The sequence below is a fragment of the Triplophysa dalaica genome, chromosome 9, assembly GCF_015846415.1.
Source record: "Triplophysa dalaica isolate WHDGS20190420 chromosome 9, ASM1584641v1, whole genome shotgun sequence".
In the NCBI taxonomy this organism is placed as follows: domain Eukaryota; kingdom Metazoa; phylum Chordata; class Actinopteri; order Cypriniformes; family Nemacheilidae; genus Triplophysa; species Triplophysa dalaica.
Window position 1 is genome coordinate 9,240,168 of NC_079550.1, and position 144,179 is coordinate 9,384,346.

The following is a 144,179-nucleotide window of genomic DNA, read 5'->3' on the forward strand; positions in this document are numbered from 1 at the left end:
GCCCATTATTATCGGTTTTATTACACCCCCATGGTGTATTATGGGCATTTAAATCACCACACCATATTACTTTCAGATTTGTGTTACCTCTTATATCTTCCAATACTTTCTTGCTTAACTTTTCAGATGGACTGTAAAAATGAATTACTTTAATACTACGGTTCCCTTCCCAGATTTCCATCACTACCACTTTCTTGTCCTCACTCTCATCAAAATTCCTATATCGCACACCTTGTTTTATAAATGTCGTTATCCCACCTCCCCCCAGTTTCCTGTCTTTCCGAATTGCCTCATATCCTTGTACAACAAAATTAGGTTTGAGCCATGTTTCTTGAACACATATTATATCAGTTTTTTTTTCTAAATCTGTAATGAACTTTTTAAACTCTTGCCCATTAGCTATTAAGCTTCTCGCATTCCACTGAAATATTAGCAGCACCATTATGTACCACCACATCTCGGTTGAGTGTATGTTGCTTGCATCTTTATTTTCTCATTAATCATATCCACTGAAATATCTTCAATCTCTAGAAACTTTTCCGCTGCTTTGAATATACTTCCGATTTTTTCTGTCCGGCACACTGAACTTTTACCATTGACAATGAAAACATCAAGATGTAAATCTTTTTTTTTTTTAAATGCTTTATTGAACATTTTGTTATAAGAAAACATAGTTACATGAGAACTTTAACATTAAGGAACACTTAAGAAAATAAAAACATTACCATGGCTCGAAACAGACAAGACAAGAGAAAAAAAATATAATAAAACAAAACAGGAGAGGGAGTTACACAAATAATAAAAATATTACAAATTAAATTGGTTGAAAAGCTTATATGCAGAGCAAATTTTACAAATTCTTTGTGCTTTTATATTGGAAGAAAAAATAATTGATTTTAAATACAGTTTTATCTCTTGTAGAAAGACTATAAAAATAGTTTTGCTATTAGAAAATATACATTTATGTAAATAAATTTTACATAGAGAAAGAATTGATTATAAAAGAAGCATTATGGTCACCTTCAAAAAATCCAAAAATAACAGTTTTTGGATTCATTAAAAAAACGTTCAAAATAGTATTTGAAATAAACTAACCAACATGTTTCAAAAGTTGTTGAATACAGTTGCACGACCAAAACAAGTGAAAAAGTGATTCATTGTCATTCTGACAAAAAATGCATTTGGTGTCAAAGTCAGATCCAAATTTTTTCTTTAGAAAAGTTTTGGCAGTGTAAATGTTATGGAGTATTACTTTGACTTTATTTGAGAGAAGATATTTTTTGTTGCATGGACCATATCATTTTCCTGTTTAGATTATCAAAAAGGCTGTTCCAGTATGAAACAGCAGAAGGGGCACAGGCAATGCTCTCAATAAGTATCGTACCTTAAGATTTCTTGCTTTTTTACAAATAAAACATAACTCACCAGTAGGTGTATCGCTAGGCTCATGTAAAGAGACTTCAAAAGATAAAGAACAATTTCTAAAAAGCATGCGTATGCCAGATGGAATAGCATCCATAACAATGGCAAACTCTTTAGGAGTTACTGGTATATTATATTTAGAGAGAAATTCTGAATACCTAAAAAGCATACCTTCCTTATTGAAGAGCTGGCCAACATGCAATATTCCATTACTGAACCATTGTTTAAAGAACAAAGACCTATTTTTAAATAGAATGTTTTAATTATTCCAAATGTAACATGGATGAGGGGAAAAGTTATGTTTGTATATAAGAGTCCAAGCCAAAAGAGCCTGTTTGTGAAAATTAGATAGAATGAGGGGAAGTTTTTGAATATCATAATTGCACATTAAAACAAATTTTATAACACCAAATTGTGAAAATGCAAATTGGGGGAATAGAAGTAGGGTTATTGAGAAATCAACTGAGCCAGTTTATTTTAATTGAATTATTCATTGTATTGAAATCAATGAAGTTTAATCCACCCTTATAGTGAGAATTAACCAACACATATTTCTTAAGATAATGAGGTTCGTTTTTTCCATAGGAAATTATATAGCATTCCATCGATTACTTTACATGTGGACTTATCAATGTGCAATGACTGCGCAGCATACGCAAGGCGAGACAGACCCTCCGCTTTAATAAGTAATCCCCCACCTGTTAAAGAGAGGTCTCTGTCTCTCTGTAGCCAGCAGTTAAACATCAAGATGTAAATCACCTCAGCTGCTCTGCGCAGATCGCACGTCAAACGGGAGCAGCGTGATCTCGCGATACTTGGATGTTCAACGCGAGCGGGTTATTTAATCTAACAGATTCGTTTAAATAATGCACAGATGGCGTCTTTTACACCCTAAACTTTATTTACAGTCACTGATTCGTGTTCTCTGCTTGTTAAACATTTGACTAATGCTTTCGGCTGTCGATTATTATATAAATGATTATTGTATTTTATGTCTTTAATTCAATGGTTTATGTTTATATTTAAGGATTGCTTTGGTTTCCATTGGTTACTAATATTGTCGATGACGTCAGAGATCACCGTAGCCTAAATTTGTTGACAGCGCGAGCAAGTGCCGGAGTTACTAGTTTGTATTCGCGATTACTTTTACATTTGCGGTTTGCAAAAAAGTACCATAAATACTTTTCTTAGTTTAGTATTAAAGTAAGTAGGCTGCTTTGGTGTAGTTTGATATCATGGGACAAGTGATCTGTGGATGCTTGGGCCACGAGACGCCTGATCCGGAATGCAACAAAACACTGGAGCAGTGTTGGGTAAGTTACTCTGAAAAAGTGATAATTACTAGTTACTAATTACATATTCAATAGTGTTATTACATTACTGTACAAATAACTCCATCCAAAAAGTATTTCATTACTTATTCCTAATTACTTTCTACATCCTACTTCAATCTTGATTAGCATTAGACTTGAAACAGCTTAATTCATTATTTCAATTAAATAACTACATAAATTATTCTTATTAACTTACCAAAGTATACCAATGTGAGAAGGATACATTAAAGCACACATTTTAAACTTAGACTTCGTGTTGATGTCATTTTCACTATTGAATACATTACACAGTATTTAGTTCAATTACATCACTAGAAACTGTAATTAAATTACAGAAAAATAAGAGTAATCCCTTACTTACTTTTTTCAAGGGGAATGTAATTGAATTACAGTAACTAATTACTTAGTAACTAGTTATAACCAACACTGTACAGGAGCAAGAACAGAGAGGAGCACAGCGTCAAGATGACTCCACACCGACAAGTTCCAGACGTGACACGAAAATGAGGAAGATCAAGAAAAGATACTCCATAAGAGAGCAAGAGGGAGTTATCTCAGAGAGTCTGGAGGACAGCACATCTGAAACAAAGACTGAAAGTATTCGAGGAAGAAAGAAAGACAGGGAAAGTAGGAGAGAGATGAGGAAGAGAGAGAGAAAGACAGATGATGCTGAAGGTATAAGGAGAGAGTCAACTCTGAAACCGCTGGTGAAAAACTCTGTTTCAGTACCTGTGAGGTCAAAGAAAACCAAGAAAAGAGCCAAAGATTCAGAGCAACACGTGAACGTATCGGAACTCAAGAGAGAGATGAAGAAGATGCAGACTGACACCAAAACAAGTCCTGCGGTTCACAGAAAGTCTAGGAAGGAATCCCGAGACGCTTCTCCATTGAGCATCGATACCTTAACACTTTCACTACCACCTACACCGATACAAGTTGCTCCATGCCCACCAGCTTCAGCAGCTGAGAGGGTAAAATCCTGTCATCCATCAAGGCTGGAACCACTGGTTATACATGTTCATCCTCAACCCTCAACTGCAACACCTGAGAGATCAGAGGTGAGACGTTCAAGGAGGGAACGGAGGAAGGAAGGTGAAAACATGGATCATGAAGGTAAGAAAACATTTATAAAGACGTGACAATATCAAATTTGTCGAGGTAAAACTTTGAAACTCTCTTTCTCTTCATGCATCAGCGCCTAAACCGCTGGTGATACGTGTTAATCCTCAACCCGCGACTGCATCACCTGAGAGATCAGAGGAGAAACGTTCAGCAAATAAACTGAAGAAGGGTGACAAGAAAACGGATCATGAAGGTAAGAGAAAGTTTATAACGATGCGACAAGAGTGCATTGTGCTGAGTTAAAACCTTGTCACTCTCTAAATCCCATCCTTCATCAGTGCCTGAACCGCTGGTGAGACATTTTGATCCTAAACCATCAACTTCATCACCTGAGAGAGCAAAGATGAGACGTTCAAGGAGGAAACTGAGGAAGGAAGCTGAAAACATGGATCCTGAAGGTAACAGAAAGTTTATAAAGATTTCACAGTTGAAACACTTTGTATGTTGAGGTAAAACCTTGAGACTCTCTCCATCTCTTCATTCATCAGGGTTTCATCGACCTGCCTTACCCGACCAGAATCCTGAACAGACGGAGGTGACAAAATATGAAGGTAAGAGAAAGTCTATTGATGTATGACAAGATGAAACTAAAAACATCATCACTCACTTCATCTCCTTTGCCAATATCAGCTGGTCCACCAACACCAGTTCCAACAGCTGAGAGGGTCAAATCCCATCATTCATCAGTGCCTGAACCGCTGGTCACGTCACCGTCTGATCTCTTTACACGCCTGGTCCTCGTGGACATTGAAGATGAAGATGAGGTGCATATCATCACTCCATTTGTGCTGAATGACACCAGACAGAAAAGGCCTAAGTCCATGAGGAAAAAACAACCGATGTTTAGTTGGATGGAGGAGAACAAACAGATGCTGGAGAGTGAAAGATCACTGAAGAAACTGAACAATGCCAAAGACACGGACCATTCAGGTAAGAGAAAGTGTGTCAGATGTGACCAGAGTGCATTGTGTCGAGATAAAACATAGCAACTCTCAATGTCTTCCTTCTTCAGGATCATCTCCTTACATCCCATATAAATATACCGAGGCGATATCACTGTCAGCACCTTCATCCCAGTCTGATCTCATCTTCGTGGACATGAATGATAACAGCGAGTCTGATGAGCCTGATGTGAAGTTCATCTCTCCATTTGAGCTGAAGGACACCAGACACAGAAGACCGAAGCCCATGATAAAAGATCAACCAATGTTTTGTTGGATGGAGAACACAGAGATGCTGGAGAGTGAAAGTAAAATGGATGAAGTCCAGCCAGAAGCTCCAGAGCAGCTGGAGACACCTGTGAGAAAATCCCATCGAGAGAGCAACACTGACAAACAACAAACCCTTCAGAAGGAGAAAGACGCTCATGAAAACATCATCATGACAGCTCCTAATGGTCCCGCTGGAGATACCCAAGATCACCTGAAAGGTTCAGATAAGACCAAAGCTGCCAGCAAAACAAAAGGATTATTTGTTCTTCATCACTGGCTTGAGAAAAAGACGAAGGAACGACAGGAGGAGAAAATGAGAAAAGAAAGGGAAATAATAGAAACACAGTCACTGCGGGAGAGATACCTCAACAGTCCAGCATTGAAGCATCTGTGTGTTAATAAGAACAACTCTTATATCCCGAATCTCCTTCTCTAACTCACAATACTGTAGCAATAGTGACTCCTCATCTGCTCCTCATGAACCCCAAACCTCCTATACATAGCTTTTCTCTTTATGTGTGAAAAAAAAAACTTAAGTGTTATGTGCAAAATAATTAAGTTTATGTGTGATATTAATAAGTATATGTGCAAGAAAAACTTTAGTGTTATGTGCAAAATAATTAAGTTTATGTGTGATATAAATAAGTATATGTGTTAAAAAATGAAGTATATGTGCAAAAAAAATGAAGTATATGTGCAAAAAAAAAACAATTATATGTGCAATAAAATAAGAAAACTCCTGTACAGTTTTACTTACCTTGTGTGCAATGAATAAACTTTTCTTTGTTTAAATTCACATTCTTTAAGTTGTACATTTGTCATTGTTTGATATAAAATTATATTATTACATAGATTTCTGTCATTTACTCACCCTCATGTCCTGTGAGATACTTCACAGCTTTTCCACACAACGTCCATTAACGTCTATCAAACTCCCAAATAGAATAAACGCAAGAACCGTCACCTCGTGAGGATGAACCGCTTCACTTTTCGTCTGAATTTTACTTAACGATTATATTAAATACATCTCAACGTTACGCGAGAGCTTCACGCAGGTGTGTTCGAGTGAGCAGTGCCAGCTGATGTCTCCAGCCATCAAATGCTTCTTGGACGACCAGGTGATCCTGAGCAGAAGTTGTCTCATGCGTGTCTGATACCAAACTTTGAAGGTATTCTACGGGCTGGTCATTTTCAAAATATGCTCACAAACCTGTCCCTACACTTTGCAGGCATGTTGAAGCATCCAAATGAAAATATCCACCCGATTCAGTCGTTAAAACGCAACTCAGCGTAAAAAAGCAATGAGTGCTATTGAAGTCTTTATAGTTTTGAACTTTTTTTCTAAATTAATTTGAATTTCATTTGTGAGCTACTTGAAAAAATAAATGTCCCCCTCCTACATTTAACTCTTTTGTATGGCGTATAAATTTTGATTAAAGATGCGATTAATTATTTGGGAATAAAAGTGTCTTTAGATTCAAATAAGATTCCTGCAGAGCTTGAACTCAATCCCATAAAAGACCATTTTAGGAAAAGTTCAATGCATGGCTAGAAAGAGACCTGTCTCTCACTGGTCGAGTCTTATTGTCAAAAGCAGAAGGTCTATCTCTTCCAGACAAATAATATATATTATCAAACAAGATGAAGGAAATCACATTGAAAATATTACATACTGTAGATGTTATCCCTCTAATAGTACTGATAGCAATCTAGAAAATATTAAGGAAGACACAATTATTAATCTTTTTTGTGAAATATCAGAATATATTTTAATTCTTTTGATGTTATTTAATGCTTTTCTATAGTATTCAATATAATATTAATCTTTTTATTATACTTGGTTAATGTTGTATTCACAAATGCAAATATTTGGTAAATATCTACTATTGTCAATTTTCTGGTTGCTTTTCATGCCTATATTTAGACTTTTGTGTCCATAAAGAACAAAAAAATAATTAATAAGTCAAAAAATGCTCTCAAGGTTTAATCCTATTTAATTCCTCCCTCTGCCTTGTTTCATTTTGTTGTTGTTTTTTTTCTCTTCCTCATTGTGTGATATTGATTATTGTGAAATGTAACTATCAATATTGTTTTCAATAGTTTCTGTGTGTTATATTGGTTTATTGGCATTGATAATAAAAAAGTACTGACAAGGTCAAAGGTCAACAAAAAAGACGATCTGTTCAAGCAAACACTCTGTGAGTGTCACTTTCCTTAAAATAAGAAATTTTATTAAAAATGTTGATTTTTGCTGTGGTTCTTTAAAAGCGTCATTTGTGTTGCTTTAGTTTGTGTTGGTATGGAGGATTTTTATTGAAAAGGTTAGGAAAACACATCTTAATCGGTATAATGTATAGATTTAAGTGTGCATCACAATGCCAGTTTTGAGGTGAATTTCATTGGAATTTGTCACTGGTGTTATTGTCACTGCTAATACAATAACAATGACAGAAAACTAAAGCAAATAATAGTAAATTAAAATAATTAAATATGAAACAAGATTCAAGTTGCCCAGTATTATTGGCAACAATGTTATCATGTCCGTGAATACTATTCATAACATTTTAAGCATAAAACTGAATTACTTTTTTTTACTTTTAGATTTGTTGTGTTATGATCACGTGGTAACTTTATGGTACACTGATATCTGATTTTTGTTATATCAGGTGACACATTTGCAATGTCATTTCTATTTGACTGGATCTACAGAGGCTTTAGAAGAAAACTTCAGTTTTTATGGAAAATTAAGTCTTTAATTTTCACTATCATTCAATTGTTGAGACACAGTTGACTGAAAGTTTGCAACTACTTAAAATAAAATTGTAAAGTTGGACAGTCACTTCCACATAATAAAGTGTGTAAAAAAATTGTGACACATATTCATTAGGTGTATGGGTTGGCACTCCATCCAGGGTGTATCCTGCCTTGATGCCCAATGGCTCCTGAGATAGGCGCAGGCTCCCCGTGACCCGAGGTAGTTCGGATAAGCGGTAGAAAATGGATGGATGGATTCATTAGGTGTGCCCAAACATTTATTTAGCAGCAGTTTATTTATAATTAAAGACAAATTCAAACATATTTTCTTAAAGGCAGTGTTAAGTTCTTTTTTCGCAGGTTTGTACAGGAAGTCTGTTAAACTGTTGTTTCTTGGCTTTTTTAGCATCTGAGGAGTTAACAATTGCTGGAATGACCATCACTACATTTGATTTGGGGGGTCATGTGCAGGGTGAGAAATGTTGAAAAAACCATATCACAACTCCGCCCTCTCCTGGATCTTCTACAACCTAACAGGACCGCTGTCCTGCTGAAGTCACATCACTGCTGCAGGACAGAGAGACGGATGACATCACCTCACTGAAGTGTAACAACAGCGCAGTCTGAATTGCGGTGTGTTAATGCAGGGGTTCCCAAAGTAGGGGTCGCAAGATGATTTCTAGAAATTATTTTTTTATTATTAGGAATAGCTTATTTAATCAGTTAAGTGTAACAAAACATGCAAATATTACTTTAGTTAAAAGCCTTTGGAATCTCCTCCTCCTCGATCATGACCCCTGAGGTAATTACATCACATTTTGATTGGCTGTAGAGATGACCTCAGTCAGCTTACGTTTACCACCATGTGTATTAAGGAGAGTTTGACGGTTCAGCCGCCCATTCTGGCTCTGACCCGATGAAGACATGAAGATTCCAGGAGACCTTTTCATTCCATCATATTTTTCTATCTGTAGGAGGTTTGTGCTTGATAAGTATTTTCCGCTGTTCATTGTAATCCTGTTATCTGGAGCGATCCGATCCAGAGGAAAAACTCGCTCTCATCGACACTGAAACAAATGAGAACATTGGGAATGATGTCTGCAGTCTCTCTCTTCAGGTGTTTGACCCCATTCGTTTTGATTCGCAGAGGCCAAAGGAAAGATCACCTCATGCTTTAATAGCATTCTCTGCAGGACCCAGGTACAGTTCACACTATAGTAAACACTCACAAATGAATCTTGTTCATTAAGACAGTTCATCTAAGTTGGACTCACCAATCAGATCCTTCAACTGTTTCTCTTCTGTGTATGTCTGCTAGGAACTGCATCGGTCAAGAACTTTTCTATGGCAGAACAAAGGTGGTGGTCGCTAAGACGCTGTAAAGGTTCAGAATTCTGCCCATATCCAAACCAGTGCGTCGCCTCTAAAACCTGCTCATGAGAGAAGGAGGGAGGATTTTAAACTTTCAACCTCTCACGCTGTCTCAGGAACAGTAGCCTCCAAAAATACATTAAGAGATAAGCTGCACCCTTATACATTTCACTGTGATTTATATAAATATATATTAAATAAGTCTGTCCTTTTGTTTCATAAATCTTTGTGTAAATATTTATGGAAATTAAATATTTCACACAGTACGCCACTTATACGACAGAATATATCTGCACATGTGACACGCACTCAACCTGTGAAGTCCAGGGCCCGCTTGCATAAAGCACCTTAAGTGTAATTTTCCTTTAAGTGTGCCTTTAAATATACCTTAAGCTTTACTTAAGTTATTCTCCTATTGTCTTTGGTAAAGGGAAATCACTTAAGAAAAACTTAAGGTGCTTTATGCAACTGGGCACAGGAACTGTAGATGAGATGAGCGACATCTGGTGTTCACAGCTCGTGTAAAACACACCTGCAATAAACACAAGCAGAAAACAAGCACAATCTATTATAAAAACTTTCAAGACAAAGCTTCACATTAGTTTAAATAATATTACAGCAAATACAAAAAGAAATTAGAGAGCTAGAGCTGCTTTAGGCAAACTATAAACCAATATAAACTCCCTCACATCTGTTACTAACATAAGAGAATATTCATAAACATCTACATGTACATTTTAGAATGGAGCTGTAAGTCTAGTGTATATAATACTGAGACTGAGCTCACATCTGAGTTTTATTCGTTTCTCTTCTGGTTGAGTGTTACGTGTCTGATGTTAAAAAGGGATGATACCGTAACATTTATGCGAGACAACTGTTACCGGGTGTGGTGCAGATCAAAAAGGACACCGAACATAGATAATAAAGTTCAATAGTATTTACTAGTCGCGTTGAAGAAAAATACACATAATTACAGAAACAAAAATATATGGATTACAACACGAAAAGGATTGTCGCCCAAATTAAAGAAAGAAACAAAATAAAACAACCCTTACACTAACCTCTAAACTTACTAACAAAATACATTTGAAAATAAAACCGAAATCTTTAGCATATACGACGCCAAACTAAACTAATATAATCTACGAACAAAAATACAAGGGTGACGTCACACTCTCATAGACTGACATGCATCCTCAAAGAACTCGATAGAAATCAATTGTCAAATAATAAATCCATTAATAGATTGAATCACATAACACAACGCATGACTTCATAAGACTAGGTACGTTAAGAATCAAACAATGGGTGTCGACCACAAACAGCTGACCGCGTTGGAGCAAGCTGGCATGGCGCGCGCGCACGCACACAAACACATACAATCAACTCGCGTCGTTAAATACAGCTGGCACGCCAGCCGATTGGCAGGACGTCATGACGTCAGAATGATGATTGGCAGTCGAGTCAGCCAATAAACAACAACCTAGAAGTGGAGCCGAAAGGGACACAGAAAGACAGGAGAGCGAAAAACAATACAATGTACACAAAACACACACGGAACGTAACATACAGTCTACGACTTTATTGATAAATCTCACACCAAACTTTTACCATCGACAATGAAAACATCAAGATTTAAATCACCTCGGCTGCTCTGCGCAGATCACACGTCAAACGGGAGCAGCGTGATCTCGCGATACTTGGATGTTTAACGCGAGCGGCTTATTTAATCTAACAGATTCGTTTAAATAATGCACAGATGGCGTCTTTTACACCCTAAACTTTATTTACAGTCACTGATTCGTGTTCTCTGCTTGTTAAACATTTGACTAATGCTTTCAGCTGTTACAAATCGACAAAACATTCCTATTTAAATGATTATTGTGTTTTATGTCTTTAATTCAATGGTTTATGTTTATATTTAAGGATTGCTTTGGTTTCCATTGGTTACTAATATTGTCGATGACGTCAGAGATCACCGTAGCCTAAATTTGTTGACAGCGCGAGCAAGTGCCGGAGTTACTAGTTTGTATTCGCGATTACTTTTACATTTGCGGTTTGCAAAAAAGTACCATAAATACTTTTCTTAGTTTAGTATTAAAGTAAGTAGGCTGCTTTGGTGAAGTTTGATATCATGGGACAAGTGATCTGTGGATGTTTGGGCCACCAGACGCCAGATCCGGAATGCAACCAAACACTGGAGCAGTGTTGGGTAAGTTACTCTGAAAAAGTGATAATTACTAGTTACTAATCACATATTCAATAGTGTTATTACATTACTGTACAAATAACTCCATCCAAAAAGTATTTCATTACTTATTCCTAATTTCTTTCTACATCCTTCATCGATCTTGATTAGCATTAGACATGAAACGGCAATTAGACATGAAATTCATTATTTCAAAAAAATAACTACATAAATTATTCTTATTAACTTACCAAAGTATACCAATGTGAGAAGGATACATTAAAGCACACATTTTAAACTTAGACTTAGTGTTGATGTCATTTTCACTATTGAATACATTACACAGTATTTAGTTCAATTACATCACAAGAAACTGTAATTAAATTACAGAAAAGTGAGAGCAATCCCTTACTTACTTTTTTTCAAGGGAAATGTAATTGAAACTCAGTAAATAATTAGTTAGTAACTAGTTATAACCAACACTGTACAGGAGCAAGAACAGAGAGGAGCACAGCGTCAAGATGACTCCACACCGACAAGTTCCAGACGTGACACGAAAATGAGGAAGATCAAGAAAAGATACTCCATAAGAGAGCAAGAGGGAGTGATCTCAGAGAGTCTGGAGGACAGCACATCTGAAACAAAGACTGAAAGTATTCGAGGAAGAAAGAAAGACAGGGAAGGTAGGAGAGAGATGAGGAAGAGAGAGAGAAAGACAGATGATGCTGAAGGTATAAGGAGAGAGTCAACACTGAAACCACTGGTGAAAAACTCTGCTTCAGTACCTGTGAGGTCAAAGAAAAGCAAGAAAAGAGCCAAAGATTCAGAGCAACACGTGAACGTATCGGAACACAAGAGAGAGATGAAGAAGATGCAGACTGACACCAAAACAAGTCCTGCGGTTCACAGAAAGTCTATGAAGGAATCCCGAGACGCTTCTCCATTGAGCATCGATACCTTAACACTTTCACTACCTCCTACACCGATACAAGTTGCTCCATGCCCACCAGCTTCAGCAGCTGAGAGGGTAAAGTCCTGTCATCCATCAAGGCTGGAGCCGCTGGTTATACATGTTCATCCTCAACCCTCAACTGCAACACCTGAGAGATCAGAGGTGAGACGTTCAAGGAGGGAACGGAGGAAGAAAGCTGAAAACATGGATCATGAAGGTAAGAAAACATTTATAAAGACATGACAATATCAAATTTGTCGAGGTAAAACTTTGAAACTCTCTTTCTCTTCATTCATCAGCGCCTAAACCGCTAGTGATACGTGTTGATCCTCAACCCGCGACTGCATCACCTGAGAGATCAGAGGAGAGACTTTCAGCAAATAAACTGAAGAAGGGTGACAAGAAAACGGATCATGAAGGTAAGAGAAAGTTTATAAAGATGTGACAAGAGTGCATGGGGCTGAGTTAAAACCTTGTGACTCTCTAAATCCCATCATTCATCAGTGCCTGAACCGCTGGTGAGACGTTTTGATCCTAAACCATCAACTTCATCACCTGAGAGATCAAAGATTAGACGTTCAAGGAGGAAACTCATCAAGGTAGCTGAAAACATGGATCCTGAAGGTAACAGAAAGTTTATAAAGATTTCACTGTTGAAAAACTTTGTATGTTGAGGAAAACCTTGAGACTCTCTCCATCTCTTCATTCATCAGGGTTTCATCGACCTGAATCACCCGACCCGAATCCTGAACAGACGGAGGTGACAAAATATGAAGGTAAGAGAAAGTCTAGTGATGTATGACAAGATGAAACTAAAATCATCATCACTCACTTCATCTCCTTTGCCAATATCAGCTGGTCCACCAACACCAGCACCAACAGCTGAGATAGTCAAATCCCATCATTCATCAGTGCCTGAACCGCTGGTCACGTCACCGTATGATCTCTTTACACGCCTGGTCCTCGTGGACATTGAAGATGAAGATGAGGTGCATATCATCTCTCCATTTGTGCTGAATGACACCAGACAGAGAAGACCTAAGTCCATGAGGAAAAAACAACCGATGTTTAGTTGGATGGAGGAGAACAAAGAGATGCTGGAGAGTGAAAGATCAGCGAAGAAACTGAACAATGCCAAAGACACGGACCATTCAGGTAAGAGAAAGTGTATCAGATGTGACAAGAGTGCATTGTGTCGAGATAAAACATAGCAACTCTCAATGTCTTCCTTCTTCAGGATCATCTCCTTACATCCTATATAAATATACCGAGGCGATATCACTGTCAGCACCTTCATCGCAGTCTGATCTCATCGTCATGGACATTAATGATAACAGCGAGTCTGATGAGCCTGATGTGAAGTTCATCTCTCCATTTGAGCTGAAGGACACCAGACACAGAAGACCGAAGCCCATGATAAAAGATCAACCGATGTTTTGTTGGATGGAGAACACGGAGATGCTGGAGAGTGAAAGTGAAATGGATGAAGTCCAGCCAGAAGCTCCAGAGCAGCAGGAGACACCTGTGAGAAAATCCCATCCAGAGAGCAACACTGACAAACAACAAACCCTTCAGAAGGAGGAAGACGCTCATGAAAACATCATCATGACAGCTCCTAATGGTCCCGCTGGAGATACCCAAGATCACCTGAAAGGTTCAGATAAGACCAAAGCTGCCAGCAAAACAAAAGGATTATTTGTTCTTCATCACTGGCTTGAGAAAAAGACCAAAGAACGACAGGAGGAGAAAATGAGAAAAGGATGGGAAATAATAGAAACACAGTCACTGCGGGAGAGATACCTCAACAGTCCAGCATTGAAGCATCTGTGTGTTAATAAGAACAACTCTTACTATATCCCGAATCTCCTTCTCTAACTCACACTACTGTAACAATAGTGACTCCTCATCTGCTCCTCATGAACCCCAAACCTCCTATACATAGCTTTTCTCTTCATGTGTGCAAAAAAAAACTTTAGTGTTATGTGCAAAATAATTAAGTTTATGTGTGATATAAATAAGTATATGTGCAAGAAAAACTTTAGTGTTATGTGCAAAATAATTAAGTTTATGTGTGATATAAATAAGTATATGTTAAAAAATGATGTATATGTGCAAAGAACATTTATATGTGCAATAAAATAAGTATGCGCAATTTTCTCTTAGTGTTTGCAAAGAAAACTCCTGTACAGTTTTACTTACCTTGTGTGCAATGAATAAAGCTGTCTTTTATTTTATTTATTTAATATACCTGTCTTTGTGGAGTCTTATTGTCAAAAGCAGAGGGTCGATCTCTTCCACACAAATAATATATATTAACAAACAATATCAAGGAAATCACATTGAAAATATGAAGTACTGATCAAACAGGTTTTAAAACTGGAAGGCTTTCTTTCCATAATGTACGCAGACTCATGAACATTGTATACAGTGGGCATGGAAACGATAAAATAGCCATTTTAGCCCAGATGCTTACAAAGCATTTTATTGATAATCTTCCTTTTAAAACTTTGAGTGAATTAAATGTCTTGGTGTCCCTGTGCCCAGAAAATACAAGAAATTACATGAAACAAATAACAAAGCTATGGTAGACAGACTGAGGCGGGATGTGGAGGCCTGGCGGGTACTCCCGTTAACAATGATTGGCCGTGTTAATGCAATTAAAATGGTCACCCTACCAAGATTTCTTTACTTGTTTCAAAATATTTTTTCTTTTAACTCAGATATTCCTTAAGACACTTGATTCTGTGACTATGCCATTTATTTGGGGATATAAAGCCCAACGCATATCTAAAGCTCATATTTGTAAGGCAAAAGTGGTAGGATGTCTAGGCCTCCATTACTTTCAGCACTATTATTGGGCAGCCAACGTACAGGCCTTAATGTATTGGTGCAATGCAGGGCCTGGGGAGTGGACTACTAACATTCCTGCGTGGCTCGCTATTGAAAGAGATATTCAGGGTTTTTCACTCTTTGCCAAAAAAAAAACGTTTCAAAATTTTAAGAAATGCAATCCCATTATTGTAAACTCTCTAAAGATTTGGTATCTTTAAACTACCAAAAATATGCTCTCTCACCCCTATAGCTTGTAACCACGCATTCCCTCCCTCGCAAACAGATAAGACTTTTCTATCCTGGAAGGACAAAGGGATTGTAACCATAGGAGATTTATACAATGACAACATATTTGCCACTTTTAATCAGCTTAGACAAAAATTTGGAATACTCCCCTCACATTTTTTTAGACATCTACAAATACGGAATTATGTGAAAGTCAATTTGTGCAGTTTTGAAACTTACAAACCCCCTGAGCATCTATATAACATCATGACAGATTTGGGTATAGATATTCCAGATGATTCCTGGGCTGAGGCTCTCCAAGGTATCAGGACTTGTTCCATTAGTTCTCATTTTCAACTGATCCAATACAAAGTTGTACATAGACCACATTATTCTTATACCAAATTACATTCTATACATCTCTCGGTATCACCTCGACGTAATAAATGTAAGTCCATGGAGGGAACACCTGTTCTGGACATGCCCAAAATTATGTAAATTCTGGTCTGATATTTTCTGTTTTTTCTTTAAGGTACTCAAGACTGATCTTCCTTATGACCCTTTGGTTGCAATACTAGTGTAATGATTAGTATGGAAGAAAGGAGGGGGGAACTCGCGAACATTTAAATAAAGTTTTAATGAAATAAACAAACAAATACAGGAAGTGAAATGCCGGCAGCCACCTGACGGTCGACTGCCGGCCAAAAGAACATACATACAAACAAAGTAAAAAGACAGCCGGCAGCCCCTCATGGACGACTGCCTGGCGAATAAAACAAACCATAAAACAAACCACAACACAAACCCAGGCCTGGTCCTCTCTCATCGACGGTCCGGTCGAACATTCTCTTAAACCTGCTCATGAGAGAAGAAGGAGAAAGGATTTTAAACTTTCAACCTCTCACGCTGTCACAGGAACAGTAGCCTCCAAAAATACATTTAGACATAAGCAGCACCCTTATAAATTTCACTGTGATTTATATAAATATATATTAAATAAGTCTGTCCTTTTGTTTCATAAATCTTTGTGTAAATATTTATGGAAATTAAATATCTCACACAGTACGCCCATCATAACAAGAATATATCTGCACATGTGACACGCACTCAACCTGTGAAGTCCAGGGCCCGCTTGCATAAATCACCTTAAGTGTAATTTTCCCTTAAGTGTACCTTTAAATATACCTTAAGCTTTACTTAAGTTATTCTCCTATTGTCTTTGGTAAAGGGAAATCACTTAAGAAAAACTTAAGGTGCTTTATGCAACTGGGCACAGGAACTGTAGATGAGATGAGCGACATCTGGTGTTCACAGCTCGTGTAAAACACACCTGCAATAAACACAAGCAGAAAACAAGCACAATCTATTATAAACATTTTCAAGAAAAAACTCACATTAGTTTAAATAATATAACAGCAAATACAAAAAGAAATTAGAGAGCTAGAGCTGCTTTAGGCAAACTATAAACCAATGTATACTCCCTCACATCTGTTAATAACATAAGAGAATATTCATAAACATCTACATGTACATTTTAGAATGGAGCTGTAAGTCTAGTGTATATAATACTGAGACTGAGCTCACATCTGAGTTTTATTCGTTTCTCTTCTTGTAGAGTCTACGACTTAATTGATAAATCTCACGCCTGACTTCTTCTTCTAGTTTTTTTATGGCGGTTTGGAAAACCCAAGAATAGCTGCATTACCGCCGCCTACTGATCTGGAGTGTGGAGAGTACTTCGTTTTGGAAGAAATTAAAAAAATTTCTATCATTCTATCTAATGTTCCTGTGTTTTTTAGGTATTTATAAATCATATTTCATGTACTCTTGATTGCCTTGACCCGTTTCCTAACACTACTTTTAAAGAGATATTATCCACTCCTAACCATCCTAATTCTTGTATTAATTGTAATCTCTCCCTTTCATATGCAGAACAGTCATAAAGGATATGCTTCACTGTTTATAATTCTCCACATTTGTCACACTTTCCCGATTCAAGCTTACCTATTTTAGAGTATAATTTAATGCTGTATTTCCATGCTGTATTTCTTAAAATAATGACATCCTTCTTCCTATTTCCATATCTTTTTCTCTCATTTCCAACATACTCCTGAATCTGGAAAAGATGTCTTCCTGTAAACCCACTATTCCATAACGTTTGCCATTTCTTACTTACTTCAGAAGATATCACTCTCTTGAAGTCATCATAGCTAACTTAATTTCTACTTGCGGATGATTTAATGCTTTCTTTGCTAGCAAGTCTACTTCTTCATTTCCCTCCACACCTACACGTGCAGGTACCCAGAGGAAATTTAATTATATCCTTAACTGCCTAATTCTAGACAAACGTTGTAAAACTTCAAATACTAAGTCTTGCCTAGCTTCAGATTTACCACTTAGTAGACTATATATACTGCTGCTGCTGTTCTTCCAGACTCTGGTTCCTTAGACCAATCTGTAAATACCTGTAATACAGAATAATATTCCTTTGTTTTATACTGTTGAACCACTAATTTAGTTGGTTTGTTCATCTCTGGTTCTTTCATTATTTTGTGAATTTGTAAAACTATTAGTGGCATAGAGAACAACCAGGGGGGAATAGCTGGAATAGCAACAGAAGGAGCAATTTCATAATCTTTCAACTCCAAGCTGTTCACCTCCTTCCTTACTACCCAACCAAACTTGTTATTTCTTTATATTCATATTCCCAACAATTTTCCAAAATTACAATAACTGGATGTTTTTCCAAATGTCCCTTTACACCATACCAGTACCTTAATATCATCTGGGACCTACGTTGTTCTAGACGCAATTCTCCCATTTCAACCTCCAATGACGCTACTGGAGAAGATCTAAAAGCACGACAGCAAATGCGCAAAGCTTGATTTTGTATTACCTCTATTTTTACAAGTAATGTATTTCTCCCTTTTCTAAATCCACGTTGACATGCTGAAAAAATGTTTCTACTTTCAATCACATATGTCAACCTATTCATAACCATCCGTTCCATAATATTGCATAGATTTGATGTCAATGCAATAGGTCTAAAATTAATTGGCTGGGAGTGGTCTTTTCCTGGTTTGGCTATTGGCACTATGACCCTATGCCTCCAATCTGCTGGCATATTCCCTGTATCCCATACTTTGTTAAAAAGTTTTAAAATCATACTAACTGGTAATTCTGATAAGTGCATATGTCATCCTTGCCTGGAGAAGTATGTTTGACCCCCACTAGCGCTCTCTTTAACTCATACAAGGTCAATTCTGAGTCCAACATACTTCCTGCAGGATTCTTCTTTACATATATGTGAGCATTCTCCCTAACTCTCTGTTCCCTATTTTTTCCTTATATTCTCTGAAATATTTTTATTACCGTGCACCTTTATGAATGTTTCCACTAACATCTCTGCTTTATCTCTGTCTTTTATTGCTATTTTTCCATTATTTACTAAAACTGGAATGTTGTTATTTCTCTGAATCCCTCCCATCTTCCTAATCATATTCCACACTTCATTCATTTCAATTTCTTACCCAATTCTATTACAAAATTCTCTCCAGTAATTTCTTTTTGCTTTTCTTACTTCTCTCCTCACTATTGCTTGTGCACTCTTGAAGTTAATGTACTCATTAAACAATACTGATTTTCTGGCTTTCTTCATTGCTTTATTTCTTTCCCTAACTGCCTTACTACACTCTTCATTCCACCACGGTACTGCTTTTTTTCTATTTAGTTTTCTTTATTCCTATTACTTCCTCTGCAGTATTCCTTAACACTTCCCTTATTTTCTTACTTAATTCTTCAATGCCTTCGGTATCATCTACCATTTCACACATGTTGTTATGACATAATTATTTAAAAAGCTCCCAGTTGGCTGCATAAAATTTCCATCTTGGAATTCTCCCAACCAATGTTTGGGTAATGTCCACACCAATTTTACACTATATAGGATAATGATCACTTCCCATTGTACTTTGTTTACTTACATTCCATTCACAATTTCTAGCTGGATTTTCTGATAATATTTAAAGCGGATGTACACCCCTGAGTTATGTTTATTATTTTATAACATCCATTGTTAATACATACTTACTGTCCCCAATCTAACATTTCTTTCACAATCAGCCCATTATTATCGGTTATATTACACCCCCATAGTGTATTATGGGCATTTAAATCACCACACCATATTACTTTCAGATTTGTGTTACCTCTTATATCTTCCAATACTTTCTTGCTTAACTTTTCACATGGACTGTAAAAATGAATTACTTTAATACTACGGTTCCCTTCCCAGATTTCCATCACTACCACCTTCTTGTCCTCACTCTCATCAAAATTCCTATATCGCACACCTTGTTTTATAAATGTAGCTATCCCACCTCCCCCCAGTTTCCTGTCTTTCCGAATTGCCTCATATCCTTGTACAACAAAATTAAACTGAGGTTTGAGCCATGTTTCTTGAACACATATTATATCAGGTTTTTTCTCTAAATCAGTAATGAACATTTTAAACTTGCCCATTAGCTATTAAGCTTCTCGCATTCCACTGAAATATTAGCAGCACCATTATGTACCACCACATCCCGGTTGAGTGTATGTTGTTTGCATCTTTATTTACTCATTAATCATATCCACTGAAATATCTTCAATCTCTAGATACTTTTCCGCTGCTTTGATTATACTTCCGATTCTTTCTGTCCGGCACACCGAACTTTTACCATTGACAATGAAAACATCAAGATGTAAATCTTTTTTTTTTTAAATGCTTTATTGAACATTTTGTTATAAGAAAACAATGTTACAACAGAACTTTAACATTAAGAAATACTTAAGAAAATAAAAACATTACCATGGCTCGAAACAGACAAGACAAGAGAAAAAAAATATAATAAAACAAAACAGGAGAGGGAGTTACACAAATAATAAAAATATTACAAATTAAATTGGTTGAAAAGCTTATATGCAGAGCAAATTTTACAAATTCTTTGTGCTTTTATATTGGAAGAAAAAATAATTGATTTTAAATACAGTTTTATCTCTTGTAGAAAGACTATAAAAATAGTTTTGCTATTAGAAAATATACATTTATGTAAATAAATTTTACATAGAGAAAGAATTAGGTTGATTATAAAAGAAGCATTATGGTCACCTTCAAAAAATCCAAAAAGAACAGTTTTTGGATTCATATAAAAAAACATTCAAAATAGTATTTGAAATAAACTAACCAAATGTTTCAAAAGTTGTTGAATACAGTTGCACGACCAAAACAAGTGAAAAAGTGATTCATTGTCATTCTGACAAAAAATGCATTTGGTGTCAAAGTCAGATCCAAATTTTTTCTTTAGAAAAGTTTTGGCAGTGTAAATGTTATGGAGTATTACTTTGACTTTATTTGAGAGAAGATATTTTTTGTTGCATGGACCATATCATTTTCCTGTTTAGATTATCAAAAAGGCTGTTCCAGTATGAAACAGCAGAAGGGGCACAGGCAATGCTCTCAATAAGTATCGTAGCTTAAGATTTCTTGCTTTTTTACAAATAAAACATAACTCACCAGTAGGTGTATCGCTAGGCTCATGTAAAGAGACTTCAAAAGATAAAGAACAATTTCTAAAAAGCATGCGTATGCCAGATGGAATAGCATCCATAACAATGGCAAACTCTGTAGGAGTTACTGGTATATTATATTTAGAGAGAAATTCTGAATACCTAAAAAGCATACCTTCCTTATTGAAGAGCTGGCCAACATGCAATATTCCATTACTGAACCATTGTTTAAAGAACAAAGACCTATTTTTAAATAGAATGTTTTAATTATTCCAAATGTAACATGGATGAGGGGAAAAGTTATGTTTGTATATAAGAGTCCAAGCCAAAAGAGCCTGTTTGTGAAAATTAGATAGAATGAGGGGAAGTTTTTGAATATCATAATTGCACATTAAAACAAATTTTATAACACCAAATTGTGAAAATGCAAATTGGGGGAATAGAAGTAGGGTTATTGAGAAATCAACTGAGCCAGTTTATTTTAATTGAATTATTCATTGTATTGAAATCAATGAAGTTTAATCCACCCTTATAGTGAGAATTTACCAACACATATTTCTTAAGATAATGAGGTTCGTTTTTTCCATAGGAAATTATATAGCATTCCATCGATTACTTTACATGTGGACTTATCAATGTGCAATGACTGCGCAGCATACGCAAGGCGAGACAGACCCTCCGCTTTAATAAGTAATCCCCCACCTGTTAAAGAGAGGTCTCTGTCTCTCTGTAGCCAGCAGTTAAACATCAAGATGTAAATCACCTCAGCTGCTCTGCGCAGATCGCACGTCAAACGGGAGCAGCGTGATCTCGCGATACTTGGATGTTCAACGCGAGCGGATTATTTAATCTAACAGATTCGTTTAAATAATGCACAGATGGCGTCTTTTACACCCTAAACTTTATTTACAGTCACTGATTCGTGTTCTCTGCTTGTTAAACATTTGACTATGCTTTCAGCTGTTACAAATCGACAAAACATTCCTATTTAAATGATTATTGTATTTTATGTCTTTAATTCAATGGTTTATGTTTATATTTAAGGATTGCTTTGGTTTCCATTGGTTACTAATATTGTCGATGACGTCAGAGATCACCGTAGCCTAAATTTGTTGACAGCGCGAGCAAGTGCCGGAGTTACTAGTTTGTATTCGCGATTACTTTTACATTTGCGGTTTGCAAAAAAAGTACCATAAATACTTTTCTTAGTTTAATATTAAAGTAAGTAGGCTGCTTTGGTGAAGTTTGATATCATGGGACAAGTGATCTGTGGATGCTTGGGCCACGAGACGCCAGATCCGGAATGCAACCAAACACTGGAGCAGTGTTGGGTAAGTTACTCTGAAAAAGTGATAATTACTAGTTACTAATCACATATTCAATAGTGTTATTACATTACTGTACAAATAACTCCATCCAAAAAGTATTTCATTACTTATTCCTAATTACTTTCTACATCCTATTTCAATCTTGATTAGCATTAGACTTGAAACAGCTTAATTCATTATTTCAATTAAATAACTACACAAATTATTCTTATTAACTGACCAAAGTATACCAATGTGAGAAGGATACATTAAAGCACACATTTTAAACTTAGACTTAGTGTTGATGTCATTTTCACTATTGAATACATTACACAGTATTTAGTTCAATTACATCACTAGAAACTGTAATTAAATTACAGAAAAATAAGAGTAATCCCTTACTTACTTTTTTCAAGGGGAATGTAATTGAATTACAGTAACTAATTACTTAGTAACTAGTTATAACCAACACTGTACAGGAGCAAGAACAGAGAGGAGCACAGCGTCAAGTTGACTCCACACCGACAAGTTCCAGACGTGACACGAAAATGAGGAAGATCAAGAAAAGATACTCCATAAGAGAGCAAGAGGGAGTTATCTCAGAGAGTCTGGAGGACAGCACATCTGAAACAAAGACTGAAAGTATTCGAGGAAGAAAGAAAGACAGGGAAGGTAGGAGAGAGATGAGGAAGAGAGAGAGAAAGACAGATGATGCTGAAGGTATAAGGAGAGAGTCAACACTAAAACCGCTGGTGAAAAACTCTGTTTCAGTACCTGTGAGGTCAAAGAAAACCAAGAAAAGAGCCAAAGATTCAGAGCAACACGTGAACGTATCGGAACTCAAGAGAGAGATGAAGAAGATGCAGACTGACACCAAAACAAGTCCTGCGGTTCACAGAAAGTCTAGGAAGGAATCCCGAGACGCTTCTCCATTGAGCATCGATACCTTAACACTTTCACTACCTTCTACACCGATACAAGTTGCTCCATGCCCACCAGCTTCAGCGGCTGAGAGGGTAAAATCCTGTCATCCATCAAGGCTGGAACCGCTGGTTATACATGTTCATCCTCGACCCTCAACTGCAACACCTGAGAGATCAGAGGTGAGACGTTCAAGGAGGGAACGGAGGAAGGAACCTGAAAACATGGATCATGAAGGTAAGAAAACATTTATAAAGACGTGACAATATCAAATTTGTCGAGATAAAACTTTGAAACTCTCTTTCTCTTCATTCATCAGCGCCTAAACCGCTGGTGATACGTGTTGATCCTCAACCCGCGACTGCATCACCTGAGAGATCAGAGGAGAAACGTTCAGCAAATAAACTGAAGAAGGGTGACAAGAAAACGGATCATGAAGGTAAGAGAAAGTTTATAAAGATGCGACAAGAGTGCATTGTGCTGAGTTAAAACCTTGTCACTCTCTAAATCCCATCCTTCATCAGTGCCTGAACCGCTGGTGAGACATTTTGATCCTAAACCATCAACTTTATCACCTGAGAGAGCAAAGATGAGACGTTCAAGGAGGAAACTGAGGAAGGAAGCTGAAAACATGGATCCTGAAGGTAACAGAAAGTTTATAAAGATTTCACAGTTGAAACACTTTGTATGTTGAGGTAAAACCTTGAGACTCTCTCCATCTCTTCATTCATCAGGGTTTCATCGACCTGCCTTACCCGACCAGAATCCTGAACAGACGGAGGTGACAAAATATGAAGGTAAGAGAAAGTCTATTGATGTATGACAAGATGAAACTAAAAACATCATCACTCACTTCATCTCCTTTGCCAATATCAGCTGGTCCACCAACACCAGTTCCAACAGCTGAGAGGGTCAAATCCCATCATTCATCAGTGCCTGAACCGCTGGTCACGTCACCGTCTGATCTCTTTACACGCCTGGTCCTCGTGGACATTGAAGATGAAGATGAGGTGCATATCATCTCTCCTTTTGTGCTGAATGACACCAGACAGAAAAGGCCTAAGTCCATGAGGAAAAAACAACCGATGTTTAGTTGGATGGAGGAGAACAAACAGATGCTGGAGAGTGAAAGATCACTGAAGAAACTGAACAATGCCAAAGACACGGACCATTCAGGTAAGAGAAAGTGTGTCAGATGTGACAAGAGTGCATTGTGTCGAGATAAAACATAGCAACTCTCAATGTCTTCCTTCTTCAGGATCATCTCCTTACATCCCATATAAATATACCGAGGCGATATCACTGTCAGCACCTTCATCCCAGTCTGATCTCATCGTCGTGGACATGAATGATAACAGCGAGTCTGATGAGCCTGATGTGAAGTTCATCTCTCCATTTGAGCTGAAGGACACCAGACACAGAAGACCGAAGCCCATGATAAAAGATCAACCGATGTTTTGTTGGATGGAGAACACAGAGATGCTGGAGAGTGAAAGTAAAATGGATGAAGTCCAGCCAGAAGCTCCAGAGCAGCAGGAGACACCTGTGAGAAAATCCCATCCAGAGAGCAACACTGACAAACAACAAACCCTTCAGAAGGAGAAAGACGCTCATGAAAACATCATCATGACAGCTCCTAATGGTCCCGCTGGAGATACCCAAGATCACCTGAAAGGTTCAGATAAGACCAAAGCTGCCAGCAAAACAAAGGGATTATTTGTTCTTCATCACTGGCTTGAGAAAAAGACGAAGGAACGACAGGAGGAGAAAATGAGAAAAGAAAGGGAAATAATAGAAACACAGTCACTGCGGGAGAGATACCTCAACAGTCCAGCATTGAAGCATCTGTGTGTTAATAAGAACAACTCTTACTATATCCCGAATCTCCTTCTCTAACTCACAATACTGTAACAATAGTGACACCTCATCTGCTCCTCATGAACCCCAAACCTCCTATACATAGCTTTTCTCTTTATGTGTGAAAAAAAAAACTTAAGTGTTATGTGCAAAATAATTAAGTTTATGTGTGATATAAATAAGTATATGTGCAAGAAAAACTTTAGTGTTATGTGCAAAATAATTAAGTTTATGTGTGATATAAATAAGTATATGTGTTAAAAAATGAAGTATATGTGCAAAAAAAAAACATTTATATGTGCAATAAAATAAGAAAACTCCTGTACAGTTTTACTTACCTTGTGTGCAATGAATAAACTTTTCTTTGTTTAAATTCACATTCTTTAAGTTGTACATTTGTCATTGTTTGATATAAAATTATATTATTACATAGATTTCTGTCATTTACTCACCCTCATGTCCTGTGAGATACTTCACAGCTTTTCCACACAACGACCATTAACGTCTATCAAACTCCCAAATAGAATAAACGCAAGAACTGTCACCTCGTGAGGATGAACCGCTTCACTTTTCGTCTGAATTTTACTTAACGATTACATAAAATACATCTCAACGTTAAGCGAGAGCTTCACACAGGTGTGTTCGAGTGAGCAGTGCCAGCTGATGTCTCCAGCCATCAAATGCTTCTTGGACGAACAGGTGATCCTGAGCAGAAGTTGTCTCATGCGTGTCTGATATCAAACTTTGAAGGTATTCTACGGGCTGGTCATTTTCAAAATATGCTCACAAACCTGTCCCTACACTTTACAGGCATGTTAAAGCATCCAAATGAAAAAATCCACCCGATTCAGTCGTTAAAACGCAACTCAGCGTAAAAAAGCAATGAGTGCTATTTAAGTCTTTACAGTTTTGAACTTTTTTTCTAAATTAATTTGAATTTAATTTGTGAGCTACTTGAAAAAACAAATGTCTCCCTCCTACGTTTAACTCTTTTGTATGGCGTATAAATTTTGATTAAAGATGCAATTAATTATTTGGGAATAAAAGTGTCTTTAGATTCAAATATGATTCCTGCAGAGCTTAAACTCAATCACATAAAAGACCATTTTAGGAAAAGTTCAATTCATGGCTAGAAAGAGACCTGTCTCTCACTGGTCGAGTCTTTTGTCAAAAGCAGAAGGTCTATCTCTTCCAGACAAATAATATATATTATCAAACAAGATGAAGGAAATCACATTGAAAATATTACATACTGTAGATTTTATCCCTCTTATAGTACTAATAGCAATCTAGAAAATATTAAGGAAGACACAATTATTAATCTTTTTTGTGAAATTGTATTAGTTAAATCTTTTTGAAATGAGTTTTACACAATATCTTTCATCAAAAAACAAATATCAGAATATATCTTTTGATGTTATTTAATGCTTTTCTATAGTAATCAATGAAATTTTAATATTTTTATTATACTTGGTAAATGTTCTATTCACAAATGCAAATTTTTGGTAAAAATCTACTATTTTCATGCCTATATTTAGACCTTTGTGTCCATAAAGAACAAAAAAATAATTAAGTCAAAAATTGCTCTCAAGGTTTAATCCTATTTAATTCCTCCCTCTGCCTTGTTTCATTTTGTTGTTTCTTTTTTTCTCTTTCTCATTGTGTGATATTGATTATTGTGAATTGTAACTATCAATATTGTTTTCAATAGTTTCTGTGTGTTATATTGGTTTATTGGCATTGATAATAAAAAAGTACTGACAAGGTCAAAGGTCAACAAAAAAGACGATCTGTTCAAGCAAACACTCTGTGAGTGTCACTTTCCTTAAAATAAGTAAGAAATTTATTAAAAATGTTGATTTTTGCTGTGGTTCTTTAAAAGCCATTTGTGTTGCTTTAATTTGTGTCAGTGTTATGTATCCAGTGTTTTTTTTTGTTCTCTCTCTCCAAGTCTACCTCCCTCTAGGTGGCCGTGTGACCCAAATTGAATGGAGTTCCTGATTGGACTGTTTCGTTCTGGGTTTTCTATTTAAGGGCTGCTTTAACACTCCTAATGGTCCATTTTGGGCCATTTGGGTTCTTGTTGGGTTTACCCCGAGTTTGTTTATGTTGGACCTTTGAATTCTGTTATGTTCTTAGTTATTATTTAAGATGTTAGTTTGAGAATCTGCTTAAGTCCGTTACATTCTGTTTTCGTTAGTTTTGATGATTTGTCATTGTTCTTACATTAAGGAAAGTGGGGAGTGTGTCGCCATCTTAATTTGCCTGTATTCATTTTTCCCTCTGTTTTGAGTTTAGGAAGTTAGAATAATTGATTGTCTTTTGTTTCTTTTATTTGTCAAGACGTTTATGTTATTTAGTTGGGTATTTATTAAAGTAGTGGTTTTGTTTATTGTTTTGGCATTGACCACTCCTGAATAGAAACCCTTATTTATTTTGTGTTTCCTTTATGTAATAAAAATATTTCTTTACGAAGGTTACTTTTTGTGTGGATTCGTTTATGTTGCGATCGACCCTAGACGGGTCGTAACAGTCAGTATGGAGGATTTTTATTGAAAAGGTTAGGAAAACACATGTTAATCGGTATAATGTATAGATTTAAGTGTGCATCACAATGCCAGTTTTGAGGTGAATTTCATAGGAATTTGTCACTGGTGTTATTGTCACTGTTAATACACTAACAATGACAGAAAACTAAAGCAACTAATAGTAAATTAAAATAATTAAATATGAAAAAAGATTCAATTTGGGTTAGGGTATTATTGGCAACAATGTTATCATGTCCGTGAATACTATTCTTAACATTTTAAGCATAAAACTGAATTATATTTTTTACTTTTAGATTTGTTGTGTGATGATCACGTGGTAACTTTATGGTGCATTGATATCTGATTTTTGTTTTATCAGGTGACACATTTGCAATGTCATTTCTATTTGACTGGATCTACAGAGGCTTTAGAAGAAAACTTCAGTTTTTATGTAAAATTAAGTCTTTAATTTTCACTATCATTCAATTGTTGAGACACAGTTGACTGAAAGTTTGCAACTACTTAAAATAAAATTGTAAAGTTGGACATTCACTTCCACATAATAAAGTGTGTAAAAAAATTGTGACACATATTCATTAGGTGTGCCCAAACATTTATTTAGCAGCAGTTTATTTATAATTAAAGACAAATTCAAACATATTTTCTTAAAAATCCGTGTATCATTCGTTCTTTTCATATTCAATTGAGATTCCAAAATCGGAAAATTAAAAAACGGTTTGTTATTTCGTTATTCGTTTATAAATGTGATACCAAAAAACAAATAACGGGTCATTTTTCGTACTTTTGATTTAATGCTCAGATCAAAAATAGGAAATGAAATAAAGGGGACACGACAGATTTTGATTTTGAGATTTAATTTGTTCGATTTGGGTAAACCGGAAGTTATCTTCGTGTGTATGTGTTGCACTTGGAAGTTTGCCGCATTTGCAAAAAGTTAAAAGAAGCCTGAAAATCCTCAATCTTGCAGTGATTGACTAAGTAATTGTTTTTGTAATTTCGTATCGACACCATGGCCGTACTGGAATCATATGCTGATTTAATTAAAGACTTATTTGAAACTGTCAAGACACATAAAGAGATGTCAACTACGCTGCAGAAGATGGGTATCCAGCGAAGTTCTGCTACAAAATGCTACAATAAAAATATCTGCTTTTTGGCTAGATGTTAGTCATGAATACTGGGTATAACTCCAATGTAGAACGTCTAACGCACCCTCAAAGAACTCGAGATATGGCACCCCAAATTGTCCAATAACCCAAAAATGCTACAGTAAAACTGTTTTCTTGCATGACGGTAGACATCAAGACAAGGTGTAACCTAGCTGTGGAACTTTTAACGCACCATCAAAGACATACTTGTACAAAAACACAGTTCTGTGTCAAAGTTTACTTAAATATATATACATGTAACTACATAGCAGTAATATAATGTGTGTATAATGCACTGGCTAAGACCAACAAGAGTATAATAAATTGTATAAGAACAATGGATCAGTAAAAAATTAGAATAAGCTTTATTTTCAAATTGTGCACACAAAGACAAGCAACGTGTTGTGGTTTCAGGAGCTCAGAATGAAAAAATACAGTATAGACAAACAAAGGAAATAGAAAAAATAAATATATAGAATAAAAACAGTTAATTATATATATGCAAAGTATAACAAAACGGTGTATACTATGTTTTTTTTACAAATATACACGTAAATTACTCATGCATAAACCGTACTGCATGTTCTGCACCAGAATATTGCACTTTCAAACATGTAGGTACTTTTGGATTCGATTAATATTCATGGTGGACATAGGCTGCCTAAAAAAACTGTTCGATCAAAGTAATATAGAGAATGTTAAGGGGAGTGGGTGATGGAGGTTCCACGTGAAGTTCACGGTCATCTCAAGGGGCATTCAGCAGGTCATGACTTAGACAGCGAGCAGCAGCCCATCCTCTGTGCACTCTCTCTCACACACGCACGCAGGCAGGCACAGACACACGCCAACAGACACACACACACGCGCGCGCACACAGAAACACACACACAAAAAAGTTTTTATTTTAAAAACGTAAAAGAAGAGAAACGCGAGATGGTCCCTAAGAAGCTAAGCGTGAATAAGAAACTGCGAATAAGAAGCTGGATTCAGCCTCGTCTCATTTCAGAACTTCGCTGGATACCCATCTTCTGCAGCGTAGTTGACATCTCTTTATGTGTCCTGACAGTTTCAAATAAGTCTTTAATTAAATCAGCATATGATTCCAGTGCGGCCAGGGTGTCGATACGAAATTACAAAAAAAATTACTTAGTCAATCACTGCAAGATTGAGGGTTTTCAGGCTTCTTTTAACTGCAACACATACACACACGAAGATAACTTCCGGCTTACCCAAATCGAACAAATTCAATCTCAAAATCAAAATCTGTCGTGTCCCCTTTATTTCATTTCCTATTTTTGATCTGAGCATTAAATCAAAAGTACGAAAAATGACCCGTTATTTGTTTTTTGGTATCACATTTATAAACGAATAACGAAATAACAAACCGTTTTTTAATTTTCAGATTTTGGAATCTCAATTGAATATGAAAAGAACGAATGATACACGGATTCTTAAAGGCAGTGTTAAGTTGTTTTTTCGCAGGTTTGTACAGGAAGTCTGTTAAACTGTTGTTTATTGGCTTTTTTATAATCTGAGGAGTTAACAATTGCTGAAATGACCTTTACTACATTTGATTTGGGGGGTCATGTGCAGGGTGAGAAATGTTGAAAAAACAACATCACAACTCCGCCCTCTCCTGGATCTTCTACAACCTAACAGGACCGCTGTCCTGCTGAAGTCACATCACTGCTGCAGGACAGAGAGACGGATGACATCACCTCACTGAAGTATTACAACAGTGTAGTCTGAATTGTGGTGTGTTAATGCAGGGGTTCCCAAAGTAGGGGTCACAAGATGATTTCCAGAAATGATTTTTTATTATTAGCAATAGCTTATTTAATCAGTAAGTGTAACAAAATATACAAATATTAGTTTGGTTAAAATCCATAGGAATCTCCTCCCCTTCGATCATGACCCCTGAGGTAATAACATCACATTTTGATTGGCTGCAGGGATGACCTCAGTCATCTTACGTTTACCACCATGTGCATTAAGGAGAGTTTGGGGTTCACTCGCCCATTTTGCTTCTGACCCGATGAAGACATAAAGATTCCAGGAGACCTTGTCATTCCAGAGGCTACTCACTTCACTGATGTCACATAAAATCCAGAGACTTCACTGCTGTAAAACAAGTATGAAAACAATATCTAAAACAGATGCTAATCGTATTTTTCTATCTGAAGGATATTTGTGCTTGATAAGTATTTCTGGTGTTCATCATAATCCTGTTATCTGGAGCGATCCAGAGGTAAGACTCGCTCTCATCGACACTGAAACAAATGAGAACATTGAGAATGATGTCTGCAGTTTCTCTCTTCAGGTGTTTGACCCCATGCGGTTTGACTCGATTTCCTTCTCATTCATTCCCGTAGCGTACAATGCATTACTCTGTTGAAGCCCAGCGTCCATTGACTTCAATGTGGCTGCTTTAAACAGTTTTTTTCAGTGCTTAGAAACAAGACGGTCATTGGATAATGCTGCGATCATGTTCCGCCCACAGACGCTCAGCGTCTCTGGGATGAATGGAGGCGTGGGCTGGCCCGGACTCCGAGCGTCTGCGTGATGATTGGAGGGTCTGTCAACTCTTTTTAATCCACTTTTATGTCCTAAAACGCTCGTTTTTGGGGGTCGACAGCTTATAAAAACGTATTTCTTGTTTTTTTTAGCTTGTTTGCTATACACATTGTCACATATCAGCTTTTAGACATTTTTTTTTTGTTATAAATCATAAATGACAAGGAGGCGGCAGCTTCTCGCAATGCAAAGAGACGGTTGGTGTGGGCGTGGTCTTCAGATTATGACGCGTATCACTCTGTGTCTCCATTTCCAACTCAGTCCCATCGCTATTTAATTTGTAATATTTTTATTATTTGTGTAATTCCCTCTCCTGTTTTTTGTTTTCTTTTATTATTTTTTTTTCTTTTGTCTTGTCTGTTTCGAGCCATGGTAATGTTTTTATTTTCTCTCTTTTCATTAATCCAATGTTAAGATTCGGTTGTAACATTGTTTTGTTATAACAAAATGTTCAATGAAGCAATAAAATATGGAGATGGTGGTCTAGTGGGTTAAACCACTGACTAGTAAATCAAAGGTTGCTGGTTCGATACCAGCAGCCACCACCAGTGTCTCCTTGAGCAAGACACTTTACTCCATGTTGCTCCAGGGGGATTGTCCCTGTAATAAGTGCACTGTAAGTCGCTTTGGATAAAAGCGTCTGCCAAATGACTAAAAATGTAAATAATAAAATGTAAAAAAAAAAAAAACTCAGCCAACTCAATTTTGCATGTGTAGTCGAAAGACAAACTGCTGCAACCTTCATCGTATATTTCACACAATTTTACACCACATTCATTGTTTCAGTTTAACATAATTCCCACATTTCCTCCCGTTGAGTTAAATATATATATATATATATATATATATATATTAGATCGTTTGTTCATTAATTAAAGTCACTGGAAAAGATGCCTAGTTGGTACGACAGGGTTACAGAACATTTTCTTGAAAAGGAACGTAGGGCAGAATTTACATATAAATAAATGGACAATTTTTATGATTTAGGCCAAAAATGAGCTTCCCCTCTTTAAAAGATCAGCAGCTGCCACTTCCAGGTACAGTTCACACTATAGTAAACACTCACAAATGAATCTTGTACATTAAGACAGTTCATCTAAGTTGGACTCACCAATCAGATCCTTCTACTGTTTCTCTTCTGTGTATGTCTGCTAGGAACTGCATCGGTCGAGAACTTTTCTATGGCAGAACAAAGGTGGTGGTCGCTAAGACGCTGTCAAGGTTCAGAATTCTGCCCGGGTGCGTCGCCTCTAAAACCTGATCATGAGAGAAGAAGGAGGGAGGATTTTAAACTTTCAACCTCTCACGCTGTCTCAGGAACAGTAGCCTCCAAAAATACATTAAGAGATAAGCTGCACCCTTATACATTTCACTGTGATTTATATAAATATATATTAAATAAGTCTGTCCTTTTGTTTCATGAATCTTTGTGTAAATATTTATGGAAATTAAATATTTTACACAGTACGCCACTTATACGCCAGAATATATCTGCACATGTGACACGCACTCAACCTGTGAAGTCCAGGGCCCGCTTGCATAAGTGTACCTTTAAATATACCTTAAGCTTTACTTAAGTTATTCTCCTATTGTCTTTGGTAAAGGGAAATCACTTAAGAAAAACTTAAGGTGCTTTATGCAACTGGGCACAGGAACTGTAGATGAGATGAGCGACATCTGGTGTTCACAGCTCGTGTAAAACACACCTGCAATAAACACAAGCAGAAAACAAGCACAATCTATTATAAAAACTTTCAAGACAAAGCTTCACATTAGTTTAAATAATATTACAGCATATAAAGAAAGAAAATACACACTAGAGCTGCTTTAGGCAAACTATAAACCAATATAAACTCCCTCACATCTGTTACTAACATAATAGAATGTTCAATAATACACTGATGGACTAAATCTCTCCAAACATCTACATGTACATTTTAGAATGGAGCTGTAAGTCTAGTGTATATAATACTGAGACTGAGCTCACATCTGAGTTTTATTCGTTTCTCTTCTTGTAGAGTGTTACGTGTCTGATGTTAAAAAGGGATGATACCGTAACATTTATACGAGACAACTGTTACCGGGTGTGGTGCAGATCATAAAGGACACCGAACAGAGATTATAAAGTTCAATAGTATTTACTAGTCGCGTTGAAGAAAAATACACATAATTGCAGAAACAAATATATATGGATTACAACACGAAAAGGATTGTCGCCCAAATTAAAGAAAGAAACAAAATAAAACAACCCTTACACTAACCTCTAAACTTACTAACAAAATACATTTGAAAATAAAACCGAAATCTTTAGCATATACGACGCCAAACTAAACTAATATAATCTACGAACAAAAATACAAGGGTGACGTCAAACTCTCATAGACTGACATGCATCCTCAAAGAACTCGATAGAAATCAATTGTCAAATAATAAATCTATTAATAGATTGAATCACATAACACAACGCATGACTTCATAAGACTAGGTACGTTAAGAATCAAACAATGGGTGTCGACCACAAACAGCTGACCGCTTTGGAGCAAGCTGGCATGGCGCGCGCGCACGCACACAAACGCATACAATCAACTCGCGTCGTTAAATACAGCTGGCACGCCAGCCGATTGGCAGGACGTCATGACGTCAGAATGATGATTGGCAGTCGAGTCAGCCAATAAACACCAACCTAGAAGTGGAGCCGAAAGGGACACAGAAAGACAGGAGAGCGAAAAACAATACAATGTACACAAAACACACATGGAGCGTAACATACAGTCTACGACTTTATTGATAAATCTCACACCAAACTTTTACCATCGATAATGGAAACATCAAGATTTAAATCACCTCAGCTGCTTTGCGCAGATCACACGTCAAACGGGAGCAGCGTGATCTCGCGATACTTGGATGTTCAACGCGAGCGGTTTATTTAATCTAACAGATTCGTTTAAATAATGCACAGATGGCGTCTTTTACACCCTAAACTTTATTTACAGTCACTGATTCGTGTTCTCTGCTTGTTAAACATTTGACTAATATTTTCAGCTGTTACAAATTGACAAAACATTCCAATTTAAATGATTATTGTATTTTATGTCTTTAATTCAATGGTTTATGTTTATATTTAAGGATTACTTTGGTTTCCATTGGTTACTAATATTGTCGATGACGTCAGAGATCACCGTAGCCTAAATTTGTTGACAGCGCGAGCAACTGCCGGAGTTACTAGTTTGTATTCGCGATTACTTTTACATTTGCGATTCGCAAAAAAGTACCATAAATACTTTTCTTAGTTTAGTATTAAAGTAAGTAGGCTGCTTTGGTGAAGTTTGATATCATGGGACAAATGATCTGTGGATGTTTGGGCCACCAGACGCCAGATCCGGAATGCAACCAAACACTGGAGCAGTGTTGGGTAAGTTACTCTGAAAAAGTGATAATTACTAGTTACTAATCACATATTCAATAGTGTTATTACATTACTGTACAAATAACTCCATCCAAAAAGTATTTCATTACTTATTCCTAATTACTTTCTACATCCTCGATCTCGATTAGCATTAGACTTGAAACAGCTTAATTCATTATTTCAAAAAAAAAACTACATAAATTATTCTTATTAACTGACCAAAGTATACCAATGTGAGAAGGATACATTAAAGCACACATTTTAAACTTAGACTTAGTGTTGATGTCATTTTCACTATTGAATATATTACAGAAACTGTATTTAAATTACAGAAAAATAAGAGTAATCCCTTACTTAGTTTTTTTCAAGGGGAATGTAATTGAATTACAGTAACTAATTACTTAGTAACTTTTATAACCAACACTGTACAGGAGCAAGAACAGAGAGGAGCACAGCGTCAAGTTGACTCCACACCGACAAGTTCCAGACGTGACAAGAAAATGAGGAAGATCAAGAAAAGATACTCCATAAGAGAGCAAGAGGGAGTTATCTCAGAGAGTCTGGAGGACAGCACATCTGAAACAAAGACTGAAAGTATTCGAGGAAGAAAGAAAGATAGGGAAAGTAGGAGAGAGATGAGGAAGAGAGAGAGAAAGACAGATGATGCTGAAGGTATAAGGAGAGAGTCAACTCTGAAACCGCTGGTGAAAAACTCGGCTTCAGTACCTGTGAGGTCAAAGAAAACCAAGAAAAGAGCCAAAGATTCAGAGCAACACGTGAACGTATCGGAACACAAGAGAGAGATGAAGAAGATGCAGACTGACACCAAAACAAGTCCTGCGGTTCACAGAAAGTCTATGAAGGAATCCCGAGACGCTTCTCCATTGAGCATCGATACCTTAACACTTTCACTACCTCCTACACCGATACAAGTCGCTCCATGCCCACCAGCTTCAGCAGCTGAGAGGGTAAAATCCTGTCATCCATCAAGGCTGGAGCCGCTGGTTATACATGTTCATCCTCAACCCTCAACTGCAACACCTGAGAGATCAGAGGTGAGACGTTCAAGGAGGAAACGGACGAAGGAAGCTGAAAACATGGATCATGAAGGTAAGAAAACATTTATAAAGACATGACAATATCAAACTTTTCGAGGTAAAACTTTGAAACTCTCTTTCTCTTCATTCATCAGCGCCTAAACCGCTGGTGATACGTGTTAATCCTCAACCCGCGACTGCATCACCTGAGAGATCAGAGGAGAAACGTTCAGTAAATAAACCGAAGAAGGGTGACAAGAAAACGGATAATGAAGGTAAGAGAAAGTTTATAAAGATGTGACAAGAGTGCATTGTGCTGAGGTAAAAACATTGTGACTCTCTAAATCCCATCCTTCATCAGTGCCTGAACCGCTGGTGAGACGTTTTGATCCTAAACCATCAACTTCATCACCTGAGAGATCAAAGATGAGACGTTCGAGGAGGAACCTGAGGAAGGAAGCAGAAAACATGGATCCTGAAGGTAACAGAAAGTTTATAAAGATTTCACAGTTGAAACACTTTGTATGTTGAGGTAAAACCTTGAGACTCTCTCCATCTCTTCATTCATCAGGGTTTCATCGACCTGAATCACCCGACCCGAATCCTGAACAGACGGAGGTGACAAAATATGAAGGTAAGAGAAAGTCTAGTGATGTATGACAAGATGAAACTAAAAACATCATCACTCACTTCATCTCCTTTGCCAATATCAGCTGTTCCACCAACACCAGCACCAACAGCTGAGATGGTCAAATCCCATCATTCATCAGTGCCTGAACCGCTGGTCACGTCACAGTCTGATCTCTTTACACGCCTGGTCCTCGTGGACATCGAAGATGAAGATGAGGTGCATATCATCACTCCATTTGTGCTGAATGACACCAGACAGAGAAGACCTAAGTCCATGAGGAAAAAACAACCGATGTTTAGTTGGATGGAGGAGAACAAACAGATGCTGGAGAGTGAAAGATCACAGAAGAAACTGAACAATGCCAAAGACACGGACCATTCAGGTAAGAGAAAGTGTATCAGATGTGACAAGAGTGCATTGTGTCGAGATAAAACATAGCAACTCTCAATGTCTTCCTTCTTCAGGATCATCTCCTTACATCCCATATAAATATACCGAGGCGATATCACTGTCAGCACCTTCATCCCAGTCTGATCTCATCGTCATGGACATGAATGATAACAGTGAGTCTGATGAGCCTGATGTGAAGTTCATCTCTCCATTTGAGCTGAAGGACACCAGACACAGAAGACCAAAGCCCATGATAAAAGATCAACCGATGTTTTGTTGGATGGAGAACACGGAGATGCTGGAGTGTGAAAGTAAAATGGATGAAGTCCAGCCAGAAGCTCCAGAGCAGCAGGAGACACCTGTGAGAAAATCCCATCCAGAGAGCAACACTGACAATCAACAAACCCTTCAAAAGGAGAAAGATGCTCATGAAAACATCATCATGACAGCTCCTAATGGTCCCGCTGGAGATACCCAAGATCACCTGAAAGGTTCAGAGAAGACCAAAGCTGCCAGCAAAACAAAAGGATTGTTTGTTCTTCATCACTGGCTTGAGAAAAAGACCAAAGAACGACAGGAGGAGAAAATGAGAAAAGAAAGGGAAATAATAGAAACACAGTCACTGCGGGAGAGATACCTCAACAGTCCAGCATTGAAGCATCTGTGTGTTAATAAGAACAACTCTTACTATATCCCGAATCTCCTTCTCTAACTCACAATACAGTAACAATAGTGACACCTCATCTGCTCCTCATGAACCCCAAACCTCCTATACATAGCTTTTCTCTTCATGTGTGCAAAAAAAAACTTTAGTGTTATGTGCAAAATAATTAAGTCTATGTGTGATATAAATAAGTATATGTGCAAGAAAAACTTAAGTGTTATGTGCAAAATAATTAAGTTTATGGGTGATATAAATAAGTATATGTGTTACAAAATGAAGTTTATGTGCAAAAAAAACTTTAGTGTTATGTGCAAAATAATTAAGTTTATGTGTGATATAAATAAGTATATGTGTTAAAAAATGATGTATATGTGCAAAAAACATTTATATGTGCAATAAAATAAGTATGCGCAATTTTCTCTTAGTGTGTGCAAAGAAAACTCCTGTACAGTTTTACTTACCTTGTGTGCAATGAATAAAGCTGTCTTTTATTTTATTTATTTAAATACCTGTCTTTGTGGAGTCTTATTGTCAAAAGCAGAGGGTCTATCTCTTCCACACAAATAATATATATTAACAAACAATATCAAGGAAATCACATTGAAAATATGAAGTACTGATCAAACAGGTTTTAAAACTGGAAGGTTTTCTTTCCATAATGTACGCAGACTCATGAACATTGTATACAGTGGGCATGGAAACGATAAAATAGCCGTTTTAGCCCAGATGCTTACAAAGCATTTTATTGATAATCTTCCTTTTAAAACTTTGAGTGAATTAAATATCTTGGTGTCCCTGTGCCCAGAAAATACCAAAAATTACGTGAAACAAATAACAAAGCTATGGTAGACAGACTGAGGCGGGATGTGGAGGCCTGGCGGGTACTCCCGTTAACAATGATTGGCCGTGTTAATGCAATTAAAATGGTCACCCTACCAAGATTTCTTTATTTGTTTCAAAATATTTTTTCTTTTAACTCAGATATTCCTTAAGACACTTGATTCTGTGATTATGCCATTTATTTGGGGATATAAAGCCCAACGCATATCTAAAGCTCATATTTGTAAGGCAAAAGTGGTAGGATGTCTAGGCCTCCATTACTTTCAGCACTATTATTGGGCAGCCAACGTACAGGCCTTAATGTATTGGTACAATGCAGGGCCTGGGGAGTGGACTACTAACATTCCTGCGTGGCTCGCTATTGAAAGAGATATTCAGGGTTTTTCACTCTTTGCCAAAAAAAAAACGTTTCAAAATTTTAAGAAATGCAATCCCATTATTGTAAACTCTCTAAAGATTTGCTACCAGATAAGAAGGATCTTAAAACTACCAAAAATATGCTCTCTCACCCCTATAGCTTGTAACCACGCATTCCCTCCCTTGCAAACAGATAAGACTTTTCTATCCTGGAAGGACAAAGGGATTATAACCATAGGAGATTTATACAATGACAACATATTTGCCACTTTTAATCAGCTTAGACAAAAATTTGGAATACTCCCCTCACATTTTTTCAGACATCTACAAATACGGAATTATGTGAAAGTCAAATTGTGCAGTTTTGAAACTTACAAACCCCCTGAGCATCTATATAACATCATGACAGATTTGGGTACAGATATTCCAGATGATTCCTGGGCTGAGGCTCTCCAAGGTATCAGGACTTGTTCCATTAGTTCTCATTTTCAACTGATCCAATACAAAGTTGTACATAGACCACATTATTCTTATACCAAATTACATTCTATACATCTCTCGGTATCACCTCGACGTAATAAATGTAAGTCCATGGAGGGAACACCTGTTCTGGACATGCCCAAAATTATGTAAATTCTGGTCTGATATTTTCTGTTTTTACTTTAAGGTACTCAAGACTGATCTTCCTTATGACCCTTTGGTTGCAATACTAGTGTAATGATTAGTATGGAAGAAAGGAGGGGGGAACTCGCGAACATTTAAATAAAGTTTTAATGAAATAAACAAACAAATACAGGAAGTGAAATGCCGGCAGCCACCTGACGGTCGACTGCCGGCCAAAAGAACATACATACAAACAAAGTAAAAAGACAGCCGGCAGCCCCTCATGGACGACTGCCTGGCGAATAAAACAAACCATAAAACAAACCACAACACAAACCCAGGCCTGGTCCTCTCTCATCGACGGTCCGGTCGAACATTCTCTTAAACCTGCTCATGAGAGAAGAAGGAGAAAGGATTTTAAACTTTCAACCTCTCACGCTGTCACAGGAACAGTAGCCTCCAAAAATACATTTAGACATAAGCTGCACCCTTATACATTTCACTGTGATTTATTTAAATATATATTAAACATTCTGTCTTTTTGTTTTATAACTCTGTGTGTAAATGTTAATGGAAATTAAATATTTCACACAGTACGCCCATCATAACAAGAATATATCTGCACATGTGACACGCACTCAACCTGTGAAGTCCAGGGCCCGCTTGCATAAAGCACCTTAAGTGTAATTTTCCCTTAAGTGTACCTTTAAATATACCTTAAGCTTTACTTAAGTTATTCTCCTATTGTCTTTGGTAAAGGGAAATCACTTAAGAAAAACTTAAGGTGCTTTATGCAACTGGGCACAGGAACTGTAGATGAGATGAGCGACATCTGATGTTCACATCTCGTGTAAAACACACCTGGAATAAACACAAGCAGAAAACAAGCACAATCTATTATAAACATTTTCAAGAAAAAACTCACATTAGTTTAAATAATATTACAGCAAATACAAAAAGAAATTAGAGAGCTAGAGCTGCTTTAGGCAAACTATAAACCAATGTATACTCCCTCACATCTGTTTATAACATAAGAGAATATTCATAAACATCTACATGTACATTTTAGAATGGAGCTGTAAGTCTAGTGTATATAATACTGAGACTGAGCTCACATCTGATTTTTATTCGTTTCTCTTCTTGTAGAGTCTACGACTTAATTGATAAATCTCACGCCTGACTTCTTCTTCTAGTTTTTTTATGGCGGTTTGGAAAACCCAAGAATAGCTGCATTACCGCCGCCTACTGATCTGGAGTGTAGAGAGTACTTCGTTTTGGAAGAAATTAAAATAAAATTAATTCCTATATTCTATCTAATGTTCCTGTGTTTTTTAGGTATTTATAAATCATATTTCATGTACTCTTGATTGCCTTGACCCGTTTCCTAACACTACTTTTAAAGAGATATTATCCACTCCTAACCATCCTAATTCTTGTATTAATTGTAATCTCTCCCTTTCATATGCAGAACAGTCATAAAGGATATGCTTCACTGTTTATAATTCTCCACATTTGTCACACTTTCCCGATTCAAGCTTACCTATTTTAAAAAGTATAATTTAATGCTGTATTTCTTAAAATAATGACATCCTTCTTCCTATTTCCATATCTTTTTCTCTCATTTCCAACATACTCCTGAATCTGGAAAAGATGTCTTCCTGAAAACCCACTATTCCATAACGTTTGCCATTTCTTACTTACTTCAGAAGATATCACTCTCTTGAAGTCATCAGAGCTAACTTAATTTCTACTTGCGGATGATTTAATGCTTTCTTTGCTAGCAAGTCTACTTCTTCATTTCCCTCCACACCTACACGTGCAGGTACCCAGAGGAAATTTAATTATATCCTTAACTGCCTAATTCTAGACAAACGTTGTAAAACTTCAAATACTAAGTCTTGCCTAGCTTCAGATTTACCACTTAGTAGACTATATATACTGCTGCTGCTGTTCTTCCAGACTCTGGTTCCTTAGACCAATCTGTAAATACCTGTAATACAGAATAATATTCCTTTGTTTTATACTGTTGAACCACTAATTTAGTTGGTTTGTTCATCTCTGGTTCTTTCATTATATTGTGAATTTGTAAAACTATTAGTGGCATAGAGAACAACCAGGGGGGAATAGCTGGAATAGCAACAGAAGGAGCAATTTCATAATCTTTCAACTCCAAGCTGTTCACCTCCTTCCTTACTACCCAACCAAACTTGTTATTTCTTTATATTCATATTCCCAACAATTTTCCAAAATTACACTAACTGGATGTTTTTCCAAATGTCCCTTTACACCATACCAGTACCTTAATATCATCTGGGACCTACGTTGTTCTAGACGCAATTCTCCCATTTCAACCTCCAATGACGCTACTGGAGAAGATCTAAAAGCACGACAGCAAATGCGCAAAGCTTGATTTTGTATTACCTCTATCTTTACAAGTAATGTTTTGTTCGCATAACTGTATACTGCACAACCATAATCTATGTTTATCACAGCATAATAAATAATTTTCAATGACTGACAGCTTGCCCCCCAATCAGCTCCTGACAAGCACCTTAATATGTTTATTCCTTTTTTATTTACTTTTTAGTTATGATAGATGTCATTAATCATTCAATTAAAAAGAATAGGACTGCTCACACTTTCCTGGGGAGTTCCATTCTCAATTGGAAGAGTCTGAGAAAATGCAGTCCCTAATTTTACTTGAATCGTTCTTCCAAAAAGAAACTCAGAATCCAGTTATACATTTTTCTGCCAATTCTCAAGCTTTCCAATTTCAATAAAAGCCCCTATTTCCAAAACATATCGTAAGCTTTTTCTACATCAAAAAAGACTCCAACAAACACTTCTCTAATAACTTGAGCTTTTCGAATTTCAGCTTCTAGACATGTTGAATCTATCGTATTTCTCCCTTTTCTAAATCCACGTTGACATGCTGAAAAAATGTTTCTACTTTCAATCACATATGTCAACCTATTCATAACCATCCGTTCCATAATATTGCATAGATTTGATGTCAATGTAATAGGTCTAAAATTAATTGGCTGGGAGTGGTCTTTTCCTGTCCTATGCCTCCAATCTGCTGGCATATTCCCTGTATCCCATACTTTGTTAAAAAGTTTTAAAATCATACTAACTGATAATTCTGATAAGTGCATATGTCATCCTTGCCTGGAGAAGTATGTTTGACCCCCACTAGCGCTCTCTTTAACTCATACAAGGTCAATTCTGAGTCCAACATACTTCCTGATGGATTCTTCTTTACATATGTGAGCATTCTCCCTAACTTTCTGTTCCCTATTTTTCCCTTATATTCTCTGAAATATTTTTATTACTGTGCACCTTTACGAATGTTTCCACTAACATCTCTGCTTTATCTCTGTCTTTTATTGCTATTTTTCCATTATTTACTAAAACTGGAATGTTGTTATTTCTCTCAATCCCTCCCATCTTCCTAATCATATTCCACACTTCATTCATTTCAATTTCTTACCCAATTCTATTACAAAATTCTCTCCAGTAATTTCTTTTTGCTTTTCTTACTTCTCTCCTCACCGTTGCCTGTGCTCTCTTGAAGTTAATGTACTCATTAAACAATACTGATTTTCTGGCTTTCTTCATTGCTTTATTTCTTTTCCTAACTGCCTTACTACACTCTTCATTCCACCACGGTGCTGCATTTTTTCTATTTAGTTTTCTTTATTCCTATTACTTCCTCTGCAGTATTCCTTAACACTTCCCTTATTTTCTTACTTAATTCTTCAATGCCTTCGGTATCATCTACCATTTCACACATATTGTTATGACATAATTATTTAAAAAGCTCCCAGTTGGCTGCATAAAATTTCCATCTTGGAATTCTCCCCACCAATGTTTGGGTAATGTCCACACCAATTTTACACTATATAGGATAATGATCACTTCCCATTGTACTTTGTTTACTTACATTCCATTCACAATTTCTAGCTGGATTTTCTGATAATATTTAAAGCGGTTGTACACCCCTGAGTTATGTTTATTATTATATAACATCCATTGTTAATACATACATACTTACTGTCCCCAATCTAACATTTCTTTCACAATCAGCCCATTATTATCGGTTTTATTACACCCCCATGGTGTATTATGGGCATTTAAATCACCACACCATATTACTTTCAGATTTGTGTTACCTCTTATATCTTCCAATACTTTCTTGCTTAACTTTTCACATGGACTGTAAAAATGAATTACTTTAATACTACGGTTCCCTTCCCAGATTTCCATCACTACCACCTTCTTGTCCTCACTCTCATCAAAATTCCTATATCGCACACCTTGTTTTATAAATGTCGTTATCCCACCTCCCCCCAGTTTCCTGTCTTTCCGAATTGCCTCATATCCTTGTACAACAAAATTAGGTTTGAGCCATGTTTCTTGAACACATATTATATCAGTTTTTTTTTCTAAATCTGTAATGAACTTTTTAAACTCTTGCCCATTAGCTATTAAGCTTCTCGCATTCCACTGAAATATTAGCAGCACCATTATGTACCACCACATCCCGGTTGAGTGTATGTTGTTTGCATCTTTATTTTCTCATTAATCATATCCACTGAAATATCTTCAATCTCTAGATACTTTTCCGCTGCTTTGATTATACTTCCGATTTTTTCTGTCCGGCACACTGAACTTTTACCATTGACAATGAAAACATCAAGATGTAAATCTTTTTTTTTTTTAAATGCTTTATTGAACATTTTGTTATAAGAAAACATAGTTACATGAGAACTTTAACATTAAGGAACACTTAAGAAAAAAAAAACATTACCATGGCTCGAAACAGACAAGACAAGAGAAAAAAAATATAATAAAACAAAACAGGAGAGGGAGTTACACAAATAATAAAAATATTACAAATTAAATTGGTTGAAAAGCTTATATGCAGAGCAAATTTTACAAATTCTTTGTGCTTTTATATTGGAAGAAAAAATAATTGATTTTAAATACAGTTTTATCTCTTGTAGAAAGACTATAAAAATAGTTTTGCTATTAGAAAATATACATTTATGTAAATAAATTTTACATAGAGAAAGAATTGATTATAAAAGAAGCATTATGGTCACCTTCAAAAAATCCAAAAATAACAGTTTTTGGATTCATTAAAAAAACGTTCAAAATAGTATTTGAAATAAACTAACCAACATGTTTCAAAAGTTGTTGAATACAGTTGCACGACCAAAACAAGTGAAAAAGTGATTCATTGTCATTCTGACAAAAAATGCATTTGGTGTCAAAGTCAGATCCAAATTTTTTCTTTAGAAAAGTTTTGGCAGTGTAAATGTTATGGAGTATTACTTTGACTTTATTTGAGAGAAGATATTTTTTGTTGCATGGACCATATCATTTTCCTGTTTAGATTATCAAAAAGGCTGTTCCAGTATGAAACAGCAGAAGGGGCACAGGCAATGCTCTCAATAAGTATCGTACCTTAAGATTTCTTGCTTTTTTACAAATAAAACATAACTCACCAGTAGGTGTATCGCTAGGCTCATGTAAAGAGACTTCAAAAGATAAAGAACAATTTCTAAAAAGCATGCGTATGCCAGATGGAATAGCATCCATAACAATGGCAAACTCTGTAGGAGTTACTGGTATATTATATTTAGAGAGAAATTCTGAATACCTAAAAAGCATACCTTCCTTATTGAAGAGCTGGCCAACATGCAATATTCCATTACTGAAACATTGTTTAAAGAACAAAGACCTATTTTTAAATAGAATGTTTTTATTATTCCAAATGTAACATGGTTGAGGGGAAAAGTTATGTTTGTATATAAGAGTCCAAGCCAAAAGAGCCTGTTTGAGAAAATTAGATAGAATGAGGGGAAGTTTTTGAATATCATAATTGCACATTAAAACAAATTTTATAACACCAAATTGTGAAAATGCAAATTGGGGGAATAGATTCCAAATATAAGTAGGGTTATTGAGAAATCAACTGAGCCAGTTTATTTTAATTGAATTATTCATTGTATTGAAATCAATGAAGTTTAATCCACCCTTATAGTGAGAATTTACCAACACATATTTCTTAAGATAATGAGGTTCGTTTTTTCCATAGGAAATTATATAGCATTCCATCGATTACTTTACATGTGGACTTATCAATGTGCAATGACTGCGCAGCATACGCAAGGCGAGACAGACCCTCCGCTTTAATAAGTAATCCCCCACCTGTTAAAGAGAGGTCTCTGTCTCTATGTAGCCAGCAGTTAAACATCAAGATGTAAATCACCTCAGCTGCTCTGCGCAGATCGCACGTCAAACGGGAGCAGCGTGATCTCGCGATACTTGGATGTTCAACGCGAGCGGGTTATTTAATCTAACAGATTCGTTTAAATAACGAATGGCGTCTTTTACACCCTAAACTTTATTTATAGTCACTGATTCGTGTTCTCTGCTTGTTAAACATTTGACTATGCTTTCAGCTGTTACAAATCGACAAAACATTCCTATTTAAATGATTATTGTATTTTATGTCTTTAATTCAATGGTTTATGTTTATATTTAAGGATTGCTTTGGTTTCCATTGGTTACTAATAATGTCGATGACGTCAGAGATCAACGTAGCCTAAATTTGTTGACAGCGCGATCAAGTGCCGGAGTTACTAGTTTTTATTCGCGATTACTTTTACATTTGCGGTTTGCAAAAAAGTACCATAAATACTTTTCTTAGTTTAATATTAAAGTAAGTAGGCTGCTTTGGTGTAGTTTGATATCATGGGACAAGTGATCTGTGGATGTTTGGGCCACCAGACGCCAGATCCGGAATGCAACCAAACACTGGAGCAGTGTTGGGTAAGTTATTCTGAAAAAGTGATAATTACTAGTTACTAATCACATATTCAATAGTGTTATTACATTACTGTACAAATAACTCCATCCAAAAAGTATTTCATTACTTATTCCTAATTACTTTCTACATCCTACTTCAATCTTGATTAGCATTAGACTTGAAACAGCTTAATTCATTATTTCAATTAAATAACTACATAAATTATTCTTATTAACGGACCAAAGTATACCAATGTGAGAAGGATACATTAAAGCACACCTTTTAAACTTAGACTTAGTGTTGATGTCATTTTCACTATTGAATACATTACAAAGTATTTAGTTCAATTACATCACTAGAAACTGTAATTAAATTACAGAAAAATAAGAGTAATCCCTTACTTACTTTTTTCAAGGGGAATGTAATTGAATTACATTAACTAATTACTTAGTAACTAGTTATAACCAACACTGTACAGGAGCAAGAACAGAGAGGAGCACAGCGTCAAGATGACTCCACACCGACAAGTTCCAGACGTGACACGAAAATGAGGAAGATCAAGAAAAGATACTCCATAAGAGAGCAAGAGGGAGTTATCTCAGAGAGTCTGGAGGACAGCACATCTGAAACAAAGACTGAAAGAATTCGAGGAAGAAAGAAAGACAGGGAAGGTAGGAGAGAGATGAGGAAGAGAGAGAGAAAGACAGATGATGCTGAAGGTATAAGGAGAGAGTCAACACTAAAACCGCTGGTGAAAAACTCTGTTTCAGTACCTGTGAGGTCAAAGAAAACCAAGAAAAGAGCCAAAGATTCAGAGCAACACGTGAACGTATCGGAACACAAGAGAGAGATGAAGAAGATGCAGACTGACACCAAAACAAGTCCTGCGGTTCACAGAAAGTCTAGGAAGGAATCCCGAGACGCTTCTCCATTGAGCATCGATACCTTAACACTTTCACTACCTCCTACACCGATACAAGTCGCTCCATGCCCACCAGCTTCAGCAGCTGAGAGGGTAAAATCCTGTCATCCATCAAGGCTGGAGCCGCTGGTTATACATGTTCATCCTCAACCCTCAACTGAAACACCTGAGAGATCAGAGGTGAGACGTTCAAGGAGGAAACGGACGAAGGAAGCTGAAAACATGGATCATGAAGGTAAGAAAACATTTATAAAGACGTGACAATATCAAATTTGTCGAGGTAAAACTTTGAAACTCTCTTTCTCTTCATTCATCAGTGCCTAAACCGCTGGTGATACGTGTTAATCCTCAACCCGCGACTGCATCATCTGAGAGATCAGAGGAGAGATGTTCAGTAAATAAACCGAAGAAGGGTGACAAGAAAACGGATCATGAAGGTAAGAGAAAGTTTATAAAGATGTGACAAGAGTGCATTGTGCTGAGTTAAAACCTTGTCACTCTCTAAATCCCATCCTTCATCAGTGCCTGAACCGCTGGTGAGACGTTTTGATCCTAAACCATCAACTTCATCACCTGAGAGATCAAAGATGAGACCTTCGAGGAGGAACCTGAGGAAGGAAGCAGAAAACATGGATCCTGAAGGTAACAGAAAGTTTATAAAGATTTCAAAGTTGAAACACTTTGTATGTTGAGGTAAAACCTTGAGACTCTCTCCATCTCTTCATTCATCAGGGTTTCATCGACCTGCCTCACCCGACCTGAATCCTGAACAGACGGAGGTGACAAAATATGAAGGTAAGAGAAAGTCTAGTGATGTATGATAAGATGTAACTAATACATCATCACTTACTTCATCTCCTTTGCCAATATCAGCTGGTCCACCAACACCAGCTCCAACAGCTGAGATGGTCAAATCCCATCATTCATCAGTGCCTGAACCGCTGGTCACGTCACCGTCTGATCTCTTTACACGCCTGGTCCTCGTGGACATTGAAGATGAAGATGAGGTGCATATCATCTCTCCATTTGTGCTGAATGACACCAGACAGAAAAGGCCTAAGTCCATGAGGAAAAAACAACCGATGTTTAGTTGGATGGAGGAGAACAAACAGATGCTGGAGAGTGAAAGATCACTGAAGAAACTGAACAATGCCAAAGACACGGACCATTCAGGTAAGAGAAAGTGTGTCAGATGTGACAAGAGTGCATTGTGTCGAGATAAAACATAGCAACTCTCAATGTCTTCCTTCTTCAGGATCATCTCCTTACATCCCATATAAATATACCGAGGCGATATCACTGTCAGCACCTTCATCCCAGTCTGATCTCATCGTCGTGGACATGAATGATAACAGCGAGTCTGATGAGCCTGATGTGAAGTTCATCTCTCCATTTGAGCTGAAGGACACCAGACACAGAAGACCAAAGCCCATGATAAAAGATCAACCGATGTTTTGTTGGATGGAGAACACGGAGATGCTGGAGTGTGAAAGTGAAATGGATGAAGTCCAGCCAGAAGCTCCAGAGCAGCAGGAGACACCTGTGAGAAAATCCCATCCAGAGAGCAACACTGACAAACAACAAACCCTTCAGAAGGAGGAAGACGCTCATGAAAACATCATCATGACAGCTCCTAATGGTCCCGCTGGAGATACCCAAGATCACCTGAAAGGTTCAGAGAAGACCAAAGCTGCCAGCAAAACAAAAGGATTATTTGTTCTTCATCACTGGCTTGAGAAAAAGACCAAAGAACGACAGGAGGAGAAAATGAGAAAAGGATGGGAAATAGTAGAAACACAGTCACTGCGGGAGAGATACCTCAACAGTCCAGCATTGAAGCATCTGTGTGTTAATAAGAACAACTCTTACTATATCCCGAATCTCCTTCTCTAACTCACAATACTGTAACAATAGTGACTCCTCATCTGCTCCTCATGAACCCCAAACCTCCTATACATAGCTTTTCTCTTTATGTGTGAAAAAAAAAACTTTAGTGTTATGTGCAAAATAATTAAGTTTATGTGTGATATAAATAAGTATATGTGCAAGAAAAACTTTAGTGTTATGTGCAAAATAATTAAGTTTATGTGTGATATAAATAAGTATATGTGTTAAAAAATGAAGTATATGTGCAAAAAAAAACATTTATATGTGCAATGAAATAAGAAAACTCCTGTACAGTTTTACTTACCTTGTGTGCAATGAATAAACTTTTCTTTGTTTAAATTCACATTCTTTAAGTTGTACATTTGTCATTGTTTGATATAAAATTATATTATTACATAGATTTCTGTCATTTACTCACCCTCATGTCTTGTGAGATACTTCACAGCTTTTCCACACAACGACCATTAACGTCTATCAAACTCCCAAATAGAATAAACGCAAGAACCGTCACCTCGTGAGGATGAACCGCTTCACTTTTCGTCTGAATTTTACTTAACGATTACATTAAATACATCTCAACGTTAAGCGAGAGCTTCACGCAGGTGTGTTCGAGTGAGCAGTGCCAGCTGATGTCTCCAGCCATCAAATGCTTCTTGGACGAACAGGTGATCCTGAGCAGAAGTTGTCTCATGCGTGTCTGATACCAAACTTTGAAGAGATTCTACGGGCTGGTCATTTTCAAAATATGCTCACAAACCTGTCCCTACACTTTACAGGCATGTTAAAGCATCCAAATGAAAAAATCCACCCGATTCAGTCGTTAAAACGCAACTCAGCGTAAAAAAGCAATGAGTGCTATTTAAGTCTTTATAGTTTTGAACTTTTTTTCTAAATTAATTTGGATTTCATTTGTGAGCTACTTGAAAAAACAAATGTCTCCCTCCTACGTTTAACTCTTTTGTATGGCGTATAAATTCTGATTAAAGATGCGATTAATTATTTGGGAATAAAAGTGTCTTTAGATTCAAATATGATTCCTGCAGAGCTTAAACTCAATCCCATAAAAGACCTTTTTAGGAAAAGTTCAGTTCATGGCTAGAAAGAGACCTGTCTCTCACTGGTCGAGTCTTATTGTCAAAAGCAGAAGGTCTATCTCTTCCAGACAAATAATATATATTATAAAACAAGATGAAGGAAATCACATTGAAAATATTACATACTGTAGATGTTATCCCTCTAATAGTACTGATAGCAATCTAGAAAATATTAAGGAAGACACAATTATTAATCTTTTTTGTGAAATATCAGAATATATTTTAATTCTTTTGATGTAATTTAATGCTTTTCTATAGTATTCAATATAATATTAATCTTTTTATTATACTTGGTTAATGTTGTATTCACAAATGCAAATATTTGGTAAATATCTACTATTGTCAATTTTCTGGTTGATTTTCATGCCTATATTTAGACCTTTGTGTCCATAATATTGCTCTCAAGGTTTAATCCTATTTAATTCCTCCCTCTGCCTTGTTTCATTTTGTTGTTTCTATTTTTCTATTTAAGGGCTGCTTTAACACTCCTAATGGTCCTTTATGGGCCATTTGGGTTCTTGTTGGGTTTACCCCGAGTTTGTTTATGTTGGACCTTTGAATTCTGTTATGTTCTTAGTTATTATTTAAGATGTTAGTTTGAGAATCTGCTTAAGTCCGTTACATTCTGTTTTCGTTAGTTTTGATGATTTGTCATTGTTCTTACATTAAGGAAAGTGGGGAGTGTGTCGCCATCTTAATTTGCCTGTATTCATTTTTCCCTCTGTTTTGAGTTTAGGAAGTTAGAATAATTGATTGTCTTTTGTTTCTTTTATTTGTCAAGACGTTTATGTTATTTAGTTGGGTATTTATTAAAGTAGTGGTTTTGTTTATTGTTTTGGCATTGACCACTCCTGAATAGAAACCCTTATTTATTTTGTGTTTCCTTTATGTAATAAAAATATTTCTTTACGAAGGTTACTTTTTGTGTGGATTCGTTTATGTTGCGATCGACCCTAGACGGGTCGTCACAGTCAGTATGGAGGATTTTTATTGAAAAGGTTAGGAAAACACATGTTAATCGGTATAATGTATAGATTTAAGTGTGCATCACAATGCCAGTTTTGAGGTGAATTTCATAGGAATTTGTCACTGGTGTTATTGTCACTGCTAATACACTAACAATGACAGAAAACTAAAGCAACTAATAGTAAATTAAAATAATTAAATATGAAAAAAGATTCAATTTGGGTTAGGGTATTATTGGCAACAATGTTATCATGTCCGTGAATACTATTCTTAACATTTTAAGCATAAAACTGAATTATTATTTTTTACTTTTAGATTTGTTGTGTGATGATCACGTGGTAACTTTATGGTGCATTGATATCTGATTTTTGTTTTATCAGGTGACACATTTGCAATGTCATTTCTATTTGACTGGATCTACAGAGGCTTTAGAAGAAAACTTCAGTTTTTATGTAAAATTAAGTCTTTAATTTTCACTATCATTCAATTGTTGAGACACAGTTGACTGAAAGTTTGCAACTACTTGAAATAAAATTGTAAAGTTGGACATTCACTTCCACATAATAAAGTGTGTAAAAAAATTGTGACATATTCATTAGGTGTGCCCAAACATTTATTTAGCAGCAGTTTATTTATAATTAAAGACAAATTCAAACATATTTTCTTAAAGGCAGTGTTAAGTTGTTTTTTCGCAGGTTTGTACAGGAAGTCTGTTAAACTGTTGTTTATTGGCTTTTTTATAATCTGAGGAGTTAACAATTGCTGAAATGACCTTTACTACATTTGATTTGGGGGGTCATGTGCAGGGTGAGAAATGTTGAAAAAACAACATCACAACTCCGCCCTCTCCTGGATCTTCTACAACCTAACAGGACCGCTGTCCTGCTGAAGTCACATCACTGCTGCAGGACAGAGAGACGGATGACATCACCTCACTGAAGTATTACAACAGTGTAGTCTGAATTGTGGTGTGTTAATGCAGGGGTTCCCAAAGTAGGGGTCACAAGATGATTTCCAGAAATGATTTTTTATTATTAGCAATAGCTTATTTAATCAGTAAGTGTAACAAAATATACAAATATTAGTTTGGTTAAAATCCATAGGAATCTCCTCCCCTTCGATCATGACCCCTGAGGTAATAACATCACATTTTGATTGGCTGCAGGGATGACCTCAGTCAGCTTACGTTTACCACCATGTGCATTAAGGAGAGTTTGGGGTTCACTCGCCCATTTTGCTTCTGACCCGATGAAGAGATAAAGATTCCAGGAGACCTTGTCATTCCAGAGGCTACTCACTTCACTGATGTCACATCAAATCCAGAGACTTCAATGCTGTAAAACAAGTATGAAAACAATATCTAAAACAGATGCTAATCGTATTTTTCTATCTGAAGGATATTTGTGCTTGATAAGTATTTCTGGTGTTCATCATAATCCTGTTATCTGGAGCGATCCAGAGGTAAGACTCGCTCTCATCGACACTGAAACAAATGAGAACATTGAGAATGATGTCTGCAGTTTCTCTCTTCAGGTGTTTGACCCCATGCGGTTTGACTCGATTTCCTTCTCATTCATTCCCGTAGCGTACAATGCATTACTCTGTTGAAGCCCAGCGTCCATTGACTTCAATGGGGCTGCTTTAAACAGTTTTTTTCAGTGCTTAGAAACAAGACGGTCATTGGATAATGCTGCGATCATGTTCCGCCCACAGACGCTCAGCGTCTCTGGGATGAATGGAGGCGTGGGCTGGCCCGGACTCCGAGCGTCTGCGTGATGATTAGAGGGTCTGTCATCTCTTTTTAATCTACTTTTTATGTCCTAAAACGCTCGTTTTTGGGGGTCGACAGCTTATAAAAACGTATTTCTTGTTTTTTTTAGCTTGTTTGCTATACACTTTGTCACATATCAGCTTTTAGACATTCTTTTTTTGTTATAAATCATAAATGACAAGGAGGCGGCAGCTTTTCGCAATGCAAAGAGACGGTTGGTGTGGGCGTGGGCGTGGTCTTCAGATTATGACGCGTATCACTCTGTGTCTCCATGTCCAACTCAGTCCCATCGCTATTTAATTTGTAATATTTTTATTATTTGTGTAATTCCCTCTCCTGTTTTTTGTTTTCTTTTATTATTATTTTTTCTTTTGTCTTGTCTGTTTCGAGCCATGGTAATGTTTTTATTTTCTCTCTTTTCATTAATCCTATGTTAAGATTCGGTTGTAACATTGTTTTGTTATAACAAAATGTTCAATGAAGCAATAAAATATGGAGATGGTGGTCTAGTGGGTTAAACCACTGACTAGTAAATCAAAGGTTGCTGGTTCGATACCAGCAGCCACCACCAGTGTCTCCTTGAGCAAGACACTTTACTCCATGTTGCTCCAGGGGGATTGTCCCTGTAATAAGTGCACTGTAAGTCGCTTTGGATAAAAGCGTCTGCCAAATGACTAAAAATGTAAATAATAAAATGTAAAAAAAAAAAAAAACTCAGCCAACTCAATTTTGCATGTGTAGTCGAAAGACAAACTGCTGCAACCTTCATCGTATATTTCACACAATTTTACACCACATTCATTGTTTCAGTTTAACATAATTCCCACATTTCCTCCCGTTGAGTTAAATATATATATATATATATATATATATTAGATTGTTTGTTCATTAATTAAAGTCACTGGAAAAGATGCCTAGTTGGTACGACAGGGTCACAGAACATTTTCTTGAAAAGGAGCGTAGGGCAGAATTTACATATAAATAAATGGACAATTTTTATGATTTAGGCCAAAAATGAGCTTCCCCTCTTTAAAAGATCAGCAGCTGCCACTTCCAGGTACAGTTCACACTATAGTAAACACTCATCTAAGACAGTTCATCTAAGTTGGACTCACCAATCAGATCCTTCTACTGTTTCTCTTCTGTGTATGTCTGCTAGGAACTGCATCGGTCGAGAACTTTTCTATGGCAGAACAAAGGTGGTGGTCGCTAAGACGCTGTCAAGGTTCAGAATTCTGCCCGGGTGCGTCGCCTCTAAAACCTGATCATGAGAGAAGAAGGAGGGAGGATTTTAAACTTTCAACCTCTCACGCTGTCTCAGGAACAGTAGCCTCCAAAAATACATTAAGAGATAAGCTGCACCCTTATACATTTCACTGTGATTTATATAAATATATATTAAATAAGTCTGTCCTTTTGTTTCATGAATCTTTGTGTAAATATTTATGGAAATTAAATATTTTACACAGTACGCCACTTATACGCCAGAATATATCTGCACATGTGACACGCACTCAACCTGTGAAGTCCAGGGCCCGCTTGCATAAGTGTACCTTTAAATATACCTTAAGCTTTACTTAAGTTATTCTCCTATTGTCTTTGGTAAAGGGAAATCACTTAAGAAAAACTTAATGTGCTTTATGCAACTGGGCACAGGAACTGTAGATGAGATGAGCGACATCTGGTGTTCACAGCTCGTGTAAAACACACCTGGAATAAACACAAGCAGAAAACAAGCACAATCTATTATAAACATTTTCAAGACAAAGCTTCACATTAGTTTAAATAATATTACAGCATATAAAGAAAGAAAATACACACTAGAGCTGCTTTAGGCAAACTATAAACCAATATAAACTCCCTTACATCTGTTACTAACATAAGAGAATATTCATAAACATCTAGATGTACATTTTAGAATGGAGCTGTAAGTCTAGTGTATATAATACTGAGACTGAGCTCACATCTGAGTTTTATTCGTTTCTCTTCTGGTTGAGTGTTACGTGTCTGATGTTAAAAAGGGATGATACCGTAACATTTATGCGAGACAACTGTTACCGGGTGTGGTGCAGATCAAAAAGACACCGAACATAGATAATAAAGTTCAATAGTATTTACTAATCGCGTTGAAGAAAAATACACATAATTACAGAAACAAAAATATATGGATTACAACACGAAAAGGATTGTCGCCCAAATTAAAGAAAGAAACAAAATAAAACAACCCTTACACTAACCTCTAAACTTACTAACAAAATAAATATGAAAATAAAACCGAAATCTTTAGCATATACGACGCCAAACTAAACTAATATAATCTACGAACAAAAATACAAGGGTGACGTCACACTCTCATAGACTGACATGCATCCTCAAAGAACTCGATAGAAATCAATTGTCAAATAATAAATCTATTAATAGATTGAATCACATAACACAACGCATGACTTCATAAGACTAGGTACGTTAAGAATCAAACAATGGGTGTCGACCACAAACAGCTGACCGCTTTGGAGCAAGCTGGCATGGCGCGCGCGCACGCACACAAACGCATACAATCAACTCGCGTCGTTAAATGCAGCTGGCACGCCAGCCGATTGGCAGGACGTCATGACGTCAGAATGATGATTGGCAGTCGAGTCAGCCAATAAACAACAACCTAGAAGTGGAGCCGAAAGGGACACAGAAAGACAGGAGAGCGAAAAACAATACAATGTACACAAAACACACACGGAACGTAACATACAGTCTACGACTTTATTGATAAATCTCACACCAAACTTTTACCATCGACAATGAAAACATCAAGATTTAAATCACCTCAGCTGGTCTGCGCAGATCACACGTTAAACGGGAGCAGCGTGATCTCGCGATACTTGGATGTTTAACGCGAGCGGCTTATTTAATCTAACAGATTCGTTTAAATAATGCACAGATGGCGTCTTTTACACCCTAAACTTTATTTACAGTCACTGATTCGTGTTCTCTGCTTGTTAAACATTTGACTAATGCTTTCAGCTGTTACAAATCGACAAAACATTCTTATTTAAATGATCATTGTATTTTATGTCTTTAATTCAATGGTTTATGTTTATATTTAAGGATTGCTTTGGTTTCCATTGGTTACTAATATTGTCGATGACGTCAGAGATCACCGTAGCCTAAATTTGTTGACAGCGCGAGCAAGTGCCGGAGTTACTAGTTTGTATTCGCGATTACTTTTACATTTGCGGTTTGCAAAAAAAGTACCATAAATACTTTTCTTAGTTTAATATTAAAGTAAGTAGGCTGCTTTGGTGAAGTTTGATATCATGGGACAAGTGATCTGTGGATGCTTGGGCCACGAGACGCCAGATCACGAATGCAACAAAACACTGGAGCAGTGTTGGGTAAGTTACTCTGAAAAAGTGATAATTACTCGTTACTAATTACATATTCAATATTGTTATTACATTACTGTACAAATAACTCCATCCAAAAAGTATTTCATTACTTATTCCTAATTACTTTCTACATCCTCGATCTCGATTAGCATTAGACATGAAATGGCTTAATTCATTATTTCAATTAAATAACTACATAAATTATTCTTATTAACTGACCAAAGTACACCAATGTGAGAAGGATACATTAAAGCACACATTTTAAACTTAGACTTAGTGTTGATGTCATTTTCACTATTGAATATATTACACAGTATTTAGTTCAATTACATCACAAGAAACTGTAATTAAATTACAGAAAAATGAGAGCAATCCCTTACTTACTTTTTTTCAAGGGGAATGTAATTGAATTACAGTAACTAATTACTTAGTAACTAGTTATAACCAACACTGTACAGGAGCAAGAACAGAGAGGAGCACAGCGTCAAGTTGACTCCACACCGACTAGTTCCAGACGTGACAAGAAAATGAGGAAGATCAAGAAAAGATACTCCATAAGAGAGCAAGAGGGAGTTATCTCAGAGAGTCTGGAGGCCAGCACATCTGAAACAAAGACTGAAAGTATTCGAGGAAGAAAGAAAGATAGGGAAAGTAGGAGAGAGATGAGGAAGAGAGAGAGAAAGACAGATGATGCTGAAGGTATAAGGAGAGAATCAACACTGAAACCGCTGGTGAAAAACTCGGCTTCAGTACCTGTGAGGTCAAAGAAAACCAAGAAAAGAGCCAAAGATTCAGAGCAACACGTGAACGTATCGGAACTCAAGAGAGAGATGAAGAAGATGCAGACTGACACCAAAACAAGTCCTGCGGTTCACAGAAAGTCTAGGAAGGAATCCCGAGACGCTTCTCCATTGAGCATCGATACCTTAACACTTTCACTACCTCCTACACCGATACAAGTCGCTCCATGCCCACCAGCTTCAGCAGCTGAGAGGGTAAAATCCTGTCATCCATCAAGGCTGGAGCCGCTGGTTATACATGTTCATCCTCAACCCTCAACTGCAACACCTGAGAGATCAGAGGTGAGACGTTCAAGGAGGAAACGGACGAAGGAAGCTGAAAACATGGATCATGAAGGTAAGAAAACATTTATAAAGACATGACAATATCAAACTTGTCGAGGTAAAACTTTGAAACTCTCTTTCTCTTCATTCATCAGTGCCTAAACCGCTGGTGATACGTGTTAATCCTCAACCCGCGACTGCATCACCTGAGAGATCAGAGGAGAGACGTTCAGTAAATAAACCGAAGAAGGGTGACAAGAAAACGGATCATGAAGGTAAGAGAAAGTTTATAAAGATGTGACAAGAGTGCATTGTGCTGAGGTAAAAACATTGTGACTCTCTAAATCCCATCATTCATCAGTGCCTGAACCGCTGGTGAAACTTTTTTATCCTAAACCATCAACTTCATCACCTGAGAGATCAAAGATGAGACGTTCGAGGAGGAACCTGAGGAAGGAAGCAGAAAACATGGATCCTGAAGGTAACAGCAGGTTTATAAAGATTTCACAGTTGAAACACTTTGTATGTTGAGGTAAAACCTTGAGACTCTCTCCATCTCTTCATTCATCAGGGTTTCATCGACCTGCCTCACCCGACCCGAATCCTGAACAGACGGAGGTGACAAAATATGAAGGTAAGAGAAAGTCTAGTGATGTATGACAAGATGAAACTAAAAACATCATCACTCACTTCATCTCCTTTGCCAATATCAGCTGTTCCACCAACACCAGCACCAACAGCTGAGATGGTCAAATCCCATCATTCATCAGTGCCTGAACCGCTGGTCACGTCACAGTCTGATCTCTTTACACGCCTGGTCCTCGTGGACATCGAAGATGAAGATGAGGTGCATATCATCACTCCATTTGTGCTGAATGACACCAGACAGAGAAGACCTAAGTCCATGAGGAAAAAACAACCGATGTTTAGTTGGATGGAGGAGAACAAACAGATGCTGGAGAGTGAAAGATCAGCGAAGAAACTGAACAATGCCAAAGACACGGACGATTCAGGTAAGAGAAAGTGTATCAGATGTGACAAGAGTGCATTGTGTCGAGATAAAACATAGCAACTCTCAATGTCTTCCTTCTTCAGGATCATCTCCTTACATCCCATATAAATATACCGAGGCGATATCACTGTCAGCACCTTCATCCCAGTCTGATCTCATCGTCATGGACATGAATGATAACAGCGAGTCTGATGAGCCTGATGTGAAGTTCATCTCTCCATTTGAGCTGAAGGACACCAGACACAGAAGACCAAAGCCCATGATAAAAGATCAACCGATGTTTTGTTGGATGGAGAACACGGAGATGCTGGAGTGTGAAAGTAAAATGGATGAAGTCCAGCCAGAAGCTCCAGAGCAGCAGGAGACACCTGTGAGAAAACGCCACCCAGAGAGCAACACTGACAAACAACACACCCTTCGGAAAAAGAAAGACGCTCATGAAAACATCATCATGACAGCTCCTAATGGTCCCGCTGGAGATACCCAAGATCACCTGAAAGGTTCAAAGAAGACCAAAGCTGCCAGCAAAACAAAAGGATTGTTTGTTCTTCATCACTGGCTTGAGAAAAAGACCAAAGAACGACAGGAGGAGAAAATGAGAAAAGAAAGGGAAATAATAGAAACACAGTCACTGCGGGAGAGATACCTCAACAGTCCAGCATTGAAGCATCTGTGTGTTAATAAGAACAACTCTTACTATATCCCGAATCTCCTTCTCTAACTCACAATACTGTAACAATAGTGACTCCTCATCTGCTCCTCATGAACCCCAAACCTCCTATACATAGCTTTTCTCTTCATGTGTGCAAAAAAAACTTTAGTGTTATGTGCAAAATAATTAAGTTTATGTGTGATATAAATAAGTATATGTGCAGGAAAAACTTTAGTGTTATGTACAAAATAATTAAGTTTATGTGTGATATAAATAAGTATATGTGTTAAAAAATGATGTATATGTGCAAAAAACATTTATATGTGCAATAAAATAAGTATGCGCAATTTTCTCTTAGTGTGTGCAAAGAAAACTCCTGTACAGTTTTACTTACCTTGTGTGCAATGAATAAAGCTGTCTTTTATTTTATTTATTTAATATACCTGTCTTTGTGGAGTCTTATTGTCAAAAGCAGAGGGTCTATCTCTTCCACACAAATAATATATATTAACAAACAATATCAAGGAAATCACATTGAAAATATGAACCACTGATCAAACAGGTTTTAAAACTGGAAGGTTTTCTTTCCATAATGTACGCAGACTCATGAACATTGTATACAGTGGGCATGGAAACGATAAAATAGCCGTTTTAGCCCAGATGCTTACAAAGCATTTTATTGATAATCTTCCTTTTAAAACTTTGATTGAATTTAATATGTTGGTGTCCCTGTGCCCAGAAAATACAAGAAATTACGTGTAACAAACAACAAAGCTATGGTAGACGACTGAGGTGGGATGTGGAGGCCTGGCGGGTACTCCTGTTAACAATGATTGGCCGTGTTAATGCAATTAAAATGGTCACCCTACCAAGATTTCTTTATTTGTTTCAAAATATTTTTTCTTTTAACTCAGATATTCCTTAAGACACTTGATTCTGTGATTATGCCATTTATTTGGGGATATAAAGCCCAACGCATATCTAAAGCTCATATTTGTAAGGCAAAAGTGGTAGGATGTCTAGGCCTCCATTACTTTCAGCACTATTATTGGGCAGCCAACGTACAGGCCTTAATGTATTGGTGCAATGCAGGGCCTGGGGAGTGGACTACTAACATTCCTGCGTGGCTCGCTATTGAAAGAGATATTCAGGGTTTTTCACTCTTTGCCAAAAAAAAAACGTTTCAAAATTTTAAGAAATGCAATCCCATTATTGTAAACTCTCTAAAGATTTGCTACCAGATAAGAAGGATCTTAAAACTACCAAAAATATGCTCTCTCACCCCTATAGCTTGTAACCACGCATTCCCTCCCTTGCAAACAGATAAGACTTTTCTATCCTGGAAGGACAAAGGGATTATAACCATAGGAGATTTATACAATGACAACATATTTGCCACTTTTAATCAGCTTAGACAAAAATTTGGAATACTCCCCTCACATTTTTTTAAACATCTACAAATTATGTGAAAGTCAAATTGTGCAGTTTTGAAACTTACAAACCCCCTGAGCATCTATATAACATCATGACAGATTTGGGTATAGATATTCCAGATGATTCCTGGGCTGAGGCTCTCCAAGGTATCAGGACTTGTTCCATTAGTTCTCATTTTCAACTGATCCAATACAAAGTTGTACATAGACCACATTATTCTTATACCAAATTACATTCTATACATCTCTCGGTATCACCTCGACGTAATAAATGTAAGTCCATGGAGGGAACACCTGTTCTGGACATGCCCAAAATTATGTAAATTCTGGTCTGATATTTTATGTTTTTACTTTAAGGTACTCAAGACTGATCTTCCTTATGACCCTTTGGTTGCAATACTAGTGTAATGATTAGTATGGAAGAAAGCTCCTGACAAGCACCTTAATATGTTTATTCCTTTTTTATTTACTTTTTAGTTATGATAGATGTCATTAATCATTAAATTAAAAAGAATAGGACTGCTCACACTTCCCTGTGGAGTTCCATTCTCAATTGGAAGAGTCTGAGAAAATGCAGTCCCTACTTTTACTTGAATCGTTCTTCAAAAAAGAAACTCAGAATCCAGTTATACATTTTTCTGCCAATTCTCAAGCTTTCCAATTTCAATAAAAGCCCCTATTTCCAAAACATATCGTAAGCTTTTTCTACATCAAAAAAGACTCCAACAAACACTTCTTTAATAACTTGAGCTTTTCGAATTTCAGCTTCTAGACATGTTGAATCTATCGTATTTCTCCCTTTTCTAAATCCACGTTGACATGCTGAAAAAATTTTCTACTTTCAATCACATATGTCAATGTCAATGCAATAGGTCTAAAATTAATTGGCTGGGAGTGGTCTTTTCCTGGTTTGGCTATTGGCACTATGACCCTATGCCTCCAATCTGCTGGCATATTCCCTGTATCCCATACTTTGTTAAAAAGTTTTAAAATCATACTAACTGGTAATTCTGATAAGTGCATATGTCATCCTTGCCTGGAGAAGTATGTTTGACCCCCACTAGCGCTCTCTTTAACTCATACAAGGTCAATTCTGAGTCCAACATACTTCCTGCAGGATTCTTCTTTACATATATGTGAGCATTCTCCCTAACTCTCTGTTCCCTATTTTTTCCTTATATTCTCTGAAATATTTTTATTACCGTGCACCTTTATGAATGTTTCCACTAACATCTCTGCTTTATCTCTGTCTTTTATTGCTATTTTTCCATTATTTACTAAAACTGGAATGTTGTTATTTCTCTGAATCCCTCCCATCTTCCTAATCATATTCCACACTTCATTCATTTCAATTTCTTACCCAATTCTATTACAAAATTCTCTCCAGTAATTTCTTTTTGCTTTTCTTACTTCTCTCCTCACTATTGCTTGTGCACTCTTGAAGTTAATGTACTCATTAAACAATACTGATTTTCTGGCTTTCTTCATTGCTTTATTTCTTTCCCTAACTGCCTTACTACACTCTTCATTCCACCACGGTACTGCTTTTTTTCTATTTAGTTTTCTTTATTCCTATTACTTCCTCTGCAGTATTCCTTAACACTTCCCTTATTTTCTTACTTAATTCTTCAATGCCTTCGGTATCATCTACCATTTCACACATGTTGTTATGACATAATTATTTAAAAAGCTCCCAGTTGGCTGCATAAAATTTCCATCTTGGAATTCTCCCAACCAATGTTTGGGTAATGTCCACACCAATTTTACACTATATAGGATAATGATCACTTCCCATTGTACTTTGTTTACTTACATTCCATTCACAATTTCTAGCTGGATTTTCTGATAATATTTAAAGCGGATGTACACCCCTGAGTTATGTTTATTATTTTATAACATCCATTGTTAATACATACTTACTGTCCCCAATCTAACATTTCTTTCACAATCAGCCCATTATTATCGGTTATATTACACCCCCATAGTGTATTATGGGCATTTAAATCACCACACCATATTACTTTCAGATTTGTGTTACCTCTTATATCTTCCAATACTTTCTTGCTTAACTTTTCACATGGACTGTAAAAATGAATTACTTTAATACTACGGTTCCCTTCCCAGATTTCCATCACTACCACCTTCTTGTCCTCACTCTCATCAAAATTCCTATATCGCACACCTTGTTTTATAAATGTAGCTATCCCACCTCCCCCCAGTTTCCTGTCTTTCCGAATTGCCTCATATCCTTGTACAACAAAATTAAACTGAGGTTTGAGCCATGTTTCTTGAACACATATTATATCAGGTTTTTTCTCTAAATCAGTAATGAACATTTTAAACTTGCCCATTAGCTATTAAGCTTCTCGCATTCCACTGAAATATTAGCAGCACCATTATGTACCACCACATCCCGGTTGAGTGTATGTTGTTTGCATCTTTATTTACTCATTAATCATATCCACTGAAATATCTTCAATCTCTAGATACTTTTCCGCTGCTTTGATTATACTTCCGATTCTTTCTGTCCGGCACACCGAACTTTTACCATTGACAATGAAAACATCAAGATGTAAATCTTTTTTTTTTTAAATGCTTTATTGAACATTTTGTTATAAGAAAACAATGTTACAACAGAACTTTAACATTAAGAAATACTTAAGAAAATAAAAACATTACCATGGCTCGAAACAGACAAGACAAGAGAAAAAAAATAGAATAAAACAAAACAGGAGAGGGAGTTACACAAATAATAAAAATATTACAAATTAAATTGGTTGAAAAGCTTATATGCAGAGCAAATTTTACAAATTCTTTGTGCTTTTATATTGGAAGAAAAAATAATTGATTTTAAATACAGTTTTATCTCTTGTAGAAAGACTATAAAAATAGTTTTGCTATTAGAAAATATACATTTATGTAAATAAATTTTACATAGAGAAAGAATTAGGTTGATTATAAAAGAAGCATTATGGTCACCTTCAAAAAATCCAAAAAGAACAGTTTTTGGATTCATATAAAAAAACATTCAAAATAGTATTTGAAATAAACTAACCAAATGTTTCAAAAGTTGTTGAATACAGTTGCACGACCAAAACAAGTGAAAAAGTGATTCATTGTCATTCTGACAAAAAATGCATTTAGTGTCAAAGTCAGATCCAAATTTTTTCTTTAGAAAAGTTTTGGCAGTGTAAATGTTATGGAGTATTACTTTGACTTTATTTGAGAGAAGATATTTTTTGTTGCATGGACCATATCATTTTCCTGTTTAGATTATCAAAAAGGCTGTTCCAGTATGAAACAGCAGAAGGGGCACAGGCAATGCTCTCAATAAGTATCGTAGCTTAAGATTTCTTGCTTTTTTACAAATAAAACATAACTCACCAGTAGGTGTATCGCTAGGCTCATGTAAAGAGACTTCAAAAGATAAAGAACAATTTCTAAAAAGCATGCGTATGCCAGATGGAATAGCATCCATAACAATGGCAAACTCTGTAGGAGTTACTGGTATATTATATTTAGAGAGAAATTCTGAATACCTAAAAAGCATACCTTCCTTATTGAAGAGCTGGCCAACATGCAATATTCCATTACTGAACCATTGTTTAAAGAACAAAGACCTATTTTTAAATAGAATGTTTTAATTATTCCAAATGTAACATGGATGAGGGGAAAAGTTATGTTTGTATATAAGAGTCCAAGCCAAAAGAGCCTGTTTGTGAAAATTAGATAGAATGAGGGGAAGTTTTTGAATATCATAATTGCACATTAAAACAAATTTTATAACACCAAATTGTGAAAATGCAAATTGGGGGAATAGAAGTAGGGTTATTGAGAAATCAACTGAGCCAGTTTATTTTAATTGAATTATTCATTGTATTGAAATCAATGAAGTTTAATCCACCCTTATAGTGAGAATTTACCAACACATATTTCTTAAGATAATGAGGTTCGTTTTTTCCATAGGAAATTATATAGCATTCCATCGATTACTTTACATGTGGACTTATCAATGTGCAATGACTGCGCAGCATACGCAAGGCGAGACAGACCCTCCGCTTTAATAAGTAATCCCCCACCTGTTAAAGAGAGGTCTCTGTCTCTATGTAGCCGGCAGTTAAACATCAAGATGTAAATCACCTCAGCTGCTCTGCGCAGATCGCACGTCAAACGGGAGCAGCGTGATCTCGCGATACTTGGATGTTCAACGCGAGCGGATTATTTAATCTAACAGATTCGTTTAAATAATGCACAGATGGCGTCTTTTACACCCTAAACTTTATTTACAGTCACTGATTCGTGTTCTCTGCTTGTTAAACATTTGACTATGCTTTCAGCTGTTACAAATCGACAAAACATTCCTATTTAAATGATTATTGTATTTTATGTCTTTAATTCAATGGTTTATGTTTATATTTAAGGATTGCTTTGGTTTCCATTGGTTACTAATATTGTCGATGACGTCAGAGATCACCGTAGCCTAAATTTGTTGACAGCGCGAGCAAGTGCCGGAGTTACTAGTTTGTATTCGCGATTACTTTTACATTTGCGGTTTGCAAAAAAAGTACCATAAATACTTTTCTTAGTTTAATATTAAAGTAAGTAGGCTGCTTTGGTGAAGTTTGATATCATGGGACAAGTGATCTGTGGATGCTTGGGCCACGAGACGCCAGATCCGGAATGCAACCAAACACTGGAGCAGTGTTGGGTAAGTTACTCTGAAAAAGTGATAATTACTAGTTACTAATCACATATTCAATAGTGTTATTACATTACTGTACAAATAACTCCATCCAAAAAGTATTTCAATACTTATTCCTAATTACTTTCTACATCCTATTTCAATCTTGATTAGCATTAGACTTGAAACGGCTTAATTAATTATTTCAAATAAATAACATAAATTATTCTTATTAACTGACCAAAGTATACCAATGTGAGAAGGATACATTAAAGCACACATTTTAAACTTAGACTTAGTGTTGATGTCATTTTCACTATTGAATACATTACACAGTATTTAGTTCAATTACATCACTAGAAACTGTAATTAAATTACAGAAAAATAAGAGTAATCCCTTACTTACTTTTTTCAAGGGGAATGTAATTGAATTACAGTAACTAATTACTTAGTAACTAGTTATAACCAACACTGTACAGGAGCAAGAACAGAGAGGAGCACAGCGTCAAGTTGACTCCACACCGACAAGTTCCAGACGTGACACGAAAATGAGGAAGATCAAGAAAAGATACTCCATAAGAGAGCAAGAGGGAGTTATCTCAGAGAGTCTGGAGGACAGCACATCTGAAACAAAGACTGAAAGTATTCGAGGAAGAAAGAAAGACAGGGAAGGTAGGAGAGAGATGAGGAAGAGAGAGAGAAAGACAGATGATGCTGAAGGTATAAGGAGAGAGTCAACACTAAAACCGCTGGTGAAAAACTCTGTTTCAGTACCTGTGAGGTCAAAGAAAACCAAGAAAAGAGCCAAAGATTCAGAGCAACACGTGAACGTATCGGAACTCAAGAGAGAGATGAAGAAGATGCAGACTGACACCAAAACAAGTCCTGCGGTTCACAGAAAGTCTAGGAAGGAATCCCGAGACGCTTCTCCATTGAGCATCGATACCTTAACACTTTCACTACCTTCTACACCGATACAAGTTGCTCCATGCCCACCAGCTTCAGCGGCTGAGAGGTTAAAATCCTGTCATCCATCAAGGCTGGAACCGCTGGTTATACATGTTCATCCTCGACCCTCAACTGCAACACCTGAGAGATCAGAGGTAAGACGTTCAAGGAGGGAACGGAGGAAGGAACCTGAAAACATGGATCATGAAGGTAACAGAAAGTTTATAAAGATTTCAAAGTTGAAACACTTTGTATGTCGAGGTAAAACTTTGAAACTCTCTTTCTCTTCATTCATCAGCGCCTAAACCGCTGGTGATACGTGTTGATCCTCAACCCGCGACTGCATCACCTGAGAGATCAGAGGAGAAACGTTCAGTAAATAAACCGAAGAAGGGTGACAAGAAAACGGATAATGAAGGTAAGAGAAAGTTTATAAAGATGTGACAAGAGTGCATTGTGCTGAGTTAAAACCTTGTCATTCTCTAAATCCCATCCTTCATCAGTGCCTGAACCGCTGGTGAGACGTTTTGATCCTAAACCATCAACTTCATCACCTGAGAGAGCAAAGATGAGACGTTCAAGGAGGAAACTGAGGAAGGAAGCTGAAAACATGGATCCTGAAGGTAACAGAAAGTTTATAAAGATTTCAAAGTTGAAACACTTTGTATGTTGAGGTAAAACCTTGAGACTCTCTCCATCTCTTCATTCATCAGGGTTTCATCGACCTGCCTTACCCGACCAGAATCCTGAACAGACAGAGGTGACAAAATATGAAGGTAAGAGAAAGTCTAGTGATGTATGACAAGATGAAACTAAAAACATCATCAGTCACTTCATCTCCTTTGCCAATATCAGCTGGTCCACCAACACCAGCTCCAACAGCTGAGATGGTCAAATCCCATCATTCATCAGTGCCTGAACCGCTGGTCACGTCACAGTCTGATCTCTTTACAGGCCTGGTCCTCGTGGACATTGAAGATGAAGATGAGGTGCATATCATCTCTCCATTTGTACTGAATGACACCAGACAGAGAAGACCTAAGTCCATGAGGAAAAAACAACCGATGTTTAGTTGGATGGAGGAGAACAAAGAGATGCTGGAGAGTGAAAGATCAGCGAAGAAACTGAACAATGCCAAAGACACGGACCATTCAGGTAAGAGAAAGTGTATCAGATGTGACAAGAGTGCATTGTGTCGAGATAAAACATAGCAACCCTCTCAATGTCTTCATTCTTCAGGATCATCTCCTTACATCCCATATAAATATACCGAGGCGATATCACTGTCAGCACCTTCATCGCAGTCTGATCTCATCGTCATGGACATTAATGATAACAGCGAGTCTGATGAGCCTGGGATGAAGTTCATCTCTCCATTTAAGCTGAAGGACACCAGACACAGAAGACCGAAGCCCATGATAAAAGATCAACCGATGTTTTGTTGGATGGAGAACACAGAGATGCTGGAGAGTGAAAGTGAAATGGATGAAGTCCAGCCAGAAGCTCCAGAGCAGCAGGAGACACCTGTGAGAAAATCCCATCCAGAGAGCAACACTGACAAACAACAAACCCTTCAGAAGGAGGAAGACGCTCATGAAAACATCATCATGACAGCTCCTAATGGTCCCGCTGGAGATACCCAAGATCACCTGAAAGGTTCAGAGAAGACCAAAGCTGCCAGCAAAACAAAAGGATTATTTGTTCTTCATCACTGGCTTGAGAAAAAGACCAAAGAACGACAGGAGGAGAAAATGAGAAAAGGATGGGAAATAGTAGAAACACAGTCACTGCGGGAGAGATACCTCAACAGTCCAGCATTGAAGCATCTGTGTGTTAATAAGAACAACTCTTACTATATCCCGAATCTCCTTCTCTAACTCACAATACTGTAACAATAGTGACTCCTCATCTGCTCCTCATGAACCCCAAACCTCCTATTCATAGCTTTTCTCTTTATGTGTGAAAAAAAAAACTTAAGTGTTATGTGCAAAATAATTAAGTTTATGTGTGATATAAATAAGTATATGTGTTAAAAAATGAAGTATATGTGCAAAAAAAATGAAGTATATGTGCAAAAAAAGCATTTATATGTGCAATAAAATAAGAAAACTCCTGTACAGTTTTACTTACCTTGTGTGCAATGAATAAACTTTTCTTTGTTTAAATTCACATTCTTTAAGTTGTATATTTGTCATTGTTTGATATAAAATTATATTATTACATAGATTTCTGTCATTTACTCACCCTCATGTCCTGTGAGATACTTCACAGCTTTTCCACACAACGTCCATTAACGTCTATCAAACTCCCAAATAGAATAAACGCAAGAACCGTCACCTCGTGAGGATGAACCGCTTCACTTTTCGTCTGAATTTTACTTAACGATTACATTAAATACATCTCAACGTTAAGCGAGAGCTTCACGCAGGTGTGTTCGAGTGAGCAGTGCCAGCTGATGTCTCCAGCCATCAAATGCTTCTTGGACGACCAGGTGATCCTGAGCAGAAGTTGTCTCATGCGTGTCTGATACCAAACTTTGAAGGTATTCTACGGGCTGGTCATTTTCAAAATATGCTCACAAACCTGTCCCTACACTTTACAGGCATGTTAAAGCATCCAAATGAAAAAATATTTAGACCTTTGTGTCCATAAAGAACAAAAAAATAATTAATAAGTCAAAAATTGCTCTCAAGGTTTAATCCTATTTAATTCCTCCCTCTGCCTTGTTTCATTTTGTTGTTTCTATTTTTCTATTTAAGGGCTGCTTTAACACTCCTAATGGTCCATTTTGGGCCATTTGGGTTCTTGTTGGGTTTACCCCGAGTTTGTTTATGTTGGACCTTTGAATTCTGTTATGTTCTTAGTTATTATTTAAGATGTTAGTTTGAGAATCTGCTTAAGTCCGTTACATTCTGTTTTCGTTAGTTTTGATGATTTGTCATTGTTCTTACATTAAGGAAAGTGGGGAGTGTGTCGCCTTCTTAATTTGCCTGTATTCATTTTTCCCTCTGTTTTGAGTTTAGGAAGTTAGAATAATTGATTGTCTTTTGTTTCTTTTATTTGTCAAGACGTTTATGTTATTTAGTTGGGTATTTATTAAAGTAGTGGTTTTGTTTATTGTTTTGGCATTGACCACTCCTGAATAGAAACCCTTATTTATTTTGTGTTTCCTTTATGTAATAAAAATATTTCTTTACGAAGGTTACTTTTTGTGTGGATTCGTTTATGTTGCGATCGACCCTAGACGGGTCGTAACAGTCAGTATGGAGGATTTTTATTGAAAAGGTTAGGAAAACACATGTTAATCGGTATAATGTATAGATTTAAGTGTGCATCACAATGCCAGTTTTGAGGTGAATTTCATAGGAATTTGTCACTGGTGTTATTGTCACTGCTAATACACTAACAATGACAGAAAACTAAAGCAACTAATAGTAAATTAAAATAATTAAATATGAAAAAAGATTCAATTTGGGTTAGGGTATTATTGGCAACAATGTTATCATGTCCGTGAATACTATTCTTAACATTTTAAGCATAAAACTGAATTATTATTTTTTACTTTTAGATTTGTTGTGTGATGATCACGTGGTAACTTTATGGTGCATTGATATCTGATTTTTGTTATATCAGGTGACACATTTGCAATGTCATTTCTATTTGACTGGATCTACAGAGGCTTTAGAAGAAAACTTCAGTTTTTAGGTAAATTAAGTCTTTAATTTTCACTATCATTCAATTGTTGAGACACAGTTGACTGAAAGTTTGCAACTACTTGAAATAAAATTGTAAAGTTGGACATTCACTTCCACATAATAAAGTGTGTAAAAAAATTGTGACACATATTCATTAGGTGTGCCCAAACATTTATTTAGCAGCAGTTTATTTATAATTAAAGACAAATTCAAACATATTTTCTTAAAGGCAGTGTTAAGTTGTTTTTTCGCAGGTTTGTACAGGAAGTCTGTTAAACTGTTGTTTCTTGGCTTTTTTATAATCTGAGGAGTTAACAATTGCTGAAATGACCTTTACTACATTTGATTTGGGGGGTCATGTGCAGGGTGAGAAATGTTGAAAAAACAACTTCACAACTCCGCCCTCTCCTGGATCTTCTACAACCTAACAGGACCGCTGTCCTGCTGAAGTCACATCACTGCTGCAGGACAGAGAGACGGATGACATCACCTCACTGAAGTATTACAACAGTGTAGTCTGAATTGTGGTGTGTTAATGCAGGGGTTCCCAAAGTAGGGGTCACAAGATGATTTCCAGAAATGATTTTTTATTATTGGCAATAGCTTATTTAATCAGTAAGTGTAACAAAATATACAAATATTAGTTTGGTTAAAATCCATAGGAATCTCCTCCCCTTCGATCATGACCCCTGAGGTAATAACATCACATTTTGATTGGCTGCAGGGATGACCTCAGTCAGCTTACGTTTACCACCATGTGCATCAAGGAGAGTTTGGGGTTCACTCGCCCGTTTTGCTTCTGACCCGATGAAGACATAAAGATTCCAGGAGACCTTGTCATTCCAGAGGCTACTCACTTCACTGATGTCACATCAAATCCAGAGACTTCACTGCTGTAAAACAAGTATGAAAACAATATCTAAAACAGATGCTAATCGTATTTTTCTATCTGAAGGATATTTGTGCTTGATAAGTATTTCTGGTGTTCATCATAATCCTGTTATCTGGAGCGATCCAGAGGTAAGACTCGCTCTCATCGACACTGAAACAAATGAGAACATTGAGAATGATGTCTGCAGTTTCTCTCTTCAGGTATTTGACCCCATGCGGTTTGACTCGATTTCCTTCTCATTCATTCCCGTAGCGTACAGTGCATTACTCTGTTGAAGCCCAGCGTCCATTGACTTCAATGGGGCTGCTTTAAACAGTTTTTGTCAGTGCTTAGAAACAAGACGGTCATTGGATAATGCTGCGATCATGTTCCGCCCACAGACGCTCAGCGTCTCTGAGATGAATGGAGGCGTGGGCTGGCCCGGACTCCGAGCGTCTGCGTGATGATTGGAGGGTCTGTCATCTCTTTTTAATCCACTTTTATGTCCTAAAATGCTCGTTTTTGGGGGTCGACAGCTTATAAAAACGTATTTCTTGTTTTTTTTAGCTTGTTTGCTATACACATTGTCACATATCAGCTTTTAGACATTTTTTTTTTGTTATAAATCATAAATGACAAGGAGGCGGCAGCTTCTCGCAATGCAAAGAGACGGTTGGTGTGGGCGTGGGCGTGGTCTTCAGATTATGACGCGTATCACTCTGTGTCTCCATTTCCAACTCAGTCCCATCGCTATTTAATTTGTAATATTTTTATTATTTGTGTAATTCCCTCTCCTGTTTTTTGTTTTCTTTTATTATTATTTTTTCTTTTGTCTTGTCTGTTTCGAGCCATGGTAATGTTTTTATTTTCTCTCTTTTCATTAATCCAATGTTAAGGTTCGGTTGTAACATTGTTTTGTTATAACAAAATGTTCAATGAAGCAATAAAATATGGAGATGGTGGTCTAGTGGGTTAAACCACTGACTAGTAAATCAAAGGTTGCTGGTTCGATACCAGCAGCCACCACCAGTGTCTCCTTGAGCAAGACACTTTACTCCATGTTGCTCCAGGGGGATTGTCCCTGTAATAAGTGCACTGTAAGTCGCTTTGGATAAAAGCGTCTGCCAAATGACTAAAAATGTAAATAATAAAATGTAAAAAAAAAAGAAAACTCAGCCAACTCAATTTTGCATGTGTAGTCGAAAGACAAACTGCTGCAACCTTCATCGTATATTTCACACAATTTTACACCACATTCATTGTTTCAGTTTAACATAATTCCCACATTTCCTCCCGTTGAGTTAAATATATATATATATATATATATATATATATTAGATCGTTTGTTCATTAATTAAAGTCACTGGAAAAGATGCCTAGTTGGTACGACAGGGTTACAGAACATTTTCTTGAAAAGTAACGTAGGGCAGAATTTAAATATAAATAAATGGACAATTTTGATGATTTAGGCCAAAAATGAGCTTCCCCTCTTTAAAAGATCAGCAGCTGCCACTTCCAGGTACAGTTCACACTATAGTAAACACTCACAAATGAATCTTGTTCATTAAGACAGTTCATCTAAGTTGGACTCACCAATCAGATCCTTCTACTGTTTCTCTTCTGTGTATGTCTGCTAGGAACTGCATCGGTCGAGAACTTTTCTATGGCAGAACAAAGGTGGTGGTCGCTAAGACGCTGTCAAGGTTCAGAATTCTGCCCGGGTGCGTCGCCTCTAAAACCTGATCATGAGAGAAGAAGGAGGGAGGATTTTAAACTTTCAACCTCTCACGCTGTCTCAGGAACAGTAGCCTCCAAAAATACATTAAGAGATAAGCTGCACCCTTATACATTTCACTGTGATTTATATAAATATATATTAAATAAGTCTGTCCTTTTGTTTCATGAATCTTTGTGTAAATATTTATGGAAATTAAATATTTTACACAGTACGCCACTTATACGCCAGAATATATCTGCACATGTGACACGCACTCAACCTGTGAAGTCCAGGGCCCGCTTGCATAAGTGTACCTTTAAATATACCTTAAGCTTTACTTAAGTTATTCTCCTATTGTCTTTGGTAAAGGGAAATCACTTAAGAAAAACTTAAGGTGCTTTATGCAACTGGGCACAGGAACTGTAGATGAGATGAGCGACATCTGGTGTTCACAGCTCGTGTAAAACACACCTGCAATAAACACAAGCAGAAAACAAGCACAATCTATTATAAAAACTTTCAAGACAAAGCTTTACATTAGTTTAAATAATATTACAGCATATAAAGAAAGAAAATACACACTAGAGCTGCTTTAGGCAAACTATAAACCAATATAAACTCCCTCACATCTGTTACTAACATAATAGAATGTTCAATAATACACTGATGGACTAAATCTCTCCAAACATCTACATGTACATTTTAGAATGGAGCTGTAAGTCTAGTGTATATAATACTGAGACTGAGCTCACATCTGAGTTTTATTCGTTTCTCTTCTTGTAGAGTGTTACGTGTCTGATGTTAAAAAGGGATGATACCGTAACATTTATACGAGACAACTGTTACCGGGTGTGGTGCAGATCAAAAAGGACACCGAACAGAGATAATAAAGTTCAATACTATTTACTAGTCGCGTTGAAGAAAAATACACATAATTACAGAAACAAAAATATATGGATTACAACACGAAAAGGATTGTCGCCCAAATTAAAGAAAGAAACAAAATAAAACAACCCTTACACTAACCTCTAAACTTACTAACAAAATAAATTTGAAAATAAAACCGAAATCTTTAGCATATACGACGCCAAACTAAACTAATATAATCTACGAACAAAAATACAAGGGTGACGTCAAACTCTCATAGACTGACATGCATCCTCAAAGAACTCGATAGAAATCAATTGTCAAATAATAAATCTATTAATAGATTGAATCACATAACACAACGCATGACTTCATAAGACTAGGTACGTTAAGAATCAAACAATGGGTGTCGACCACAAACAGCTGACCGCTTTGGAGCAAGCTGGCATGGCGCGCGCGCACGCACACAAACGCATACAATCAACTCGCGTCGTTAAATACAGCTGGCACGCCAGCCGATTGGCAGGACGTCAATACGTCAGAATGATGATTGGCAGTCGAGTCAGCCAATAAACACCAACCTAGAACTGGAGCCGAAAGGGACACAGAAAGACAGGAGAGCGAAAAACAATACAATGTACACAAAACACACATGGAGCGTAACATACAGTCTACGACTTTATTGATAAATCTCACACCAAACTTTTACCATCGACAATGGAAACATCAAGATGTAAATCACCTCAGCTGCTTTGCGCAGATCACACGTCAAACGGGAGCAGCGTGATCTCGCGATACTTGGATGTTCAACGCGAGCGGTTTATTTAATCTAACAGATTCGTTTAAATAATGCACAGATGGCGTCTTTTACACCCTAAACTTTATTTATAGTTACTGATTCGTGTTCTCTGCTTGTTAAACATTTGACTAATATTTTCAGCTGTTACAAATTGACAAAACATTCCAATTTAAATGATTATTGTATTTTATGTCTTTAATTCAATGGTTTATGTTTATATTTAAGGATTACTTTGGTTTCCATTGGTTACTAATATTGTCGATGACGTCAGAGATCACCGTAGCCTAAATTTGTTGACAGCGCGAGCAAGTGCCGGAGTTACTAGTTTGTATTCGCGATTACTTTTACATTTGCGATTCGCAAAAAAGTACCATAAATACTTTTCTTAGTTTAGTATTAAAGTAAGTAGGCTGCTTTGGTGTAGTTTGATATCATGGGACAAGTGATCTGTGGATGTTTGGGCCACCAGACGCCAGATCCGGAATGCAACCAAACACTGGAACAGTGTTGGGTAAGTTACTCTGAAAAAGTGATAATTACTAGTTACTAATCACATATTCAATAGTGTTATTACATTACTGTACAAATAACTCCATCCAAAAAGTATTTCATTACTTATTCCTAATTACTTTCTACATCCTCGATCTCGATTAGCATTAGACTTGAAACAGCTTAATTCATTATTTCAAAAAAAAAAAACTACATAAATTATTCTTATTAACTGACCAAAGTATACCAATGTGAGAAGGATACATTAAAGCACACATTTTAAACTTAGACTTAGTGTTGATGTCATTTTCACTATTGAATATATTACAGAAACTGTATTTAAATTACAGAAAAATAAGAGTTATCCCTTACTTAGTTTTTTTCAAGGGGAATGTAATTGAATTACAGTAACTAATTACTTAGTAACTTTTATAACCAACACTGTACAGGAGCAAGAACAGAGAGGAGCACAGCGTCAAGATGACTCCACACCGACAAGTTCCAGACGTGACAAACAAATGAGGAAGATCAAGAAAAGATACTCCATAAGAGAGCAAGAGGGAGTTATCTCAGAGAGTCTGGAGGACAGCACATCTGAAACAAAGACTGAAAGTATTCGAGGGAGAAAGAAAGAGAGGGAAAGTAGGAGAGAGATGAGGAAGAGAGAGAGAAAGACAGATGATGCTGAAGGTATAAGGAGAGAGTCAACTCTGAAACCGCTGGTGAAAAACTCGGCTTCAGGACCTGTGAGGTCAAAGAAAACCAAGAAAAGAGCCAAAGATTCAGAGCAACACGTGAACGTATCAGAACTCAAGAGAGAGAGGAAGAAGATGCAGACTGACACCAAAACAAGTCCTGCGGTTCACAGAAAGTCTAGGAAGGAATCCCGAGACGCTTCTCCATTGAGCATCGATACCTTAACACTTTCACTACCTCCTACATCGATACAAGTTGCTCCATGCCCACCAGCTTCAGCGGCTGAGAGGGTAAAATCCTGTCATCCATCAAGGCTGGAGCCGCTGGTTATACATGTTCATCCTCGACCCTCAACTGCAACACCTGAGAGATCAGAGGTGAGACGTTCAAGGAGGGAACGGAGGAAGGAAGCTGAAAACATGGATCATGAAGGTAAGAAAACATTTATAAAGACATGACAATATCAAATTTGTCGAGGTAAAACTTTGAAACTCTCTTTCTCTTCATTCATCAGCGCCTAAACCGCTGGTGATACGTGTTGATCCTCAACCCGCGACTTCATCACCTGAGAGATCAGAGGAGAAACGTTCAGCAAATAAACTGAAGAAGGGTGACAAGAAAACGGATCATGAAGGTAAGAAAAAGTTTATAAAGATGTGACAAGAGTGCTTTGTGCTGAGTTAAAACCTTGTCACTCTCTAAATCCCATCCTTCATCAGTGCCTGAACCGCTGGTGAGACGTTTTGATCCTAAACCATCAACTTCATCACCTGAGAGAGCAAAGATGAGACGCTCAAGGAGGAAACTCATCAAGGAAGCTGAAAACATGGATCCTGAAGGTAACAGAAAGTTTATAAAGATTTCACAGTTGAAACACTTTGTATGTTGAGGTAAAACCTTGAGACTCTCTCCATCTCTTCATTCATCAGGGTTTCATCGACCTGCCTTACCCGACCAGAATCCTGAACAGACGGAGGTGACAAAATATGAAGGTAAGAGAAAGTCTAGTGATGTATGACAAGATGAAACTAAAAACATCATCACTCACTTCATCTCCTTTGCCAATATCAGCTGGTCCACCAACACCAGCTCCAACAGCTGAGAGGGTCAAATCCCATCATTCATCAGTGCCTGAACCGCTGGTCACGTCACCGTCTGATCTCTTTACACGCCTGGTCCTTGTGGACATTGAAGATGAAGATGAGGTGCATATCATCACTCCATTTGTGCTGAATGACCCCAGACAGAGAAGGCCTAAGTCCATGAGGAAAAAACAACCGATGTTTAGTTGGATGGAGGAGAACAAACAGATGCTGGAGAGTGAAAGATCACAGAAGAAACTGAACAATGCCAAAGACACGGACCATTCAGGTAAGAGAAAGTGTATCAGATGTGACAAGAGTGCATTGTGTCGAGATAAAACATAGCAACTCTCAATGTCTTCATTCTTCAGGATCATCTCCTTACATCCCATATAAATATACCGAGGCGATATCACTGTCAGCACCTTCATCGCAGTCTGATCTCATCGTCATGGACATTAATGATAACAGCGAGTCTGATGAGCCTGATGTGAAGTTCATCTCTCCATTTGAGCTGAAGGACACCAGACACAGAAGACCGAAGCCCGTGATAAAAGATCAACCGATGTTTTGTTGGATGGAGAACACAGAGATGCTGGAGAGTGAAAGTGAAATGGATGAAGTCCAGCCAGAAGCTCCAGAGCAGCAGGAGACACCTGTGAGAAAACGCCACCCAGAGAGCAACACTGACAAACAACACACCCTTCAGAAAAAGAAAGACGCTCATGAAAACATCATCATGACAGCTCCTAATGGTCCCGCTGGAGATACCCAAGATCACCTGAAAGGTTCAAAGAAGACCAAAGCTGCCAGCAAAACAAAAGGATTGTTTGTTCTTCATCACTGGCTTGAGAAAAAGACCAAAGAACGACAGGAGGAGAAAATGAGAAAAGAAAGGGAAATAATAGAAACACAGTCACTGCGGGAGAGATACCTCAACAGTCCAGCATTGAAGCATCTGTGTGTTAATAAGAACAACTCTTACTATATCCCGAATCTCCTTCTCTAACTCACAATACTGTAACAATAGTGACTCCTCATCTGTTCCTAATGAACCCCAAACCTCCTATACATAGCTTTTCTCTTCATGTGTGCAAAAAAAACTTTAGTGTTATGTGCAAAATAATTAAGTTTATGTGTGATATAAATAAGTATATGTGCAAGAAAAACTTTAGTGTTATGTACAAAATAATTAAGTTTATGTGTGATATAAATAAGTATATGTGTTAAAAAATGATGTATATGTGCAAAAAACATTTATATGTGCAATAAAATAAGTATGCGCAATTTTCTCTTAGTGTGTGCAAAGAAAACTGCTGTACAGTTTTACTTACCTTGTGTGCAATGAATAAAGCTGTCTTTTATTTTATTTATTTAATATACCTGTCTTTGTGGAGTCTTATTGTCAAAAGCAGAGGGTCTATCTCTTCCACACAAATAATATATATTAACAAACAATATCAAGGAAATCACATTGAAAATATGAAGTACTGATCAAACAGGTTTTAAAACTGGAAGGCTTTCTTTCCATAATGTACGCAGACTCATGAACATTGTATACAGTGGGCATGGAAACGATAAAATAGCCGTTTTAGCCCAGATGCTTACAAAGCATTTTATTGATAATCTTCCTTTTAAAACTTTGAGTGAATTAAATATCTTGGTGTCCCTGTGCCCAGAAAATACAAGAAATTACATGAAACAAATAACAAAGCTATGGTAGACAGACTGAGGCGGGATGTGGAGGCCTGGCGGGTACTCCCGTTAACAATGATTGGCCGTGTTAATGCAATTAAAATGGTCACCCTACCAAGATTTCTTTACTTGTTTCAAAATATTTTTTCTTTTAACTCAGATATTCCTTAAGACACTTGATTCTCTGATTATGCCATTTATTTGGGGATATAAAGCCCAACGCATATCTAAAGCTCATATTTGTAAGGCAAAAGTGGTAGGATGTCTAGGCCTCCATTACTTTCAGCACTATTATTGGGCAGCCAACGTACAGGCCTTAATGTATTGGTGCAATGCAGGGCCTGGGGAGTGGACTACTAACATTCCTGCGTGGCTCGCCATTGAAAGAGATATTCAGGGTTTTTCACTCTTTGCAAAAAAAACGTTTCAAAATTTTAAGAAATACAATCCCATTATTGTAAACTCTCTAAAGATTTGCTACCAGATAAGAAGGATCTTAAAACTACCAAAAATATGCTCTCAATGAAAAGTTCTCAATGCTTTGGTTTGCATGTAAGGACCCTCATTATGCTACCGTGGTAGTGTGAGGCTATTTTGAGCCTTGTTAGTGGTATTAACTAGCGATTTACTTTATCTTACTCTCTGCCCCATATTCTAGCGTTATAAGCTAATCTGTTTTTAGAGATATAACTCTTTACATTCGACTATCATGAAAACGCATCCCAGAGAACGATCTACTCGGTAACCATGTGTTAATTAGCCCTAGGTTCATTTTTCACCGGAGTTGTCCTTTAAGAGTGGACAGTTTGTCTCAGAACAGGAACCCATAGAGGAAAATTGAATAATTGATACTGTACAGTATTTTAACCACTTTGCACTGATTTGTGTATTTCACAGGATATCAGCAGGGAGATGATTAAGGATACCTTCTCCAGTCATGTCATGAAAATCATCGTACTGAGCAGATCTGTAGAAGAGGAAGATGCCAGTATGTCTGATGTCATCATTGTCATCGAGGGGACTGAGGTGCTGCTGGGATGTAAAAATCTCGCAAATGCATGTCTTTCACTCATGGGCTGCATTTACTCCCTAAACTTAAGCTATCCCCCAAAGCTGAGAAACACTTTCGAAGTGTTTCAGAAAATCTTTATAGGACTTGATGCGTTAAAATTTTCGCCAAAGGTTAACTCATTGCATAGAAAGATTCTAATGTAATCTGCTAGTTGGGCACTACTTCCACTTATTGTACTGTTTTATTTTATTTATTTTTTTGCAAGAAAGGTTGTTCAGAAAACAACTTCAACTACAGTACTGTTTAATATAACAATTCTTATGCATTTTAAGTAATGCTATTATGCTGGAGACCATCGATGCAGAGTTTTATTATTATTTTATTTTATGTTTTTGTTCCCTTAGGTTTAATCTTAGTGAAATTAAAGTTAGCTAATGAAAGGCAGCTACTATTTGACATTATTTGCACTTTTACACTTTTATATTTGATATCTGCAACTGAGGTTTTTGTAAAATGTTTATGTTTTATGTTTATAGAAAGGTTTTATATGTTTAAATGTGTATGCATTTTAATGCACTGTGTGGTTGTTCTAACAATGTTTACTGGAGTAAAATGCACTATAGTGCACCATTTAGAAGAACCATCAAACTGATGGAGTTTTACTATTTGTTTTATTTCATATTTCCATCTTTAAGGGATATCATAGAAATAAACGTATTCAAGTAAAATGTATGTCAGTGTTATTTTATTGAACACCATTTAAATACATAAACAACATCAAGTAATTTTAAAATAATATTTAAAGTAAAGGTTACTAGGATTATTGTGTAAAAAAACATTTATAAGCATTACTTGAGTAAAATATATAAACAAACAGTCAATACAATTTTCTGGGAAATTCCAAGTAAACTTTACTTGAGATTTTCTAATTAAAGCTACAGTTCCTTTTATTTTGTTTTTACTTGGGAATTCTATTGAAATTACTCACATTTTCTAAGTGAAAAAACTTTCCTAACTTTTTTTAAGTAAATCCTACTCCAAATTTTTTTCAGTGTAGTCAGAAAAACAGATTACTCCTCTCCAAACTGACATTGATAGAGTTAATATTTTTACACATTAATTTTCAACATTAATGTTTAGATATTAGTCTGGGTTTTAAACCCAAGCATGAATTTAATTTTGATGATATATAATTTATTTTCAAGGGTTCTAGGATTATTTGACTGCTGCAAGCCGCCACACATGTCATACGGCACATCATTGAAGATCAAGGCAAAGTGGGAATCGTAACCTTTAGTACTGATGCATCAACTCTTAAAGCCTTTACTGTTATTGACAGTGACACCACAAGAGAGAATCTTATCAGTTCATTGCCAACACAAGCAAGTGATCAACAAACGTCTGTACTGGCCTCAATAAAGCCTTAGAGATGCCCTGTTAATTGTATTCATATGCATTTCGTATGTTTGTGTGAATTGTATAATAATAAATGAAATGTTATGAATATCTTTTTATACCCATCAGGTGCTTAAAGCAGATAATAAGGATGCATTAGGAGATGAAATTATTTTTCTCACTGATGGTGAGGCAACAGACAACATCAATGATTGTTCTCATACTGCAATACAAAGTGGTGCCATTATACACACTTTGGCTTTGGGTCCCAAAGCCGCCAAAGAACTGCAGGAAATGGCGGACAAGAATGGTAAGTGTGATAACACAAAAATCCCAGAGATGAAAGGACCAAACAAAGGATCAACACCTTTTAACAGCAACTGGACCCCAAATAGATTTTTAATGGTTATTTGACTATATATGAACAATATCCTCCCCCACCCCCACCCCCCAAGTTTTGCACAGGCCCCCAAAACGTTGACGTTAAGTTCCACAATGTATGCAAATCACATTTTTTTATTTGCTGGAAAAGTGTCTGTCTTTCAGCCACGGTATTTGTCTGTGAGTGAATGCCAGCACTTAAAATCAATCAAATGAAAAATTCTCTTTTCTTCCATTTTGAAATTAGATGGGAAATTTATCATAGCAACTGATGATATCACCTCCAATCTGTTAGTGGATGCATTTGCTTCACTTACAATACCAACTGGAGATTACGCGAAAGAACCAGTTCAGGTTTGGCAAGTTCATTACCCATTTTATGACTTATAGTGGATGTACTGTATATATACTGTACTTTATACTTTAAATATTTAATGTTTTCATGTGTTCATTTATATTGTATGCTTACAGCTGGAGAGTACGGGAAAGAGAACAGCTGACTGGTTCAATGGAACAGTGTCAGTGGATTCAACCGTCGGTAACAAAACCAGCTTTTTAATCATCTATGAAATCAGTGCACCTACTGTGTATATACAGACGCCAAGTGGGTCCAACTACGGTCAAACAGATATGAGTGAAGATCCATCAGCAAAGACACTCACACTAAAAATTCCAGGAACTGCAGCGGTATGACGACCTTAATAGCAATACAGGAGTTATGGCTGAAGTTTATTGTTCAAACCATAAGTTTTAAATATTAGTATTTATGTTGTATAATAAAAAGGCATTGAGGCCAAATGTTATAAATAATCATTTACAAAAAGTTTTGAAACAGACACATATTTTTCATGAATAATTTAGATAAGCGTTATCCTAAAGACAAAGCCCTAAAATGTTTGTGTTATCTATGTTGTATTTGGTAGTCTGGAGACTGGAAGTACAGTATTCTGAGTGGAGGACTTCAGTCTTTGACAATAACAGTAACCAGTCAAGCAGCTCGCTCTGATGTTCCTCCTATCATAGTCAAAGCACATGTGAATCAGCAGCTCATCAGTGGCAGTAAACCTGTGATTGTGTTTGCTGAGGTTAGTCAGAATTACAGACCTGTAATAAATGCTGAAGTGAAGGCCACACTGGAGTCAGAAACTGGGACAATGAAAGAATTAAAGCTACTGGATAATGGAGCAGGTAAATTACCCATAATCCTTTTCTCAAGCACACACACATGCTAAAATATATAAATAAACTGTAAATCTATATCTGTTATAGGAGCAGATGCTTTCAAAAATGATGGGATCTATTCCAGATATTTCACAAAGTTAGTAAAAGGCAGAATCAGCTTGAAAGTGAGAGTGAAGAATAAAGACGGACAATCCAGATTTACTCTCCACAGAAAGAGCGGCGCTCTATATGTACCTGGATATGTGGTGGATGGTAAAACTATGACATCATCACTGTTGTGCAATGTTGCTTAAAACTGGCAGTAGTTCTAGTAATATTGTGAAACGTGACATTGCATGGCATCTTTTCATTTCTCTTTTTAGATAAGGTAGAGCTGAACCCTCCGAAGCCTCCGGTTCCTGAACAACCACTTGTTGAAGGAAACTTTAGCAGAACAGCCACTGGAGAAAGTTTTCAGGTTACTATTTCAAATCGACCAATTTATCCTCCAAACAAAATCACAGATCTTAATGCTGAAATCCAGGAGAACACGGTCCTTCTCATCTGGACAGCTCCTGGTGAAGACTTAGACCAGGGAACAGGTAGCATACATTTTGCTATAATAATAGTTTATAAACGTTTTTTTATTGTGTAACTTAATCTTGAGTGCTGAAATAAATACTTTATATTGAAATAACAGTCACCTTAATGTGCATTAACCTTTTTATATATATATTTCGTTTAAGCTAAATCCTATGAGATCAGATGGAGCGATGACATTGAAATGCTTCGACTGAACTTCAGCGAATCTTCTTTAGTCAACACATCTGCCGTCTCACCTAAGGAGGCTGGATCAGTAGAACAACACTCATTTAATATGACAGTTGAGAATGGTACCACACTCTTCTTTGCTCTTCGCTCTGATGACAATGATGATGCAATATCTGAAATATCCAACATTGCTCAAGTATCAAAGATCATCATGCCTGCTCCCAACCCACCTGGAATCTCAAATCCGGGCCTGAATTTGAACGTTATTATCATTTCAGTTTGTGTAGCAGTTATAGTGGTGTGTTTGATTGTCGCTGTAACAGCATGGGCAGTGAAAAGAAGAAACCGTGTTGATGCTTAGAAATAACAATCTAATGCAAACTATTGCCGAAATCAGTACTCTTTTCAAATTTAAACAAGAATATAAATTAAGAAAATGTAAAACTGATTTTTTTTACTGTTCTGGTGTTTTACTTCTTTTACGACTCTTTTCTTTTATGAATTCTAATTTCTGTTCTGCAAAAGGCATTTGATTAAATTTTCTTCAATGTTCAACTCAAAGTGAGTTCGAGTTTTTTTTTGCTAAAAATATAAACCAGTATAGTTAGTAGTCTATAAAAGCAACTAGATAAAACTGTTTAAAAATGAACCAGAAAATGTTTATCAAAAGATAAAACACATGAATAAATTTAACAAAAACAATGACAGTATGACAATTTATAATCCTGCTTTCAGCTCACAAGTTCTGTTGCCTTAGACACAGGAGAGACTTAAAAAATAATTTTAAGGCAGAAAATGGCTTTTAAAGGTTACTGCATAATAGAATAAACTATCCAACATTATTTCAAATGAACTTTCATCATATAATACACAATAATAATAATAAAGTCATGTTGATAAAGAAGTAAACACTTTTTTAAAATAACGGTACTGTAAAAGAGCAATGGAAAAAATATTTCCCAAATGTGCAAGCTTAGATTTCAACTTAAAAGCCCACAATTTGAAGTGTGTTCCACTGTGGCACAACACAGATTGATTTGCGTATGACAAAAGAAGAAATGAAAGGACATTAACAGTGCAAACACTGTTGCACAAATATTGCATACATTTTACAGTTCTATATATTCAACAATATTTAATATTTAATTAAGTTATTTCATATGTAATACATCCAAAAATTTTACATTTTGTGACACTTTTGTTTGGTCACAAGATAATTGAGCATCGGCATTCCTCCATACACAGTTTATATGAAAGTAAAGGAGTGATTCTACCTATCTGTGTTTTTCACGTTAATAGTTGTCTTAATATTTTTCAAAACAACTGAGTTCCGGATATCACTGCAAATTCTGCATTATTTTATCTTTTATCTCATGAGCTATGATATAAAAACATAGCATGCATTATACTATGTCCATAACTTAGTTTAGGTATTAAACGCAAACTGACGATACCATCATAGCTATGCAAATAAGACGCCAAGTGAAACAAAGGAGCCCTATTATCGCTTTCGTGCCATTGGCCCGCAGGCCACCAGGGCAGGGCAGGTATACATTTAAAAACACCAACACCGATACACTTCGGGTAGAACAGAAAAATCCAACAGATACCCCTGCTTGTGGCTCCTCTCTGGGATGGAAGATTAGGCCATGAAACTTTGCAGTTTTAAACTCAGCGTGTCAACAATTCAATTCAATTCAAGTTTATTTATATAGCGCTTTTCACAATGTGTATTGTTTCAAAGCAGCTTTACAGGGGCAAACAGGAAAAACAGAAAAGTTAAAACACAGCACAGTGCATGGTATTTATACAACGAGTAAGTTCATTCTAATAAATAACATCTAATTTCTAAATAAATAAATAAATGAATGAATGCAGTCTCCCGGTGAGCAGGCCAACACTGCCCTGCTGTGGCGAGGAACCCAAACTCCAATGATTGATTAATGGAGAAAAAAACCTCGGGAGAAACCAGGCTCAACCGGGAGGGCCAGATCCCCTCTGACGTGTCATAGCTGCACTCAGACTGGTGACATGTGATTTTAGTTTAGCATTTAATACCAAATATTGTAACTTCAGCATTAATAAGATAAATAGCCCGTCTTTGCTCTTGGTTGGGGATGTAGTGGTCTGAGCTGGGATGGTCCGATGGTCATATTTCTCTTGGCAGCTGGTGGAATTGCCTTAGATGGAGCTGGGATGGTCAGTCAGTCTGCAGCTGTATCTGGTGTAATCTCAAATTGGGGATGGGCATCTATCCGTCGTCTGGACATGGTGGAACTTCTTCCTACCTCGGGATGGGCATGGGGATGGGCATCTGTCGGTAGTCTGGACATGGTGGAACTTCTTCCTACCTCGGGATGGGCATCCCGAGGCAGAGGCGGAACAGGACTGTATTCTGAAACGATTCAAGATTTCTATCCACGCGCATACGGATATTGGTCCAGCACAGAGCTCGCAAGTATCTGATTCTATATATAGAATGGCTGTGTTAAGTTCGTCCCTCTTTGTTGAAGATATTTTCACTGGTTTTCAGACATGTTTTACCTGCTTCGCGGCCATGTCCTCTATTTCTCACGCTGCGTTTCCATTGGCGCGAAGCGTGCGGAGCGTCTCCATTCAATCCAATGAGATGGGAGTTTGACGCTCATGTGGGGCATCATGGGTCTAACAGCGGGGCGGAAAAGGCGTTGAGATATTTCATGAATATTCATGATTATTTCTAAACAGCCCATTTTTGAAGACTAAATATCAAATTAGCCTGAACAAATTTGCTCTATGATTGCAATGCCCATTGTTTTTGTTTTATAAGGGTGGTAGCCTACATGGCGCCAAAACCGTCATCATAATAAGAAGAGAAAAGGCAAACAAGGTGGAAATATTGTTTTGGAGGCGTACTCTACCGTTGTGTACTGACACTCCCCATAGTGAACACGTTGCAGCGTTGCGTGCGGCACGCTCCGCTATAGTGGAAATACACCGTCACTCTTACTCTTAAAACATGAATATTCAGGACTTTTTTTGATGATTAATGATTACTCTGCTACGTATGTATACACAAGAATTATATGCAGTTTATTTTTGCAAAATATCAATTCTTAAAATTATATCACTTTTATCTTTTCATTTACAATCATATACTGTGCCTACACTACTAATACAATAACTGCATATCAAATGCTTTTATTCTAGAATGAGTTGTCTTGTAATTAACTCACCTAATTAATACTGTATTAAAAAATGCCAATTTAACGACAAACACTTTATTATTATTATTTAATGATGTTGAATTAACAAAGGTCGGGAGGAGCCGGAGCATATAATAAGCCGGCTGGTATATAATCGGCAATCACAGCGTTTACACAATCAGCCCTAGCGAGTTCGCTATAATGTCCGAGGATTCTCTACGAGTAGGCTAATGACAATGTCTCGAACGTTTCGCAACTGCAATGCCCATAGACGCACACGCAAAACAGCAGCTTGTTGACATTATACATTTCTTTCCGCTTTTCGACAACTATATACAAAAGAAAACCAAACTCTTAATGAGTTCATCAACACAGGAAGGACATCATGTATTCACGGGTCCTTACGGATCTTTAAACGCTGCGCAGCCACGCGACAGGCCCGATCCGTAACGCAACATTTCCAATACGTCTTCCCCGCAGTTTCGGGATGTGATTCCGTATTCCCGCTGGAATAAGTAGCGTTATTGTTCGTTCCATTATGCAAGTGCTACCGGCACGCTAGCTCGCTACTCAACTCCGGCTCGTTGTAAACGCGAGCGCTGCTAGCGAGAGCTGCAGGGACAGCAGTGTTTCAGACGCAGGCTGGACCGGTGAGCATTTGCTATAAAGGCTCCCAAGGTCGCCGCATTTTGAACCGATCAATGCAATAAGCCAATGCCAATACGATGTCGTTTCAACGGGTTTACACTCATTTTCTGCGAAGAGAAACAATCATCTTGGGGTAAATAATTAATTCTGTTGTTCCATGCAGTCACTATGATCAACCCTAAATTCCACGACTCCTTTCCGATAAATCACAATGTATTTATAAACTGAGTTTACTTGGGTTTGAACCGGCGAAACACAAGAAGCTGGGTGAGTACAATCGTTTTACTCGAAAGTACATTTAGTTTTATCCTTCATGCCGTCGCCTCGGCTGCGCTCAAGAATGGTATATCGCTGGCCGGCACGAGCGCACTTTATTGTTTATTTTACAGGGACAATGTTTTATGTATAAACTCTGTGCCCGTGCTGTCCAGTGAACCAGTGTTGCCAATTTCTTTCATTTGAAATGGCTAAGCCTGACCGAAATGAAGCTAAATGTCGCCCGAAGACGTCAAGTACTAAATTGCACATCAGTGATGTCATCACGTTATATCGGACTAGCCATGCACTTTAGTTCCGCTTCATATTTATACTCTCTCAGTGGTTGTATACAGCTTTATTTTATTGCATTACAGCCAAATGCACAATAAATAGGCTCTTAATGACTTATTTTCTGTATCTGTTGGGCAGACAACAAGACTTTGTAATGAGTGAACTAAACCTCGTAAACTGTACACCAGCAGTCACTTTGGTTGAACAGCTTAAATTCCTTTTCTGTTCATGTTTATGCGTCCATACAGTCATCACGTTTTAAATCGTACATGCTCGAACAAGGTCAATGCTTGCCGCTGTTAACTTAAGTTAGACAAACAGCAGGACGCCTAAGCATATTTACTGGTTGCTTCACTGCAAGATCTCCCTTAATTGTCTCTCTACATGAACACAACCGCATCTTGGAATAAAACACCAGCTGCTATGTTGACTCCGAAATAATTCATTGTGTTCAACCCATACAGTGTGCACAGCCATTTGAAGTTAAAACAGCAAATTTATTGGGGTGTCCGTAACATGCTCAACCTCCACAGCTAAGCATCTTGCACACTCCGGATTAACTCCATCTTCATGCAGAGGTATCAATTTCAGCGACTTCATCACTATCGACGTAAGCTCGTAACAATCGTTTTAACTTTTGGAAACAGACCTTGTGCGTTCCCTAGGTTTCAGAGACATTATACGTTCACAAACCTCACCATGCGACAATCAACATCATCACACGCCTGCCATATGGGCTATTCGGGCAGTCCCTGGTCAGAAGCAAACAAGTCTGCAGACTTTCTGCATCAGATTCCGGCTGCACATGTCGTCATTCCCTCACAAGAAAGAGCCACGATCGTCAGGTTGCAGTAGCAGGCCATCAGCGAGCGTGGGTAGTACCAAAGATTCCCCGGATGCTATGGACCCCCAGTCGGGAGCTTCCAGTAGCTTGTCCTTCACTCCGCATCCCAGCACACATCTCCCAACAACGCAGCAGCTGACAATGCTGGTTACCCAGGCGACATAAGCTCGCAAGCACCCGGAGCTCCGGTGCTTTCTCTCCCATTCCCCGCCCCTGGCTCTTGGCCCATGGCGCCTCCGTCGACCACTAGTGCGAGTCTGTCTCCGCAAGCGCTGCAGGTGCCGGTTCTCGGCCATTTCCCTGCCCCCTTAGAACTCGCTGCTAGCGCGAGCATGACTCCGCTAGCCTCTCAGGTGGCCGTCATCCCCACTTTTCTCTCTTCCGCAGAGCCGATCAAACTTCTCATTTGCTACGGCGACAGCAATACCAGTGCCGGTTAACGCACCAGCGTTGGAACCGCCTCCAGTTTCAGGGAACATCAGATCTCCGATCTTGACAGAAGTTCAGGCTGGTTGCACCCGAAGCAGACCCTTTGCCAACACCGGTACCTCCCTATTCAGAGCCAATATTCCGGTTAACCAACCCCTACAAACCCTCCTCGAAGCTTCTCTAAACTCTATCATCCATGCCGTCTCCCTCAGGACCCTCCAATCTTATCTCACTGCATGGAAAACTCCAGGATGCAAGGCAACCTATAACCCTGGATATATTAACCAGATGCATTTCAAACCTCCGTAAAGGATACCACTCCAAATACGTCAATTGCACACTCGACACTGTTTATCCTAGCATTCTTCGGCTTTCTAAGATGTTTGGAAATTTCCACCACATCCATCTTCTACCCTCTATCACATCCAACGGTATCGGACCTGTCAGTACTCGATTCAGAGACGATGTCCTTCTCCATTAAACAGAGCAAGTATGACCAGACCAGGATAGGACATTTCATCTACATATTCAATCTCCACTCACTGATTCGACCTTATCAGACCCTCCTAGCCTACCTTCACTTCAGGAAATCCCAGACCAAAACCACATCGGGTCCTCTCTTCGTCGACGAGTCTAACCGCCCAGTTACACGCCTCAGGTTCCAAAAGCACCTCAAAGCCATCCTTCTCGTATCCGGCATCCCCGTAGACCACATTTCCGGCCCCTCCTTCTGCATAGGCGCTGCAACCACAGCCGCACAAAAAAGGCGTCTCGCAGTCTCAAATCCAAGCACTAGGGCGCTGGACATCGGAAGCTTTCAAAAGCTACATCAGGTCAGATCGCTCCATCATCAGGGAAGCCAATCGAACCCTCAATTGCCTCGCTTTCTGCCACCTACGACTTTCTACGGAATCAAGAATCATAGCATGATCACCCCAGCACGAGCCTCCATCAGGCGCTCTGCTACAGCCGGCTTCCTCCTCCAGTCGCCTCTTTCTAGTATCAATCTCAACAACAGGGACACCCATGAAGCCATGTTCATTTTGGATGGCTCCCTAAACCTCCATATTACGAACTCTACACGCACTACTACCAGCCACTCGGGGGTTCACCAAATATTGTATCATAGAGTACACATTAAAAATATGAATAATACATTTTTCTTATGTTATCCTTTGGAAGCATACCTAGAGTTTTAATGTCAAGAGCATTCTGCATATTAGCTGCAATCAGCTGTGGTTTTGTGAACAGAAAGTCTCTTATTGTCACAGAAGCTGTATTATCCAAACACATGACAAAGTACAATTCCAAAGATAGTTCAGAATAATTGAAAATGATAAACCAGGAGCAGACACATACAGCCATCCATTAACACGTAAAAACAATATTGGACAATGAACTAAATGAACAAACAGGCTTTAATAGGGTAGCATAATCAGTTAAAACAGAATCAGGTGAGATACTAATTAACTGATGAGGAAATCGGGCACAGAAGACAAAACAAGAACAATCGAAACTAAGGAAAGACTTATAGGTCTATTGTGCATGTGAGCTTACCATTTAAAAATGGTAAAGAATAGTTATATGGATCTCAACTGGCCTGGCTCAGTGATGAATCTGTGTTTTGTTAGTGCTTGAGAGGTAAAGTATGGGAACAAAACAGAGCCCTTGGATTGTGGAAAATAAACCCTATGTACAATTTTCCCTTTTCTGTACTAAGACAGGGCGATTAAATGGCCTGTTGGTGGCGGATAGCCATATGCAGATGTTTTTGCAGAGGTCTCTGCTATGACCACAGTACCACTTTAGTGTGGCCTTACTCAAACCAGTATCAATATGATTATGACCCAAATAATTAAAATTGTATGCTTCAGCTGACCATTCAGCTGTGACCAGCCATCAATTTCATCAATATACTATGTCACTTTCAAAGGATACTGACTCTCCAATTTTTGTATCTTTTTTTAAATGGCTAAATTGAGGACAATAGTCTATATTAATGAATATGAATAGTGTTCATACTGCTGCTTAATTATATGAGATTGCATACTGACATCGAAGTTCTAGCTTTGCAAGGGCCCGCTTGCATAAAGCACCTTAAGTGTAATTTTCCCTTAAGTGTACCTTTAAATATACCTTAAGCTTTACTTAAGTTATTCTCCTGTTGTCTTTGGTAAAGGGAAATCACTTAAGAAAAACTTAAGGTGCTTTATGCAACTGGGCACAGGAACTGTAGATGAGATGAGCGACATCTGGTGTTCACAGCTCGTGTAAAACACACCTGGAATAAACACAAGCAGAAAACAAGCACAATCTATTATAAACATTTTCAAGAAAAAGCTTCACATTAGTTTAAATAATATAACAGCATATAAAGAAAGATAATACACACTAGAGCTGCTTTAGGCAAACTTTAAACCAATATAAACTCCCTCACATCTGTTACTAACATAATAGAAATGTTCAATAATACACCGATGGACTAAATCTCTCCAAACATCTACATGTACATTTTAGAATGGAGCTGTAAGTCTAGTGTATATAATACTGAGACTGAGCTCACATCTGAGTTTTATTCGTTTCTCTTCTTGTAGAGTGTTACGTGTCTGATGTTAAAAAGGGATGATACCGTAACATTTATACGAGACAACTGTTACCGGGTGTGGTGCAGATCAAAAAGACACCGAACAGAGATAATAAAGTTCAATAGTATTTACTAGTCGCGTTGAAGAAAAATGCACATAATTACAGAAACAAAAATATATGGATTACAACACGAAAAGGATTGTCGCCCAAATTAAAGAAAGAAACAAAATAAAACAACCCTTACACTAACCTCTAAACTTACTAACAAAATAAATATGAAAATAAAACCGAAATCTTTAGCATATACGACGCCAAACTAAACTAATATAATCTACGAACAAAAATACAAGGGTGACGTCACACTCTCATAGACTGACATGCATCCTCAAAGAACTCGATAGAAATCAATTGTCAAATAATAAATCTATTAATAGATTGAATCACATAACACAACGCATGACTTCATAAGACTAGGTACGTTAAGAATCAAACAATGGGTGTCGACCACAAACAGCTGACCGCTTTGGAGCAAGCTGGCATGGCGCGCGCGCACGCACACAAACGCATACAATCAACTCGCGTCGTTAAATGCAGCTGGCACGCCAGCCGATTGGCAGGACGTCATGACGTCAGAATGATGATTGGCAGTCGAGTCAGCCAATAAACAACAACCTAGAAGTGGAGCCGAAAGGGACACAGAAAGACAGGAGAGCGAAAAACAATACAATGTACACAAAACACACACGGAACGTAACATACAGTCTACGACTTTATTGATAAATCTCACACCAAACTTTTACCATCGACAATGAAAACATCAAGATTTAAATCACCTCAGCTGGTCTGCGCAGATCACACGTTAAACGGGAGCAGCGTGATCTCGCGATACTTGGATGTTTAACGCGAGCGGCTTATTTAATCTAACAGATTCGTTTAAATAATGCACAGATGGCGTCTTTTACACCCTAAACTTTATTTACAGTCACTGATTCGTGTTCTCTGCTTGTTAAACATTTGACTAATGCTTTCAGCTGTTACAAATCGACAAAACATTCTTATTTAAATGATCATTGTATTTTATGTCTTTAATTCAATGGTTTATGTTTATATTTAAGGATTGCTTTGGTTTCCATTGGTTACTAATATTGTCGATGACGTCAGAGATCACCGTAGCCTAAATTTGTTGACAGCGCGAGCAAGTGCCGGAGTTACTAGTTTGTATTCGCGATTACTTTTACATTTGCGGTTTGCAAAAAAAGTACCATAAATACTTTTCTTAGTTTAATATTAAAGTAAGTAGGCTGCTTTGGTGAAGTTTGATATCATGGGACAAGTGATCTGTGGATGCTTGGGCCACGAGACGCCAGATCACGAATGCAACAAAACACTGGAGCAGTGTTGGGTAAGTTACTCTGAAAAAGTGATAATTACTCGTTACTAATTACATATTCAATATTGTTATTACATTACTGTACAAATAACTCCATCCAAAAAGTATTTCATTACTTATTCCTAATTACTTTCTACATCCTCGATCTCGATTAGCATTAGACATGAAATGGCTTAATTCATTATTTCAATTAAATAACTACATAAATTATTCTTATTAACTGACCAAAGTACACCAATGTGAGAAGGATACATTAAAGCACACATTTTAAACTTAGACTTAGTGTTGATGTCATTTTCACTATTGAATATATTACACAGTATTTAGTTCAATTACATCACAAGAAACTGTAATTAAATTACAGAAAAATGAGAGCAATCCCTTACTTACTTTTTTTCAAGGGGAATGTAATTGAATTACAGTAACTAATTACTTAGTAACTAGTTATAACCAACACTGTACAGGAGCAAGAACAGAGAGGAGCACAGCGTCAAGTTGACTCCACACCGACAAGTTCCAGACGTGACAAGAAAATGAGGAAGATCAAGAAAAGATACTCCATAAGAGAGCAAGAGGGAGTGATCTCAGAGAGTCTGGAGGACAGCACATCGGAAACAAAGACTGAAAGTATTCGAGGAAGAAAGAAAGATAGGGAAAGTAGGAGAGAGATGAGGAAGAGAGAGAGAAAGACGGATGATGCTGAAGGTATAAGGAGAGAGTCAACTCTGAAACCGCTGGTGAAAAACTCGGCTTCAGTACCTGTGAGGTCAAAGAAAACCAAGAAAAGAGCCAAAGATTCAGAGCAACACGTGAACGTATCGGAACACAAGAGAGAGATGAAGAAGATGCAGACTGACACCAAAACAAGTCCTGCGGTTCACAGAAAGTCTAAGAAGGAGTCCCGAGACGCTTCTCCATTGAGCATCGATACCTTAACACTTTCACTACCTCCTACACCGAAACAAGTCGCTCCATGCCCACCAGCTTCAGCAGCTGAGAGGGTAAAATCCTGTCATCCATCAAGGCTGGAGCCGCTGGTTATACATGTTCATCCTCAACCCTCAACTGCAACACCTGAGAGATCAGAGGTGAGACGTTCAAGGAGGAAACGGACGAAGGAAGCTGAAAACATGGATCATGAAGGTAAGAAAACATTTATAAAGAAATGACAATATCAAACTTGTCGAGGTAAAACTTTGAAACTCTCTTTCTCTTCATTCATCAGCGCCTAAACCGCTGGTGATACGTGTTAATCCTCAACCCGCGACTTCATCACCTGAGAGATCAGAGGAGAAACGTTCAGCAAATAAACTGAAGAAGGGTGACAAGAAAACGGATCATGAAGGTAAGAAAAAGTTTATAATGATGCGACAAGAGTGCATTGTGCTGAGTTAAAACCTTGTCACTCTCTAAATCCCATCCTTCATCAGTGCCTGAACCGCTGGTGAGACGTTTTGATCCTAAACCATCAACTTCATCACCTGAGAGATCAAAGATGAGACGTTCGAGGAGGAACCTGAGGAAGGAAGCAGAAAACATGGATCCTGAAGGTAACAGCAAGTTTATAAAGATTTCACAGTTGAAACACTTTGTATGTTGAGATAAAACCTTGAGACTCTCTCCATCTCTTCATTCATCAGGGTTTCATCGACCTGAATCACCCGACCAGAATCCTGAACAGACGGAGGTGACAAAATATGAAGGTAAGAGAAAGTCTAGTGATGTATGACAAGATGAAACTAAAAACATCATCACTCACTTCATCTCCTTTGCCAATATCAGCTGTTCCACCAACACCAGCACCAACAGCTGAGATGGTCAAATCCCATCATTCATCAGTGCCTGAACCGCTGGTCACGTCACAATCTGATCTCTTTACACGCCTGGTCCTCGTGGACATTGAAGATGAAGATGAGGTGCATATCATCTCTCCATTTGTGCTGAATGACACCAGACAGAGAAGACCTAAGTCCATGAGGAAAAAACAACCGATGTTTAGTTGGATGGAGGAGAACAAACAGATGCTGCAGAGTGAAAGATCAGCGAAGAAACTGAACAATGCCAAAGACACGGACCATTCAAGTAAGAGAAAGTGTATCAGATGTGACAAGAGTGCATTGTGTCGAGATAAAACATAGCAACTCTCAATGTCTTCCTTCTTCAGGATCATCTCCTTACATCCCATATAAATATACCGAGGCGATATCACTGTCAGCACCTTCATCCCAGGCTGATCTCATCGTCGTGGACATGAATGATAACAGCGAGTCTGATGAGCCTGATGTGAAGTTCATCTCTCCATTTGAGCTGAAGGACACCAGACACAGAAGACCGAAGCCCATGATAAAAGATCAACCGATGTTTTGTTGGATGCAGAACACAGAGATGCTGGAGAGTGAAAGTGAAATGGATGAAGTCCAGCCAGAAGCTCCAGAGCAGCAGGAGACACCTGTGAGAAAATCCCATCCAGAGAGCAACACTGACAAACAACAAACCCTTCAGAAGGAGGAAGACGCTCATGAAAACATCATCATGACAGCTCCTAATGGTCCCGCTGGAGATACCCAAGATCACCTGAAAGGTTCAGAGAAGACCAAAGCTGCCAGCAAAACAAAAGGATTATTTGTTCTTCATCACTGGCTTGAGAAAAAGACCAAAGAACGACAGGAGGAGAAAATGAGAAAAGAAAGGGAAATAATAGAAACACAGTCACTGCGGGAGAGATACCTCAACAGTCCAGCATTGAAGCATCTGTGTGTTAATAAGAACAACTCTTACTATATCCCGAATCTCCTTCTATAACTCACAATACTGTAACAATAGTGACTCCTCATCTGCTCCTCATGAACCCCAAACCTCCTATACATAGCTTTTCTCTTTATGTGTGAAAAAAAAAACTTAAGTGTTATGTGCAAAATAATTAAGTTTCTGTGTGATATAAATAAGAATATGTGCAAGAAAAACTTTAGTGTTATGTGCAAAATAATTAAGTTTATGTGTGATATAAATAAGTATAGGTGTTAAAAAATGAAGTATATGTGCAAAAAAAATGAAGTATATGCAAAAAAAAACATTTATATGTGTAATGAAATAAGAAAACTCCTGTACAGTTTTACTTACCTTGTGTGCAATGAATAAACTTTTCTTTGTTTAAATTCACATTCTTTAAGTTGTACATTTGTCATTGTTTGATATAAAATTATATTATTACATAGATTTCTGTCATTTACTCACCCTCATGTCCTGTGAGATACTTCACAGCTTTTCCACACAACGACCATTAACGTCTATCAAACTCCCAAATAGAATAAACGCAAGAACCGTCACCTCGTGAGGATGAACCGCTTCACTTTTCGTCTGAATTTTACTTAACGATTACATTAAATACATCTCAACGTTAAGCGAGAGCTTCACGCAGGTGTGTTCGAGTGAGCAGTGCCAGCTGATGTCTCCAGCCATCAAATGCTTCTTGGACGAACAGGTGATCCTGAGCAGAAGTTGTCTCATGCGTGTCTGATACCAAACTTTGAAGGTATTCTATGGGCTGGTCATTTTCAAAATATGCTCACAAACCTGTCCCTACACTTTACAGGCATGTTAAAGCATCCAAATGAAAAAATCCACCCGATTCAGTCGTTAAAACGCAACTCAGCGTAAAAAAGCAATGAGTGCTATTTAAGTCTTTATAGTTTTGAACTTTTTTTCTAAATTAATTTGAATTTCATTTGTGAGCTACTTGAAAAAACAAATGTCTCCCTCCTACGTTTAACTCTTTTGTATGGCATATAAATTCTGATTAAAGATGCGATTAATTATTTGGGAATAAAAGTGTCTTTAGATTCAAATATGATTCCTGCAGAGCTTGAACTCAATCCCATAAAAGACCTTTTTAGGAAAAGTTCAGTTCATGGCTAGAAAGAGACCTGTCTCTCACTGGTCGAGTCTTTTGTCAAAAGCAGAAGGTCTATCTCTTCCAGACAAATAATATATATTATAAAACAAGATGAAGGAAATCACATTGAAAATATTACATACTGTAGATGTTATCCCTCTAATAGTACTGATAGCAATCTAGAAAATATTAAGGAAGACACAATTATTAATCTTTTTTGTGAAATATCAGAATATATTTTAATTCTTTTGATGTAATTTAATGCTTTTCTATAGTATTCAATATAATATTAATCTTTTTATTATACTTGGTTAATGTTGTATTCACAAATGCAAATATTTGGTAAATATCTACTATTGTCAATTTTCTGGTTGATTTTCATGCCTATATTTAGACCTTTGTGTCCATAAAGAACAAAAAAATAATTAAAAAGTCAAAAAATGCTCTCAAGGTTTAATCCTATTTAATTCCTCCCTCTGCCTTGTTTCATTTTGTTGTTTGTTTTTTTCTCTTCCTCATTGTGTGATATTGATTATTGTGAAATGTAACTATCAATATTGTTTTCAATAGTTTCTGTGTGTTATATTGGTTTATTGGCATTGATAATAAAAAGGTACTGACAAGGTCAAAGGTCAACAAAAAAGACAATCTGTTCAAGCAAACACTCTGTGAGTGTCACTTTCCTTAAAATAAGAAATTTTATTAAAAATGTTGATTTTTGCTGTGGTTCTTTAAAAGCGTCATTTGTGTTGCTTTAGTTTGTGTCGGTATGGAGGATTTTTATTGAAAAGGTTAGGAAAACACATCTTAATCGGTATAATGTATAGATTTAAGTGTGCATCACAATGCCAGTTTAGAGGTGAATTTCATTGGAATTTGTGACTGGTGTTATTGTCACTGCTTATACAATAACAATGACAGAAAACTAAAGCAAATAATAGTAAATTAAAATAATTAAATATGAAACAAGATTCAAGTTACCCAGTATTATTGGCAACAATGTTATCCTGTCCGTGAATACTATTCATAACATGTTAAGCATAAAACTGAATTACTTTTTTTTACTTTTAGATTTGTTGTGTGATGATCACGTGGTAACTTTATGGTGCATTGATATCTGATTTTTGTTATATCAGGTGACACATTTGCAATGTCATTTCTATTTGACTGGATCTACAGAGGCTTTAGAAGAAAACTTCAGTTTTTAGGTAAATTAAGTCTTTAATTTTCACTATCATTCAAATGTTGAGACACAGTCGACTGAAAGTTTGCAACTACTTAAAATAAAATTGTAAAGTTGGACAGTCACTTCCACATAATAAAGTGTGTAAAAAAATTGTGACACATATTCATTAGGTGTGCCCAAACATTTATTTAGCAGCAGTTAATTTATAATTAAAGACAAATTCAAACATATTTTCTTAAAGGCAGTGTTAAGTTGTTTTTTCGCAGGTTTGTACAGGAAGTCTGTTAAACTGTTGTTTCTTCGCTTTTTTAGCATCTGAGGAGTTAACAATTGCTGGATTGACCATCACTACATTTGATTTGGGGGGTCATGTGCAGGGTGATAAATGTTGAAAAAACCATATCACAACTCCGCCCTCTCCTGGATCTTCTACAACCTAACAGGACCGCTGTCCTGCTGAAGTCACATCACTGCTGCAGGACAGAGAGACGGATGACATCACCTCACTGAAGTGTAACAACAGCGCAGTCTGAATTGCGGTGTGTTAATGCAGGGGTTCCCAAAGTAGGGGTCGCAAGATGATTTCTAGAAATTATTTTTTTATTATTAGGAATAGCTTATTTAATCAGTTAAGTGTAACAAAACATGCAAATATTACTTTAGTTAAAAGCCTTTGGAATCTCCTCCTCCTCGATCATGACCCCTGAGGTAATTACATCACATTTTGATTGGCTGTAGAGATGACCTCAGTCAGCTTACGTTTACCACCATGTGCATTAAGGAGAGTTTGACGGTTCAGCCGCCCATTCTGGCTCTGACCCGATGAAGACATGAAGATTCCAGGAGACCTTTTCATTCCATCATATTTTTCTATCTGTAGGAGGTTTGTGCTTGATAAGTATTTTCCGGTGTTCATTGTAATCCTATTATCTGGAGCGATCCGATCCATAGGAAAAACTTGCACTCATCGACACTGAAACAAATGAGAACATTGGGAATGATGTCTGCAGTCTCTCTCTTCAGGTGTTTGACCCCATTCGTTTTGATTCGCAGAGGCCAAAGGAAAGATCACCTCATGCTTTAATAGCATTCTCTGCAGGACCCAGGTACAGTTCACACTATAGAATAGACTCACAAATGAATCTTGTTCATTAAGACAGTTCATCTAAGTTGGACTCACCAATCAGATCCTTCAACTGTTTCTCTTCTGTGTATGTCTGCTAGGAACTGCATCGGTCGAGAACTTTTCTATGGCAGAACAAAGGTGGTGGTCGCTAAGACGCTGTCAAGGTTCAGAATTCTGCCCGGACCCAAACGGGTGCGTCGCCTCTAAAACCTGATCATGAGAGAAGGAGGGAGGATTTTAAACTTTCAACCTCTCACGCTGTCTCAGGAACAGTAGCCTCCAAAAATACATTAAGAGATAAGCTGCACCCTTATACATTTCACTGTGATTTATATAAATATATATTAAATAAGTCTGTCCTTTTGTTTCATGAATCTTTGTGTAAATATTTATGGAAATTAAATATTTTACACAGTACGCCACTTATACGCCAGAATATATCTGCACATGTGACACGCACTCAACCTGTGAAGTCCAGGGCCCGCTTGCATAAGTGTACCTTTAAATATACCTTAAGCTTTACTTAAGTTATTCTCCTGTTGTCTTTGGTAAAGGGAAATCACTTAAGAAAAACTTAAGGTGCTTTATGCAACTGGGCACAGGAACTGTAGATGAGATGAGCGACATCTGGTGTTCACAGCTCGTGTAAAACACACCTGGAATAAACACAAGCAGAAAACAAGCACAATCTATTATAAAAACTTTCAAGACAAAGCTTCACATTAGTTTAAATAATATTACAGCATATAAAGAAAGAAAATACACACTAGAGCTGCTTTAGGCAAACTATAAACCAATATAAACTCCCTCACATCTGTTACTAACATAAGAGAATATTCATAAACATCTACATGTACATTTTAGAATGGAGCTGTAAGTCTAGTGTATATAATACTGAGACTGAGCTCACATCTGAGTTTTTTCGTTTCTCTTCTGGTTGAGTGTTACGTGTCTGATGTTAAAAAGGGATGATACCGTAACATTTATACGAGACAACTGTTACCGGGTGTGGTGCAGATCAAAAAGGACACCGAACAGAGATTATAAAGTTCAATAGTATTTACTAGTCGCGTTGAAGAAAAATACACATAATTACAGAAACAAAAATATATGGATTACAACACGAAAAGGATTGTCGCCCAAATTAAAGAAAGAAACAAAATAAAACAACCCTTACACTAACCTCTAAACTTACTAACAAAATAAATTTGAAAATAAAACCGAAATCTTTAGCATATACGACGCCAAACTAAACTAATATAATCTACGAACAAAAATACAAGGGTGACGTCACACTCTCATAGACTGACATGCATCCTCAAAGAACTCGATAGAAATCAAATGTCAAATAATAAATCTATTAATAGATTGAATCACATAACACAACGCATGACTTCATAAGACTAGGTACGTTAAGAATCAAACAATGGGTGTCGACCACAAACAGCTGACCGCGTTGCAGCAAGCTGGCATGGCGCGCGCGCACGCACACAAACACATACAATCAACTCGCGTCGTTAAATACACCTGGCACGCCAGCCGATTGGCAGGACGTCATGACGTTAGAATGATGATTGGCAGTCGAGTCAGCCAATAAACACCAACCTAGAAGTGGAGCCGAAAGGGATACAGAAAGACAGGAGAGCGAAAAACAATACAATGTACACAAAACACACGTGGAGCGTAACATACAGTCTACGACTTTATTGATAAATCTCACACCAAACTTTTACCATCGACAATGGAAACATCAAGATTTAAATCACCCCAGCTGCTCTGCGCAGATCACACGTCAAACGGGAGCAGCGTGATCTCGCGATACTTGGATGTTCAACGCGAGCGGTTTATTTAATCTAACAGATTCGTTTAAATAATGCACAGATGGCGTCTTTTACACCCTAAACTTTATTTACAGTCACTGATTCGTGTTCTCTGCTTGTTAAACATTTGACTAATGCTTTCAGCTGTTACAAATCGACAAAACATTCCTATTTAAATGATTATTGTGTTTTATGTCTCTAGTTCAATGGTTTATGTTTATATTTAAGGATTACTTTGGTTTCCATTGGTTACTAATATTGTCGATGACGTCAGAGATCACCGTAGCCTAAATTTGTTGACAGCGCGAGCAAGTGCCGGAGTTACTAGTTTGTATTCGCGATTACTTTTACATTTGCGGTTTGCAAAAAAGTACCATAAATACTTTTCTTAGTTTAGTATTAAAGTAAGTAGGCTGCTTTGGTGAAGTTTGATATCATGGGACAAGTGATCTGTGGATGTTTGGGCCACCAGACGCCAGATCCGGAATGCAACCAAACACTGGAGCAGTGTTGGGTAAGTTACTCTGAAAAAGTGATAATTACTAGTTACTAATCACATATTCAATAGTGTTATTACATTACTGTACAAATAACTCCATCCAAAAAGTATTTCATTACTTATTCCTAATTACTTTCTACATCCTCGATCTCGATTAGCATTAGACATGAAACGGCTTAATTCATTATTTCAAAAAAAAACTACATAAATTATTCTTATTAACTGACCAAAGTATACCAATGTGAGAAGGATACATTAAAGCACACATTTTAAACTTAGACTTAGTGTTGATGTCATTTTCACTATTGAATATATTACAGAAACTGTATTTAAATTACAGAAAAATAAGAGTAATCCCTTACTTAGTTTTTTTCAAGGGGAATGTAATTGAATTACAGTAACTAATTACTTAGTAACTTTTATAACCAACACTGTACAGGAGCAAGAACAGAGAGGAGCACAGCGTCAAGATGACTCCACACCGACAAGTTCCAGACGTGACAAACAAATGAGGAAGATCAAGAAAAGATACTCCATAAGAGAGCAAGAGGGAGTGATCTCAGAGAGTCTGGAGGACAGCACATCTGAAACAAAGACTGAAAGTATTCGAGGGAGAAAGAAAGACAGGGAAGGTAGGAGAGAGATGAGGAAGAGAGAGAGAAAGACAGATGATGCTGAAGGTATAAGGAGAGAGTCAACACTAAAACCGCTGGTGAAAAACTCTGTTTCAATACCTGTGAGGTCAAAGAAAACCAAGAAAAGAGCCAAAGATTCAGAGCAACACGTGAACGTATCGGAACTCAAGAGAGAGATGAAGAAGATGCAGACTGACACCAAAACAAGTCCTGCGGTTCACAGAAAGTCTAGGAAGGAATCCCGAGACGCTTCTCCATTGAGCATCGATACCTTAACACTTTCACTACCTCCTACATCGATACAAGTTGCTCCATGCCCACCAGCTTCAGCGGCTGAGAGGGTAAAATCCTGTCATCCATCAAGGCTGGAACCGCTGGTTATACATGTTCATCCTCGACCCTCAACTGCAACACCTGAGAGATCAGAGGTGAGACGTTCAAGGAGGGAACAGAGGAAGGAAGCTGAAAACATGGATCATGAAGGTAAGAAAACATTTATAAAGACATGACAATATCAAATTTGTCGAGGTAAAACTTTGAAACTCTCTTTCTCTTCATTCATCAGCGCCTAAACCGCTGGTGATACGTGTTAATCCTCAACCCGCGACTTCATCACCTGAGAGATCAGAGGAGAAACGTTCAGCAAATAAACTGAAGAAGGGTGACAAGAAAACGGATCATGAAGGTAAGAAAAAGTTTATAATGATGCGACAAGAGTGCATTGTGCTGAGTTAAAACCTTGTCACTCTCAAAATCCCATCCTTCATCAGTGCCTGAACCGCTGGTGAGACGTTTTGATCCTAAACCATCAACTTCATCACCTGAGAGAGCAAAGATGAGACGTTCAAGGAGGAAACTCATCAAGGAAGCTGAAAACATGGATCCTGAAGGTAACAGAAAGTTTATAAAGATTTCACAGTTGAAACACTTTGTATGTTGAGGTAAAACCTTGAGACTCTCTCCATCTCTTCATTCATCAGGGTTTCATCGACCTGCCTTACCCGACCAGAATCCTGAACAGACGGAGGTGACAAAATATGAAGGTAAGAGAAAGTCTAGTGATGTATGACAAGATGAAACTAAAATCATCATCACTCACTTCATCTCCTTTGCCAATATCAGCTGGTCCACCAACACCAGTTCCAACAGCTGAGAGGGTCAAATCCCATCATTCATCAGTGCCTGAACCGCTGGTCACGTCACCGTCTGATCTCTTTACACGCCTGGTCCTCGTGGACATTGAAGATGAAGATGAGGTGCATATCATCTCTCCATTTGTGCTGAATGACACCAGACAGAGAAGGCCTAAGTCCATGAGGAAAAAACAACCGATGTTTAGTTGGATGGAGGAGAACAAACAGATGCTGGAGAGTGAACGATCACAGAAGAAACTGAACAATGCCAAAGACACGGATGATTCAGGTAAGAGAAAGTGTATCAGATGTGACAAGAGTGCATTATGTCGAGATAAAACATAGCAACTCTCAATGTCTTCATTCTTCAGGATCATCTCCTTACATCCCATATAAATATACCGAGGCGATATCACTGTCAGCACCTTCATCGCAGTCTGATCTCATCGTCATGGACATTAATGATAACAGCGAGTCTGATGAGCCTGATGTGAAGTTCATCTCTCCATTTGAGCTGAAGGACACCAGACACAGAAGACCGAAGCCCGTGATAAAAGATCAACCGATGTTTTGTTGGATGGAGAACACGGAGATGCTGGAGAGTGAAAGTGAAATGGATGAAGTCCAGCCAGAAGCTCCAGAGCAGCAGGAGACACCTGTGAGAAAATCCCATCCAGAGAGCAACACTGACAAACAACAAACCCTTCAGAAGGAGGAAGACGCTCATGAAAACATCATCATGACAGCTCCTAATGGTCCCGCTGGAGATACCCAAGATCACCTGAAAGGTTCAAAGAAGACCAAAGCTGCCAGCAAAACAAAAGGATTGTTTGTTCTTCATCACTGGCTTGAGAAAAAGACCAAAGAACGACAGGAGGAGAAAATGAGAAAAGAAAGGGAAATAATAGAAACACAGTCACTGCGGGAGAGATACCTCAACAGTCCAGCATTGAAGCATCTGTGTGTTAATAAGAACAACTCTTACTATATCCCGAATCTCCTTCTCTAACTCACAATACTGTAACAATAGTGACTCCTCATCTGTTCCTAATGAACCCCAAACCTCCTATACATAGCTTTTCTCTTCATGTGTGCAAAAAAAAACTTTAGTGTTATGTGCAAAATAATTAAGTTTATGTGTGATATAAATAAGTATATGTGCAAGAAAAACTTTAGTGTTATGTACAAAATAATTAAGTTTATGTGTGATATAAATAAGTATATGTGTTAAAAAATGATGTATATGTGCAAAAAACATTTATATGTGCAATAAAATAAGTATGCGCAATTTTCTCTTAGTGTGTGCAAAGAAAACTCCTGTACAGTTTTACTTACCTTGTGTGCAATGAATAAAGCTGTCTTTTATTTTATTTATTTAATATACCTGTCTTTGTGGAGTCTTATTGTCAAAAGCAGAGGGTCTATCTCTTCCACACAAATAATATATATTAACAAACAATATCAAGGAAATCACATTGAAAATATGAAGTACTGATCAAACTGGAAGGTTTTCTTTCCATAATGTACGCAGACTCATGAACATTGTATACAGTGGGCATGGAAACGATAAAATAGCCGTTTTAGCCAAGATGCTTACAAAGCATTTTATTGATAATCTTCCTTTTAAAACTTTGAGTGAATTAAATATCTTGGTGTCCCTGTGCCCAGAAAATACAAGAAATTACATGAAACAAATAACAAAGCTATGGTAGACAGACTGAGGCGGGATGTGGAGGCCTGGCGGGTACTCCCGTTAACAATGATTGGCCGTGTTAATGGAATTAAAATGGTCACCCTACCAAGATTTCTTTACTTGTTTCAAAATATTTTTTCTTTTAACTCAGATATTCCTTAAGACACTTGATTCTGTGATTATGCCATTTATTTGGGGATATAAAGCCCAACGCATATCTAAAGCTCATATTTGTAAGGCAAAAGTGGTAGGATGTCTAGGCCTCCATTACTTTCAGCACTATTATTGGGCAGCCAACGTACAGGCCTTAATGTATTGGTGCAATGCAGGGCCTGGGGAGTGGACTACTAACATTCCTGCGTGGCTCGCCATTGAAAGAGATATTCAGGGTTTTTCACTCTTTGCAAAAAAAACGTTTCAAAATTTTAAGAAATGCAATCCCATTATTGTAAACTCTCTAAAGATTTGCTACCAGATAAGAAGGATCTTAAAACTACCAAAAATATGCTCTCAATGAAAAGTTCTCAATGCTTTGGTTTGCATGTAAGGACCCTCATTATGCTACCGTGGTAGTGTGAGGCTATTTTGAGCCTTGTTAGTGGTATTAACTAGCGATTTACTTTATCTTACTCTCTGCCCCATATTCTAGCGTTATAAGATAATCTGTTTTTAGAGATATAACTCTTTACATTCGACTATCATGAAAACGCATCCCAGAGAACGATCTACTCGGTAACCATGTGTTAATTAGCCCTAGGTTCATTTTTCACCGGAGTTGTCCTTTAAGAGTGGACAGTTTGTCTCAGAACAGGAAACCATTGAGGAAAATTGAATAATTGATACTGTACAGTATTTTAACCACTTTGCACTGATTTGTGTATTTCACAGGATATCAGCGGGGAGATGATTAAGGATACCTTCTCCAGTCATGTCATGAAAATCATCGTACTGAGCAGATCTTTAGAAGAGGAAGATGCCAGTATGTCTGATGTCATCATTGTCATCGAGGGGACTGAGGTGCTGCTGGGATGTAAAAATCTCGCAAATGCATGTCTTTCACTCATGGGCTGCATTTACTCCCTAAACTTAAGCTATCCCCCAAAGCTGAGAAACACTTTCGAAGTGTTTCAGAAAATCTTTATAGGACTTGATGCGTTAAAATTTTCGCCAAAGGTTAACTCTTTGCATAGAAAGATTCTAATGTAATCTGCTAGTTGGGCACTACTTCCACTTATTGTACTGTTTTATTTTATTTATTTTTTTGCAAGAAAGGTTGTTCAGAAAACAACTTCAACTACAGTACTGTTTAATATAACAATTCTTATGCATTTTAAGTAATGCTATTATGCTGGAGACCATCGATGCAGAGTTTTATTATTATTTTATTTTATGTTTTTGTTCCCTTAGGTTTAATCTTAGTGAAATTAAAGTTAGCTAATGAAAGGCAGCTACTATTTGACATTATTTGCACTTTTACACTTTTGTATTTGATATCTGCAACTGAGGTTTTTGTAAAATGTTTATGTTTTATGTTTATAGAAAGGTTTTATATGTTTAAATGTGTATGCATTTTAATGCACTGTGTGGTTGTTCTAACAATGTTTACTGGAGTAAAATGCACTATAGTGCACCATTTAGAAGAACCATCAAACTGATGGAGTTTTACTATTTGTTTTATTTCATATTTCCATCTTTAAGGGATATCATAGAAATAAACGTATTCAAGTAAAATGTATGTCAGTGTTATTTTATTGAACACCATTTAAATACATAAACAACATCAAGTAATTTTAAAATAATATTTAAAGTAAAGGTTACTAGGATTATTGTGTAAAAAAACATTTATAAGCATTACTTGAGTAAAATATATAAACAAACAGTCAATACAATTTACTGGGAAATTCCAAGTAAACTTTACTTGAGATTTTCTAATTAAAGCTACAGTTCCTTGTGTTTCGTTTTTACTTGGGAATTCTATTGAAATTACTCACATTTTCTAAGTGAAAAAACTTTCCTAACTTTTTTTAAGTAAATCCTACTCCAAATTTTTTTCAGTGTAGTCAGAAAAACAGATTACTCCTCTCCAAACTGACATCGATAGAGTTAATATTTTTACACATTAATTTTCAACATTAATGTTTAGATATTAGTCTGGGTTTTAAACCCAAGCATGAATTTAACTTTGATGATATATAATTTATTTTCAAGGGTTCTAGGATTATTCGACTGCTGCAAGCCGCCACACATTTCATACGGCACATCATTGAAGATCAAGGCAAAGTGGGAATCGTAACCTTTAGTACTGATGCATCAACTCTTAAAGCCTTTACTGTTATTGACAGTGACACCACAAGAGAGAATCTTATCAGTTCATTGCCAACACAAGCAAGTGGATCAACAAACGTCTGTACTGGCCTCAATAAAGCCTTAGAGATGCCCTGTTAATTGTATTCATATGCATTTTGTATGTTTGTGTGAATTGTATAATAATAAATGAAATGTTATGAATATCTTTTTATACCCATCAGGTGCTTAAAGCAGATAATAAGGATGCATTAGGAGATTAAATTATTTTTCTCACTGATGGTGAGGCAACAGACAACATCAATGATTGTTCTCATACTGCAATACAAAGTGGTGCCATTATACACACTTTGGCTTTGGGTCCCAAAGCCGCCAAAGAACTGCAGGAAATGGCGGACAAGACTGGTAAGTGTGATAACACAAAAATCCCAGAGATGAAAGGACCAAACAAAGGATCAACACCTTTTAACAGCAACTGGACCCCAAATAGATTTTTAATAATTATTTGACTATATATGAACAATATCCTCCCCCACCCCCACCCCCCAAGTTTTGCACAGGCCCCCAAAACGTTGACGTTAAGTTCCACAATGTATGCAAATCACATTTTTTATTTGCTTGAAAAGTGTCTGTCTTTCAGCCACGGTATTTGTCTGTGAGTGAATGCCAGCACTTAAAATCAATCAAATGAAAAATTCTCTTTTCTTCCATTTTGAAATTAGATGGGAAATTTATCATAGCAACTGATGATATCACCTCCAATCTGTTAGTGGATGCATTTGCTTCACTTACAATACCAACTGGAGATTACGCGAAAGAACCAGTTCAGGTTTGGCAAGTTCATTACCCATTTTATGACTTATAGTGGATGTACTGTATATATACTGTACTTTATACTTTAAATATTTAATGTTTTCATGTGTTCATTTATATTGTATGCTTACAGCTGGAGAGTACGGGAAAGAGAACAGCTGACTGGTTCAATGGAACAGTGTCAGTGGATTCAACCGTCGGTAACAAAACCAGCTTTTTAATCATCTATGAAATCAGTGCACCTACTGTGTATATACAGACGCCAAGTGGGTCCAACTACGGTCAAACAGATATGAGTGAAGATCCATCAGCAAAGACACTCACACTAAAAATTCCAGGAACTGCAGCGGTATGACGACCTTAATAGCAATACAGGAGTTATGGCTGAAGTTTATTGTTCAAACCATAAGTTTTAAATATTAGTATTTATGTTGTATAATAAAAAGGCATTGAGGCCAAATGTTATAAATAATCATTTACAAAAAGTTTTGAAACAGACACATATTTTTCATGAATAATTTAGATAAGCGTTATCCTAAAGACAAAGCCCTAAAATGTTTGTGTTATCTATGTTGTATTTGGTAGTCTGGAGACTGGAAGTACAGTATTCTGAGTGGAGGACTTCAGTCTTTGACAATAACAGTAACCAGTCAAGCAGCTCGCTCTGATGTTCCTCCTATCATAGTCAAAGCACATGTGAATCAGCAGCTGATCAGTGGCAGTAAACCTGTGATTGTGTTTGCTGAGGTTAGTCAGAATTACAGACCTGTAATAAATGCTGAAGTGAAGGCCACACTGGAGTCAGAAACTGGGACAAAGCAACAATTAGAGCTACTGGATAATGGAGCTGGTAAATTACCCATAATCCTTTTCTCAAGCACACACACATGCTAAAATACATAAATAAACTGTAAATCTATATCTGTTATAGGAGCAGATGCTTAAAAAAATGATGGGATCTATTCCAGATATTTCACAAAGAAAATGTGAAGACTTAGACCAGGGGAACAGGTAGCATACATTTTGCTATAATAATAGTTTATAAACGTTTTTTTATTGTGTAACTTAATCTTGAGTGCTGAAATAAATACTTTATATTGAAATAACAGTCACCTTAATGTGCATTAACCTTTTTATATATATATTTTGTTTAAGCTAAATCCTATGAGATCAGATGGAGCGATGACATTGAAATGCTTCGACTGAACTTCAGCGAATCTTCTTTAGTCAACACATCTGCCGTCTCACCTAAGGAGGCTGGATCATTAGAACAACACTCATTTAATATGACAGTTGAGAATGGTACCACACTCTTCTTTGCTCTTCGCTCTGATGACAATGATGACGCAATATCTGAAATATCCAACATTGCTCAAGTATCAAAGATCATCATGCCTGCTCCCAACCCACCTGGAATCTCAAATCCGGGCCTGAATTTGAACGTTATTATCATTTCAGTTTGTGTAGCAGTTATAGTGGTGTGTTTGATTGTCGCTGTAACAGCATGGGCAGTGAAAAGAAGAAACCGTGTTGATGCTTAGAAATAACAATCTAATGCAAACTATTGCCGAAATCAGTACTCTTTTCAAATTTAAACAAGAATATAAATTAAGAAAATGTAAAACTGATTTTTTTTACTGTTCTGGTGTTTTACTTCTTTTACGACTCTTTTCTTTTATGAATTCTAATTTCTGTTCTGCAAAAGGCATTTGATTAAATTTTCTTCAATGTTCAACTCAAAGTGAGTTCGAGTTTTTTTTTGCTCTCAAGAAAAATCTGACAAAAATATAAACCAGTATAGTTAGTAGTCTATAAAAGCAACTAGATAAAACTGTTTAAAAATGAACCAGAAAATGTTTATCAAAAGATAAAACACATGAATAAATTTAACAAAAACAATGACAGTATGACAATTTATAATCCTGCTTTCAGCTCACAAGTTCTGTTGCCTTAGACACAGGAGAGACTTAAAAAATAATTTTAAGGCAGAAAATGGCTTTTAAAGGTTACTGCATAATAGAATAAACTATCCAACATTATTTCAAATGAACTTTCATCATATAATACACAATAATAATAATAAAGTCATGTTGATAAAGAAGTAAACACTTTTTTAAAATAACGGTACTGTAAAAGAGCAATGGAAAAAATATTTCCCAAATGTGCAAGCTTAGATTTCAACTTAAAAGCCCACAATTTGAAGTGTGTTCCACTGTGGCACAACACAGATTGATTTGCGTAAGACAAAAGAAGAAATGAAAGGACATTAACAGTGCAAACACTGTTGCACAAGTATTGCATACATTTTACAGTTCTATATATTCAACAATATTTAATATTTAATTAAGTTATTTCATATGTAATACATCCAAAAATTTTACATTTTGTGACACTTTTGTTTGGTCACAAGATAATTGAGCATCGGCATTCCTCCATACACAGTTTATATGAAAGTAAAGGAGTGATTCTACTTATCTGTGTTTTTCACGTTAATAGTTGTCTTAATATTTTTCAAAACAACTGAGTTCCGGATATCACTGCAAATTCTGCATTATTTTATCTTTTATCTCATGAGCTATGATATAAAAACATAGCATGCATTATACTATGTCCATAACTTAGTTTAGGTATTAAACGCAAACTGACCATACCATCATAGCTATGCAAATAAGACGCCAAGTGAAACAAAGGAGCCCTATTATCGCTTTCGTGCCATTGGCCCGCAGGCCACCAGGGCAGGGCAGGTATACATTTAAAAACACCAACACCGATACACTTCGGGTAGAACAGAAAAATCCAACAGATACCCCTGCTTGTGGCTCCTCTCTGGGATGGAAGATTAGGCCATGAAACTTTGCAGTTTTAAACTCAGCGTGTCAACAGGACTGCATTCTGAAACGATTCAAGATTTCTATCCACGCGCATACGGATATTGGTCCAGCACAGAGCTCGCAAGTATCTGATTCTATATATAGAATGGCTGTGTTAAGTTCGTCCCTCTTTGTTGAAGATATTTTCACTGGTTTTCAGACATGTTTTACCTGCTTCGCGGCCATGTCCTCTATTTCTCACGCTGCGTTTCCATTGGCGCGAAGCGTGCGGAGCGTCTCCATTCAATCCAATGAGATGGGAGTTTGACGCTCATGTGGGGCATCATGGGTCTAACAGCGGGGCGGAAAAGGCGTTGAGATATTCATGAATATTCATGATTATTTCTAAACAGCCCATTTTTGAAGACTAAATATCAAATTAGCCTGAACAAATTTGCTCTATGATTGCAATGCCCATTGTTTTTGTTTTATAAGGCTGGTAGCCTACATGGCGCCAAAACCGTCATCATAATAAGAAGAGAAAAGGCAAACAAGGTGGAAATATTGTTTTGGAGGCGTACTCTACCGTTGTGTACTGACACTCCCCATAGTGAACACGTTGCAGCGTTGCGTGCGGCACGCTCCGCTATAGTGGAAATACACCGTCACTCTTACTCTTAAAACATGAATATTCATGAATTTTTTTGATGATTAATGATTACTCTGCTACGTATGTATACACAAGAATTATATGCAGTTTATTTTTGCAAAATATCAATTCTTAAAATTATATCACTTTTATCTTTTCATTTACAATCATATACTGTGCCTACACTACTAATACAATAACTGCATATCAAATGCTTTTATTCTAGAATGAGTTGTCTTGTAATTAACTCACCTAATTAATACTGTATTAAAAAATGCCAATTTAACGACAAACACTTTATTATTATTATTTAATGATGTTGAATTAACAAAGGTCGGGAGGAGCCGGAGCATATAATAAGCCGGCTGGTATATAATCGGCAATCACAGCGTTTACACAATCAGCCCTAGCGAGTTCGCTATAATGTCCGAGGATTCTCTACGAGTAGGCTAATGACAATGTCTCGAACGTTTCGCAACTGCAATGCCCATAGACGCACACGCAAAACAGCAGCTTGTTGACATTATACATTTCTTTCCGCTTTTCGACAACTATATACAAAAGAAAACCAAACTCTTAATGAGTTCATCAACACAGGAAGGACATCATGTATTCACGGGTCCTTACGGATCTTTAAACGCTGCGCAGCCACGCGACAGGCCCGATCCGTAACGCAACATTTCCAATACGTCTTCCCCGCAGTTTCGGGATGTGATTCCGTATTCCCGCTGGAATAAGTAGCGTTATTATTCGTTCCATTATGCAAGTGCTACCGGCACGCTAGCTCGCTACTCAACTCCGGCTCGTTGTAAACGCGAGCGCTGCTAGCGAGAGCTGCAGGGACAGCAGTGTTTCAGACGCAGGCTGGACCGGTGAGCATTTGCTATAAAGGCTCCCAAGGTCGCCGCATTTTGAACCGATCAATGCAATAAGCCAATGCCAATACGATGTCGTTTCAACGGGTTTACACTCATTTTCTGCGAAGAGAAACAATCATCTTGGGGGAAATAATTAATTCTGTTGTTCCATGCAGTCACTATGATCAACCCTAAATTCCACGACTCCTTTCCGATAAATCACAATGTATTTATAAACTGAGTTTACTTGGGTTTGAACCGGCGAAACACAAGAAGCTGGGTGAGTACAATCGTTTTACTCGAAAGTACATTTAGTTTTATCCTTCATGCCGTCGCCTCGGCTGCGCTCAAGAATGGTATATCGCTGGCCGGCACGAGCGCACTTTATTGTTTATTTTACAGGGACAATGTTTTATGTATAAACTCTGTGCCCGTGCTGTCCAGTGAACCAGTGTTGCCAATTTCTTTCATTTGAAATGGCTAAGCCTGACCGAAATGAAGCTAAATGTCGCCCGAAGACGTCAAGTACTAAATTGCACATCAGTGATGTCATCACGTTATATCGGACTAGCCATGCACTTTAGTTCCGCTTCATATTTATACTCTCTCAGTGGTTGTATACAGCTTTATTTTATTGCATTACAGCCAAATGCACAATAAATAGGCTCTTAATGACTTATTTTCTGTATCTGTTGGGCAGACAACAAGACTTTGTAATGAGTGAACTAAACCTTGTAAACTGTACACCAGCAGTCACTTTGGTTGAACAGCTTAAATTCCTTTTCTGTTCATGTTTATGCGTCCATACAGTCATCACGTTTTAAATCGTACATGCTCGAACAAGGTCAATGCTTGCCGCTGTTAACTTAAGTTAGACAAACAGCAGGACGCCTAAGCATATTTACTGGTTGCTTCACTGCAAGATCTCCCTTAATTGTCTCTCTACATGAACACAACCGCATCTTGGAATAAAACACCAGCTGCTATGTTGACTCCGAAATAATTCATTGTGTTCAACCCATACAGTGTGCACAGCCATTTGAAGTTAAAACAGCAAATTTATTGGGGTGTCCGTAACATGCTCAACCTCCACAGCTAAGCATCTGGCACACTCCGGATTAACTCCATCTTCATGCAGAGGTATCAATTTCAGCGACTTCATCACTATCGACGTAAGCTCGTAACAATCGTTTTAACTTTTGCAAACAGACCTGGTGCGTTCCCTAGGTTTCAGAGACATTATACGTTCACAAACCTCACCATGCGACAATCAACATCATCACACTCCTGCCATATGGGCTATCGGGCAGTCCCTGGTCGGAAGCAAACAAGTCTGCAGACTTTCTGCATCAGATTCCGGCTGCACATGTCGTCATTCCCTCACAAGAAAGAGCCACGATCGTCAGGTTGCAGTAGCAGGCCATCAGCGAGCTTGGGTAGTACCAAAGATTCCCCGGATGCTATGGACCCCCAGTCGGGAGCTTCCAGTAGCTTGTCCTTCACTCCGCATCCCAGCACACATCTCCCAACAACGCAGCAGCTGACAATGCTGGTTACCCAGGTGACATAAGCTCGCAAGCACCCGGAGCTCCGGTGCTTTCTCACCCATTCCCCGCCCCTGGCTCTTGGCCCATGGCGCCTCCGTCGACCACTAGTGCGAGTCTGTCTCCGCAAGCGCTGCAGGTGGCGGTTCTCGGCCATTTCCCTGCCCCCTTAGAACTCGCTGCTAGCGCGAGCATGACTCCGCTAGCCTCTCAGGTGGCCGTCATCCCCACTTTTCTCTGTTCCGCAGAGCCGATCAAACTTCTCATTTGCTACGGCGACAGCAATACCAGTGCCGGTTAACGCACCAGCGTTGGAACCGCCTCCAGTTTCAGGGAACATCAGATCTCCGATCTTGACAGAAGTTCAGGCTGGTTGCACCCGAAGCAGACCCTTTGCCAACACCGGTACCTCCCTATTCAGAGCCGATATTCCGGTTAACCAACCCCTACAAACCCTCCTCGAAGCTTCTCTAAACTCTATCATCCATGCCGTCTCCCTCAGGACCCTCCAATCTTATCTCACTGCATGGAAAACTCCAGGATGCAAGGCAACCTATAACCCTGGATATATTAACCAGATGCATTTCAAACCTCAATAAAGGATACCACTCCAAATACGTCAATTGCACACTCGACACTGTTTATCCAAGCATTCTTCGGCTTTCTAAGATGTTTGGAAATTTCCACCACATCCATCTTCAACCCTCTAACCCATCCAACGGTATCGGACCTGTCAGTACTCGATTCAGAGACGATGTCCTTCTCCATTAAACAGAGCAAGTATGACCAAACCAGGATAGGACATTACATCTACATATTCAATCTCCACTCACTGATTCGACCTTATCAGACCCTCCTAGCCTACCTTCACTTCAGGAAATCCCAGACCAAAACCACATCGGGTCCTCTCTTCGTCGACGAGTCTAACCGCCCAGTTACAAGCCTCAGGTTCCAAAAGCACCTCAAAGCCATCCTTCTCGTATCCGGCATCCCCGTAGACCACATTTCCGGCCCCTCCTTCTGCATAGGTGCTGCAACCACAGCCGCACAAAAAAGGCGTCTCGCAGTCTCAAATCCAAGCACTAGGGCGCTGGACATCGGAAGCTTTCAAAAGCTACATCAGGTCAGATCGCTCCATCATCAGGGAAGCCAATCGAACCCTCAATTGCCTCGCTTTCTGCCACCTACGACTTTCTACGGAATCAAGAATCATAGCATGATCACCCCAGCACGAGCCTCCATCAGGTGCTCTGCTACAGCCGGCTTCCTCCTCCAGTCGCCTCTTTCTAGTATCATTCTCAACAACAGGGACACCCATGAAGCCATGTTCATTTTGGATGGCTCCCTAAACCTCCATATTACGAACTCTACACGCACTACTACCAGCCACTCGGGGGTTCACCAAATAATGTATCATAGATTACACATTAAAAATATGAATAATACATTTTTCTGATGTTATCCTTTGGAAGCATACCTAGAGTTTTAATGTCAAGAGCATTCTGCATATTAGCTGCAATCAGCTGTGGTTTTGTGAACAAAGTCTCTTATTGTCACAGAAGCTGTATTATCCAAACACATGACAAAGTACAATTCCAAAGATAGTTCAGAATAATTGAAAATGATAAACCAGGAGCAGACACATACAGCCATCCATTAACACGTAAAAACAATATTGGACATTGAACTAAATGAACAAACAGGCTTTAATAGGGTAACATAATCAGTTAAAACAGAATCAGGTGAGATACTAATTAACTGATGAGGAAATCGGGCACAGAAGACAAAACAAGAACAATCGAAACTAAGGAAAGACTTATAGGTCTATTGTGCATGTGAGCTTACCATTTAAAAATGGTAAAGAATAGTTATATGGATCTCAACTGGCCTGGCTCAGTGATGAATCTGTGTTTTGTAAGTGCTTGAGAGGTAAAGTATGGGAACAAAACAGAGTCCTTGGATTGTGGAAAATAAACCCTATGTACAATTTTCCCTTTTCTGTACTAAGACAGGGCGATTAAATGGCCTGTTGGTGGCGGATAGCCATATGCAGATGTTTTTGCAGAGGTCTCTGCTATGACCACAGTAACACTTTAGTGTGGCCTTACTCAAACCAGTATCAATATGATTATGACCCAAATAATTAAAATTGTATGCTTCAGCTGACCATTCAGCTGTGACCAGCCATCAATTTCATCAATATACTATGTCACTTTCAAAGGATACTGACTCTCCAATTTTTGTATCTTTTTTTAAATGGCTAAATTGAGGACAATAGTCTATATTAATGAATATGAATAGTGTTCATACTGCTGCTTAATTATATGAGATTGCATACTGACATCTAAGTTCTAGCTTTGCAAGGGCCCGCTTGCATAAAGCACCTTAAGTGTAATTTTCCTTTAAGTGTGCCTTTAAATATACCTTAAGCTTTAAGTTATTCTCCTATTGTCTTTGGTAAAGGGAAATCACTTAAGAAAAACTTAAGGTGCTTTATGCAACTGGGCACAGGAACTGTAGATGAGATGAGCGACATCTGATGTTCACAGCTCGTGTAAAACACACCTGCAATAAACACAAGCAGAAAACAAGCACAATCTATTATAAACATTTTCAAGAAAAAGCTTCACATTAGTTTAAATAATATAACAGCATATAATACACACTAGAGCTGCTTTAGGCAAACTTTAAACCAATGTATACTCCCTCACATCTGTTACTAACATAATAGAATGTTCAATAATACACCGATGGACTAAATCTCTCCAAACATCTACATGTACATTTTAGAATGGAGCTGTAAGTCTAGTGTATATAATACTGAGACTGAGCTCACATCTGAGTTTTATTTGTTTCTCTTCTTGTAGAGTGTTACGTGCCTGATGTTAAAAAGGGATGATACCGTAACATTTATACGAGACAACTGTTACCGGGTGTGGTGCAGATCAAAAAGGACACCGAACAGAGATAATAAAGTTCAATAGTATTTACTAGTCGCGTTGAAGAAAAATACACATAATTACAGAAAGAAAAATATATGGATTACAACACGAAAAGGATTGTCGCCCAAATTAAAGAAAGAAACAAAATAAAACAACCCTTACACTAACCTCTAAACTTACTAACAAAATAAATTTGAAAATAAAACCGAAATCTTTAGCATATACGACGCCAAACTAAACTAATATAATCTACGAACAAAAATACAAGGGTGACGTCACACTCTCATAGACTGACATGCATCCTCAAAGAACTCGATAGAAATCAAATGTCAAATAATAAATCTATTAATAGATTGAATCACATAACACAACGCATGACTTCATAAGACTAGGTACGTTAAGAATCAAACAATGGGTGTCGACCACAAACAGCTGACCGCGTTGGAGCAAGCTGGCATGGCGCGCGCGCACGCACACAAACGCATACAATCAACTCGCGTCGTTAAATACAGCTGGCACGCCAGCCGATTGGCAGGACGTCATGACGTCAGAATGATGATTGGCAGTCGAGTCAGCCAATAAACAACAACCTAGAAGTGGAGCCGAAAGGGACACAGAAAGACAGGAGAGCGAAAAACAATACAATGTACACAAAACACACACGGAACGTAACATACAGTCTACGACTTTATTGATAAATCTCACACCAAACTTTTACCATCGACAATGGAAACATCAAGATTTAAATCTCCTCAGCTGGTCTGCGCAGATCACACGTTAAACGGGAGCAGCGTGATCTCGCGATAATTGGATGTTTAACGCGAGCGGCTTATTTAATCTAACAGATTCGTTTAAATAATGCACAGATGGCGTCTTTTACACCCTAAACTTTATTTACAGTCACTGATTCGTGTTCTCTGCTTGTTAAACATTTGACTAATGCTTTCAGCTGTTACAAATCGACAAAACATTCTTATTTAAATGATTATTGTATTTTATGTCTTTAATTCAATGGTTTATGTTTATATTTAAGGATTGCTTTGGTTTCCATTGGTTACTAATATTGTCGATGACGTCAGAGATCACCGTAGCCTAAATTTGTTGACAGCGCGAGCAAGTGCCGGAGTTACTAGTTTGTATTCGCGATTACTTTTACATTTGCGGTTTGCAAAAAAAGTACCATAAATACTTTTCTTAGTTTAGTATTAAAGTAAGTAGGCTGCTTTGGTGAAGTTTGATATCATGGGACAAGTGATCTGTGGATGCTTGGGCCACGAGACGCCAGATCACGAATGCAACCAAACACTGGAGCAGTGTTGGGTAAGTTACTCTGAAAAAGTGATAATTACTCGTTACTAATCACATATTCAATAGTGTTATTACATTACTGTACAAATAACTCCATCCAAAAAGTATTTCATTACTTATTCCTAATTACTTTCTACATCCTCGATCTCGATTAGCATTAGACATGAAACGGCTTAATTCATTATTTCAAAAAAATAAAATAAATTATTCTTATTAACTGACCAAAGTATACCAATGTGAGAAGGATACATTAAAGCACACATTTTAAACTTAGACTTAGTGATGATGTCATTTTCACTATTGAATATATTACACAGTATTTAGTTCAATTACATCACAAGAAACTGTAATTAAATTACAGAAAAATAAGAGTAATCCCTTACTTACTTTTTTTCAAGGGGAATGTAATTGAATTACAGTAACTAATTACTTAGTAACTAGTTATAACCAACACTGTACAGGAGCAAGAACAGAGAGGAGCACAGCGTCAAGTTGACTCCACACCGACAAGTTCCAGACGTGACAAGAAAATGAGGAAGATCAAGAAAAGATACTCCATAAGAGAGCAAGAGGGAGTTATCTCAGAGAGTCTGGAGGACAGCACATCTGAAACAAAGACTGAAAGTATTCGAGGAAGAAAGAAAGATAGGGAAAGTAGGAGAGAGATGAGGAAGAGAGAGAGAAAGACAGATGATGCTGAAGGTATAAGGAGAGAGTCAACTCTGAAACCGCTGGTGAAAAACTCGGCTTCAGTACCTGTGAGGTCAAAGAAAACCAAGAAAAGAGCCAAAGATTCAGAGCAACACGTGAACGTATCGGAACACAAGAGAGAGATGAAGAAGATGCAGACTGATACCAAAACAAGTCCTGCGGTTCACAGAAAGTCTAGGAAGGAATCCCGAGACGCTTCTCCATTGAGCATCGATACCTTAACACTTTCACTACCTCCTACACCGATACAAGTCGCTCCATGCCCACCAGCTTCAGCAGCTGAGAGGGTAAAATCCTGTCATCCATCAAGGCTGGAGCCGCTGGTTATACATGTTCATCCTCAACCCTCAACTGCAACACCTGAGAGATCAGAGGTGAGACGTTCAAGGAGGAAACGGACGAAGGAAGCTGAAAACATGGATCATGAAGGTAAGAAAACATTTATAAAGACATGACAATATCAAACTTGTCGAGGTAAAACTTTGAAACTCTCTTTCTCTTCATTCATCAGCGCCTAAACCGCTGGTGATACGTGTTAATCCTCAACCCGCGACTGCATCACCTGAGAGATCAGAGGAGAGACGTTCAGTAAATAAACCGAAGAAGGGTGACAAGAAAACGGATCATGAAGGTAAGAGAAAGTTTATAAAGATGTGACAAGAGTGCATTGTGCTGAGGTAAAAACATTGTGACTCTCTAAATCCCATCATTCATCAGTGCCTGAACCGCTGGTGAGACGTTTTGATCCTAAACCATCAACTTCATCACCTGAGAGAGCAAAGATGAGACGTTCGAGGAGGAACCTGAGGAAGGAAGCTGAAAACATGGATCCTGAAGGTAACAGCAAGTTTATAAAGATTTCACAGTTGAAACACTTTGTATGTTGAGGTAAAACCTTGAGACTCTCTCCATCTCTTCATTCATCAGGGTTTCATCGACCTGAATCACCCGACCCGAATCCTGAACAGACGGAGGTGACAAAATATGAAGGTAAGAGAAAGTCTAGTGATGTATGACAAGATGAAACTAAAAACATCATCACTCACTTCATCTCCTTTGCCAATATCAGCTGTTCCACCAACACCAGCACCAACAGCTGAGATGGTCAAATCCCATCATTCATCAGTGCCTGAACCGCTGGTCACGTCACAGTCTGATCTCTTTACACGCCTGGTCCTCGTGGACATCGAAGATGATGATGAGGTGCATATCATCACTCCATTTATGCTGAATGACACCAGACAGAGAAGACCTAAGTCCATGAGGAAAAAACAACCGATGTTTAGTTGGATGGAGGAGAACAAACAGATGCTGGAGAGTGAAAGATCACAGAAGAAACTGAACAATGCCAAAGACACGGACCATTCAGGTAAGAGAAAGTGTATCAGATGTGACAAGAGTGCATTGTGTCGAGATAAAACATAGCAACTCTCAATGTCTTCCTTCTTCAGGATCATCTCCTTACATCCCATATAAATATACCGAGGCGATATCACTGTCAGCACCTTCATCCCAGTCTGATCTCATCGTCATGGACTTGAATGATAACAGCGAGTCTGATGAGCCTGATGTGAAGTTCATCTCTCCATTTGAGCTGAAGGACACCAGACACAGAAGACCAAAGCCCATGATAAAAGATCAACCGATGTTTTGTTGGATGGAGAACACGGAGATGCTGGAGTGTGAAAGTAAAATGGATGAAGTCCAGCCAGAAGCTCCAGAGCAGCAGGAGACACCTGTGAGAAAATCCCATACAGAGAGCAACACTGACAATCAACAAACCCTTCAAAAGGAGAAAGACGCTCATGAAAACATCATCATGACAGCTCCTAATGGTCCCGCTGGAGATACCCAAGATCACCTGAAAGGTTCAGAGAAGACCAAAGCTGCCAGCAAAACAAAAGGATTGTTTGTTCTTCATCACTGGCTTGAGAAAAAGACCAAAGAACGACAGGAGGAGAAAATGAGAAAAGAAAGGGAAATAATAGAAACACAGTCACTGCGGGAGAGATACCTCAACAGTCCAGCATTGAAGCATCTGTGTGTTAATAAGAACAACTCTTACTATATCCCGAATCTCCTTCTCTAACTCACAATACTGTAACAATAGTGACTCCTCATCTGCTCCTCATGAACCCCAAACCTCCTATACATAGCTTTTCTCTTCATGTGTGCAAAAAAAAAGTTTAGTGTTATGTGCAAAATAATTAAGTTTATGTGTGATATAAATAAGTATATGTTCAAGAAAAACTTTAGTGTTATGTGCAAAATAATTAAGTTTATGTGTGATATAAATAAGTATATGTGTTAAAAAATGATGTATATGTGCAAAAAACATTTATATGTGCAATAAAATAAGTATGCGCAATTTTCTCTTAGTGTGTGCAAAGAAAACTCCTGTACAGTTTTACTTACCTTGTGTGCAATGAATAAAGCTGTCTTTTATTTTATTTATTTAATATACCTGGCTTTGTGGAGTCTTATTGTCAAAAGCAGAGGGTCTATCTCTTCCACACAAATAATATATATTAACAAACAATATCAAGGAAATCACATTGAAAATATGAAGTACTGATCAAACAGGTTTTAAAACTGGAAGGCTTTCTTTCCATAATGTACGCAGACTCATGAACATTGTATACAGTGGGCATGGAAACGATAAAATAGCCGTTTTAGCCCAGATGCTTACAACAATACTTATTGATAATCTTCCTTTTAAAACTTTGAGTGAAATAAATATCTTGGTGTCCCTGTGCCCAGAAAATACAAGAAATTACGTGAAACAAATAACAAAGCTTTGGTAGACAGACTGAGGCGGGATGTGGAGGCCTGGCGGGTACTCCCGTTAACAATGATTGGCCGTGTTAATGGAATTAAAATGGTCACCCTACCAAGATTTCTTTACTTGTTTCAAAATATTTTTTCTTTTAACTCAGATATTCCTTAAGACACTTGATTCTGTGATTATGCCATTTATTTGGGGATATAAAGCCCAACGCATATCTAAAGCTCATATTTGTAAGGCAAAAGTGGTAGGATGTCTAGGCCTCCATTACTTTCAGCACTATTATTGGGCAGCCAACGTACAGGCCTTAATGTATTGGTGCAATGCAGGGCCTGGGGAGTGGACTACTAACATTCCTGCGTGGCTCGCTATTGAAAGAGATGTTCAGGGTTTTTCACTCTTTGCCAAAAAAAAACGTTTCAAAATTTTAAGAAATGCAATCCCATTATTGTAAACTCTCTAAAGATTTGGTATCTTCAAACTACCAAAAATATGCTCTCTCACCCCTATAGCTTGTAACCACGCATTCCCTCCCTCGCAAACAGATAAGACTTTTCTATCCTGGAAGGACAAAGGGATTATAACCATAGGAGATTTATACAATGACATCATATTTGCCACTTTTAATCAGCTTAGACAAAAATTTGGAATACTCCCCTCACATTTTTTCAGACATCTACAAATACGGAATTATGTGAAAGTCAATATGTGCAGTTTTGAAACTTACAAACCCCCTGAGCATCTATATAACATCATGACAGATTTGGGTATAGATATTCCAGATGATTCCTGGGCTGAGGCTCTCCAAGGTATCAGGACTTGTTCCATTAGTTCTCATTTTCAACTGATCCAATACAAAGTTGTACATAGACCACATTATTCTTATACCAAATTACATTCTATACATCTCTCGGTATCACCTCGACGTAATAAATGTAAGTCCATGGAGGGAACACCTGTTCTGGACATGCCCAAAATTATGTAAATTCTGGTCTGATATTTTCTGTTTTTACTTTAAGGTACTCAAGACTGATCTTCCTTATGACCCTTTGGTTGCAATACTAGTGTAATGATTAGTATGGAAGAAAGGAGGGGGGAACTCGCGAACATTTAAATAAAGTTTTAATGAAATAAACAAACAAATACAGGAAGTGAAATGCCGGCAGCCACCTGACGGTCGACTGCCGGCCAAAAGAACATACATACAAACAAAGTAAAAAGACAGCCGGCAGCCCCTCATGGACGACTGCCTGGCGAATAAAACAAACCATAAAACAAACCACAACACAAACCCAGGCCTGGTCCTCTCTCATCGACGGTCCGGTCGAACATTCTCTTAAACCTGCTCATGAGAGAAGAAGGAGAAAGGATTTTAAACTTTCAACCTCTCACGCTGTCACAGGAACAGTAGCCTCCAAAAATACATTTAGACATAAGCAGCACCCTTATACATTTCACTGTGATTTATTTAAATATATATTAAACATTCTGTCCTTTTGTTTCATAAATCTTTGTGTAAATATTTATGGAAATTAAATATTTCACACAGTACGCCCATCATAACAAGAATATATCTGCACATGTGACACGCACTCAACCTGTGAAGTCCAGGGCCCGCTTGCATAAAGCACCTTAAGTGTAATTTTCCCTTAAGTGTACCTTTAAATATACCTTAAGCTTTACTTAAGTTATTCTCCTATTGTCTTTGGTAAAGGGAAATCACTTAAGAAAAACTTAAGGTGCTTTATGCAACTGGGCACAGGAACTGTAGATGAGATGAGCGACATCTGATGTTCACATCTCGTGTAAAACACACCTGGAATAAACACAAGCAGAAAACAAGCACAATCTATTATAAACATTTTCAAGAAAAAACTCACATTAGTTTAAATAATATTACAGCAAATACAAAAAGAAATTAGAGAGCTAGAGCTGCTTTAGGCAAACTATAAACCAATGTATACTCCCTCACATCTGTTAATAACATAAGAGAATATTCATAAACATCTACATGTACATTTTAGAATGGAGCTGTAAGTCTAGTGTATATAATACTGAGACTGAGGTCACATCTGAGTTTTATTCGTTTCTCTTCTTGTAGAGTCTATGACTTAATTGATAAATCTCACGCCTGACTTCTTCTTCTAGTTTTTTTATGGCGGTTTGGAAAACCCAAGAATAGCTGCATTACCGCCGCCTACTGATCTGGAGTGTGGAGAGTACTTCGTTTTGGAAGAAATTAAAAAAAAAAATTCCTATATTCTATCTAATGTTCCTGTGTTTTTTAGGTATTTATAAATCATATTTCATGTACTCTTGATTGCCTTGACCCGTTTCCTAACACTACTTTTAAAGAGATATTATCCACTCCTAACCATCCTAATTCTTGTATTAATTGTAATCTCTCCCTTTCATATGCAGAACAGTCATAAAGGATATGCTTCACTGTTTATAATTCTCCACATTTGTCACACTTTCCCGATTCAAGCTTACCTATTTTAGAGTATAATTTAATGCTGTATTTCCATGCTGTATTTCTTAAAATAATGACATCCTTCTTCCTATTTCCATATCTTTTTCTCTCATTTCCAACATACTCCTGAATCTGGAAAAGATGTCTTCCTGTAAACCCACTATTCCATAACGTTTGCCATTTCTTACTTACTTCAGAAGATATCACTCTCTTGAAGTCATCAGAGCTAACTTAATTTCTACTTGCGGATGATTTAATGCTTTCTTTGCTAGCAAGTCTACTTCTTCATTTCCCTCCACACCTACACGTGCTGGTACCCAGAGGAAATTTAATTATATCCTTAACTGCCTAATTCTAGACAAACGTTGTAAAACTTCAAATACTAAGTCTTGCCTAGCTTCAGATTTACCACTTAGTAGACTATATATACTGCTGCTGCTGTTCTTCCAGACTCTGGTTCCTTAGACCAATCTGTAAATACCTGTAATACAGAATAATATTCCTTTGTTTTATACTGTTGAACCACTAATTTAGTTGGTTTGTTCATCTCTGGTTCTTTCATTATTTTGTGAATTTGTAAAACTATTAGTGGCATAGAGAACAACCAGGGGGGAATAGCTGGAATAGCAACAGAAGGAGCAATTTCATAATCTTTCAACTCCAAGCTGTTCACCTCCTTCCTTACTACCCAACCAAACTTGTTATTTCTTTATATTCATATTCCCAACAATTTTCCAAAATTACAATAACTGGATGTTTTTCCAAATGTCCCTTTACACCATACCAGTACCTTAATATCATCTGGGACCTACGTTGTTCTAGACGCAATTCTCCCATTTCAACCTCCAATGACGCTACTGGAGAAGATCTAAAAGCACGACAGCAAATGCGCAAAGCTTGATTTTGTATTACCTCTATCTTTACAAGTAATGTATTTCTCCCTTTTCTAAATCCACGTTGACATGCTGAAAAAATGTTTCTACTTTCAATCACATATGTCAACCTATTCATAACCATCCGTTCCATAATATTGCATAGATTTGATGTCAATGCAATAGGTCTAAAATTAATTGGCTGGGAGTGGTCTTTTCCTGGTTTGGCTATTGGCACTATGACCCTATGCCTCCAATCTGCTGGCATATTCCCTGTATCCCATACTTTGTTAAAAAGTTTTAAAATCATACTAACTGGTAATTCTGATAAGTGCATATGTCATCCTTTCCTGGAGAAGTATGTTTGACCCCCACTAGCGCTCTCTTTAACTCATACAAGGTCAATTCTGAGTCCAACATACTTCCTGCAGGATTCTTCTTTACATATATGTGAGCATTCTCCCTAACTCTCTGTTCCCTATTTTTCCCTTATATTCTCTGAAATATTTTTATTACTGTGCACCTTTACGAATGTTTCCACTAACATCTCTGCTTTATCTCTGTCTTTTATTGCTATTTTTCCATTATTTACTAAAACTGGAATGTTGTTATTTCTCTGAATCCCTCCCATCTTCCGAATCATATTCCACACTTCATTCATTTCAATTTCTTACCCAATTCTATTACAAAATTCTCTCCAGTAATTTCTTTTTGCTTTTCTTACTTCTCTCCTCACCGTTGCCTGTGCTCTCTTGAAGTTAATGTACTCATTAAACAATACTGATTTTCTGGCTTTCTTCATTGCTTTATTTCTTTCCCTAACTGCCTTACTACACTCTTCATTCCACCACGGTGCTGCATTTTTTCTATTTAGTTTTCTTTATTCCTATTACTTCCTCTGCAGTATTCCTTAACACTTCCCTTATTTTCTTACTTAATTCTTCAATGCCTTCGGTATCATCTACCATTTCACACATATTGTTATGACATAATTATTTAAAAAGCTCCCAGTTGGCTGCATAAAATTTCCATCTTGGAATTCTCCCCACCAATGTTTGGGTAATGTCCACACCAATTTTACACTATATAGGATAATGATCACTTCCCATTGTACTTTGTTTACTTACATTCCATTCACAATTTCTAGCTGGATTTTCTGATAATATTTAAAGCGGATGTACACCCCTGAGTTATGTTATTATTTTATAACATCCATTGTTAATACATACTTACTGTCCCCAATCTAACATTTCTTTCACAATCAGCCCATTATTATCGGTTTTATTACACCCCCATGGTGTATTATGGGCATTTAAATCACCACACCATATTACTTTCAGATTTGTGTTACCTCTTATATCTTCCAATACTTTCTTGCTTAACTTTTCACATGGACTGTAAAAATGAGTTACTTTAATACTACGGTTCCCTTCCCAGATTTCCATCACTACCACTTTCTTGTCCTCACTCTCATCAAAATTCCTATATCGCACACCTTGTTTTATAAATGTCGTTATCCCACCTCCCCCCAGTTTCCTGTCTTTCCGAATTGCCTCATATCCTTGTACAACAAAATTAGGTTTGAGCCATGTTTCTTGAACACATATTATATCAGGTTTTTTTTCTAAATCAGTATTGAACTTTTTAAACTCTTGCCCATTAGCTATTAAGCTTCTCGCATTCCACTGAAATATTAGCAGCACCATTATGTACCACCACATCCCGGTTGAGTGTATGTTGTTTGCATCTTTATTTTCTCATTAATCATATCCACTGAAATATCTTCAATGTCTAGATACTTTTCCGCGGCTTTGATTATACTTCCGATTCTTTCTGTCCGGCACACCGAACTTTTACCATTGACAATGAAAACATCAAGATGTAAATCTTTTTTTTTTTTTAAATGCTTTATTGAACATTTTGTTATAAGAAAACATAGTTACATGAGAACTTTAACATTAAGAAACACTTAAGAAAATAAAAACATTAACATGGCTCGAAACAGACAAGACAAGAGAAAAAAAATAGAATAAAACAAAACAGGAGAGGGAGTTACACAAATAATAAAAATATTACAAATTAAATTGGTTGAAAAGCTTATATGCAGAGCAAATTTTACAAATTCTTTGTGCTTTTATATTGGAAGAAAAAATAATTGATTTTAAATACAGTTTTATCTCTTGTAGAAAGACTATAAAAATAGTTTTGCTATTAGAAAATATACATTTATGTAAATAAATTTTACATAGAGAAAGAATTAGGTTGATTATAAAAGAAGCATTATGGTCACCTTCAAAAAATCCAAAAATAACAATTTTTGGATTCATTAAAAAAAGATTCAAAATAGTATTTGAAATAAACTAACCAACATGTTTCAAAAGTTGTTGAATACAGTTGCACGACCAAAACAAGTGAAAAAGTGATTCATTCTCATTCTGAGAAAAATGCATTTGGTGTCAAAGTCAGATCCAAATTTTTTCTTTAGAAAAGTTTTGGCAGTGTAAATGTTATGGAGTATTACTTTGACTTTATTTGAGAGAAGATATTTTTTGTTGCATGGACCATATCATTTTCCTGTTTAGATTATCAAAAAGGCTGTTCCAGTATGAAACAGCAGAAGGGGCACAGGCAATGCTCTCAATAAGTATCGTAGCTTAAGATTTCTTGCTTTTTTACAAATAAAACATAACTCACCAGTAGGTGTATCGCTAGGCTCATGTAAAGAGACTTCAAAAGATAAAGAACAATTTCTAAAAAGCATGCGTATGCCAGATGGAATAGCATCCATAACAATGGCAAACTCTTTAGGAGTTACTGGTATATTATATTTAGAGAGAAATTCTGAATACCTAAAAAGCATACCTTCCTTATTGAAGAGCTGGCCAACATGCAATATTCCATTACTGAACCATTGTTTAAAGAACAAAGACCTATTTTTAAATAGAATGTTTTAATTATTCCAAATGTAACATGGATGAGGGGAAAAGTTATGTTTGTATATAAGAGTCCAAGCCAAAAGAGCCTGTTTGTGAAAATTAGATAGAATGAGGGGAAGTTTTTGAATATCATAATTGCACATTAAAACAAATTTTATAACACCAAATTGTGAAAATGCAAATTGGGGGAATAGAAGTAGGGTTATTGAGAAATCAACTGAGCCAGTTTATTTTAATTGAATTATTCATTGTATTGAAATCAATGAAGTTTAATCCACCCTTATAGTGAGAATTTACCAACACATATTTCTTAAGATAATGAGGTTCGTTTTTTCCATAGGAAATTATATAGCATTCCATCGATTACTTTACATGTGGACTTATCAATGTGCAATGACTGCGCAGCATACGCAAGGCGAGACAGACCCTCCGCTTTAATAAGTAATCCCCCACCTGTTAAAGAGAGGTCTCTGTCTCTCTGTAGCCAGCAGTTAAACATCAAGATGTAAATCACCTCAGCTGCTCTGCGCAGATCGCACGTCAAACGGGAGCAGCGTGATCTCGCGATACTTGGATGTTCAACGCGAGCGGGTTATTTAATCTAACAGATTCGTTTAAATAATGCACAGATGGCGTCTTTTACACCCTAAACTTTATTTACAGTCACTGATTCGTGTTCTCTGCTTGTTAAACATTTGACTAATGCTTTCGGCTGTTACAAATCGACAAAACATTCCTATTTAAATGATTATTGTATTTTATGTCTTTAATTCAATGGTTTATGTTTATATTTAAGGATTGCTTTGGTTTCCATTGGTTACTAATATTGTCGATGACGTCAGAGATCACCGTAGCCTAAATTTGTTGACAGCGCGAGCAAGTGCCGGAGTTACTAGTTTGTATTCGCGATTACTTTTACATTTGCGGTTTGCAAAAAAAGTACCATAAATACTTTTCTTAGTTTAGTATTAAAGTAAGTAGGCTGCTTTGGTGAAGTTTGATATCATGGGACAAGTGATCTGTGGATGTTTGGGCCACGAGACGCCAGATCACGAATGCAACAAAACACTGGAGCAGTGTTGGGTAAGTTACTCTGAAAAAGTGATAATTACTAGTTACTAATCACATATTCAATAGTGTTATTACATTACTGTACAAATAACTCCATCCAAAAAGTATTTCATTACTTATTCCTAATTACTTTCTACATCCTACATCGATCTTGATCAGCATTAGACTTGAAACGGCTTAATTAATTATTTCAAATAAATAACATAAATTATTCTTATTAACTGACCAAAGTATACCAATGTGAGAAGGATACATTAAAGCACACATTTTAAACTTAGACTTAGTGTTGATGTCATTTTCACTATTGAATACATTACACAGTATTTAGTTCAATTACATCACAAGAAACTGTAATTAAATTACAGAAAAATAAGAGTAATCCCTTACTTACTTTTTTCAAGGGGAATGTAATTGAATTACAGTAACTAATTACTTAGTAACTAGTTATAACCAACACTGTACAGGAGCAAGAACAGAGAGGAGCACAGCGTCAAGTTGACTCCACACCGACAAGTTCCAGACGTGACACGAAAATGAGGAAGATCAAGAAAAGATACTCCATAAGAGAGCAAGAGGGAGTTATCTCAGAGAGTCTGGAGGACAGCACATCTGAAACAAAGACTGAAAGTATTCGAGGGAGAAAGAAAGACAGGGAAGGTAGGAGAGAGATGAGGAAGAGAGAGAGAAAGACAGATGATGCTGAAGGTATAAGGAGAGAGTCAACTCTGAAACCGCTGGTGAAAAACTCTGTTTCAGTACCTGTGAGGTCAAAGAAAACCAAGAAAAGAGCCAAAGATTCAGAGCAACACGTGAACGTATCGGAACTCAAGAGAGAGATGAAGAAGATGCAGACTGACACCAAAACAAGTCCTGCGGTTCACAGAAAGTCTAGGAAGGAATCCCGAGACGCTTCTCCATTGAGCATCGATACCTTAACACTTTCACTACCTCCTACACCGATACAAGTTGCTCCATGCCCACCAGCTTCAGCGGCTGAGAGGGTAAAATCCTGTCATCCATCAAGGCTGGAACCGCTGGTTATACATGTTCATCCTCGACCCTCAACTGCAACACCTGAGAGATCAGAGGTGAGACGTTCAAGGAGGGAACGGAGGAAGGAAGGTGAAAACATGGATCATGAAGGTAAGAAAACATTTATAAAGACGTGACAATATCAAATTTGTCGAGGTAAAACTTTGAAACTCTCTTTCTCTTCATTCATCAGCGCCTAAACCGCTGGTGATACGTGTTGATCCTCAACCCGCGACTGCATCACCTGAGAGATCAGAGGAGAAACGTTCAGCAAATAAACTGAAGAAGGGTGACAAGAAAACGGATCATGAAGGTAAGAGAAAGTTTATAAAGATGTGACAAGAGTGCATTGTGCTGAGTTAAAACCTTGTCACTCTCTAAATCCCATCCTTCATCAGTGCCTGAACCGCTGGTGAGACGTTTTGATCCTAAACCATCAACTTCATCACCTGAGAGAGCAAAGATGAGACGTTCAAGGAGGAAACTGAGGAAGGAAGCTGAAAACATGGATCCTGAAGGTAACAGAAAGTTTATAAAGATTTCAAAGTTGAAACACTTTGTATGTTGAGGTAAAACCTTGAGACTCTCTCCATCTCTTCATTCATCAGGGTTTCATCGACCTGCCTTACCCGACCAGAATCCTGAACAGACGGAGGTGACAAAATATGAAGGTAAGAGAAAGTCTAGTGATGTATGACAAGATGAAACTAAAAACATCATCACTCACTTCATCTCCTTTGCCAATATCAGCTGGTCCACCAACACCAGCTCCAACAGCTGAGATGGTCAAATCCCATCATTCATCAGTGCCTGAACCGCTGGTCACGTCACAGTCTGATCTCTTTACACGCCTGGTCCTCGTGGACATTGAAGATGAAGATGAGGTGCATATCATCACTCCATTTGTGCTGAATGACACCAGACAGAGAAGACCTAAGTCCATGAGGAAAAAACAACCGATGTTTAGTTGGATGGAGGAGAACAAAGAGATGCTGGAGAGTGAAAGATCAGCGAAGAAACTGAACAATGCCAAAGACACGGACCATTCAGGTAAGAGAAAGTGTATCAGATGTGACAAGAGTGCATTGTGTCGAGATAAAACATAGCAACTCTCAATGTCTTCATTCTTCAGGATCATCTCCTTACATCCCATATAAATATACCGAGGCGATATCACTGTCAGCACCTTCATCGCAGTCTGATCTCATCGTCATGGACATTAATGATAACAGCGAGTCTGATGAGCCTGGATGAAGTTCATCTCTCCATTTAAGCTGAAGGACACCAGACACAGAAGACCGAAGCCCATGATAAAAGATCAACCGATGTTTTGTTGGATGGAGAACACAGAGATGCTGGAGAGTGAAAGTGAAATGGATGAAGTCCAGCCAGAAGCTCCAGAGCAGCAGGAGACACCTGTGAGAAAATCCCATCCAGAGAGCAACACTGACAAACACCAAACCCTTCAGAAGGAGGAAGACGCTCATGAAAACATCATCATGACAGCTCCTAATGGTCCCGCTGGAGATACCCAAGATCACCTGAAAGGTTCAGAGAAGACCAAAGCTGCCAGCAAAACAAAAGGATTATTTGTTCTTCATCACTGGCTTGAGAAAAAGACCAAAGAACGACAGGAGGAGAAAATGAGAAAAGGATGGGAAATAGTAGAAACACAGTCACTGCGGGAGAGATACCTCAACAGTCCAGCATTGAAGCATCTGTGTGTTAATAAGAACAACTCTTACTATATCCCGAATCTCCTTCTCTAACTCACAATACTGTAACAATAGTGACTCCTCATCTGCTCCTCATGAACCCCAAACCTCCTATACATAGCTTTTCTCTTTATGTGTGAAAAAAAAAACTTAAGTGTTATGTGCAAAATAATTAAGTTTATGTGTGATATAAATAAGTATATGTGTTAAAAAATGAAGTATATGTGCAAAAAAAATGAAGTATATGTGCAAAAAAAACCATTTATATGTGCAATAAAATAAGAAAACTCCTGTACAGTTTTACTTACCTTGTGTGCAATGAATAAACTTTTCTTTGTTTCAATTCACATTCTTTAAGTTGTACATTTGTCATTGTTTGATATAAAATTATATTATTACATAGATTTCTGTCATTTACTCACCCTCATGTCCTGTGAGATACTTCACAGCTTTTCCACACAACGACCATTAACGTCTATCAAACTCCCAAATAGAATAAACGCAAGAACCGTCACCTCGTGAGGATGAACCGCTTCACTTTTCGTCTGAATTTTACTTAACGATTACATAAAATACATCTCAACGTTAAGCGAGAGCTTCACACAGGTGTGTTCGAGTGAGCAGTGCCAGCTGATGTCTCCAGCCATCAAATGCTTCTTGGACGAACAGGTGATCCTGAGCAGAAGTTGTCTCATGCGTGTCTGATATCAAACTTTGAAGAGATTCTACGGGCTGGTCATTTTCAAAATATGCTCACAAACCTGTCCCTACACTTTACAGGCATGTTAAAGCATCCAAATGAAAAAATCCACCCGATTCAGTCGTTAAAACGCAACTCAGCGTAAAAAAGCAATGAGTGCTATTTAAGTCTTTACAGTTTTGAACTTTTTTTCTAAATTAATTTGAATTTAATTTGTGAGCTACTTGAAAAAACAAATGTCCCCCTCCTACGTTTAACTCTTTTGTATGGCGTATAAATTTTGATTAAAGATGCGATTAATTATTTGGGAATAAAAGTGTCTTTAAATTCAAATATGATTCCTGCAGAGCTTAAACTCAATCCCATAAAAGACCATTTTAGGAAAAGTTCAATTCATGGCTAGAAAGAGACCTGTCTCTCACTGGTCGAGTCTTATTGTCAAAAGCAGAAGGTCTATCTCTTCCAGACAAATAATATATATTATCAAACAAGATGAAGGAAATCACATTGAAAATATTACATACTGTAGATTTTATCCCTCTTATAGTACTAATAGCAATCTAGAAAATATTAAGGAAGACACAATTATTAATCTTTTTTGTGAAATTGTATTAGTTAAATCTTTTTGAAATGAGTTTTACACAATATCTTTAATCAAAAAACAAATATCAGAACATATCTTTTGATGTTATTTAATGCTTTTCTATAGTAATCAATGAAATTTTAATATTTTTATTATACTTGGTAAATGTTCTATTCACAAATGCAAATTTTTGGTAAAAATCTACTATTTTCATGCCTATATTTAGACCTTTGTGTCCATAAAGAACAAAAAAATAATTAATAAGTCAAAAATTGCTCTCAAGGTTTAATCCTATTTAATTCCTCCCTCTGCCTTGTTTCATTTTGTTGTTTCTATTTTTCTATTTAAGGGCTGCTTTAACACTCCTAATGGTCCATTTTGGGCCATTTGGGTTCTTGTTGGGTTTACCCCGAGTTTGTTTATGTTGGACCTTTGAATTCTGTTATGTTCTTAGTTATTATTTAAGATGTTAGTTTGAGAATCTGCTTAAGTCCGTTACATTCTGTTTTCGTTAGTTTTGATGATTTGTCATTGTTCTTACATTAAGGAAAGTGGGGAGTGTGTCGCCATCTTAATTTGCCTGTATTCATTTTTCCCTCTGTTTTGAGTTTAGGAAGTTAGAATAATTGATTGTCTTTTGTTTCTTTTATTTGTCAAGACGTTTATGTTATTTAGTTGGGTATTTATTAAAGTAGTGGTTTTGTTTATTGTTTTGGCATTGACCACTCCTGAATAGAAACCCTTATTTATTTTGTGTTTCCTTTATGTAATAAAAATATTTCTTTACGAAGGTTACTTTTTGTGTGGATTCGTTTATGTTGCGATCGACCCTAGACGGGTCGTAACAGTCAGTATGGAGGATTTTTATTGAAAAGGTTAGGAAAACACATGTTAATCGGTATAATGTATAGATTTAAGTGTGCATCACAATGCCAGTTTTGAGGTGAATTTCATAGGAATTTGTCACTGGTGTTATTGTCACTGCTAATACACTAACAATGACAGAAAACTAAAGCAACTAATAGTAAATTAAAATAATTAAATATGAAAAAAGATTCAATTTGGGTTAGGGTATTATTGGCAACAATGTTATCATGTCCGTGAATACTATTCTTAACATTTTAAGCATAAAACTGAATTATTATTTTTTACTTTTAGATTTGTTGTGTGATGATCACGTGGTAACTTTATGGTGCATTGATATCTGATTTTTGTTATATCAGGTGACACATTTGCAATGTCATTTCTATTTGACTGGATCTACAGAGGCTTTAGAAGAAAACTTCAGTTTTTAGGTAAATTAAGTCTTTAATTTTCACTATCATTCAATTGTTGAGACACAGTTGACTGAAAGTTTGCAACTACTTGAAATAAAATTGTAAAGTTGGACATTCACTTCCACATAATAAAGTGTGTAAAAAAATTGTGACACATATTCATTAGGTGTGCCCAAACATTTATTTAGCAGCAGTTTATTTATAATTAAAGACAAATTCAAACATATTTTCTTAAAGGCAGTGTTAAGTTGTTTTTTCGCAGGTTTGTACAGGAAGTCTGTTAAACTGTTGTTTCTTGGCTTTTTTATAATCTGAGGAGTTAACAATTGCTGAAATGACCTTTACTACATTTGATTTGGGGGGTCATGTGCAGGGTGAGAAATGTTGAAAAAACAACATCACAACTCCGCCCTCTCCTGGATCTTCTACAACCTAACAGGACCGCTGTCCTGCTGAAGTCACATCACTGCTGCAGGACAGAGAGACGGATGACATCACCTCACTGAAGTATTACAACAGTGTAGTCTGAATTGTGGTGTGTTAATGCAGGGGTTCCCAAAGTAGGGGTCACAAGATGATTTCCAGAAATGATTTTTTATTATTGGCAATAGCTTATTTAATCAGTAAGTGTAACAAAATATACAAATATTAGTTTGGTTAAAATCCATAGGAATCTCCTCCCCTTCGATCATGACCCCTGAGGTAATAACATCACATTTTGATTGGCTGCAGGGATGACCTCAGTCATCTTACGTTTACCACCATGTGCATTAAGGAGAGCTGGGGTTCACTCGCCCGTTTTGCTTCTGACCCGATGAAGACATAAAGATTCCAGGAGACCTTGTCATTCCAGAGGCTACTCACTTCACTGATGTCACATCAAATCCAGAGACTTCACTGCTGTAAAACAAGTATGAAAACAATATCTAAAACACATGCTAATCGTATTTTTCCATCTGAAGGATATTTGTGCTTGATAAGTATTTCTGGTGTTTATCATAATCCTGTTATCTGGAGCGATCCAGAGGTAAGACTCGCTCTCATCGACACTGAAACAAATGAGAACATTGAGAATGATGTCTGCAGTTTCTCTCTTCAGGTGTTTGACCCCATGCGGTTTGACTCGATTTCCTTCTCATTCATTCCCGTAGCGTACAATGCATTACTCTGTTGAAGCCCAGCGTCCATTGACTTCAATGGGGCTGCTTTAAACAGTTTTTGTCAGTGCTTAGAAACAAGACGGTCATTGGATAATGCTGCGATCATGTTCCGCCCACAGACGCTCAGCGTCTCTGGGATGAATGGAGGGCGTGGGCTGGCCAACTCAATTTTGCATGTGTAGTCGAAAGACAAACTGCTGCAACCTTCATCGTATATTTCACACAATTTTACACCACATTCATTGTTTCAGTTTAACATAATTCCCACATTTCCTCCCGTTGAGTTAAATATATATATATATATATATATATATATATATATATATATATATATTAGATCGTTTGTTCATTAATTAAAGTCACTGGAAAAGATGCCTAGTTGGTACGACAGGGTTACAGAACATTTTCTTGAAAAGGAACGTAGGGCAGAATTTACATATAAATAAATGGACAATTTTTATGATTTAGGCCAAAAATGAGCTTCCCCTCTTTAAAAGGTCAGCAGCTGCCACTTCCAGGTACAGTTCACACTATAGTAAACACTCATCTAAGACAGTTCATCTAAGTTGGACTCACCAATCAGATCCTTCTACTGTTTCTCTTCTGTGTATGTCTGCTAGGAACTGCATCGGTCGAGAACTTTTCTATGGCAGAACAAAGGTGGTGGTCGCTAAGACGCTGTCAAGGTTCAGAATTCTGCCCGGGTGCGTCGCCTCTAAAACCTGATCATGAGAGAAGAAGGAGGGAGGATTTTAAACTTTCAACCTCTCACGCTGTCTCAGGAACAGTAGCCTCCAAAAATACATTAAGAGATAAGCTGCACCCTTATACATTTCAGTGTGATTTATATAAATATATATTAAATAAGTCTGTCCTTTTGTTTCATGAATCTTTTTGTAAATATTTATGGAAATTAAATATTTTACACAGTACGCCACTTATACGCCAGAATATATCTGCACATGTGACACGCACTCAACCTGTGAAGTCCAGGGCCCGCTTGCATAAAGCACCTTAAGTGTAATTTTCCCTTAAGTGTACCTTTAAATATACCTTAAGCTTTAAGTTATTCTCCTATTGTCTTTGGTAAAGGGAAATCACTTAAGAAAAACTTAAGGTGCTTTATGCAACTGGGCACAGGAACTGTAGATGAGATGAGCGACATCTGGTGTTCACAGCTCGTGTAAAACACACCTGCAATAAACACAAGCAGAAAACAAGCACAATCTATTATAAACATTTTCAAGAAAAAACTCACATTAGTTTAAATAATATTACAGCATATAAAGAAAGAAAATACACACTAGAGCTGCTTTAGGCAAACTATAAACCAATATAAACTCCCTCACATCTGTTACTAACATAATAGAATATTCATAAACATCTACATGTACATTTTAGAATGGAGCTGTAAGTCTAGTGTATATAATACTGAGACTGAGCTCACATCTGAGTTTTATTCGTTTCTCTTCTGGTTGAGTGTTACGTGTCTGATGTTAAAAAGGGATGATACCGTAACATTTATACGAGACAACTGTTACCGGGTGTGGTGCAGATCATAAAGACACCGAACATAGATAATAAAGTTCAATAGTATTTACTAGTCGCGTTGAAGAAAAATACACATAATTACAGAAACAAAAATATATGGATTACAACACGAAAAGGATTGTCGCCCAAATTAAAGAAAGAAACAAAATAAAACAACCCTTACACTAACCTCTAAACTTACTAACAAAATACATTTGAAAATAAAACCGAAATCTTTAGCATATACGACGCCAAACTAAACTAATATAATCTACGAACAAAAATACAAGGGTGACGTCAAACTCTCATAGACTGACATGCATCCTCAAAGAACTCGATAGAAATCAATTGTCAAATAATAAATCTATTAATAGATTGAATCACATAACACAACGCATGACTTCATAAGACTAGGTACGTTAAGAATCAAACAATGGGTGTCGACCACAAACAGCTGACCGCTTTGGAGCAAGCTGGCATGGCGCGCGCACGCACACAAACGCATACAATCAACTCGCGTCGTTAAATACAGCTGGCACGCCAGCCGATTGGCAGGACGTCATGACGTTAGAATGATGATTGGCAGTCGAGTCAGCCAATAAACACCAACCTAGAAGTGGAGCCGAAAGGGACACAGAAAGACAGGAGAGCGAAAAACAATACAATGTACACAAAACACACATGGAGCGTAACATACAGTCTACGACTTTATTGATAAATCTCACACCAAACTTTTACCATCGACAATGGAAACATCAAGATGTAAATCACCTCAGCTGCTGTGCGCAGATCACACGTCAAACGGGAGCAGCGTGATCTCGCGATACTTGGATGTTCAACGCGAGCGGTTTATTTAATCTAACAGATTCGTTTAAATAATGCACAGATGGCGTCTTTTACACCCTAAACTTTATTTACAGTCACTGATTCGTGTTCTCTGCTTGTTAAACATTTGACTAATGCTTTCAGCTGTTACAAATTGACAAAACATTCCAATTTAAATGATTATTGTATTTTATGTCTTTAATTCAATGGTTTATGTTTATATTTAAGGATTACTTTGGTTTCCATTGGTTACTAATATTGTCGATGACGTCAGAGATCACCGTAGCCTAAATTTGTTGACAGCGCGAGCAAGTGCCGGAGTTACTAGTTTGTATTCGCGATTACTTTTACATTTGCGATTCGCAAAAAAGTACCATAAATACTTTTCTTAGTTTAATATTAAAGTAAGTAGGCTGCTTTGGTGTAGTTTGATATCATGGGACAAGTGATCTGTGGATGTTTGGGCCACCAGACGCCAGATCCGGAATGCAACCAAACACTGGAGCAGTGTTGGGTAAGTTACTCTGAAAAAGTGATAATTACTAGTTACTAATCACATATTCAATAGTGTTATTACATTACTGTACAAATAACTCCATCCAAAAAGTATTTCATTACTTATTCCTAATTACTTTCTACATCCTCGATCTCGATTAGCATTAGACATGAAACGGCTTAATTCATTATTTCAAAAAAAAACTACATAAATTATTCTAATTAACTGACCAAAGTATACCAATGTGAGAAGGATACATTAAAGCACACATTTTAAACTTAGACTTAGTGTTGATGTCATTTTCACTATTGAATATATTACAGAAACTGTATTTAAATTACAGAAAAATAAGAGTAATCCCTTACTTAGTTTTTTTCAAGGGGAATGTAATTGAATTACAGTAACTTATTACTTAGTAACTTTTATAACCAACACTGTACAGGAGCAAGAACAGAGAGGAGCACAGCGTCAAGATGACTCCACACCGACAAGTTCCAGACGTGACAAACAAATGAGGAAGATCAAGAAAAGATACTCCATAAGAGAGCAAGAGGGAGTTATCTCAGAGAGTCTGGAGGACAGCACATCTGAAACAAAGACTGAAAGTATTCGAGGGAGAAAGAAAGACAGGGAAGGTAGGAGAGAGATGAGGAAGAGAGAGAGAAAGACAGATGATGCTGAAGGTATAAGGAGAGAATCAACACTAAAACCGCTGGTGAAAAACTCTGTTTCAATACCTGTGAGGTCAAAGAAAACCAAGAAAAGAGCCAAAGATTCAGAGCAACACGTGAACGTATCGGAACTCAAGAGAGAGATGAAGAAGATGCAGACTGACACCAAAACAAGTCCTGCGGTTCACAGAAAGTCTAGGAAGGAATCCCGAGATGCTTCTCCATTGAGCATCGATACCTTAACACTTTCACTACCTCCTACATCGTCACAAGTTGCTCCATGCCCACCAGCTTCAGCGGCTGAGAGGGTAAAATCCTGTCATCCATCAAGGCTGGAACCGCTGGTTATACATGTTCATCCTCAACCCTCAACTGCAACACCTGAGAGATCAGAGGTGAGACGTTCAAGGAGGGAACGGAGGAAGGAAGCTGAAAACATGGATCATGAAGGTAAGAAAACATTTATAAAGACATGACAATATCAAATTTGTCGAGGTAAAACTTTGAAACTCTCTTTCTCTTCATTCATCAGCGCCTAAACCGCTGGTGATACGTGTTAATCCTCAACCCGCGACTTCATCACCTGAGAGATCAGAGGAGAAACGTTCAGCAAATAAACTGAAGAAGGGTGACAAGAAAACGGATCATGAAGGTAAGAAAAAGTTTATAATGATGCGACAAGAGTGCATTGTGCTGAGTTAAAACCTTGTCACTCTCTAAATCCCATCCTTCATCAGTGCCTGAACCGCTGGTGAGACGTTTTGATCCTAAACCATCAACTTCATCACCTGAGAGAGCAAAGATGAGACGCTCAAGGAGGAAACTCATCAAGGAAGCTGAAAACATGGATCCTGAAGGTAACAGAAAGTTTATAAAGATTTCACAGTTGAAACACTTTGTATGTTGAGGTAAAACCTTGAGACTCTTTCCATCTCTTCATTCATCAGGGTTTCATCGACCTGCCTCACCCGACCAGAATCCTGAACAGACGGAGGTGACAAAGTTTGAAGGTAAGAGAAAGTCTATTGATGTTTGACAAGATGAAACTAAAAACATCATCACTCACTTCATCTCCTTTGCCAATATCAGCTGGTCCACCAACACCAGTCAAATCCCATCATTCATCAGTGCCTGAACCGCTGGTCACGTCACCGTCTGATCTCTTTACACGCCTGGTCCTCGTGGACATCGAAGATGAAGATGAGGTGCATATCATCTCTCCATTTGTGCTGAATGACACCAGACAGAGAAGGCCTAAGTCCATGAGGAAAAAACAACCGATGTTTAGTTGGATGGAGGAGAACAAACAGATGCTGGAGAGTGAAAGATCACAGAAGAAACTGAACAATGCCAAAGACACGGACCATTCAGGTAAGAGAAAGTGTATCAGATGTGACAAGAGTGCATTGTGTCGAGATAAAACATAGCAACTCTCAATGTCTTCATTCTTCAGGATCATCTCCTTACATCCCATATAAATATACCGAGGCGATATCACTGTCAGCACCTTCATCGCAGTCTGATCTCATCGTCATGGACATTAATGATAACAGCGAGTCTGATGAGCCTGATGTGAAGTTCATCTCTCCATTTGAGCTGAAGGACACCAGACACAGAAGACCGAAGCCTGTGATAAAAGATCAACCGATGTTTTGTTGGATGGAGAACACGGAGATGCTGGAGAGTGAAAGTGAAATGGATGAAGTCCAGCCAGAAGCTCCAGAGCAGCAGGAGACACCTGTGAGAAAACGCCACCCAGAGAGCAACACTGACAAACAACAAACCCTTCAGAAGGAGGAAGACGCTCATGAAAACATCATCATGACAGCTCCTAATGGTCCCGCTGGAGATACCCAAGATCACCTGAAAGGTTCAAAGAAGACCAAAGCTGCCAGCAAAACAAAAGGATTGTTTGTTCTTCATCACTGGCTTGAGAAAAAGACCAAAGAACGACAGGAGGAGAAAATGAGAAAAGAAAGGGAAATAATAGAAACACAGTCACTGCGGGAGAGATACCTCAACAGTCCAGCATTGAAGCATCTGTGTGTTAATAAGAACAACTCTTACTATATCCCGAATCTCCTTCTCTAACTCACAATACTGTAACAATAGTGACTCCTCATCTGTTCCTAATGAACCCCAAACCTCCTATACATAGCTTTTCTCTTCATGTGTGCAAAAAAAAACTTTAGTGTTATGTGCAAAATAATTAAGTTTATGTGTGATATAAATAAGTATATGTGCAAGAAAAACTTTAGTGTTATGTACAAAATAATTAAGTTTATGTGTGATATAAATAAGTATATGTGTTAAAAAATGATGTATATGTGCAAAAAACATTTATATGTGCAATAAAATAAGTATGCGCAATTTTCTCTTAGTGTGTGCAAAGACAACTCCTGTACAGTTTTACTTACCTTGTGTGCAATGAATAAAGCTGTCTTTTATTTTATTTATTTAATATACCTGTCTTTGTGGAGTCTTATTGTCAAAAGCAGAGGGTCTATCTCTTCCACACAAATAATATATATTAACAAACAATATCAAGGAAATCACATTGAAAATATGAAGTACTGATCAAACAGGTTTTAAAACTGGAAGGTTTTCTTTCCATAATGTACGCAGACTCATGAACATTGTATACAGTGGGCATGGAAACGATAAAATAGCCGTTTTAGCCCAGATGCTTACAAAGCATTTTATTGATAATCTTCCTTTTAAAACTTTGAGTGAATTAAATATCTTGGTGTCCCTGTGCCCAGAAAATACAAGAAATTACGTGAAACAAATAACAAAGCTATGGTAGACAGACTGAGGCGGGATGTGGAGGCCTGGCGGGTACTCCCGTTAACAATGATTGGCCGTGTTAATGGAATTAAAATGGTCACCCTACCAAGATTTCTTTACTTGTTTCAAAATATTTTTTCTTTTAACTCAGATATTCCTTAAGACACTTGATTCTGTGATTATGCCATTTATTTGGGGATATAAAGCCCAACACATATCTAAAGCTCATATTTGTAAGGCAAAAGTGGTAGGATGTCTAGGCCTCCATTACTTTCAGCACTATTATTAGGCAGCCAACGTACAGGCCTTAATGTATTGGTCCAATGCAGGGCCTGGGGAGTGGACTACTAACATTCCTGCGTGGCTCGCCATTGAAAGTGATGTAGCCTCTGACGGCTATAGCAGTGGTGACTACGCCACCCCTTGGACCAGACTGGTAAGAGCAAGGGGAATATTTTACAAGAAGCACACACAGGCTTGGTCAACAAAGTAGAAAAATACAATCTTTATTTTTGTTACAGTAAAAACATTGAGTCGCTTTTGGATTTCAATAAATAACACACAAATTCATCACTTGACATAACACTAAGCCATAAGGGGGTGGGCCACTGAAGTAAAAGTTACTCAGGCCTAAGTTTCCGTACCACACGTGAGCTAGGGCACACCACTTTAGAGTAGAACAAACACTACAAACACTGCACAACAATGACAACCAGGCTCTTTGAGCTATTTCTAAGAATACACACTTCACAGCAGTACACTGCACACGTCGTGCTAAATGAGTGAAACACGCCAAGGAAACCAGGCAGGAGCCCGTTGGAAAGTCTATCCAGTGGGCCCAACCCACACGAGGCTAATGTAATGGGTGAAGACAAACAAACAACAAAAATATATATAGAAACCGCTAGCCGGTGGCCACTGTCAGTTCACTACACACAGATATTGTAGCACACCGGCTAGTGAAAAAAAAAGAAACAAACAAAACAAATAAGTGTCTAAAAAGCAGCACCTGCCCATTCATTCAAACACACTCAAAAGAACAGCAGCAGACAATCGGATTGGCTGAAGACTCTTTCTGCAATAGCTATTGGGTGAGTAGACAGTGTTCCGACGCTTCACGCATTCACCCGTCACAAATGCTCCTCTGTGCTCGTCAGTCCAGACATTCCATACGCGTTTCGGAAGCGCACACACACACAAACAGTAGTGCCGTTGGCAATCACTATGCAACCCCTTGCGCTACCAACACATCCCGGAACACTGCTGCCTCCAACACGTCAGCAGCTAACTTCAGTCTCTCGCTACAGGATGAGGACAACAGGTATATATACACCTGCCTGTTAACAATTACCGACCTCTCCCACCCACATTAGATGACGTAGCGATACGAGGAGGAGTGAAAGCGAGCGGGGGCGAAGAAAGAGGGAGATGATAGACAGAGAAAAGAGTGCCTCAAACCCACAGGCCACAGAGATATTCAGGGTTTTTCACTCTTTGCAAAGAAAATGTTTCAAAATTTTAAGAAATGCAATCCCATTATTGTAAACTCTCTAAAGATTTGCTACCAGATAAGAAGGATCTTAAAACTACCAAAAATATGCTCTCAATGAAAAGTTCTCAATGCTTTGGTTTGCATGTAAGGACCCTCATTATGCTACCGTGGTAGTGTGAGGCTATTTTGAGCCTTGTTAGTGGTATTAACTAGCGATTTACTTTATCTTACTCTCTGCCCCATATTCTAGCGTTATAAGCTAATCTGTTTTTAGAGATATAACTCTTTACATTCGACTATCATGAAAACGCATCCCAGAGAACGATCTACTCGGTAACCATGTGTTAATTAGCCCTAGGTTCATTTTTCACCGGAGTTGTCCTTTAAGAGTGGACAGTTTGTCTCAGAACAGGAACCCATTGAGGAAAATTGAAAAATTGATACTGTACACTATTTTAACCACTTTGCACTGATTTGTGTATTTCACAGGATATCAGCAGGGAGATGATTAAGGATACCTTCTCCAGTCATGTCAGAGCAGATCTGTAGAAGAGGAAGATGCCAGTATGTCTGATGTCATCATTGTCATCGAGGGGACTGAGGTGCTGCTGGGATGTAAAAATATTGCAAATGCATGTCTTTCACTCATGGGCTGCATTTACTCCCTAAACTTAAGCTATCCCCCAAAGCTGAGAAACACTTTCGAAGTGTTTCAGAAAATCTTTATAGGACTTGATGCGTTAAAATTTTCGCCAAAGGTTAACTCTTTGCATAGAAAGATTCTAATGTAATCTGCTAGTTGGGCACTACTTCCACTTATTGTACTGTTTTTTTTATTTATTTTTTTGCAAGAAAGGTTGTTCAGAAAACAACTTCAACTACAGTACTGTTTAATATAACAATTCTTATGCATTTTAAGTAATGCTATTATGCTGGAGACCATCGATGCAGAGTTTTATTATTATTTTATTTTATGTTTTTGTTCCCTTAGGTTTAATCTTAGTGAAATTAAAGTTAGCTAATGAAAGGCAGCTACTATTTGACATTATTTGCACTTTTACACTTTTGTATTTGATATCTGCAACTGAGGTTTTTGTAAAATGTTTATGTTTTATGTTTATAGAAAGGTTTTATATGTTTAAATGTGTATGCATTTTAATGCACTGTGTGGTTGTTCTAACAATGTTTACTGGAGTAAAATGCACTATAGTGCACCATTTACAAGAACCATCAAACTGATGGAGTTTTACTATTTGTTTTATTTCATATTCCCATCTTTAAGGGATATCATAGAAATAAACGTATTCAAGTAAAATGTATGTCAGTGTTATTTTATTGAACACCATTTAAATACATAAACAACATCAAGTAATTTTAAAATAATATTTAAAGTAAAGGTTACTAGGATTATTGTGTAAAAAAACATTTATAAGCATTACTTGAGTAAAATATATAAACAAACAGTCAATACAATTTTCTGGGAAATTCCAAGTAAACTTTACTTGAGATTTTCTAATTAAAGCTACAGTTCCTTGTGTTTCGTTTTTACTTGGGAATTCTATTGAAATTACTCACATTTTCTAAGTGAAAAAACTTTCCTAACTTTTTTTAAGTAAATCCTACTCCAAATTTTTTTCAGTGTAGTCAGAAAAACAGATTACTCCTCTCCAAACTGACATCGATAGAGTTAATATTTTTACACATTAATTTTCAACATT

At 37.4% G+C, this 144,179-nt stretch overlaps 3 protein-coding genes and 3 pseudogenes across 3 annotated transcripts; all 6 read left to right on the top strand.

Annotated features, from left to right (window-relative positions):
* The first annotated feature begins 56,010 nt into the window (after positions 1 to 56,010).
* Positions 56,011 to 58,879, top strand: LOC130428142 (nucleolar protein dao-5-like). The gene is made up of 7 exons (XM_056756008.1): positions 56,011 to 56,088; positions 56,541 to 57,219; positions 57,302 to 57,421; positions 57,508 to 57,627; positions 57,718 to 57,780; positions 57,860 to 58,159; positions 58,242 to 58,879. Exons 1-7 carry the CDS (start codon positions 56,011 to 56,013, stop codon positions 58,877 to 58,879), a joined length of 1,998 nt encoding a protein of 665 aa, XP_056611986.1.
* Positions 58,880 to 65,419: 6,540 nt separating this feature from the next.
* Positions 65,420 to 67,829, top strand: LOC130428143 (nucleolar protein dao-5-like). The gene is made up of 6 exons (XM_056756009.1): positions 65,420 to 66,082; positions 66,171 to 66,290; positions 66,376 to 66,495; positions 66,586 to 66,648; positions 66,728 to 67,027; positions 67,112 to 67,829. The coding sequence occupies exons 1-6, from the start codon at positions 65,473 to 65,475 to the stop codon at positions 67,747 to 67,749; spliced, it is 1,851 nt and encodes a 616-aa protein (XP_056611987.1). The 5' UTR covers positions 65,420 to 65,472; the 3' UTR covers positions 67,750 to 67,829.
* Positions 67,830 to 77,804: 9,975 nt separating this feature from the next.
* LOC130428145 (calcium-activated chloride channel regulator 4A-like) lies at positions 77,805 to 82,864 on the top strand (annotated as a pseudogene).
* A 19,787-nt stretch (positions 82,865 to 102,651) lies between these two features.
* On the top strand, positions 102,652 to 103,655 carry LOC130429102 (uncharacterized). The gene is made up of 2 exons (XM_056757467.1): positions 102,652 to 102,714; positions 102,797 to 103,655. The coding sequence occupies exons 1-2, from the start codon at positions 102,654 to 102,656 to the stop codon at positions 103,432 to 103,434; spliced, it is 699 nt and encodes a 232-aa protein (XP_056613445.1). The 5' UTR covers positions 102,652 to 102,653; the 3' UTR covers positions 103,435 to 103,655.
* Positions 103,656 to 104,130: 475 nt separating this feature from the next.
* LOC130428146 (calcium-activated chloride channel regulator 1-like) lies at positions 104,131 to 108,776 on the top strand (annotated as a pseudogene).
* Positions 108,777 to 141,279: 32,503 nt separating this feature from the next.
* LOC130428147 (calcium-activated chloride channel regulator 4A-like) overlaps positions 141,280 to 144,179 on the top strand; it is a 5,836-nt pseudogene continuing 2,936 nt past the window's right edge.

What these genes read in the sequence shown, in the direction of transcription:
- LOC130428142 (XM_056756008.1), top strand. Translation starts at nt 56,011, where the DNA reads ATGGGACAAGTGATCTGTGGATGCTTGGGCCACGAGACGCCAGATCAC. An exon ending in CAAGAAAACGGATCATGAAG is followed by an intron (nt 57,422 to 57,507) that starts GTAAGAGAAAGT and finishes ATCATTCATCAG; the next exon opens with TGCCTGAACCGCTGGTGAAA. An exon ending in GGAGGTGACAAAATATGAAG is followed by an intron (nt 57,781 to 57,859) that starts GTAAGAGAAAGT and finishes TGCCAATATCAG; the next exon opens with CTGTTCCACCAACACCAGCA.
- LOC130428143 (XM_056756009.1), top strand. Translation starts at nt 65,473, where the DNA reads ATGAGGAAGATCAAGAAAAGATACTCCATAAGAGAGCAAGAGGGAGTT. An exon ending in TGAAAACATGGATCATGAAG is followed by an intron (nt 66,083 to 66,170) that starts GTAACAGAAAGT and finishes TTCATTCATCAG; the next exon opens with CGCCTAAACCGCTGGTGATA. An exon ending in TGAAAACATGGATCCTGAAG is followed by an intron (nt 66,496 to 66,585) that starts GTAACAGAAAGT and finishes TTCATTCATCAG; the next exon opens with GGTTTCATCGACCTGCCTTA.
- LOC130429102 (XM_056757467.1), top strand. Translation starts at nt 102,654, where the DNA reads ATGCTGGAGAGTGAACGATCACAGAAGAAACTGAACAATGCCAAAGAC. An exon ending in CAAAGACACGGATGATTCAG is followed by an intron (nt 102,715 to 102,796) that starts GTAAGAGAAAGT and finishes TTCATTCTTCAG; the next exon opens with GATCATCTCCTTACATCCCA.